The sequence below is a fragment of the Myxocyprinus asiaticus genome, chromosome 19, assembly GCF_019703515.2.
Source record: "Myxocyprinus asiaticus isolate MX2 ecotype Aquarium Trade chromosome 19, UBuf_Myxa_2, whole genome shotgun sequence".
Classification (NCBI taxonomy): Eukaryota; Metazoa; Chordata; class Actinopteri; order Cypriniformes; family Catostomidae; genus Myxocyprinus; species Myxocyprinus asiaticus.
Window position 1 is genome coordinate 42,330,949 of NC_059362.1, and position 120,038 is coordinate 42,450,986.

At 38.4% G+C, this 120,038-nt stretch overlaps 3 protein-coding genes and 2 long non-coding RNA genes across 9 annotated transcripts; 2 read left to right on the forward strand and 3 right to left on the reverse strand.

Moving 5' to 3' along the window:
• Positions 1 to 54,927: 54,927 nt before the first annotated feature.
• On the reverse strand, positions 54,928 to 57,680 carry LOC127410105 (uncharacterized). Its single transcript, XR_007892079.1, has 3 exons — positions 57,539 to 57,680; positions 55,981 to 56,035; positions 54,928 to 55,813 (listed from the first exon to the last, which is right to left on the reverse strand). It is a non-coding gene; the product is annotated as an uncharacterized LOC127410105 (long non-coding RNA).
• LOC127410103 (GDNF-inducible zinc finger protein 1-like) lies at positions 57,138 to 71,813 on the forward strand. The gene is made up of 5 exons (XM_051645165.1): positions 57,138 to 57,906; positions 59,447 to 59,541; positions 59,626 to 59,793; positions 66,196 to 66,353; positions 69,876 to 71,813. Exons 1-5 carry the CDS (start codon positions 57,383 to 57,385, stop codon positions 70,455 to 70,457), a joined length of 1,527 nt encoding a protein of 508 aa, XP_051501125.1. The 5' UTR covers positions 57,138 to 57,382; the 3' UTR covers positions 70,458 to 71,813.
• Positions 70,800 to 83,020, reverse strand: LOC127410104 (beta-soluble NSF attachment protein). Of its 2 annotated transcripts, XM_051645166.1 has the most exons (11): positions 82,867 to 83,020; positions 81,564 to 81,643; positions 79,174 to 79,290; positions 78,763 to 78,809; positions 78,285 to 78,362; positions 76,480 to 76,535; positions 76,242 to 76,326; positions 76,029 to 76,133; positions 75,874 to 75,942; positions 74,051 to 74,101; positions 70,800 to 73,934 (listed from the first exon to the last, which is right to left on the reverse strand). In XM_051645166.1, exons 1-11 carry the CDS (start codon positions 82,962 to 82,964, stop codon positions 73,833 to 73,835), a joined length of 888 nt encoding a protein of 295 aa, XP_051501126.1. In that variant the 5' UTR covers positions 82,965 to 83,020; the 3' UTR covers positions 70,800 to 73,832. The 2 variants fall into 2 exon arrangements, with proteins under 2 accessions (XP_051501126.1, XP_051501127.1); XM_051645167.1 differs by lacking the exon at positions 78,763 to 78,809 and having other exon boundaries at positions 82,867 to 83,015.
• A 1,390-nt stretch (positions 83,021 to 84,410) lies between these two features.
• On the reverse strand, positions 84,411 to 105,688 carry gpcpd1 (glycerophosphocholine phosphodiesterase 1). 4 transcript variants are annotated; one of them, XM_051644753.1, is made up of 21 exons: positions 105,415 to 105,688; positions 104,633 to 104,723; positions 103,282 to 103,372; positions 103,100 to 103,184; positions 100,371 to 100,406; positions 100,179 to 100,254; positions 97,308 to 97,349; positions 97,070 to 97,193; positions 95,933 to 96,158; positions 95,413 to 95,575; positions 94,931 to 95,060; positions 93,227 to 93,281; positions 93,047 to 93,139; positions 92,728 to 92,805; positions 92,567 to 92,606; positions 92,313 to 92,371; positions 92,145 to 92,210; positions 91,923 to 92,059; positions 91,309 to 91,444; positions 90,560 to 90,720; positions 84,411 to 85,728 (listed from the first exon to the last, which is right to left on the reverse strand). In XM_051644753.1, the coding sequence occupies exons 2-21, from the start codon at positions 104,679 to 104,681 to the stop codon at positions 85,533 to 85,535; spliced, it is 2,043 nt and encodes a 680-aa protein (XP_051500713.1). In that variant the 5' UTR covers positions 104,682 to 104,723; positions 105,415 to 105,688; the 3' UTR covers positions 84,411 to 85,532. The 4 variants fall into 4 exon arrangements, with proteins under 4 accessions (XP_051500713.1, XP_051500714.1, XP_051500712.1 ...); XM_051644754.1 differs by lacking the exon at positions 105,415 to 105,688 and adding an exon at positions 104,979 to 105,193; XM_051644752.1 differs by lacking the exon at positions 105,415 to 105,688 and adding an exon at positions 104,855 to 105,193.
• A 1,186-nt stretch (positions 105,689 to 106,874) lies between these two features.
• Positions 106,875 to 108,549, forward strand: LOC127410061 (uncharacterized). Its single transcript, XR_007892073.1, has 3 exons — positions 106,875 to 107,038; positions 108,202 to 108,312; positions 108,522 to 108,549. It is a non-coding gene; the product is annotated as an uncharacterized LOC127410061 (long non-coding RNA).
• The last annotated feature ends 11,489 nt before the right edge of the window (positions 108,550 to 120,038 follow it).

The window sequence follows — 120,038 nt, forward strand, 5'->3', positions numbered from 1 at the left end:
GTTTGGCTGGCACCGGCTGCTATTAGTCATCATCACACAGCAACACGTAGTAATGGAGTCCAACACCGAGCAGGAATGGAGCTGGATCTGGCCGGTTCTGGTGACCTCAGGATAGGAGTCCCGAGGTTGAGACAGGGAAACAAATAAAATAATATTATCATAGATGCCATTCAATTTATTGCAGAGTTATAGATCATGATCATTGTTTCTGGTTCCGGCAGACCTAACTAAAGCAACCTAATTGTGAGTTGAAGGCTAAATTAGGTTTATGCCTGGCTAAACAGATGAGTCTTTAGTCTAGACTTAATTGTGAGTGTGTCTGCATCTCGAACGGTGTTAGGGAGACTATTCCATAGTTTAGGAGCCAAATATGAAAAGGATCTACCTCCTTTTGTGGATTTTGATATTCTAGGAACAATTAACAGGCCAGAATTTTGCGATTGTTATGAACGTGATGGAATATAGTGTGGTAGAAAGTCACTTAAGTACTGAGGAGCTAGACCATTCAAAGCTTTGTAAGTAGTTAACAGAATTTTAAAATGAATACGAAATTTAACAGGTAGCCAATGTAACGATGATAAAATGGGGCTAATATGATCATATTTCTTCTTTCTAGTCTGCACTCTGGCTGCTGCATTTTGAACCAATTGAAGTTTATTTATTGATCTTGCTGGACATCCTCCCAGTAATGCATTACAATAATCTAGTCTTGAGGTCATGAATGCATGAATTAGTTATTCGGCATCAGCAACAGAGAGCATGTGTCGTAATTTTGCAATATTTCTTAGGTGGAAGAATGCTGCTCTACAAACATTTGTAATTTGATTTTCAAAGGACAGATTGGTATCAAATATAACACCTAAGTTCTTCACTGTTGATGATGATGTAACAATACATCCATCGAGAGTCAAATGATATTTTAGTGGCTTATTTTTAGAGGTTTTTGGTCCAATAGTTAGTACCTCTGTTTTGTCAGAATTGAGTAGAAGGAAATTTCTGGCCATCCAGTCATTTATTTCATTGATACACTCTGCTAATGTGGAGAATTGTGAAATCTCATCAGGTTTTGAAGAAATATAAAATTGGGTATTGTCGGCATAACAGTGGAAACTTATTTCATGATTCCTGATAATATCTCCCAGGGGAAGCATATACAAGGAGAAAAGCAAAGGACCTAAAACTGATCCCTGTGGCACTCCATACTTTACTTTTGTTTGGTTTGACAATTCCTCATTTACATAGACAAAGTGGTAGCGGTCTGCTAAATAGGACCTAAACCATGTTAATGCAACTCCACAACTGCCAACATAATTCTCAAGCCTATTCAAGAGAATGTTGTGATCTATCGTGTCGAATGCAGCACAAAGATCTAAAAGCACTAGAAGTGAAATGCAGCCACGATCAGATGATAAGAGCAAGTCATTTGTAACTCTGATAAGTGCAGTCTCTGTACTGTGATGAGGCCTAAATCCTGACTGAAATTTTTCATATATACTATTTCTCTGTAGAAATGAACATATTTGGGAGGATACTACCTTTTCTAATATTTTCAACATAAACGGGAGATTTGAAATCGGTCTATAACTAGCCAGTTCTCCAGGATCAAGTTGTGGCTTCTTAATAAGCGGTTTGATAACTGCCATTTTAAAGTTTCTTGGGACATGTCCTAAGGATAGCGAGGAGTTAATAATATTAAGAAGAGGTTCTGAGACTACTGGGAATACTTCTTTTAAGAGCTTGGTTGGTATTGGATCTAACAAACATGTTGTGGCTTTTGATGTTTCGATAAGTTTTGTTAGCTCTTCATGATCTATGACAGCGAAAGATTGAAGTTGCATGTGAGGAAAATTATGAGACGCTGTTTTCTGAGGTACTGTGACAGATGATTGCATAATTCCAATTTTATTTCTGATTATTTCAATTTTATCAGTAAAGAAATTCATGAAGTCATTACTGTTGTGCTGTGATGGAATATCTGGTTCCGTCGATGCTTTATTCCTAACCTTTTTAGCCACAGTACTGAATAAACACCTAGGATTGTTGTGGTTGTTTTCTATGAGTTTGCTAAAATATGCTGACCTGGCAGCTTTTAATGCCTGTCTGTAGCTACAGACACTATCCTTCCATGCACCGCGAAATACCTCTAATTTTGTACTCTTCCACTTGCGCTCATGAAAGCATGAGTGCAATCATTGTACCACGGTGCAGTGCTTTTTCTTTAATCGAAGGGGGACGACACTATCAAGAGTGCTAGAGATGACTGTATTTATATTTTCTGTTATTTCATCAAGTTCTTCTAGACTTTGGGGCTTACTGTGTGTATGAGATAGATTTGGAAGATTATTAGTGAAGCTATCTTTAGTGGTCGAAAGAATAGTTCTACCTGAATGATAGCGTGGTGTAGATTGAGTAACATTAGTTGATCGCAGCATACAAGAGACAAGGTAATGATCCAAGATGTCATCGCTCTGCAGCAGAATTTCTATATTATCAACATCAACTCCATATGACAGAATTAAATCTAGCGTATGATTATGGCAATGAGTTGGTCCTGTTACATTTTGTCTGACTCCAAGAGAGTTGAGAATATCGATAAATGCTAATCCCAATGTGTCATTTTCATTATCTATGTGAATGTTGAAGTCACCAAAAATTAAAGCTCTATCTACAGTGACTACAAGATTTGATAAAAAATTTGCAAATTCACATAGGAAATCAGAACAAGGCCCGGGTGATCTATATACTGTAGCAAGGGTAAAAGACGACAGATTTTATTTATATCTATATCTGACGGTGTCACATTAAGTATTATTAGTTCAAAAGACTCAAATTTATATCCTGTCCTCTGAGTAACACCAAAAACTTCACTGTAAATTGTAGCAACACCTCCTCCTCGACCCTTCAGACAAGGCTCATGTTTATAACAATAACCTGGGGGAGAAGATTTATTTAAACTAATATATTCATCCTGTTTAAACCAGGTTTCAGTCAAACAGAGCACATCCAAACAATGATCTGTAATAATTTCAATTAGTGCTTTGGTAGAAAGAGATATAATGTTTAGTAGCTCTATCTTTATATGGTGTTTATCTTTAATTTGTTTGTTTGTTTTGTTCAAGTTTGACCTTAATCAAATTTTTTCTAAATGATTTAATGAGGGTTTTGTGTTTGGTAGTTCGGGGAACAGACACAGTCTCTATATGATATCTAGGTGATACAGTCTCTATGTGTTGTAGTTTATGTGACCTGTGTGACATTTCAAGGCAGCTAGCAGACGTATGGTTTAGCCAGTTTGTCTGCCTCCTGACCTGGGCCCCAGTTAGTCAAATACTATCATTATTAAGACTATGAGCCAAATTACTAGAGAGGAGAGCGGCACCTTCCCTGGAGGGATGGAGTCCGTCTCTCTTTAGCAGGTCAAGTCTACCCCAAAAACTGTTCCAATTATCTATAAATATATATATAAATATCTATTCTCCAGACACCACTCAGACATCCAGCCATTCAGTGACACTAATCTACTATAAACCTTGTCACCATGACGAGCAGGGAGGGGGCCAGAGCATATTACAGTGTCTGCAAATTGACACACCTCTTTAACATTATCTCTAGTGATTTCCGACTGGCGAAGCCGGACATCATTAGTGCCGATGTGAATAACAATTTAAGAAAATCTATGTTTAGCATTAGCCAGCATTTGTAAATTTGATTTGATGTCAGATGCTCTGGCACCTGGAATACATTTAACAATAGTGGCTGGAGCCTCTATTTCCACGTTCCTTACAATAGAATCACCAATAACAAGGGCTCTTTCAACATGATTCTCAGTGGGTGCATCACTGAGTGGGGAGAATCGATTGGAAACCCTAACAGGAATGGGAGAGTGGTGTCACTTTGTAGCAATTGTTTGTTGTTATGGTTGTTCTTGATAAGCAGTGCTTTGGGATGGATGCAATAATCCATGTAACACAGAGGAGAAAAAAAACGGGTGCACGCTGTAAAATGCACGCAGTTTAATCACAATAAAAAAATAGAAAGCGGATTCATGTGGAAAATGCACGCAGTTGAATCGTGATAAGAGAATAATGTGGGGTAAAACCCGATGCTAGACGACTTGAGCTAGATGCCAGTAGCAACAGGTAAAATACACACAGATGAAACAGTAGAAAAGTGGAAAAACCAGAAACACGCGGTAAAATGACAAAGGATAAAAAGATGAACGTATGAGAATAAGAATAAGCAATGCTAAGCAGGCTACAAACACTCGTGCAGTGTGCAGTCAGCAACGAGTGTCAAGGTAGTAGGGTGGCCACACGTCCCGTTTTTCCCAGTCCTGTATTTAAGCACTTTTTCTAGTGTTCCGACTTATTCTGAAAAAATCATGTTTTGTCCCATATTTCCCCTCTCCTAAAAATTTCTCTGTCACCTACATGGCTTTCTCAGTCACATGAGTATTCTAATCAAAGGTAGCCCAGGATATGGCTTGTAAAACCAATAATATCACACCATGTTATCTGAAGTACATGATTGGATTAAACTATCCAATGACAATCCCCTATCAATAGACATCCAGTTATGCCTCCTACACACTACACAACTTTCAAAGACATCGGATTGTGGTACCGTTCATATTACACAACTGTCTGTCTTTTCATGGAAGTCGTAGGGTTTTCAAATTACACAAGGAATCGGCAGCAGGGGTGAACACATTACAAAATTTTTTACTATTGACGAATCCCCGACGACTCTGCCTGGACTCCAAATTACGTTTCACAACAGAGTACATGCGAGAAGTGATATGAGAATTACACAAGATCACGTGTGAGTAGGCGTTCTCTAGCTTGTCCGGGCGGGGTTTTGAAAATTTCAGACCCAAGAAGCTTGCGATACACTTTGTTTGTGTACTGATTTACAGCGAGAAGTCAAAAAAGAAGAAAGACTATGGAGGAGGGAATGGTTGGAGAGACGCAGGCAGCAAGGATTGTCTGTTCTGCAGAGAGACTTGGGGGTAAATAAGAAATGTTGCAATGAACGCAAGTAACTGCCTGCTGTTGTTGTTTTTTTTCTATTTAAATTATTGAAAAAAATTACATGATTCTTGATACTGCAGCCATGCTAGTTGATGTTCTGTTGCAGGTACATCAGGACTCCTTCCACTGAAACTTCCTGTGCCCCGTTTCTTGCTCTCTCATTGGCTGTAGGTCAATGATGCAGTTGTATTCAGTCAAAACACATTGCACATTGCGCGATTTGGAATCGCAGACAGGTCCAGGTATTTAACGTGCTAGATATCTCGCTGTCATCGGCAATGCATCGGCGCTTCTCTCAGATCACGTCTTTAATAATTCATACATTGCGTCCGTTATTCACGGGAGCGAGCTCTGATTTGCCTATGATTTGGGGCTTTTGTCAGCGATCTCCACAAAACTGTCGGCGAGTGAAAATCGGGCCTAAAATCGTGTAATGTAAACTCTGCATTAGTGAACTGATTGAAGAATCAGTTTGAAAGAGCACACAGACGAAATTGCGGCTGGAAAAATGTAAAGGAAGCGTACATGTACGTTTATTGAGGATCTTCAAAAAGAGTTTACATTTCTAAAAAAGGAGTCACAGACAGAGCCTAGTTAAGTGAAGTGTGAGATTTGTGGAGCTCGCTTTTCCATCGCCCATGGAGGCTGCACCGACATCGCACAGCATGTTCATACAAAAAAGCATGTGGATTCTGCTAAGTGTTCCACACCGAGTGTTAGTGATTTTTTTTGTGAAGCAAAGTTCCAAATCTGACAAGGTACATGCAAGTGAAGGACTTTTTGCTTATCATTCTATTGTGCAAGGCCATAGTTTTCAGTCGGCTGACTGCACTGCGAAATTGATCAAGAAATTGTATGATCCGAAATTTTCTTCTGCACGCACCAAATCTGAAGCTGTCATATGCAACGTACTCGCTTTTGTGCAGCTAGACTATCAGAAATTATTACAGCATGGCAACACACATTTCCTCTCTCTTGGGCCAGCTCTTGAAAGAATACTACACATTTTCAATGGTCTGCGTGCATACTTTCTTTCTTAAGAAAAATGCCCAAAGTTTCTAAGAGACATTTTCAGTGATCCTTGCACTAAACTTTGGACTGGCTTCACACTTAAGCAAACAGCCACTTTTAACCATGCACTGTAGATAGTAGAGCAAGACCACATATCAGCCACAGAAGTGGCTTTGCACATTCATGATCTGAGAAAAGTCTTGCAGGCCATGCTGGAGGAATCATTCATACCCTCTGACATTAAAAAGCAGTTGAATGCCCTGATTGAAGATGGTGACATGCGAGTGGATGATTTCTTTTGTGCAGTGATAAACTTCTATTCAGCATCGGTGGATTACCTCCAAAATTGGAACTGCTCATTGGAGAACACTGGAAAAACTTGAGTGGGCCCTACTGAGAGACATCCCAGAGTGGAAAGACATTCAGAGCAGCCTCGAATACTTCTACTCCAGAATCCCCACTCTCAGTTTTATTGACAAAACCACGCTCTTTGATGAGTGAGCTTGCGTGAAAAACATTGTCACTCGTCACATCACTGAGTGGAACATGAACAAGACGGCCATGTCTGAGAGAGTATGATGAACTTCAGAGTCTTAGCCAAGGTCATGGAGTTTGTTTTATGCCTGCCTGGGACATCTGCATCTGTGGAGCGTGTGTTCTCATTAATGAATGCAGCATGGACACCGGATATATCTAGACTCAGTGTAACAGTCAGGAAGGCAATGCTCTGCATTTTACGATAAACTCTTGAAAGACGAATGCATACTGAGAAAAATTGCTGCCAGCAAAAAGTACAAGGTGACAACAGTTACAGATGCGGATGCACCCTCTACTGCGCATTGATCTGCGCCTAGGTAAGGATACGTCAATTTCGTATTTCGGGTTTTGCTGGGAGGGGGCTGTCCCGTTTTCCACAAGCAGTTATCTGGTCACCCTACAAGTTAGTCTTGGCAAACTTCAGGTGCACAGCAATGTTATTGTTGGAAAGCAGTAGCTTACCATGGACACCATGCCTGTTTAATGTTTTCCGTATAGTAGACTCATGAACAGAGATTTTAACCAGTTCCAATGATTCCTTCAAGTCTTTAGCTGTCACTCTAGGGTTCTTTTTACACTTTGAGTCATCTTGGCTGGACGGCCACTTCTAGGGAGAGTAGCCACAGAACTAAATCATCTCAATTTATAGACAACTTGTCTAAGTGTGGACAGATGAATATCTAAGCTCTTCAAGATAACTTTGTAACCTTTCCAGCTTTATGCAAAGCAACAATTCTTGACCGTAGGTCTTCTGAGATCTCTATTTGCAGGGCATGCTCCACGTCAGCAGATGCTTCTTGTGAATAGAAAACTCCAAATGTTTGAGTGCTTTTTTATAAGTCAAAGTAGCTCTAATCCACACCTACAATCTCGTTTCATTAATTGGATGCCAGGTTTGCCAACTCCTGACTCTAATTAGCTTTTGTTGACGTCATTAGCCTAAGGGTTTATATTTTATACAAATTTATACATAAATGCAGGTAATTTCAAAGGGTTCAAATACTTTTTCTTGCCACTCTACATCTGTAGTTACACTGTTAACCTTAACTCCTAATTTAAACCCTAACCCTAAACCTACCTGTACCTTAACTCAATAGCAGCCAAAGTGAATCTTGTGAGAATTTTGCAGAGCAACATGTAGTTACCCAAAAAGTTACATGATTTTAATGTTAGAACATAATACTTAAAGACACCTAATATAAAGTGTGGCCCATTCTTCTGTTGCTATGCATTTAGAACAACTGCAAAACACTAGGACTCATTCATTTAGGATGCTCTAAGAATAATACATTAAGGTATCTCTCTGAGCAGGTACTGCTCACTGCTGTGTGGGAGATTGTCTTTCATTGCATCATACTGTTTGGAGGACAAGCTCTACAATGTTATCAAGATAAGGCCGGAAGCCAAGAAACAAAGCTCCCATAAATATCTAGGCTGCCTGATATGCTGATGGCACCCCTACCTGTTTGTTATAAGGACATCATTATTAAAAAAATTACTGGAACTAGGCTGCACATCAAAACATCTCTAAAAACTTTTATTAACTTCCTTTATTAACTTCCTTTATTAAAGGTACCCATTTTGGCAAACAGTGATGTTATCATCTCCCTGCTGTTGTGCAGTACATAAAATAGAGAAGTTTTAATAACAAAACTAAAAAAAGGTTGAGGACAACACATTTACAAATAATGTGTGCACTGCAGTTTTTTCATGTTAAAATATTTTCTTTTATCAGAGCATAACTATGAATAAACCTTCGAAGTCCCTTAAAAGACAAAGAGAGAATTTATTTTCTGAAATAGTTAAAACAAAGTAAATAGGGTTCAATAAGTTAATGTTGTCTTTACATTGCTAAATGATGACTGTAGCTCCAAAACAAAGGCATCAAAGAGACAAAGAAGAACTTTTACTATCAGTAGCACTTTCAGTCATTTTCATTTTCTTTAATTACATTTAGAATTCTAAATTTAATTCTTTAAATTAAGCTCAGATTTAATGTCACACTCTTGCAATCTCATTAAACAGTGCTGTGGATGAAATTCATCAGTGTGCCAGAAACCCACAGTGACACTGCTGATGTGTTTCCTGTATGGCACTGTGTGTATCATTTTACTCTTGACTACAGATTACAGTGAAACAAGTGCCAGACCACAGCATGGAATGCCTCTAGCAGGGCAGTGAACACAACTTGTTCTACTTGGAAGTGGTGGAGATGGTTGCAGACATTAAGATGAACCATATCAATGAATCAAGGGCATATGTATGTGTCTGTGTCTATGCGTGTGTGATTGCACACAAAAAATGGCAAGAGTTGGCCAAAATTGCCATTTCCAATCTAATTTGGTCAGCCTTACGTAATTATACAGGCAATTTTACAGGTTTTTATCAGTCCACCTGGAAATGAAGTCAGGTTTACAGGTTGCTACACATTCACCAAGGAAAAACAGGTCAATGGATTTGCCAAAGTTTCCCAGATTAATCCCTGAAAGCACATGTACATCCAGGGTTGGGAGGGTTATTTTTGAAATGTATTCCACTACAGATTACAGAATATATGCTGTAAAATGTAATTTGTAACGTATTATGTTAACGTATTAACGTATAATAGATTTATTCACTTGTTTTGACTATAAAAACTCTGCCAGTACAGTAAGACAAAATACACGTTAAAATACATTCTCTGAAAAACCTAAATATCTTATGCAGTGTTGTTTCTAAAACAAGATAAATCAAACTGATCTTGTTTTAAGGATTTTTAGATTTTTCTACAGGAAAACAATACAAAAATTATTAGCAAGAATATGACTTTTGCCCTAATAGCAAAGGTCTTACTAGAAAAAAAGAAATTATGATCCAACGTGAATTTTCTTGATAAAAAATATGATCGTGCCTGGTAACGTGCATGTAAAATGGCTAGAAATAGCATTTTAGCTTAGCGTAAAGCTGACAATTTACACAAAGTTTATTTCTATTTCTTCTGCTCCAAACTTACTTCAAATTTACCTCTCTGTCTGCTCGTATGAATGTAACACATCATAAGAAAGTGTTTCACCGCTGTTCAAATGCACTTTGGATCGCATCATTTATAATGTATAAATGTTTTCCATCTGAAAGTACTAAATATTAAATGAAACAAATGACAATAAAATGCAAAGTAATCTCTTCAGTAATCAAAATACTTTTTGAATGTAACTGTATTCTAATTACCAATGATTTAAATTGTAACTGTAGTAGAACACAGTTACTTATATTTTGTATTTTAAATACGTAATCCTGTTACATGTATTCCGTTACTCCCCAACCCTGTGTACATCTCTGAGATGTTTGTTTTTCACAATCTAATTAACATCTGCTAAACATCTAAACAAGATCAGATTACAAACATTCTAAATCATCTTTTTGATATCCGAGACATAACTGTTGACAAACGTCTTATGGACATATTCCAGATGATCAAACAATGTAAAAAATACGTCTTCCAGATGAAAACACACACATCAAATAGATGTCTACATGATGGCCATGTGCTAAGATGGCAAATAAACAATATCTTTGATCACAGCTTTATATTATGCTTTGTTCTCATAGTTATGTCCGATTTCAGATTTATGTGAACCTAAATATTATGTAAAAAGCAAACTGTGGTTGATCAACTTGTATATCGGTTAGACAACCCCTTCCTGTCTTAATGGGCAGTTCCTGACTAGAATAGAGTGCAACAATTGGGTTCCTGAAGTACAATCCCATTCATTTTGTCCATAGGCCAACTGACTTTTAACGATAACTTATAAACCTGTAAAGACAGACATACCGTAAGCTCCATGGTTATTAATGGATGGTACAGTATGTGCTTCTGTTGAAGAAAAAGACAAATTCATGATGGAGGCCTACACTAACCATGAGTCCTGATGAGAAAACATCCACCAATCAGAGAACTGCAGCAAACAAACCAGCAAAAGAGCTCTGCAGTGACCACCCACTCGCACAATGCTCTGCCAATAGACTCTGTAGACTACAGCTCAGAATTCAACACCATAGTGCCCTCCAAGCTTCAAGAGAAACTCTGGGCTCTGGGCTTAAACAGCTCACTGTGCAGCTGGATCCTGGACTTCCTGTCAAGCAGACGCCAGATGGTTAGAATGGGCAGCAACATCTCCTCATCACTGACCCTCAACACTGGAGCCCCGCAGGGCTGTGTTCTCAGCCCACTCCTGTATTCCCTGTACACACATGACTGTGTGGCAACACACAGCTCCAATGCCACCATTAAGTTTGCTGATGATACGACGGTGGTAGGTCAGATCACTGACAATGATGAAACAGCCTAGAGAGAGGAGGTGCACACTCTGACACACTGGTGTCAGGAGCACAACCTCTCCCTCAACGTCAGTAAGACAAAGGAGCTTGTGGTGGACTTAAGGAGAAGAGAAAGAGAACACAGCCCCATCACCATCAATGGAGCACCGGTGGAGAGAGTCAGCAGCTTCAAGTTCCTGGATGTCCACATCACTGAGGAACTCACATGGTCCATCCACATTGAAGCTGTTGTGAAGAAGGCTCATCAGCGCCTCTTCTTCCTGAGACGGCTGAGGAAGTTTGGAATGAACTGCCACATCCTCACACGGTTCTACACCAGCACTATAGAGAGCATCCTGACTGGCTACATCTCCGCCTGGTATGGCAATAGCACCGCCCACAACCGCAAAGCCCTGCAAAGGCTGGTGCGAACTGCCAGACACATCATCGGAGGTGAGCTTCCCTCCCTCCAGGACATACACTATATTGCCAAAAGTATTCGCCCATCTGCCTTTAGACACATATAACTTAAGTGACATCCCATTCTTAATCCATAGGGTTCAATATGACGTCGGCCCACCCTTTGCAGCTATAACAGCTTCAACTCTTCTGAGAAGGCTTTCCACAAGGTTTAGGAGTGTGTTTATGGGAATTTTTGACAATTCTTCCAGAAGCGCATTTGTGAGGTCAGACACTGATGTTGGACGAAAAGGCCTGGCTCACAGTCTTCGCTCTAATTCATCCCAAAAGTGCTCTATCAGGTTGATGTCAGGACTCTGTGCAGGCCAGTCAATTTCTTCCACACCAAACTCGCTCATCCATGTCTTTATGGACCTTGCTTTGTGCACTGGTGCGCAGTCATGTTGGAACAGGAAGGGACCATCCCCAAACTGTTCCCACAAAGTTCCCGCATGGAATTGTCCAAAATCTCTTGGTATGCTGAAGCATTCAGAGTTCCTTTCACTGGAACTAAGGGGCCAAGCCCAGCTCCTGAAAAACAACCCCACACCATAATCCCCCCTCCACCAAACTTCACAGTTGGCACAATGCAGTCAGACAAGTACCATTCTCCTGGCAACCGCCAAACCCAGACTTGTCCATCAGATTGCCAGATGGAGAAGCGTGATTCATCACTCCAGAGAACGTGTCTCCACTGCTCTAGAGTCCAGTGGCGGCATGCTTTACACCACTGCATCCGACGCTTTGCATTGCACTTGGTGATGTATGGCTTGGATGCAGCTGCTCGGCCATGGAAACCCATTCCATGAAGCTCTCTACGCACTGTTCTTGAGCTAATCTGAAGGCCACATGAACTTTGGAGGTCTGTAGCGATTGACTCTGCAGAAAGTTGGCAACCTCTGCACACTATTCGCCTCAGCATCCGCTGACCCCGCTCTGTCATTTTACGTGTTCTACCACTTCGTGGCTGAGTTGCTGTCATTCCCAATCGCTTCCACTTTGTTATAATACCACTGACAGTTGACTGTGGAATATTTAGTAGCGAGGAAATTTCACGACTGGACTTGTTGCACAGGTGGCATCCTATCACAGTACCACGCTGGAATTCACTGAGCTCCTGAGAGCGGCCCATTCTTTCACAAATGTTTGTAGAAGCAGTCTGCATGCCTAGGTGCTTCATTTTATACACCTGTGGCCATGGAAGTGATTGGAACACTTGAATTCAATTATTTGGATGGGTGAGCGAATACTTTTGGCAATATAGTGTATATACAGGTGCATCTCAATAAATTAGAATGTCATGGAAAAGTTCATTTATTTCAGTAATTCAACTCAAATTGTTAAACTTGTGTATTAAATAAATTCAATGCACACAGACTGAAGTAGTTTAAGTCTTTGGTTCTTTTAATTGTGATGATTTTGGCTCACATTTAACAAAAACCCACCAATTCACTATCTCAAAAAATTAGAATACATCATAAGACCAATAAAAAAAAACATTTTTAGTGAATTGCTGGCCTTCTGGAAAGTATGTTCATTTACTGTATATGTACTCAATACTTGGTAGGGGCTCCTTTTGTTTTAATTACTGCCTCAATTCGGCGTGGCATGGAGGTGATCAGTTTGTGGCACTGCTGAGGTGGTATGGAAGCCCAGGTTTCTTTGACAGTGGCCTTCAGCTCATCTGCATTTTTTGGTCTCTTGTTTCTCATTTTCCTCTTAACAATACCCCATAGATTCTCTATGGGGTTCAGGTCTGGTGAGTTTGCTGGCCAGTCAAGCACACCAACACCATGGTCATTTAACCAACTTTTGGTGCTTTTGGCAGTGTGGGCAGGTGCCAAATCCTGCTGGAAAATGAAATCAGCATCTTTAAAAAGCTGGTCAGCAGAAGGAAGCATGAAGTGCTCCAAAATGTCTTGGTAAACGGGTGCAGTGACTTTGGTTTTCAAAAAAACACAATGGACCAACACCAGCAGATGACATTGCACCCCAAATCATCACAGACTGTGGAAACTTAACACTGGACTTCAATCAACTTGGGCTATGAGCTTCTCCACCCTTCCTCCAGACTCTAGGACCTTGGTTTCCAAATGAAATACAAAAGTTGCTCTCATCTGAAGAGAGGACTTTGGACCACTGGGCAACAGTCCAGTTCTTCTTCTCCTTAGCCCAGGTAAGACACCTCTGACGTTGTCTGTGGTTCAGGAGTGGCTTAACAAGAGGAATACAACAACTGTAGCCAAATTCCTTGACACGTCTGTGTGTGGTGGCTCTTAATGCCTTGACCCCAGTTTCAGTCCATTCCTTGTGAAGTTCACCCAAATTCTTGAATCGATTTTGCTTGACAATCCTCATAAGGCTGCGGTTCTCTCGGTTGGTTGTGCATCTTTTTCTTCCACACTTTTTCCTTCCACTCAACTTTCTGTTAACATGCTTGGATACAGCACTCTGTGAACAGCCAGCTTCTTTGGCAATGAATGTTTGTGGCTTACCCTCCTTGTGAAGGGTGTCAATGATTGTCTTCTGGACATCTGTCAGATCAGCAGTCTTCCCCATGATTGTGTAGCCTAGTGAACCAAACTGAGAGACCATTTTGAAGGCTCAGGAAACCTTTGCAGGTGTTTTGAGTTGATTAGCTGATTGGCATGTCACCATATTCTAATTATTTGAGATAGTGAATTGGTGGGTTTTTGTTAAATGTGAGCCAAAATCATCACAATTAAAAGAACCAAAGACTTAAACTACTTCAGTCTGTGTGCATTGAATTTATTTAATACACGAGTTTCACAATTTGAGTTGAATTACTGAAATAAATGAACTTTTCCATGACATTCTAATTTATTGAGATGCACCTGTACCAGGCGGTGTGTGAAAAAAGCTTGGAGAATCATCAGAGACTCCAGCCACCCGAGCCATGGGCTGTTCTCACTGCTACCATCATGCAGGCGGTATCGCAGCATCAGTATCTGCACCAGCCGACTAAATGACAGCTTCTTCCCCCAAGCAATCAGACTTTTGAACTCTTGATCTCCCATGATCAACACATCAGCACTGCACTTTATTAATCTTATATCTCACACTGGACTGTCATAAATTATATTATTATTATATTCCCTCTTAACAACACACTGGCAACTTACTATCAACCGACAGCCTGAATGTCAATACAGTACAATACAACCTACTGTACATTTTATATATACTTTTTTATTGTATAATGTGTATTCTATATTGTGTGTATTGTATACTGTACATTGAATGTTATTATTTGTATATTGTGTTATGTGTAATTATGTGTATATTAGATTTTAAATTGTGTTGTGTTAATCTGATGTTTATTGTAAATTGGTATATGTCTCACCACTGTCACGACTACTATGTTGCTCAGAACTGCACCCAAGAATTTCACACACTATTGCACTTGTGTATATGGTTGTGTGACAATAAAAGTTATTTTTGATTTGATTTGAAATGATCCAATCAAGCTGGTCTCCCTACAACCTCAAACTATTTATACAGTACCTGTTTATTTGTATATATCTGAATATTTTGCAATACAGTTTAAACAAATTGATTCTATACTTGTTATTGGCAACTCAGCGGGAAGCTGAGTCACGTCCAAGACCGCTGACCGGTAATGGAGGTGGAGACATGGATTTGAGTCCCCAACACGCCACAGTCTGCCCCCTGTCGAGCAGGGATGTACAGGATACTGGTAAAAATTAATGGCCGTACATACCAAGCCCTGGTGGATTCTGGCTGTAATCAAACCTCGATCCACCACGGCTTGGTTCATGACGGGGCTTTGCGTATAAAACACAAGGTGATGGTGAGGTGTGTGCATGGGGATGTTCACAAATACACGGTAGTGACTACCGTTATTCAGTTTCAGGGAGTAAAGCATAGAGTGGAGGCCATGGTTAATTCCCACCTCACCATCCACTGATTCTGGGAACCAATTGGCTGGGGATTAAACGATTATTGAAAGCGTTGTGTGTGGATGGGTCCTGCAAACCAAAAACACGGTGTGTGATGTGTGACGCGATGGCTGGGGAGGTGGAGCTGGGGCCGTCCGCGTCTGCTCAGCATCACAATGACGCAGGAGGGGAATCCTCTGGCATTCCCGCCCTCAGGGAATTCCCGGAGGGGGATTTCCCTCTGGAGCAGTCACGTGACGAAACCCTTAGGCACACCTTTGACCAAGTGAGAGTAATCGATGGCCAGCAGCTCCAGCCCAACGTCGTCCTCACATATCTGTATTTTTAAATTATTAGGGACCGGTTGTATCGAGTGATGCAGGACACTCAAACCCATGAAAATGCAACCCAGTTGTTAGTCCTGAGGAGCTGTCGGGAAACACTTTTCCAGTCAGCACACCACAATCCTATGGCGGGTCACTTAGGGCAAGAAAGAACACCGTTTGATGGCCCGCTTTTACTGGCTGGGCATTCACAGGGATATACGCAGATGGTGTGCGGCATGCCGTGAATGTCAGCTGGTGAATCTACCGGCCACCCCATTACCATTAATCGAGGCCACCTTCGAAAGAATTGGTATGGACCTCGTTGGGCCATTAGAACGGTCAGCATGTGGATATCGGTTTGTAATAGTCCTGGTGGATTATTCAATGCGAAATCCGGAAGCAGTGCCTTTACGCAACATCTCAGCATGCAGTGTTGTGGAGGCACTCTTCAAAATTATCTCCCGGGTGGGGATTCCGAAAGAAATCCTCACCAATCAAGGCACAACGTTTATGTCACGAACACTATGCAAACTTTATGAATTGCTGGGGATTAAATCGATTCACACCAGGGTTTATCACCCGCAAACTGACGGGCTGGTGGAATGGTTTAATTGCACCTTGAAAAACATGATTCGAAAGTTCATACACGAGGACGCTAGAAATTGGGACAAATGGCTGGACCCCCTATTATTCACAGTCAGGGAGGTCCCGCAAGCCTCAATGTGGTTTTCCCCCTTCAAGCTCCTGTATGGACGCCGGCCCAGTGGGGTGCTTGACATCATATGGGAGGAGTGGGAGGAAGGACCTTCCCCGAGCAAAAATGAAATTCAGTATGTCCTTGATCTTTGAGCAAAGCTACACACACTGGGTCAGTTGTCACAACAGAGTTTGCTCCAAGCTCAAGACACACAAAGCCAGCTCTATAATAGGGGTGCCCAGCTATGGGAATTTGCACCAGGAGACAAGGTACTTGTATTACTCCCCACATCGAGCTCGAAATTACTTCATCAGAGGTGAAGTTCAAAGCCGATCCATTCACCCCGGTCCCTTGTGGAGACCACCTCTCACCATACCAGCTCATGGAGGTGGCCAGGTTGCAAAAAGAGTTTGCGGGCGTGTTCTCTCCTCTCCCCGGTCGGACTAACCTCATACAGCACCATATCGAGACCCTACCGGGAGTGGTTGTGCATAGTCGGCCACACCGCGTACCCGAGCACAAGAAAAGGTGATTCGGGACGAATTAGAGGCAATGCTCCAAATGGGGGTAATAGAAGAATCGCACAGCGATTGGTCGAGCCCGGTTGTTCTTGTACCTAAGAATGATGGGTCAGTCCGGTTCTGTGTTGATTACTGGAAAGTCAACGCGGTGTCTAAATCTGACGTGTACCCAATGCCCCAAATTGAAAAACTGCTCGATCGGTTGGGTGTGGCTCAATTTTATTCGACACTGGATTTAACTAAGGGATATTGGCAGATCCCCTTAACTCCATTATCCCGAGAAAAAAAACGGCCTTTTCCACACCATTCGGATTACACCAATTCGTCACTCTTCCGTTTGGTTTGTTCAGGGCTCCTGCCACGTTCCAGCATCTCATGGATAAGATCCTCCGGCCACACGCCACATATGCCGCTGCCTACCTGGATGACATTATCATATACAGTAATGATTGGCAGAGGCATATGCAGCATCTAAGAGCCGTGCTGAGGTTGCTGAGACAGGCGGGACTCATGGCAAACCCGAAAAAGTGTGCAATTGGTAGGGTGGAATTACAGTATCTGGGCTTCCTCTTGGGTCATGGGCAGGTACGACCCCAAATTGATAAAACCACAGCAATAGCGGCCTGCCCACGTCCCAAGTCCAAAAAGGAGGTGAGACAGTTTATGGGGTTGGCTGGCTATTACAGAAGGTTTGTGCCTAATTTTCCTGATGTCACCAGCCCCTTGACTGATCTAACTAAAAAGGGGGTACCAGATCTGGTCGAGTGGACGGAGGCGTGCCAACAGGCTTTCACGAGAGTGAAATCTGCACTCTGTGGCGGGCCGCTCCTACATGCTCCTAACTTCTCTCTCCCCTTCATTTTACAGACGGATGCATCAGAGAGGGGGGGTTGGGGGCTGTGCTCTTGCAGGAGGTGGAGGGGGTGGAGCGACTGTGCTGTACATTAGCCGTAAGCTCTCTTTGAGAGAGACTAAGTACAACACAATTGAAAAAGAGTGTCTTGCCATCAAGTGGGCGGTCCTAACCCTCCGCTATTACCTGCTGGGTTGGGCCTTCATCCTCCACTCAGATCACGCCCCGCTTCAGTGGCTCCACCGCATGAAGGATAACAACGCACGGATCACTCATTGGTAACTGGCACTTCAGCCCTTCAAATTCAAGGTGGTCCACAGGCTGGGCCACAGATGGTTGTGGCTGATTTCCTCTCCAGGAATGGGGGGGGGGGGGTGGAGTTAGCAGGCTGGACGTTGCCTGGGCCTGAGTCAGGTGGTGGGGTATGTGGAGTGGGACGTGGTCATGTGTCTGTCGCTGGGGGAGAGAGGAAGTGGTAATAGCCATCACCTGGTGACTAATGATACATAACACCTGTGTCTCGTTACAGTGACGATGGAGATGGGCTTGAAAAGGCCGCCAAGAACACCAGTAAGGGGGAGAGAGTCCCAGTCACACAGACCTGCCAGATCGTGAAGCTAAAGGCTGCAAAGCAGTTAACCTTAATTATTTATGAGTTTATGTTGTCTCTTATGACTAAAGCTAAAGTAGATACCTTGTTGTGAAGCTGAAAAGCCGAAGACTGTTTGTTAGACTGGGAAAAACCATTAAAGCTTGATTCACCTGGACTGCCACCCCGCTTCCCGCTTCCTTATTGTTGAATCTTCTACAACATAATATACACAGTCTTGTAGCTTTGCCTTTTTGTCTGATTTTTAAATACTTTTTTGCTTCAAATTAAAGTTTGTAACATTGTGATGTACCTTGGAGCTGGTTGGTTTGGTTCGTGGCTTACAACTCTTTTATTAAGGATTTTATAAAATCCCTATGGAAAAAAAAAATAATAGGAAAAATACTTCTGGATCCAACACTGCTGGAAAAGTGAGCGAGCACTGTTGCGCACTATAGGTTGCATAAGGACCACACTTTATGCTGATAGTCAGAAGTCTGCTTACACTTGACTAGTTCTTTCATAACCAGTTATATTCCAGTTTTCTGGTGCTCACTGATATTAATAACTTTATATACACACACACACATTCACAGACCACTTTATTAGGAACACCTGTACACCTACTTATTCATGCGATTATCTAATCAGCCAATTGTGTGGCAGCATTGCAATGCATAAAATCATGCAGATACAGGTCAGGAGCTTCACTTAAAGTTCACATCAACCATCAGAATGGGATAAAAATGTGATCTCAGTGATTTCGACCTTGGCATGATTTTTGGTACCAGATGGGCTGGTTTGAGTATTTCTGTAACTGCTGATCTCCTGGGATTTTCACACACAACAGTCTCTATAGTTTACTCAGAATCATGCCAAAAACAAAAAACATCCAGTGAGAGGCAGTTCTGTGGACAGAAATGCCTTGTTGGTGAGAGAGGTCAATGGAGAATGGCCAGACTGGTTCGAGCTGACAGGAAGGCTACGGTAACTCAGATAACCACTCTGTACAATTGTAATGAGCAGAATAGCATCTCAGAATGCACAACATGTCGAACCTTGAGGTGGATGGGCAACAACAGCAGAAGACCATGTTGGGCTCCACTTCTGTCAGCTAAGAACAGAAAACTGAGGCTGCAATGGGCCTACCATCTGTGTACCTCAGCAGAAATCAAGATTCATCAGACCAGGCTATGTTTTTCCAATTTTTAACGGTCCAGTTTTTTGTGAGCCTGTGCCCACTGCAGCCTCAGCTTTCTGTTTTATACATTGCACTGCTGCCTCACGATTGGCTGATTAAATAATCGTATGAATAAGTAGGTGTACATGTGTTCCTGATAAAACAGTCAGTGAGTGTATGTATTTAAAAAAAAAAGGTAGAATCCATTCCTCAAGTATTGTGTAGTTGCTTAGTTTGCACCAGTCTGACTCTGACCTCAATGAGATCATAATGAAATTGTTGCTTTTCTTGGGGTGAGTCGTTCTTGCGTCACTCGAATACTTTCATCAGCATTTTAGTTGATGAGAACTGTCATTACACTTATGTTTTCATTATGAAACTTAAATTCACTTAACATCACAGTTTGAGTCAGAATACTGTGTTGTGTGTTTAACTTTTATCTAACTTATTTAAGCTGGTGTATATTTATAATTTTCAATTATCCCAGCTGTACCCTAAAGGCAGTTCGGGTTTTTCTCTTAAATAATCTCCACATGTTCCATCTCGCTTCACATGCCTCAAATGTTTTTTTTTTACAAGATGTCAAATGCACAATGCTTGTTGCATTGCTGCAAATAACCATCCAAGACTTTTTTGCTTACATGACCGAATCTCTTTCACACTGTCTGTTTGCATCTATATGATAAACTCTCTTTGTTTCATCATTAGGCATAACAGCCGCCACACAGCCATTAGGGATTCCTGTTTGGACGTGTGATATAGGTCACCAGCAAAGCTGTGTGGAGCATCAGCCACTCAGTATGGTTTGGTACATGTCGTTTTGTCCATGACCCACTTACAGATCGAAGGAACACAGTGTTCCCCGATCGCTGCAGTTGCTATGGTAACATGGCGGGAGAGACGCAGGCCGTGGACATCATTTATACTGCCTGGCAAGGATGTGAGTGAGCAAAGAGTGACAGAGAAATAGAGATAGGCAAACACACAGTAATCAATAAATCTACATGAGAGTTAATTCTTGAAATCCCACCAGGGGAATCCAAAACTCTCATTCATGAAAATAAGAGAGGGAAAACCACAGTTGCACATTTCAATTTGTGTTTCAAAAACAACCCAACAGAGACTAACAGTGCAGAGAACTAACTGTGCAGTTGTACATATAAATCAAGGCTTTCCCACTGATTTGAATGGAGTAAATCAGTTGGGACAAGAGACAATTGGAAGGTTAGGAATGATTACCATATCCGTGTACCACTTTATTTACAGGTATTTACTTCAACATGTGCCATGGTTCTACCATGAAGCATGTTCAACTTTGGTACTTCAAATGTGTTTGTGAACTGTCTGTGTTTTGGCACTATTTGTTTACAAGCTGCTTACGCCAGTGTTGAACTTAAAAAAGCCTACTTCATCGCTGGCAAATGATAGTACCCATTTGCAAGTTTGGTTTCATTTGATTGTTTTTTAAGTAAATATTTCACTTCCTCCAACTTTATGTTTTACATTGTGAGAAACTGCTCCAAACGAGTCAGTGAGCTGTCCGAATCTCAGACAGAATCGATTCAGACTATTAACCATTTGGATGGTTCATTGAAAAGTGTCGTTTATGAATTGGGCATGGCTAGTTCTGATTCCAAATAGGCAATGGAAAATACGGGACAGACGACTTGATTTGCTGAAATATTGCCTGAGAAAAAAGTGTACCAGTGTTGTACCATGTTAAAACGTAATCTATTAATCATAATCCTCGAAACTGGTGAGTGAATTGAAGGCCTTACCTGCCATGGTTGATTTTTCATCTGCGGTTGGCAGGTGTTCATTTTAAATGGCTGTCTAGAAGGTAGTACCACCGCAGCCTAAGTTTCGTGACTAAGTCTTGCATCCCCATTTCAGCAATTTCTGATTGTGGGTTGAAATCAAATGTACAGTTTCATTCTGTATGTGTTCACGCACCAAGAAAAAACAATATAAAGGGGACTTTCCATTATACAGTATTTTGCTGTTTTATCATTTTAAATATTTAGAATCATTATTTAAGTGTTTTACTTAATGTAATCAAGCCCAGTTTTATGCTTATTAAATTAAGGCTTTGGACTTAAGATCCAATGGATATATGTGGGTTTAATACCCACTCCTGGTAAGATGCCAACCTTTAAATAATCTTAAGAATTTAAATAAGAATGCATTCTATGATCTCAAATATGCTGTTACCATCATGGCACTGGTTGGGTTTGAGATGATTGTGACACAAATATAAAGAAAAGATAGATGAATCAGTATTCAAAGACAAACTGGTTATCAGGAGTTCCTTTTATTTAAAATCATTCCGTTAGAAAAGACTAATACTCCAAACCACTTTGCATATCAACACACAGACAAATTCACTTTTATTGTATGGAGAAAAAAAAGATGCAATGGAAGTGAATGGTGAAAAGGCTGCCATTCAGTCATATCTCCAGAGAAGAACGTCATTTGGGTTTGGAACAACACGAGGGTGAGTAAATTGAAGACATAATGTTAAATTTTGTGTGAACTGTCCCTTTAATGTCTCAACTTAATTAAAAAGCATACAAAAAACAAAGCATATGTAATGGTTATTATTCATTGTGTCAGCGAATTTAAAGAGTCTTTATGGATTTCAAAGTATACTGACATTGAGTCACTGTTCATTCTTCTGAATACATGTGATCACTCCTGGGCTCAGATCAGGTGAACTGCTTACCTCGCATTCTCTCTGGAAAGGAAGTCTGGTCCCCTCCGGAGTACAGATCAGCTACATTGCACCTGTTGTTTATGCTGAGAAATCAACTTTAGGGCTGATTAGAACAGTGATTACTTTCTGATAGGGCGGACCATTGGGTTTGCTGGGACCGGTTCCACTGCAGCTCGTTAGAAAGAGGCTGGTGAAGTCTTACTAAGCAGAACGTGTAGGGGTTTGGCCTGCAAACTGCAACCAACAGCAGAAAAAGAAGAGAGAGTAGAATGTGCTATTTTTGATACTGTTTGGTGGTCTCATCATTGTTCTGAAATCTTCTCAGACTCCTCTTTTGCTGTCTTTGCTTTGCTTCTGAAAGTCTTTAATCCAGTCCAGTGGAAGAGCTTTAATTTCTTTAAAAGGGCAATATTCTACAGTTTTTATTTTCCCTGAAGTCCACTTATAATTTTGCACCAAAAACTGTTGTAATTTATTCTTGGATGACAATTTTTCAGCCTTAAGGCTCTTTCACATGACTCATATTCAACGTTATTAATGCATTCAACTCTATGGATGTGTAGGTGGAGATATACATTATATAAAGTATATATAGGCATATATACTTTAGACAAATGTCTGTGTTTGAATCCCACTTCTGGTATAAGGGCGAATATGTGAAATAAGGTTGTCTGATGTAGACCGATATATCGGTTTTACCGATAAATCGGTGCCGATAGTTGCTTTTTGGAACTATCGGTTATTGGAAAATAAAAGTCAATCATTTTTTTCTCATTTCTTCATTTCAAAATAAGAGTCCCCTGTGTGTTGAGCTTGTTCATACTTAAAAGTCCTGCTTTATGTACCAAATAATTATTTCTGTTTTTTTGTTCATTTTGGTTGAACAAAAAACTAAATCTGGGATTTTATTCATTTTGGACTCTTTGTCTTTGCCACCATAGTAAAGAAAGAATAAGAATTTTTTTTTTTTGACATTGTATAAATCGATTTTAAAAACTAATCGGCCAATTATTCGGTTATCGGCCTTTCCCACCACCTTAGTTATCAGTATCAGCAAAATCCACTATCAGTCGACCTCTAGTCTGAGGTGATAAAAATTAGGAATCCTGAAATATTAGAATCCTATAAAAATCTAGTTTAAGACACATGTGTCAGGTTTGTAGAAATGCAATCAGTGTCCATGTTGGTTTCACATATTTAAAAAGCATTTTATAACATTTTCTGAAAAAAATAAAAAAATATTTTTTGTTTTTTAAAATTAATGACTAAAATATAATGTGGTGTAACAATCAATTAATACGTATTAAAATACTTTACTTGCACCATGAGGGTAACACATGTGACACTAAAATATTGCAATAAACAAACTAAACACCATAAAATGTAACTTAAAAAAAACAATGTACATATCAAAAATAAGATTAAACATAAATATTTAAATAAAATAATAATCAAATGACTTCTGGGAATGAACAATTATTGTTTTTCACCATAATTTAATTACTTGTTTACCGAAACTGTTCTGTCTTGTCTATTTAAATATAATATAAAATATATATATTATATATAAATATATTTTGACCAGGATCTGAAATTAACAGCAGATGCCCTAACCCCACCCCCACCCTAATCCTAACGGTATGGAGACTGTAAGGCCGAGTTCCCTGCCAGGAACAAAATGAGGCACCTTTCTCCCATCACGAAATTAACAGGGGCTTAGGGCTAAAATGCCACCAAAAGTGACAGAAATACCCCCGAAATTCCAAAAGTGGGGGCATAAAAATGGCCTCACAATGAGTTCTGTGTTTTATTTGTAACATCTGATATATTTCTTTATATTCTATTCTAGGCCTAGGTATACATATTGCATGGAACATAAATAATTAGATTAATTAGAATTGTTAATAAACTGATTACATTTAAGTATTTGACATTATTGTATTTTGAGATTAGAAAACATATGACCAACATATGACATCAAGGTAAAAATGCTCCTGAAAATTAATTCCAGGGGGGCAAATATTGCCCCTTTAGGGAAAAGTTAATTTCTGACAACTGTAAGGTAAAAACATTATTACTATATATTTAATCATTTTTAGTATTTTTTTAAAAAAAATTTAAAATTAAAAACTTCCAGTTTACCAACATTTGTTTATTGTAACATTTTTACATTCTTTTTTATTAAAATGACGAATATTTTTAACTGACTATACTATGTTTGGTCAAACTTTGATGTCCAAGGTAAAACCAGTGAAGAACAACTCTTTATTTTAAAAAGAGCAAGGAAAACCCTATTTTCCATGATATAACCCTTTTAGCTAAGAATAAATGTTTTATCCACAGTTAGAGGGTGTAAGGTGGGCTGTGCAAAAACTGTATGTCATCCTCAAAATAGCCATAAATGAAAGCCAAGGCTGTAATCAAAAGCTCTTGCTAATTAATGAAACATGAAGAAAAAAGACCCCAAGCATTATGTGACCTGAAATCTCCTCCGCCTATACACACTATCCTTGGAAACACCAACTAGGAGCAGCATGACACTTTTCTTGGGTTTAGACTGGAGGGCATCCTTGGATAGCGCACACGCACACACACACTGCTGGGTGAGTCACCTCCGCACCCATCCAGTCGGGCTTCTAGGGATGAGTCATCCTCATTAATGTTTGGCTATCCGGGAACATCCACGCAGTCATAGAAACACACATGCACACTCCAAGGCGGGATTCCCCTCTCTGTATGCCTAAAAGAACCTGCCAGTCATGCAGTGTAACGGATGGCATCCAGCTACATTGACATTTTAGGTAGTTTATCTGCACGATGAGTCATCCGCTATATGGGCTGGTCAGATGCGCATCATAAAGATGCTCAACCTTTATTGCACGGCAAAGATGATACTAAAAGAACTGTGCAATATTAAAGGCATAGTTAACCCTAAAAATATGACCTTCTTTCTTCCGTGGTACACAAATGAAAATCGTTTTCTATGCTGTCTTTCATACAATTACAAAAGAACTGGGACATAAGCTTTCAAGCTTCAACAAGGACACAAAAACACCAGAAACATATCATAAAAGTGGTTTATACAACCTGTGCACTACATTACAAGTCATACGATAGCTTTGTGTTAAAAAAAAGTTGTTGTTCCAGAATATAGGGCATCGAATGGACTATTTATGAAGCTTTTATTGTTCTTTTGCATCCTTTTTGAAGCTTGAAAGCTTTGAAACCCCCATTCCTTGTTTACTATTAAGGTCTGCAACTGAGCTCGACCAGGTTTGAGCCAATTTTTCAAGTAGGCCTACAACTTTGGGTTAGGGTTAGGTTTAGAATTAAATAATTAATTATAATTACTATAAATATTTTTTAATGTAATATATTGTGGAGCGGGACGTGGTAATGTGTCTGTCACTAGGGAAAGAGGAAGCGGTAAGGGCCATCACCTGGCGATTAATGATACATAACACCTGTGTTTCGTTACAGTGATGGCGGAGATGGGCTTGAAAAGGCCACCGAGAACGCCAGTGGGGGAGAGTCCCAGTCACACAGACCTGCCAGATCGTGAAGCTAAATGCTGCAAAGCTGTTAACCTTGATTATTTGAGTTTATGTTGTCTCTTATGACTAAAGCTAAAGTAGATACCTTATTGTGAAGCTGAAGAGTAAATGCACTGCTGTGAAGCTGAAAAGCCAAAGACTGTTTGTTAGACTGGGAACCATTAAAGCTTGATTTACCTGGACTGCCACCCCGCTTCCCGCTTCCTTATTGTTGAATCTTCTACACTGGTGCCGAAACCCAGGAAATAAGGAAGAAGACTGGTCGCCATGGACACCTCACCGCTGGACAAAGTTATCCGTGCCCTGGCCAGCATCCAGGAGTCCCACAACCAAGCCCTCCTCATGCAAGAACAGCGCCTCCAGGAGCTCCTCCAAGCCCAAGCCGAGGATCGGCAGGCCTTGCGGAGCTGGTTAGCTCCAGGCGGTTCCTCCACCGTGGCCCCGGAAGTAGTGACAAAGCCACAGCTGTTGCTCCAAAAGATGGGCCCCCAGGACAAGCCGGAGGCATACCTGAGTTTCTTTGAGCAGTCGGCCACCGCCTCTGGCTGTCCGTGAACCCAATGGGCCCTCCACCTGCTGCCGTTGCTTTCCGGGGAGGCCCAGCTCACGGCGCAGCAACTACCAGCTGAGGACTGCCTGGACTACGTCAAGCTGAAGATCGCTGTCCTTAGGTAGTTTTTCACACAGCAAAGTTTCAGTTAGCCAATTTTTTTACTTTTGCTATGGTGTGCTGTAGGGTCGCCGTGCATTGTCAAAACCGCATAGGTTTATTGCTACTATACTATTATGAGTGTTGTTATGACTATACGTATACTGTTACAAATGTTGCCTATGATGCTTAAATAACATATAGTCTATTGCAAGTACAAATTTACTTGCTTGGAGAAGAAATACTAAAGAGGGGGCCTGGGTAGCTCAGCAAGTAAAGTAGCTGACTACCACACCTGGAGTCGCAAGTTCGAATCCTGCGCGTGCTGACTCCAGTCAGGCTTCCTAAGCAACCAATTGGCCCGATTGCTAGGGTGGGTAGAGTCATATTGGGTTAACCTTCTCGTGGTCGATATAATGTGGTTCTCGCTCTCGGTGGGGTGTGTGGTGAGTTGTGCGTGGATGCCGCGGAGAATAGTGTGAGCCTCCACACGCGCTAGGTCTCTGCGGTAACACGCTCAACAAGCCACGTGATAAGATGCGCGGACTGATGTCTCAGACGCGGAGGCAACTGAGATTCATCCTCCATCACCCAGATTGAGGCGAGTCACTATGCCACCACGAGGACTTGGAGCGCATTGGGAATTGGGCATGCCAAATTGGGGAGAAAAGGGGAGAAAAAATAAATAAAAAAATCATAAAGAGAGTGAACAGGTTCAGGTCAGATTTCAGGCTTAAAATTTGACCTGTAGGGCAGGTCACACAGTCTTGGGTATGGGCCAGGTTCGGGCTTCAACTTAATGCCCATTCATCCAGACCTCTAGTTCACTATAACTGCATGGAAAAAGAGTATGAAGAACAGTTTTCATACAGATTTGGAAGCAGTATATGGTGACGGAATTGTCCTTTTTGGGTGAACTCTCCCTTTAAGAATAATTAATGCAAGGTTAATGCAATTCTGCTCATTTTTATTTATAGCTCAAGATTTGTACTGCATCCTTGTCACAGTGTAATACCATCTGCAATATTAGCTGTAATGTTCACACATGACCAATGCATATATCATCAGAGCAGTCGATACAAGCCTAAGAGGCTTTTAGATGTCGAGAAACGGCCGTCTAAAAGCTGGCAGTTGTGTGTATGAAATTAAACTAGCACAAATGTGCTGTATGCCCAGTTAAACGTTGATTTACGCAGCTCTGTTGTCTAACAAAACAATCTGTTCTTTCGCATCATCAGGGATATAGACTTCACCATAACAACCATGACAACATGTGCTCATCACCACGGCAACCGTGAACGTGAACTCGTTGAGCTGCAGACAGCGCACTCGCCTAATGAGGGATACAGAGTGTTCCGTCTTCACTCGTGGAAGCAGCACATGGCACAAATCAGTCCAGAATTGTACCTGTTGTTGAATACTGTCAAACACGACACTATGTCACTTCTCAATTCAATGTACATTAGACTGATTGCACCACAGTAGTGGGTCTGTTTTGCTAGCCAGATTACCTGTTTTCTTTGTATTTTCAGTGTTTGTTATTGCATTTGTCCAGACACATAAAAATAGAAACAAAAACTGTTGAAAGTAAGACCATAAACATACTTTAAACAAGAGCACAGATGCGAGCATTTGGCCAGCATATTGCCAACGCGCGGTCCGGTTGAACATTATTTTAACATTTGTTCTTGCGTTAATGTGGCGGTAACAAACTTCAGTACTCAAGGGGGCAATGGAGTTACCTTCAAATGTCTGTACCATTAAACTGTATGTGTTATTATTCAGGTAAGTTGCAATAAAATATTGTAACCTTACTTGTTCAGCAATATTCTCTTCAAACTGTTATTTTGCCATGACAGTATTTGGCTTAAAATAGAAAACTCACCATAGAAGCAGACAGTTCAGACTAATGCTATAGCGCCCATTGCAGCAAAGCATACACATACTTGCGTTGCTTATAAATTGCTGTCAGTAAAATTTTGCAACAACGCACACAATCGAGTTTGCATAGCTAGAACCAGCAGTGTTCATGTACTTGCGTATAGCATGTTTCAGCCTTCATAATTCTGTGTCAAACCTATGCCATAGCCTGACACGCGTATCTCCAACATTTTAACTACGCGTCACATCTACGCTGACCACAATAGCTGTGATTGGTCCTTTATAAACCAGAGATCCTCTCTCAGGATGATAAAGATATCTAAGGTAGCGTCACATTTTCTCCAAGATTATTTTAAGATCTATGCATCAGATCACTTTTTATTTGGGCTTGTTTTGATCGGGAGCATCTGCTGTTTACAACTTTGACAATTCAGTCCGGACTGAGATCTAAACCTTTGTGCTAGTTATATGATACCTGGCTAAGTGATTGTGCAAGCATACGTTTATACGTGCACGGAGTGTGAGCAGCGTTCCACGCTTATTGCCTAGTGCTGAAAGCGCTTTTATTCTTGCTCTCCGCGCATTGCACCGCATAAAGACTGATTAACTGTACGTAGCTGCAGGCGTGGTTACTTTTTAAAAACAGTAGCTGAGACACCACTAAAGATACTGGGATCTTTCACTTAAACACTCTGCAGAAAACAAAAATGAAGCAAAGTGAAAATTTGTGTGATTCAGACAGTTCAGCTATGCCAGGGTTTGTGTCAGGACAAGTTAACATGCCACCTTTAGACTATAACGTTTTTCAGTGTAAATTTATCTTAATTAATCAGCATGTTAGGAGCCTTTAATAATAAACAAACAGATTTTTGTTCTAATTTTGTGAAAATTTATAACAGATGTCATGATGGCATGGGTGGCCAGGAAATAGGGTGGCCAGACATCCCGTTTTTCCCAGGAAAGTCCCGTATTTAAGCACTTTTTCTAGTGTCTGACTTAATCTGAAAAAATCTTTCCCCTCTCCTAAAATTTCTCTATCGCCTATGCGGATGCGAGTATTATAAGCAAAGGTAGCCAAGGATATGGCTTGTAAAACCAATAAAATCACAACGTGTTGTTTGAAGTACCTGATTGGATTAAACTATCCAATCACAATCCCCTATCAATAGACGTCCAGTTAGTGAACTGATTGAAGAGTCAGTTTGAAAGAGCACACAGATGAAATTGCGGCTGGAAAAATATGAAGCGTGCATTTACATTTAATGAGCATCTTAAAAGAGTTTACATTTCTAAAAAAGGAGTCACAGACAAAGTCTAGTAATGTGAGGTGTGAGATTTGTGGAGCTCGCTTTTCCATCGCCCATGGAGTTCGCACCGACATCGCACAGCATGTTCATACAAAAGAGCATGCCACACTAAGTGTTAGTGATTTATTTTCCAAATCTGACAAGGTGCATGCAAGTGAAGGACTTTATGCTTATCATTCTGTCGTGCACGGCCATAGTTTTTGGTCGGCTGACTGCACAGCAAAATTGATCAAGAAATTGTATGATCCTAAATTTTCTTCTGCCTGCACCAAATCTGAAGCTGTCATAGGAAGAAGTTCAGAGTGATTTGGACAAGTGCTCGTTTGTCACATTTACTGTGGATGCATCCAAAAGCAAAGACTCTGTGTTCTCTGTGCTTGTGCGTTACTTTAACCAACTAGACAGTATAAAAGTCAAGATAATGGAGTTCTCATCTCTGCCAGGTTAGACGTCGGATTTGCAATCTGACTACATATCCAATGTCATTAAAAACATGGCCTTGATTAAAAACTAATTGCACTCTGTGCTGACAACATCAACACAAACTTTGGTGGTGTTAAGAGAGCTGGTAAAGGCAATACCTGGAGAAAGCTTCAGTCAAAGCTAGGAAGGGGAATTTTGGGTATTGACTTATGCACACATCATCCATAACACATTGCAAACAGCAGTGGATTGTCTTCCGATAGATTTAGAGAGTTGTGCTGTAAAGGTGTACAAATACTTCCATATCTACACAGTGCGTGTGAAGGAGCTCAAAGACTTTTGTGATTTTGTGCAGCTGGACTATCAGAAATGTCTGCAGCATGGCAACACACGTTTCCTCTCTCTTGGTCCAGCTCTTGAAAGAATACTACACATTTTCAATGCGTGCTTTCTTTCTCAAGAAAAAATCCCAAATTTTCTAAGAGACATTTTCAGCGATCCTTGCACTAAACTTTGGATTGGCTTCGCACTCAAGCAAATAGCCACTTTTAACCGTGCACTGGAGATAGAAGAGCAAGACCACATCTCTGCCACAGAAGTGGCTTTGCATATTCATGACCTGAGAAAAGTCTTGCAGGCCAGGCTGGAGGAATCATTCATACCCTCTGACATTAAAAAGCAGTTGGATGCCCTGGTTGAAGCTGGTGACATGCGAGCGGATGATTTTTTTGTGCAGTGAGAAACTTTTATTCAGCATCGGTGGATTACCTCCAAAATTGGAGCCGCTCATTGGAGAACACAAAAAAAAAACTTGAGTGGGCCCTACTGAAAGACATCCCAGAGTAGCCTCGAACACTTCTACTCCAGCATCCTCGCTCTCAGTTTGATTAACGAAACCATGCTCTTCGATGAGTGGGCTTGAGCAAAAAACATTGTCACTCGTGAGTGGAACATGAACAAGATGGCCATGTCTGAGAGATGGACAGACGTTTTTCGTGAGCTGGAGAGCAAGACCATCAACTTCGGAGTCTTAGCCAAGGTCATGGAGTTTGTTTTATGCCTGCCTGGGACATCTGCATATGTGGAGCGTATGTTCTCATTAATGAAAGCAGCATGGACACCGGATATATCTAGACTCAGTGTAACAGTCATGAAGGCAATGTTTTTCGTACGTCTTAATTTTGGACTGGACTGCTCTACATTTTACGATAAACTCTTGAAAGACAAACGCACATTGAGAAAAATAGCTGCCAGCAAAAAGTACAAGGTGACAACAGTTACAGATGCGGATGCACCCTCTACATCGCATTGATCTTTGCCTAGGTAAGGATACGTCAAATAAATTTTTTGCTGGGAGGGGGCTGTCCCATTTTCCACAAGCGGAAATCTGGTCACCCTACAAGGAAAGCCTATTTATATTTAAATAAACACTTCACTGTTATGTAAATTGTTTGTCAAAAGTAAAAGATTTTTACAAAGTACTATTGCTGCCAACGTGGCAAGTTATAAAAACTATTCAAAAATATATATTATATAATTTCGTAGCCATATGACACCATGTAAGCTATGTACTATTATCTGGACCTTTGCTGGGAAGAAAATGAAGAGACCTGACCTCATGGAACTTTAACTGAGTACACCTGTCATAAATTATATTAAAAAAAGGAAAACTTCCAATTTGTCAGCAAATGAAATATGATTATTTACCATCGTGTAGGCCACCATAAAATAAAACCATTATGAAACAGCCTTGACTTATTTTAGAACATACCTTCGCACAAAATCGAGCTTACGTAGCTTAAAGCATCTGTGTTCATGTATTTGCGTAGATTTTTTTCAACCATAGTATAGACCTATAAACTAATGTAGATAGCATAGCTCAGATAATTTCGTCTAGTTTGATGAAATTTTTTTTAAATCCCTGGCTTTTGATTACGACTTTGTGCGCCACTAGCGTAACCAAATGGAATTGCAAAAATAATGACAATGACATGTTTTCAAACAGGTTTCCCAAACACGCAATTAGTCGGACAAACAGATAGTCCCGCCTCAATCTAATGGCTTTGGTTAAGCAAATGCTGCTGTGTCGGGCTGGATGCTCAAACAATAATGATTTGCAAACACCACAGAGCCACGTTGTAAAACATTTTGATGAAATCAACCTTGTTGTTTCTGCATATTAAGCTGGGATAAGAGAAAGTATTTTAACATCAAAAACAGCACCTTAAAGTAAACTTCTCCATTTGCTCTCCATTGAATGTCATTGCTGTTTAAGAGAAAGAATTATTATATTAAAGAGACCTCATTTGTCCCTTCCTTTGTGTATGGATTAGGCTCTCCGATTAAATTCTTGTGAAAGCTCAGTTTTTTTGTAGGGATGATGCAGTTGCAAAAATTTCAGCTTGGATGAGAGAAAGTGACCTGGTGCAAACAGAGATTAATATCTCAAGCAATTTGAGACGTTTTCTGTGCCTGGAACAAGATGTGCCTTGAAGTCATGCCTCATTAGAGAAACATTTATGCCTGCTGTTTCAAAACATCAAAAACTGCCTGTTGTTTTAAGACAAGCAACATAAAGGATCATGTTGGGACCAATTTACTGTACATTTCTCTTCAGGAATACACAAGCAAGGCATTGCCAATAATTTGATAGAGTAAACAATTATGAAATAATAAGAAAATAAGAAAATTATAGTGTGAAAATCCAACAATGGCATAAATTGATCTTATAATAAACACAATCACAGTCTTTTTTTATATCTGCGGATGACTGTCGGAGTGCAATCCTGCCCGTCTCCCCCGCATATATATATATATATGATGTCATCTTTGGCAGAAGGAGAGGGTTTTGATTATTTAGTTTATCACAGTAATAGGGTGCAGATATTATTCATAGTTTGATGTATTCTTCTACAGTTACTCAAATTGTCATTATTGTTGTAGCCTTTTAGAAATTATGATTAATGGAACATCTGAAACTTTGCAAACAGTATCAATGTCTTGACTTTGCCAGTCGAACACAATGTTAATGATAATGGAATGTCAAGGAAATCCTTCAAAACCGGGATAATCTGTGATATCTAAATCTTTCCAATAAAACCAAGAGAGAGAGAGAGAGAGAGAAGCTGCCCAGTGCACCTAAAATATAAATCTGTGGTTGAAATGCAAGCATGAAAATTTGGTGACAAATACGAGAGCAAGACATGGAAATGATTTAGTTGCATTGCACAAAATTATATATATATATATATATACCCATGAGCCAAAACATTATAACCACCTGCCTTATATGCTGTTGGTCCTCCACGTGCTGCCAAAACAGCACGACCCGCCAAGGCATGGACTCTACAAGACCCGTGAAGGTGTCCTGTGGTATCTGGCACAAAGACATTAGCAGCAGATCCTTCAAGTCCAGTAAGTTGCGAGGTGAAGCCACCATGGATCTGACTTGGTCCATCACATCCCACGGATGCACAATCAGCTTGAGATCTAGGGAATTTGGAGGCCAGGGCAACACCCTGAACTCTTCATCATATTCCTCAAACCATTCCTGAACAATGTGTGTGCAGTGTGGCAGGGTGCATTATCCTGCTAAAAGAGGCCACTGCCATCAGGGAATACCACTGCCATGAAGGGGTGTACCTGGTCTGCAATGATGTTTAGGTAGGTGGCACATGTCAAATTAATGTCCACATGAATGGCCGGAACCAGGGTTTCCCAGCAGAACATTGCCCAGAGCATCACACTCCCTTCACCGACTTGTCATCTTCCAACAGTGCATCCTGGTGCTATCACTTCCCCAGGTAAACGGCGCACACGTACACAGCTGTCCACGTGATGTAAAAGAAAACCAAGTGACCTTCTTCTACTGCTCCAAGATCCAGTTCCAACACTTGCGTGCCCATTGTAGCCACATTCGACAGTGGACAGGGGTCATCATGGGCACTCTGACCGGTCTGCAGCTACGGTGCCCCATATGCAGCAGGGTGTGCTGCACTGTGTGTTGTGACACATTCCTCCCATAACAATCATTAAAATTTTCTGTGTCTTATGCCACAGTAGATCTTCTGTCGGTTCAGAGCAGACGGGATAGCCTTCATTGCCCTCGTGCATCGACACCCTGTCGCCGGTTTGTGGTTTGTCCCTCCTCGGACTACTGTCGGTAGGTACTAACCACTGCTGACCAGGAGCACCCTACAAGCCTTGCAGTTTCAGAGATGCTCTGACACAGTTATCTGTCCATAACAATTTAGCCCTCGTCAAAGTCTCTCAGGTCTTTACTCCTGCCCTTTTCTCCTGCATTCAACACTTTGACTACGAGAACTGATTGTTTGATAACCATCTAATCCACCCAGACCTTGACATTGTTAGGAGATGATCAACGTATTTTGCTTCACCTGTGAGTCATAATGTTTTGGCTCATCAGTCTATATATACACTGTATATTTTTTGTAAATACAGTAATATAGTAAAAATACAGTATACTGTAAATACAAAGCAACCGTATTCCTTCGAAGCCAAATTGTAAAACTGTCACATCTTACAGTATAGTATGCTACATAAAAAATTTTAAATAAAAAATGTCCAAAGGGCACTGCCTTATAATGGAAAAGTTTAGGTGTTTAAGGTGTGACCGTGAACTTTAAATTGTGACACTTTATGAATAAGTTAAAAGGCAAACTTCAACTTTTGACCTTCTGATGTCCTCAGAGATAATCGCAAGATTCTAATGCTTCAGTAAAGATTACGTCACCACAGAAGTGCTCAATTTATGCATTTAGCACATACAACATAGTGCCACAGCAGATGGTCCCATTTGGGTGACAAAATCTGTTTAGATAACCCCTGCATTATGCATGCTAAAATGCATACATTTCTGTTACATCTGTATTTATTTATTTAGCAAATGTTTTCTAAACTTAAAAATTAAGAATTTTACACCACAATCTACAGTTTTCCTCTTATACATTTGTAAAATGAATGGTTAGTCTGAATTGATGGACATCAGTCAAAGGAAATTGTCTTTTGTTTTTATTGTATTCTATACTCTTTTTTTTTTTTTTTGTACTTTTTCTGTAATTCTTTTTCATTCCTTTTTTGACAATGTAATGTAAAAACATGCATTATGCTGTCAGACCTTAAATATTGATGAAATATTGATACTGAAAGATGAAATTAATCTTCCGGGTTCTTTCGAGCAGCAGATTTCAATGGTGGATATGCGTAGTGCTGCAGTTTTAATTATCTTTTAAGCATTTTATCATGTAAAAATGTTTGTTGATGTTAATAAAAGTTATTATAAAGGGTTATCTATGGTTTACAGTAAAGAAATTATGTAGATTATTTCTGAATTATTGGTAAAACCAGTTTAAACTTCATTTAATAGGCCTGTATGATGATGTTGGACATGAAATAGGTTGATGAATACAAATCCTCAAACGATTAACACTTCTAATGCCTGAGAAATGTAGAATATGAAACTGAAAACTACCATCAGACATACAATATGCATCTTAACTGCTTAAATTATTAACCCATGTTCAGTAAATAAAATTTGACTTCAATATCATCATATTCCGTGTTCAAATTAAAAACATCCGTTTTCGATATAACAAAACTTACTGCAGTCAAAATAAATGCAAAGACATCATTTTAGCAGTATGACATTATTTTTATTCGCATTTCCCTTCGCAAACAGTAGCCTATGCGCTACGATGGTAAAGACAGGGTCCCGTTCATCCCATTAAACCTTCCATGATTTTTGTTCATATAATTTCATTGTTAGATCATATTTGACCTATCGGTCAAAGGGATTGCACTTTGGCAATTAAAAACAGCCATTTGTATTTTGAGTACATGTGTGATTTTATTTATTTTTTTCATGAAAAGTTCAAATCCACCAACAGGAGCTGTAGGTCAATAGAGCTCAACAGTCTGGTTCCAGAAGTAAAAATCCCATTAATTTATCCCATAAACAAACTGATTTTCATTTTCAGATCAATTTGTGCAAAGCGCCCATAGAACGCAGCTTTCTGGGCTGTCAAAAGAACCCGGAAGTGATAGAATGGTGCGTTTGTCTGCAAACAGTAATATAAACCTTATTCACGGTAGTGCCATCTTTGTGACAACGAGGCTGTGAGGGATAGACTTACATCTCTTCAATGGCACGAACAGTATAAAGCTGTAAAAAGCTCCTAGATCTCATCTGATTTTCCACAGCTTATGTTGTCTGGAGTTTTTTGTCCACTGAATGTTCTTGAAAAGATGTTTTTTCAATGTTTTGTCAGCAAAACGATCCAAAACCACTTTAAACTGCGGTACAACCCATTGAAAAGAATGTACGTCTGTACAGCATACACTGCCTGGCCAAAAAAAAAAAAAAAAAAAACCCCAGCATACCCTAATATTTTGCTGGACCGCCTTTAGCAATGATTACAGCGTGCATTTGTCATGGCATTGTTTCGACAACCTTATGCAACGTCACAACATTTATTTCCATCCAGATTTGCATTAATTTTTGGCCGAGATCTTGTATTGATGACGGGAGAGTCGAACCACTCTGTTAAGTCTTCTCCAGCACATCCCAAAGACTTTCAATGGGGGTTCAGGTCAGGACTCTGTGGTGGCCAATTCATGTGTGAAAATGATTCCTCATGCTCCCTTAACCACACTTTCACAATTTGAGCACGATGAATCTTGGCAATAGTCCTGGAAATAATCCATTGATGGGATAACCTGCTCATTCAGTACATTCAAGTAGTCAGCTGACTTCGTTTTATTGCCGCATAATGTTGCTGAGCCTAGACCTGTTGAAGCAACCCCAGATCATAACACTGCCTCCAGAGGCTTGTACAGTGGGCACTATGCATGACGGGTGCATCGCTTCATGCGCTTCCCTTCCTACCCTGACGCGCCAATCACTTTGAAATAGGGTAAATCTGGACTCAGACCACATGACCTTTTTCCATTGCTCCACAATCCAATCTTTATGCTTCCTAGCAAACTGAGGTGTTTTTTCTCAATTAGCTTCACTAACAAGTGGCTTTCTTGTGTCCACAAAGCTGTTTAGTCCAAATCCTGTACCTTTTCGTCACATTGTTCTTGTGGAAATGCTCTTACTTTAACTATTAAACATAGTAGTGAGTTCTACTATCGATTTTTTGCAATGTGACTTCAAGCGTTTTGGTGATCTCCAATCTTGATCATTCAAGATTTTTTTCGACCACATTTCTTCCACGAAGCTGATGGTTCACCAGTATCCTTCCAGGTTTGGACAGTTCTTAACCCAATTCCAGTGATTTCAGCAATCTCCTTAGTTGTTTTCTTTGCTTGATGCAGGTCAATAATTTGCCCCTTCTGAAACATAGTAACATCTTTTCCACGACCACCGGATACATCTTCCGACATGGTTGTTTAAGGAATGAGAAGCTACACACTGCATCGGTTAGGGTTAAAATAATTGTTGCCAGCTGAAACATATTAATCACTGCAATAATGATCCAGTCATAGGCTCTTAAGGATATGCTTATTAAAAAAAAAAAAAAATTTTGTACAAATCATACAATATTCTCTTGATTACACTATTCAGTGTTTCAAAAGTATTAGGGCCGAAACATACTCTACACAAGTACATGAATGCAGATGCATCTTGCAACGCAAGCTCGATTTCAAATGTCGTTGCGTTCTGAAATGTGTCCAAGCGCAATTCATAACACAATAAATTACTTTTTGCATTCTCAGTGTTGCCACAAGGGGCACTATAACGAGATTAAACAGTTATCCATCTATTCTATTTTACATTATCCTGATTTGTCTTTAAATACATATTGAGACTGGAGCTTTAATGTAAATGATGAAAAAAGTGCAAAACTGTATATATATTTATAATATTGGTAATAAACATTTGTTAACTGTCGCAACATAAAACAAATTATTGGTATCAGCCAAAATTTCTAATGATGTTATTTCTATATTATTATTATTCAATAATAATTTACAATGTATTATTAAAAATATTGTTTTTATAATTAGTATTAATAATATATAAAATATATAGTAATAATTTATTGTTGTTTTTGTATCATAATATTCTAATAATAGTAATAATGTTATTTTCATCCCTAATAATGTTATTGTTATATTGGCGCATCCCTTATAATAATAATAATAATAATAATAATAATAATACATAACTTTAGTATACTTTACTAATGCACATGATTAAAATTATAATATGCATTGTATTGCAGTGTCTACATGTCATGTCAAACTACATGACACTGTATTTGAGGCATTTGGTGTAGATCCTCCATTGAAGTTATTGTGTCAAAAAATATTGCTGACCAACATCTCTATAAGCCCGTTTCTGGTTTATTTTAATGAGAGCTCGATTCAGAAATACAAAGAGGGTGAACGGATGACTACAGAGGCACCTTTCAACGGGTCTTACACGTGTGCGGAATTGGACCATGTTACGCAATGCCTTGCGGAAAGGGCTAACCTGTCCATGCCACAGCACCTTATTTTAGAAGTGTAAACCCTTCTCATGGGAACACAGTGGTTTCCCATGAGGCAGCTGTTTCACTGAGGCCTTGGACCCCTTTAGAGAGAGAGAGCTGAGAGAGAGTACGAGTAAATTGTGTAGTTGAGAGCAATCTCTGGAGAACGCTGAGCCCAGCATGTGTTTCATATGAAGGCATAGGCATATCCGGAGAGATCAGACCTCAACCACAGGATATTTTTTGAGCTTGAGGGCAGGAGGAGGAAGAGAGCGAGAGATGTTCAGAATGGGTAGCATACTGTTTACTGCATACTTTGCAGTTTATAAACTAGTAAGCTATATTGTTGTCACTTATTACCTTATAAATTACCTTATTAATTTTGTCACATGGTGCCATTACAGTACATGCATGTTTAATTCCACAAGTGATGTCAAGTTATCATCTTAAAAACAAATGTCTGATTATTTAGCATTTTTAATCCAATTAGTGTAAAAACATCAAGGGGTCATGACACTCTTTTGTTTTATATTCTCTGAGGTCCACTGATAATGTTAGTAAAGGTTTCTTTGCACAAACACAGTCATAATTTAGTAATATATGATCAATTTCCACCCGGTCTGCCACTCTGTCTGAAATGCTCAGTTTTGGCCTAAGCACCTCCTTTAAACTTCAATGTAAATGCCCACTGTTATGATTGTTTAACATTGTGCAGCCCCTCAAATACAGCCAAATTTGAAATTCAGCTGGAAGAGAATGAACAAGCTCCACAACATTATAAAACTAAATTTCAGGGTTTACACACAACACACATCAAACACATTGCATCTGAATATATTACACTGTTCACTCAAGCACAGGAGCACCATAAACTATCAAACAGTCATGACATTTGAACTGTTCATAAATGAAACTGTTTACACATGGTTTTGCGATCAGGTCCAAAATACTTCGATTATAAGTGCCTTAATGTAACTGCGATTTTTTTTACTTATTTTTTTTAAATAAAAGGAGGGCCTTGTCAAAAACTTTTTTTGTGGAAATCAACATTATGCTACAAATGCTGTTAATTGAGCTTAACCCGTTTTAAATCCGGAACATTCGTTTAAAGGAATAGCTCACCAAAAAATTAAAATACTGTCATTACACACCCTCATGTCATTCCAAACCTGTATGCTGCTAAAAAAAAAAACACACCATAAAAATAGTCTTCATGACTCATGTGCTATCTTCGATGTCCTCTGAAGTCATATAATAGCTTTGGGTCCACAGACAAATAAGAGCATGTGTGTTTGAAATGACATGAGGGTGAGTAAATAATGAAAGACTTTTCACTTGTGGCAGCAGTCCCCAGTTGATTCCAGTCTTATGGGGGGTCCCCACCCCTTGAGGTTTTGATTTGGTGGGGAATTCAAATCTACAGAATTCAATAACAAAAGACACTTCACACATGACAAAGGACTACTTCTCTAGTAAACCTTTTTCAAATTATTATTTTTTAAATTTACCTTACAGGCAGTACCAAACTACATCAGTCCTGACCGATCTCCTTAAGCCACTAATAAACTAATAATATATTGATTACGCATTATACTTCCATTTGCCATTAACAAACATATACTGTATGACTAATTATTAACAGATTAGAAGCTAGTTCATCAACATTTAAATCTTTCAAATCAAACTTTCAGGACATTCATAACTGTATTAATGTATTTTCAGTTTTAACTGTTTATTAAGTGTTGTATAATGCAATAATGCGTAATGGGTTATTCATGAAAGTTATACAATGTTAATATATTTTATATGACATAAACTACTGTTTTTTTTATTTTATTTTTTATTGTTTTTCTATGAAAATATGAGCCAGACCAGTGGTTCCCAATCTTTTTACCTTGAAGCCCCCTCTACGTATATACTATATGTCTACACATACAGCATAAGCAAAGGTTATGCAATGCACGTTCCCATAAATCACTATTATAATCATAATTTTGCATTTCTTACGCCATGTATACATGCTCTCTCTCCTCACGCTCTGTGTTTGCTCGTGTGCGTGCGCGAGAGACAGCACTATCATCGATGGCCGTGAGCAGGGCCGTTTATAGGCATAGGCGAACTAGGTTGTCATCTAGGGTGCCACCTGCTGGGGGGGGGGAGGGTTCCAAAGAGGATGCTGCCACAACAAACAAGGCACTTTTTAATGCAAAATTAACTAATGCGCCTTTTTTAAAAGTATTTGGTATATGAGGGAAGATATATTAGAGAGTTTTAATTCTGATGGTAGGCTGCAATAATAAGTTCATAACTTTGGGTGCTAGATCAGCTGTTACTCGCCCCCCCAGGCCAGTCTATTTTTGACTTCTTATGGGGGGGTCCTCCCTCCCCACAATTCGAGCACTGCCTGGCAGTAAGGGTTAGGGCAAATTTAGTAGGTTATCCAGGTATGCAATGCACACAGAAAGTTTGCATACTTATACATACTAAACTCACTTTCAACTGCTTTTATTTTCAGCAAACTTAAGATGTGTAAATATTTGTATGAACATAAAAAGAATCAACAACTAAGACATAAACTGAACAAGTTTCACAGACATGTGGCTAACAGAAATGGAATAATGTGTCCCTGAACAAAGGGGGGTTCAAAATCAAAAGTAACAGTCAGTACCTGGTGTGGCCACCAGTTGCATTAAGTACTGCAGTGCATCTCCTCCTCATGGACTGCACCAGATTTGCCAGTTCTTGTTGTGAGTAGTTACCCCACTCTTCCACCAAGGCACTTGCAAGTTCCCAGACATTTCTGGGGGGGAATGGCCCTAGCCCTCACCTTCCGATCCATCAGGTCCCAGATGTGCTCAATGGGACTGAGATCCGGGCTCTTCACTGGCCATGGCAGAACACTGATATTCCTGTCTTGCAGGAAATCACGCACAAAACGAGCAGTATGGCTGGTGGCATTGTCATGCTGGAGGGTCATGTCAGGATGAGCCTGCAGGAAGGGTACCACATGAGGGAGGAGGATGTCTTCCCTGTAACGCACAGTATTGAGATTGCCTGCAATGACAACAAGCTCAGTCTGATGATGCTGTGACAGACCGCCCCAGACCATGATGGACCCTCCACCTCCAAATCGATCCCACTCCAGAGTACAGGCCTCAGTGTAACGCTCATTCCTTCGACGATAAACGCGAGTCCGACCATTACCCCTGGTGAGACAAAACTGCGACTCGTCAGTGAAGAGCACTTTTTGCCAGTCTTGTCTGGTCCAGCGAAGGTGGGTTTGTGCCCACAGGTGGCATCGTTGCCGGTGATGTCTGGTAAGGACCTTCCTTACAACAGGCCTACAAGCCCTCAGTCCAGCCTCTCTCAGCCTATTGCAGACAGTCTGAGCACTGATGGAGGGATTGTGCATTCCTGGTGTAACTCGGGCAGTTGTTGTTGCCATCCTGTACCTGTCCCGCAGGTGTGATATTCGGATGTACCGATCCTGTGCAGGTGTTGTTTCACGTGGTCTGCCACTGCAAGGGTGATCAGCTGTCCTTCCTGTCTCCCTGTAGTGCTGTCTTAGGCGTCTCGCAGTATGGACATCGCAATTTATTGCCCTGGCCACATCTGCAGTCCTCATGCCTTCATGCAGCATGCCTAAGGCACGTTCACGCAGATGAGCAGGGACCCTGGGCATCTTTCTTTTGGTGTTTTTCAGAGTCAGTAGAAAGGTCTCTTTAGTGTTCTAAGTTTTCATAACTGTGACCTTAATTGCCTACCATCTGTAAGCTGTTAGTGTCTTAATGACCGTTCCACAGGTGCATGTTCATTAATTGTTTATGGTTCATTGAACAAGCATGAAAAACATTGTTTAAACCCTTTACAATAAAAGATATGTAAAGTTATTTGGATTTTAAAAAATTATCTTTAAAATACAGTGTCCTGAAAAAGGGACGTTTCTTTTTTTGCTGAGTTTATACACTGCAGAAAAAGTAAAAGTAGTATGCTATTACAAACATACTTAGTGTGTAGAAGCTACTGTGGGAAAGCATCTGGACGGCCTCCAGTGCCCCACTTTGCTAACCAGGCATGACATTTCTGTGGCGGAAAGCAAAATGAAAGAGTGTGTATGTTTGTGTGTGTAGGAGTTCCAGGCAAGTATAGAGCAAGAGAGAGGACATCCCATACACAATAAACGAAGAGGAGGGCAACGTGTAATCATAATGACCAAACCAAAAGAACGCTGGGTGATGCAATATAATGAACATAAACACAGCAATGCAGAGAGAGAAAAAAAAGAGAGACAGAGGTAAAGAGGGCAAGATGAAGCTTAATGGCTTTTCCATTTGTCTGTAATGTGCTGATGAGCATGTCTCTTCAAATTATAAAAACATGAGATAAAACAAGAACATGCACAAACACAAGACTATTGAAATCACCTTGCACTGGAAAACACCTATCAACAAGCAGAGCTATGCTTGGGATGGAATACTAACATACTACTAACTGCATAGTATGGTCTGCTATAAAAAAAACAGTATTAAACGGTATGCAGTAAACAGTAGTATTTTTGTAACTTCATTATGTCGCACGTTTAATGCAGCAAGTGGCATCCGTTTATTATCACATAAATGCAGAGAATGAATATTTCACATTTTTAATCAAATTTTGTGTTAAAGTGTCTAAACTTTTTGCAGTTTGACCACATAATGAGTTCATTCTAGTTCATGCATCACATTGGATATCAAAGGTCAAGTCAAGTGCATTGCATTATGAGATAAAGTATTCTGACAGTGTGCTTAGCTAGTTCAGAATAGCATACTACTATATGACTCCTAATTTTTTCTACAGTATACAGAAGGTAAAATTTAGGATGTAAATGGTAGTACCTCATCCAGGTATTCCATGCATATAGAAAATTCACATACAATGCACACTATACATATTGCACAATATTAATTCCTTCCAAAACTGTGATACCATTCCAAACGTCTTTCAACTACAAAGCATGCAAAACATTTTGCTTTGTTCCCTGCACTGACTTCACGCAATTGCATCTGGCATAACCTGAGTGAAGGTTATCTGGCAGACCAATATGCATTAATCACAGCACTTTTAAGGCATCAATAATGCAATCAGTCTTCCAGATTGGATGAAGTTCAAGGAAGTCAAATATAACACAAAAGAAAGACGTTCGAAAATTATTCAAGGGTAGCATGGGAAAACCTGTGCCCTCGGGACAATCAAACAGACAATATTAGACTTGTCTTGCTAACAAGATGACGATTTATTTTCTTTCTTTTTTTGAATAATGACATTACATCCAGAGCAGCAAGTTCATTGATATAACACCCGCTCCATTCATAAATACAGAATGAGTCATGTTAAGGCAAAGATTATTTTCATATCCATGTCAATCTCTCATTTGACTAAACATACTGTGACTTCACAGAGATTAATCAGACATGAAAGATTATATTTGGAATAGCATACTACCATACTCTCACTATTCCTGCAGTGTGTGCACAGTATGCATGTTTTCTGTATGCATAGAATACTTGTCATTTTAATATATTTTTGTGTGATATTTTGTTTGGACTGCCAAAAGTTAAGAGTTTTACATGAAATTGGATTTAAAAGAGGAAACAACAACAGTTTTATTTCCAAGAGAATAAAGCATTGAGGATAAAAACTGCTAATATACTGCATGTATCATGACTTTCACAGCATTCATATCATTCACACTCTGAATATACTGTATAAACCAGAATTCCTCCCTTTCTAATTTTGCCCATAGTACAGTGAAATAGACAACCAATCATCACACAAATGTTCTATTCTTAACCTGCGGTTGTCCTTGAGTCGCCTCTTCAGGTTGGGGAGAATGTTAAGAGCCTTAAACTATTACATGCTGAATGAAACACAAGGGCAGTTAAAAGGGAAATTTTGAGAACAGACAGTTTGAGTCATGAGCCCCATTGAAAGCAGTAAATCACTCTACTATCTCTCAAATACAGATATACTTTTGTCAATGTAACAAGTGTTCAACGTTACACATTTATATGAAATATCTAATATCAATCAGTGCTGGGACAGTAGAGTATGTAATGTGAAAGAGTGGTGTTAATAATTGATCATTTGATAAAATTGATAATAATTGTTGATAATTTACTTTCTTGTTCATTAGGCTAGAAGAGCAGATAGTGTACTGAGAGAGAGAGAAAAAAAAAATCTTACTGTGTATTTTTGTATTGTTTTCCAGTACAAAATATCTAAACCATAAAACAAGAATTTGAGAAGCAAAATGACATAAGATATTATGTCTTATATTAAGATATTAGTCTTGATTTCAGAGAAATCTAACAAACTTAAATGAGGAATATGCTTAAAACAAGAAAAAACTCTTTGCCAATGCGTTAAGAAAATAAACTTGTTTTCCCTTTGAATTAAAGGTGCACTCAGTAATTGTTTTCCTCATTTAAAAAGTTTTACTTCTAAAGAAATTAATAGAAATCTTCAAACATATTTATAAAATCATGACCACTCATGTGAGATGAAGAGATCAGTCATATGAGTAACCTTATAAAAGCTCTTATTCTACATGGAGAGGGTCTCCTCATGGAAGCAGCCATGTTAGAATCACATGACCAGCTGTATACTACTTGCTTAATCTCAGTAACTGCCCTGTTATTGGACACTTTCATTCATTGATTACATTAATCCTGTTTTACTGTACATGGTGAATTTCTACAATGGCATTGGCAACTGAAAACTACTGTGTTTGAATGAAGTAGCATCCAGGCCACTAGGTGTCAATGTAAGCCAATGTAAGCCACATTGACATACTACAAAAAATTACTGAGTGCACCTTTAAGTTGTTTTTTCTTACCCCATTAGTAGTCCCCTTTGAACGCTATTAAGTAGTTGCAATTTTTTGTGTGTGCGTTAAGCATAAATATTACTAAATTATGTTCAATTTCTTTGAAAAGAAGGCAAAATGCCTTATGTCAGTTTGTTTCTCAAGTAAATTTATCTTTATGAATTGTTTTATGAATGTTAAGATATTTTAGAAAAAAATACACAGTATGAAAAAAAATATTTCAGTGTGTAAAAATAAATACATTGAAAGCCATATATCCATTTACTGAAAATGAGGGCTATCTCAAATAATTTTCACAGAACTTATCCTACATCAAGTAAAAAAATTTTTAACTCATTCCCAATTTTTTTCTTGTTGTAAGCAAAAAAACTTACATTTATTAAATGGGGTAATTTGCCAATGGGGTAAGAGAAATAAATGTATACACACACACACACACACACACACACACACACACACACAGTATATTGTATATGCACTATGAAAACAGGCATTACACAGTTTTGCTTCTCAATTAAATTTATCTTGTTTTAAAGATGTTCAGATATCTTTGCTGTAAAAACAAGGCACAAATACTGATTAAGCAAAGGAATTTTGCCATGTTGAAAAAAAACTGTTGTCTTACAGAGGTCCGTTCTTTGTGGCTTATTTTTGTATACATTTTTACAGTGTGTAATTTATACTCTGAAAACTTTTGCCATGTAAACCGGTTAAACCCGACTCAAACAAAACGCTGTGGTGCTTGACCTCAAGTGCTATTGTGGGATAGTCTGTGATGCTAAATTCAAGTTAAGGCTCTTAAATGGAAGAATGAACCACATAAGCATCAGGCCTGGTTGAACTAATGGCATATTGGTTAGTCGTGATGTTCTTGAGATTAAAATCTGGCCTGCTTCATGTTTTGATCCCATTCCCCCTCTTATCCCCCATATTTTCCTGTTTTAGTAATTAAAAAGTGACAACCAGCCCCCTAAAAATTAAGTAAAACTAGAAATTTACATTTTATAAAGAAGTTGTGAGTGGTTTTTGACAATCACAAGTTGTGGAAACAATGCTAAGGGGTTGTAGGTCATTGACAGGGCATTGCTATGCAGCAGCTTGGGTGTTCTGGGTGGTTGGCAGGGGTGGACATGCCATCAGGAGAACCGGGACTTTTCCCGGTGGGCCGGCCGCGAAACAGGGCCGAATGGGCTGCGATAAGCTGAAATGGGCTGCCGCGTTATGCAGAACGTGCCACAAAACGGCGCTGCGATATGCTGAAGGGGGCAGCGATATGCAGAAAAGGACAGTCCGCCCCTGGTGGTTGGAGTATCATTACTGACCCAAACCCCAAGACTCAATAATATTCTGAGCCTTAGAGATGGCTCAGTTCCACCCTGCAAAATTTTCACAAATGTATGGCTGCATAAAGATTTCCTAACCTTCATTACCTGTTCAAATGCATGTATTGTAAAAGCTCCATAACAGTCATCTAAATTAAAAAGGACAGAAATATGCTCAGGAAGTTGAAACTCTTTAGAGCATTGAGTTACGCCTACCTCTCATCATCATTACATGCTCGAATGACATCTGCAGAACAATAGCCGGTCATCTTGTGCGGTGCATATTGAGTTTCAAGCAAAGTACTGTCCACGATAACATTTCTTTTGAAACAAGATGGAAGAAATATCAACCACAGAGGAACTCTGGCTTGGACGAAGGTTTGATTGGACGACTTCTATTAACGATGTGGTTGAATCTGAAACCAGGCAGAGATTTGGGTGGTTATTTTGTATTGACATTCACCATGATCCAACATGCCATTGCTTCCCGGCAAAAGAGGATAGAAATCAGAGTAAAGCCAGGTCATACAAGGACAAAATTCCCCAAGCCAGCATTTATTGGAGCAAAGCTATGACTACAGCTCATAACCAGAGCATTTAAAAACACCAACTGGTTGTTTTGTCACATTTGTGGCATCTACTAAATCCCACTTACAAATACAGAGTATATTTTCAGAGCCTTGGGTTTGTTTGGTTTCGTTCTATCTAGCAAAAAATGTGAAAATGTCTGTTGGTATATTTGCATTTCACTATTATATCACCTCTAATATTTTCATAATTTCCCTAAAGCAACAAAATAAAAACACTTTGGAAATTAATTCATGAACTACAACCATAATGGCTAAATATTTACTACTGCAGTTTTGCACTGTACACTCTTTATTTTATGAAACCATCATGATATAACTTTAGAACTTCACCCACATTATTAGTTTTTGATTAAAATTACTCTAGGTGGTTTTGTACTTTCAAACATTGCACACTGGTGGTCTCTTACATAAGTTAGTGTGAGTTGCTAAGTATGCATATTTAGGGGAGATTGGGGCTAGTTGACACACTTTTTACTCCAGAAAACATTTCTCAAGGTTGGTTTATTTTTTAAAGTCATTTTCTGTCTAAAGACATAACTAAAAATCTTTATTTAAAAAATAAATAAATAAATAAAAAAAAGCTGTTGAACACTTTTATTTACCAAACATTAACCTACAGTGGGGCATGTTGTCACAATTTATGGGTTAAGTTGTCAGAATAGTAACCTTAATTCTAATTGACACCGATTAGAGAAGAATACCTTTGTGACATGTAAAATACTCTCAAGTTGAAACAAAAAGCCATTTTCAAGAACATTCATGTGTATACAAAATGTATTTTTAGGCTACTTAATGGCTTGTCTGCAAAATTTGAATATTAAAACAATTATGATCGATAAAACTTTTTTTGGATCACTAAAATTGTAATTTATGTATTATAAAACATCACAACATATACACAAAACATGTGACAACTTGCCCATGACCTGACATTCATGACAAGTACTCTTTTCCTACACTGTTTAGATTCACTTCTGGGTTAAGAACCTACCTTCATCAGCTACCCCCTTGAATGTATCCAGTGTAGTTTTATTGTATTCACTTGTGTCATATATATGACACAGCTGTGTGAAACCAACATACAAAACCACTTCTAGAGAAAACAAGTATTTGTGCAATTGGACTTTCGACTGAAAAAATCTCATAGTTGCTGAGATATAGCCATTGTGACAACTGCCCATGTGACAACTAGCTCCAGTCTTCCCTATGTGTATATTAACAACTTAAATACTTGCTCTGAGAAGAGAGAAATATTCAATGCATTGTTGGGGAGTAGTTTACATGCACTGTAAACGTTCAATTTCAGTCGGACTAAAGCAATAATTTTTTTTTTATTATTAATGTCATGTAAACGCAGTCTGGTTTTTGCTAACAGACCTAGAGAATGCGATTGTAGCTTAGTCCAGCATGTATACACATTAACTGCGCATGCTCCGAAAAACAAAAGTTTCGCACGACATTTAACCCAGAGGTCGAATGCAACAAAGCAAAGAAGCAGCAACATCAACACAAATGTCCCAGCGTTCCAAATGGGATAAATCAGCCTCCAAAGGGCACTTAGAACAGAGAACATTCATAATATCCATGCTTTGAGATCACTTTGAACAGAATTTCCAATAAAATTTACATAAAAGGAGAGTTCTGAATAAACGTTATTTTTGGCCCCACGCCTTTTAGCCCTCCAAAGTTCTTACAGTGAATTGTAAAGTCTTTGAAGGGAATAGGACATATGGTTGATCACTTTTGAGTGGAACGCACCTTGTATCATGGCGAACGCTAGAAATGTTTATATTTGGACGGATCAGCTGCTGTAAGCTATTCACACCTGTGAAACATTGATTAGCCTCTAATTATTATTTTTTGGATTGTATTCTGCCTGTTGACTAATCCTCTTATCTGTCTGCCAATGTAACACTTATATCACTCAACACCCACTTTACAGTAGCATCAAATGTCTTTCTTTAAAAACAAGTATAAAAAAAACCTTTATAAGTGGACTATTTACACAAATGCCATTATAAAATACAATAAAAGAGGGCAACAGGTCATACAATGGCCAAGGTTAGCATGCTAGCATTAGCGCCATCAATGCAGAATGTAAACATTACAAATTACACATTATCTACTGCATGTATTTTACTTTCAATTATCATTGAGTGGTTATAACAGCTTCTTTTAGAGATCTCATGTGGTTTCCATTCTTAGAATGAGGCAGAAAGCATGATATTTAAGCAAATGACAGGTCCAGTGACAACAAGTGACATACAGACAACAAACCTTTTTAAAATACCAGCGATTTCTGTGAAAATATAGACAAACCGTATATTTTCTTAATCGTTTATTTATTAACAACATCTCTCCTCAGTCTAAACGTTGTTATTACACTTTGAACAGAGTTTATAAGGATAATGTCCTTCGAAATTTAAGGCGCTAATTGAAGCAAAGCAAAACTTGTATAGTTAGAACAATCCAGAAGCAAATTGGTCATCTTCTGCCTACGGATATCACTATAAGCACAACAGATAACATACATCTGATCTGCACCAAAATCAGCACGTAAAGGATGTAAGAAATGCACATGGCTGTAAAGATTTCCATGTTGTTGTGCGCTTCTCGCTGTTGAAAAGCTAATTAGCTGACTCTTTTAATACGCTACTATGATGCTAAAGGTCAACCGGAATCCATCTATGTCACTTCCTTAGCTTACATCCTTCGATTACGCATGGTGTCATGTATACTCCCAACTAACAAAAAAAGGTTGCCAGAACGTCCCTTGAATGGCCACTGCGAACGTTCCTTGAATGTCATTGTGTAGGGTTCTATAAACATCAAAAGGGCATTCAGGGGGACATCCGCAGAACTTCTAGCGAACATTCGGGACCTTCAGGGCACGTTCGCTACCAATTCTTTGAACAGCCTCTCGATGTCCTTTGAAAGCTATGAATCAACGTCATTCGCGCCTTGAAAACTAACATAAAATCTAATTAGTTTGCTTGCCTTATGTTGAAACTATATTGATGTCAGTTGTGTGAAATTCTACTTTCCATTTTAAAATCCCAAATACTTAAATTAATAAATCAGTATATGTCTGTAATAATTTAACAAACACACAGCACGTGTAGTTACATTTTATTATTTTTTTTAGAGCTGGGAAATCCAAATAATTTGAGTGAATTCGGGCAGTCTATATAAATGAACTGGCTAAAATAAATGATTTACTTATTTTTAGCATATGGCAACTCCAATTGATTTTATCAAGTTGAGTTTCTAGTTTTTTCAGATGGTACATGTAAATGATTCACTGATTCACCCCTGTGCAGCCTTAAAGGAATAATTCACTCAAAAATGAAAATTCTCTCATTTACTCACCCTCATGCCATCCCACAGGTGTATGACTTTCTTTCTTCTGCAGAACACAAATTAAGATTTTTATAGGAATATCTCAGCTCTGTGGGTCCTCACAATGCAAGTGAATGGGTGCCAAAATGTTGACACTCCAAAAAGCACATAAAGGCAGCATAAAGTAATCCATACGACTCTAGTAGTTAAATCCATATCTTCAGAAGTGATATGATAGGTGTGGGTGAGAAACAGATCAATATTTAAGTTTTTGCTAGAAATGATTCTACCTGCCCTGTAGGGGGTGTATGCATGAAGAATGTGAATCACCAAAAACAAAAGAAGAATGTGAAAGTTAAAGTTAAAGTGGAGATTGACTGAGCGTATGGATTTAACTACTGGAGTCATCTGGTTTACTTTATGCTGACTTATGTGATTTTTGGAGCTTAAATATTTTGGCACCCATTCACTTGCATTGTATGGACCTACAGAGCTTAGATCTTCTAAAAATCTTTATTTGTGTTCTGCTAAAGAAAGAAAGTAAAACACATTCTGTACGGTATAAGGGTGAGTAAATGATGAGAGAATTTTCATTTTTGGGTGAGCTATGCCTTTAAAGGGACTTTGCCTTTGTTTTTGGAGAGAATTATTTGATTTGCTTCTGTTCGTCACTATTTCTTTGTTTTTTAAAGTTTTAGTAGTATATAGCTGGCTGCACAAATGTATATGTTCAATCAAATGTTGTCACCCCATTGTATAGTATCACCCGAATTAAATAAAATATAACTATCAGGTGATGTTATTTAATTCTGCAATCAGAACTTCTGATTAAAGAGTTAAGTAACTTGACTGTAGTTTAACTTCTTTTATTTTGTGTTTGTTAGTTAAGTCAACATTCAAATCTGTTAGATGCATTCCTAACACCACTTCCTGTTTTAAAAGAGAATTCTGAGATTTATAGCATAAAGCTCAACTCAAAGTGTGACAAAGTACTTCAGAGTTTCTTTTCACAGTTTCTACCTTTCTTAGGCACTGAACAAGATTTCCAGACAAGCACTCTCGTAATATATTGCTGCAGATGTGGCTCCATTGTTTCGCCGTAGAGGAGAGGGAGGGTTTTTCTGTAGTTGTCTGGTTTTGAAAGCGTGCTGGGTTACAGCAGCGCAGACACCGTGGCTGAGCTCCAGAGGTAAATGGAAAACCACAGTCTCCGGTCCACACAAGTGCAGCATGAGTCACCGGAAGGAGCCGCGCACTTGCAGAACTCATTAAGGGAAATGCGAGGCATATGGATTTCCTATGTCAATAAAAAGCGCTTGGCAGGCCACGCAAAACCCCCCGGTGAATCCTGGGGAAACACACAGCTCTGATTTTTGAAGCCTATACTCACATCTGATTAACATGATGGAACACGACCTGGATAAATATTTAAAGAGTCAGAAGGAATCATTAATAACAAGGATGGAAAATGTGTATGATCCCTCGTGGTGTCTGCATGAAACGACGTTTCAGAGAGCTTTGCATGTTAGGGTAGGACCCACGTTACTGTATTTCCACGACCGTGTTTAGTTTAAAATGTCTAATTGGTCATGTCCAGATCTCTGATTAGGGGTTGATTAAGATAAAACGCAACTGTGCAAAGCTCGCAACACATGCCTTCTATGAACAGTTTTCTGATCACTGATTTGTGTGCAACAGCGACATCAAGTGGACATGAGCTAGTATGACTCAAACCCACATTCTGTGGATACAAGGATTCTGAACAGTAAGTACAAAAAAATGCATACTGTTTTAAAAAATAGTATGTGAAACGCTATACAATATGCATTGATAAGCGTTGTAAACAGTATTTTTTTTTAATCATAATTTAACGTTAAATTTAGCAAGTGGCATCTGAAAATCATCTAGAAAATAAATGTGGTTATTTTGTAAATGTCCTAAAGGAATAGTTCACCCAAAAAATGAAAATTCTCTCATCATTTACTCGCCCTTATGCCATCACAGATGTTTTTGACTTACTTTCTTCTGCTAAACACTAACTAAGATTTATAGAAGATTTCAGCTCTGTAGGTCCATAGACTCCATACAATGCAAGTGAATGGTGACCAAAACTTTGAAGCTCAAAAAGCACATAAGGGCAGCATAAAAGTAATCCATACGACTCCAGTGGTTAAATCCATATCTTCAGAAGTGATATGATAACAGAAACAGATCTATATTTAAGTCCTTTTTTACTATAAATTCTCCTCCCTGCCCAGTAGGTGTTAATATGCACGAAGAACGCAAATAGAACATTAATTTAACTACTGGAGTCTTATAGATTACCTTTATGCTGCCTTTATGTGCTTTTTTAGCATAAAAATTTTGGACCCTGTTGACTTGCATTGTATGGACCTACAGAGCTGAAATCATCTTCTAAAAATCTTAATTTTCATTCAGCTGAGGAAAGAACGTCATATACATGGCATGAGGGTAAATGATGAGAGAATTTTAATTTTGGAGTGAACTATGCCTATAACTATGACATTTGGATAAAAAAAAAATGTGTCAAGAAGGGTGTGTTACAAAAATTGTGGTTGGTTTAAGGTCATGTCAAGCACAGTGCATCGCAAACTGTACTAGTAGTATGTTAATATGCAATTCCAAACATACACTTCCTTCGTTTTTCACAACACTATCTTAAAAAGCACGTGATGCATGTGGATGGATGCCTTGTTTTAGAATACTTTTAAATCTATGTATTGTTTAACATTGAGTAGCGGGGGGTATAAATAACATCTAAAAAACAGGGCTTATTTTAAATCTGTTTAGAAAGGTGCTACTGTTTATGCAATTTTGCATGATTCTTTCAAACACAATTCTAACCACATTCATTTTCTGCCCATAAGAAATTAGAATTACTGCCAGCAGCTTATCTTTGTTTATCTGCACCCATCTGTGAGCATGAGTGGTCTTCAGGCTAGTACTTCAGAAGTTATTTGATGCCTGCAGGAATCTGTATACTCCTGCAGTTTCTACATAGTAATGTCTGAGAAACTTATGGGGAAAAGAACTGCTGACTGGACCTTTTTCTTTTCTTGAATAATGTTTTTCTTAAAAATTAATGTTAGCTGCAGCTGCAGACCTACTTGTATACATTCACAGGCAAAAATAGTAATGGGGTGACAGTTTACCCATGAACTCAGCTGCACTTTAGTATTTTAAGAGCTTAACAAAAGGTCACAGGCCATAGGAACTGAGCGGGTGGGTGGTTGGTTGTGTTGACAGCGCCGTAGGCAATCTTTGTGACACTGACATGTAACATGTTTTTAAGACTCTTTGTAGAAACTTTGTAGATACAATCTGCAAATAATAGTGGATCACCAGCTTTCTTACAGATATGCAGCAGTTAGTGAGACTGGGGAAATTCACTTCCAGCACCTGTACAATCAGCACTGGTGCCCCCCTGGGATGTGTGCTCTCTTCACCATTCTTCTCCCTGTACATAAATGACTGCACCGCCAAGGACACCTCTGTCAATCTCCTGAAGTTTGCAGACGACACTACTTCCATCTGCCTCATCCAGGATGACGATGAGTCTGCATACAGAAGGGAGGTTGAACAGCTGGCTGTCTGGTGCAATCAAAACTACCTGAAGCTGAACACGCTCAAAATGGTGGAGATGATTGTGGACTTTAGGAGGAACACCCCAACAATGACCCTGCTCACCATTCTAAACAGCACTGTGGCAGCAGTGGAGTCATTCAGGTTCCTGGGCACTACCATCTCACAGGACCTGAAGTGGGAGACCCACATTGACTCAATTTTGAAAAACACCCAGCAGAGGTTGTACTTCCTTCATCAGTTGAGGTAGTTCAACCTGCCACAGGCGCTGCTGATACAGTTTTACTCAGCAGTCATTGAGTCTGTCCTTTGCACTTCACCTCTGCACTGGTTTGTTTCAGCTACTAATCAGACATCAGAAAACTACAAAGGACAGTTTGGACTGCTGAGAGGATTATTGGTTGCCCCCTGCCCTCCCTTCAAGAATTGTACACTTCCAGAGTGAGGAAAAGGGCTGGACAAATCACTCTGGACCCCACTCACCCTGCCCACTACCTTTTTGAACTGTTGCCTTCTGGCCACTACAGAGCGCTGAGCACCAGCAATAATGATGTGCAATACACAGCTTAGTCTATTTATATTTATCCAACATACCATACCTCTTCTGCCATACATTCCCTTGCATCTGTATATTGTTGTATTTGTACATATGTATGTATATATATATATATACATACATATATAAACTCAGCAAAAATAAAAACGTCTCTTTTTCAGGACACTGTATTTTAAAGATAATTTTGTAAAAATCCAAATAACTTGACATATCTTTATTGTAAAGGGTTTAAACAATGTTTTCCATGCTTGTTCAATGAACCATAAACAATTAATGAACATGCACCTGTAGGCAATTAAGGTCAGAGTTATAAAAACTTAGGACACTAAAGAGACCTTTCTACTGACTCTGAAAAACACCAAAAGAAAGATGCCCAGGGTCCCTGCTCATCCGCGTGAACGTGCCTTAGGCATGCTGCATGGAGGCATGAGGACTGCAGATGTGGCCAGGGCAATAAATTGCAATGTCCATACTGCGAGACGCCTAAGACAGCACTACAGGGAGACAGGAAGGACAGCTGATCGTCCTCGCAGTGGCAGACCACGTGTAACACCTGCACAGGATTGGTACATCTGAATATCACACCTGCGGGACAGGTTCAGGATGGCAACAACAACTGCCCGAGTTACACCAGGAACGCACAATCCCTCCATCAGTGATCAGACTGTCCGCAATAGGCTGAGAGAGGCTGGACTGAGGGCTTGTAGGCCTGTTGTAGGGCAGGTCCTTACCAGACATCACCGGCAACAACGTCGCCTATGGGCACAAACCCACCTTTGCTGGAACAGACAAGACTGGCAAAAAGTGCTCTTCATTGACAAGTCACGGTTTTGTCTCACCAGGGGTGATGGTTGAACTCGCATTTATCGTCGAAGGAATGAGCGTTACACAGAGACCTGTACTCTGGAGCGGGATCGATTTGGAGGTGGAGGGTCCGTCATGGTCTAGGGCGATGTGTCACAGCATCATCGGACTGAGCTTGTTGTCATTGCAGGCAAGGCATCCTCCTCCCTCATGTAGTACCCTTCCTGCAGGCTCATCCTGACATGACCCTCCAGCATGAGAATGCCACCAGTCAAAAGCTCATTCTGATTCTGATAAAAAAAAAGATTGATACAGCTTTCATGTACAAATATATATAAATGTATCAAAAAGAAAAATAAATAATATTTGTATTTATAGATTTTACATTTAACACCTAGCATGTCAAGTACATCTATATCATATATCTACAGTGTATCATATAAATCACACATCCTACCAGGCATCCAGTCATTTTAAAAAACTCCATTTCCCAGGATCCTCCTGGGTCCAGTCTGTTGAAGAGACAAAAAGTTTTCATGATTAAATGCAAGACAATTCTAACCACCTAAAACACAACAGACATAAAATATACAGGACATACATTTCTCAAAAAAATAAAAGATATAATTTTCATTTTTAATAAATCTTTAATAAAACATTTCATGTTTCATCATTTACATGTTTAGTACCTATCTCACATACTAGATCCTTGTATAATGTAAAATTCTACAATGTAGGAATTTGTTTCGGTGGCAAATGAAGCAACAGTACACATAATTGTAAAAAATACAATAAAGTACAAAAAATATATATATAGAAATACACAGTGAAACATAGGACTGAAAAACAAATATTATAATAAATAAATAAAATTATGTATTATTGTAAAATAGCATTTATTTATTTTTATTATGGTTATATTTATATGTTTTAAACATGACAAGTTAGGACATATACATGCTTATAATTAAAAAAAAGACACTACATTTATGTATTGTAAAATAACATTTATTTCTTTATTATATTTATTTGTTTTAAACATGACATGTCAAGATGTATTTTGCATTCTCAATTTAAAAATACACCACATTTATGTATTGTAAAATAACATTTATTTTATCCATTATAATTATTTTTTTAATAATGACACATCAGGACGTATATTACATCCTTGTAATTTAAAAATAAACATTTATGTATTATAACATTATTTATTTAAAACATGATGTCAAGATTTATATTACATACTTGTAATTTAAAAATGCAACATGTTTATGTATGTTAAAATAACATTTAGTTTATTACGGTTATTATACAGTATATTTGTTTTAAGCATGACACATCAAGTGGTATATTACATCCGCATAATTTTTAAAATACACATTTATTTAATCATGATATGTCAATTTGGTTGTATATTACATTTTATCATTTACAAATGCACCATAAATCCTATCAGGAAGCCAGTCATCCTGAAAGAACTCCATTTCCCATGATGCCTCTCGCTGCAGTCGCTTAGGGTGCGTGTTCTAAAGGAAATACACTTATTGTGCCATAGGTTTGTACAGGGCTGCAGTTTTACTGGCCTTACGGTAAGAAAACTCCAGCTGGCTATACAAACCCTCCTTTCATTGCATCTCACAGATGGACATTAAACACATCATAGAAATACATAGGAATGAATCAAACGTTATTTTATCGCAGAAATCTGGCATCTGAAGACAAAGCTAATCATGCCTCTGTTGTAGCATTCCTTTAATTTTCAGCATGTATTTTACTCATGCCAGTTTGTATAGGACTGTTTAGCAATACAGTAAAACATTTTTATTATTAAGCATAGAAATAAGATATGAAATTATATGAAAAATATAAATAAGAAATGTTTAGAGAAAACTAATAATAACATATATGAGGAAATGGATGAGGTGGATGGGTCCGAGAAGGAAAGCAGAAGAGGAAGTGCAAAGTACAGGTGTGACCTATGCAGCCGGTCTTTCTACTATGAAAAAAGCTACCTGAAACACTTGAAAGTCAGCCACGGAGTCCAGACGGACACCACGTTCCGCTGCGACGTCTGTCAGCAGACCTTCGTCAACCGATGCAACCTGAAGATCCACCAGCGTCACGTTCACAATGATGAGAGGCTCTTCCCCTGCGACGTCTGCAACAAGACCTTCAAACGCAAGAAGGATGTGACACGGCATAAACGGCAAGTGCACGAGGGCGGCACGGACAGGCACTTCTGTCACATCTGCGGCAAATCTCTGAGTTCCAAAACGGCCCTTACTCTGCATGAGAGAACCCACTCTGGACACAAACCCTTCAAATGCAATGAATGTGGATCCAGATTCTCCCAGAGTTCAGCGCTCAAGACACATCAAAGGTAGTTGTCAACATTTGAGATTTTTTTTGCTCAAACTTACATTTAGGGATTTGAACAAACCCCTAAACCTAAGAATTCACTCAATTATTTGTGCTATAATCATGACTGGTTAATCAAATCATGTGTTTTGTTGTGGAAAGGTGTTTGCTTTTACATTTCTATGCGATCAGACTTACGATTTTTGCCTGGCTACTGATATAAAGGGTGGAAAAATCCCCATAGACTTACATTGAGGTTGAGACTCGAGAGACTTCGGGATGGGCTCTTTTGACTCGAGTTTGTTAGCAACTACCTAGCAGCCACTCAGAATACGCTAGCAACTGCCTAGCAACACCCTGACAATTGCCCACAACACTCTAGCAATGTGGCAGTGAGTTTTGCATGGGCAAGCATCACTTTTTCTTCAGAAAATGTCAAAATCTAATTGTTTTTACATTATGGCCAATAGCCAATAAGATTGCTGCTATATTTTGTAACACAAACAGAGCGCAACAGTGCCCGCCTACTTTTTCAGCCATCTTGGTTCCGGAAGTTTTTTCCCCATTCATTTCTTCCTTTTTATAAAATCCTCCATTAAAGAGTTGTAAAGCATGAACCAAGCCAAACAACTCTGAGGTGAATCGCAACATTACGGACTATGTTTTGAGGCAAAAAAGTATTTGAAAATCCGACAAAAAGACAAAGGTACAAGTCTGTGTACTTACTGTCTTTCATGAGGACACAGACTACAATCCCATGAAGCATTGCGAATGACATAATAGAAAATAAAACTATGGAAGTATATAAAACTATTGATTTTAGAAGACTTTAGAGAATTGTTGATTGTAAGAATAGAAACAATAGAGGCTAGTTTACCTTTATTGCGAAATATTTCGATATACACCAATATATAAATAGTTTGAGAGTGACTTGTTCGCGTCATGGGAGTGGGTGATCGCGTCCGGGCTTATTTCGCGGGCGTTGTTGGCCGCTGTTCTCTAATTGGTGAAGCATTCTCTGCTGTACCATGGGTAATGTAGTTGTTTAACAGGAATTCCGCTATTAAAGACGACTTTTAAACAATGAAGCTGAAATAACGCAGAAGCATATACCATCCATGAACAACCTCGGAACTCATGGTAGGTCTGTTTTTAAAGGTTTATAAGTTAGCGTTGAAAATCAATCAATCTATGGAAGAAATTAATGGGATTTTTTTTTTTCCGGAACCAGACTGTTGTGCACTATTACTGTTCACTAGGAAAATACTAAGAAAAATCATATGCTTCAGTTGAAAATATGGATAACTGTTGAGTATTTTTGAAATACTGGCATCGAAAAAGAGTGTGCTAATCAAATTAGAAAAATAGAATTTTAAATAAATAAAGGTCTGATAGTTTTTTTTACCTAATCAGACAGATACCAATATATAAAAACAAAACAAAATAAATAATTTTGACTACCAATACGGTCTCATATCGTGAATCTTTAGTCAAGACCTCTGATGCTACAGTATTCACACTTTCTTTTCTCTGATGTTTTATTTGCTTGTATTTTATATCAGGATCCACACTGGAGAGAAACCTTTTGCCTGTGACCTCTGTGAAGCCAGATTTACTCAGAACCATATGCTGTCTTACCACAGGAGATGTCACACAGGTGAATGGACTGACCTTTGCTGTTTACCTCACATATACAGACACTGTATATAATAAATAGTAACTGCCATAAATTTCTCTCCAGGTGAAAAACCTTTCATGTGTGAGAACTGTGGAAAGAGCTTTGCATCCAAAGAATACCTGAAACATCATAACAGGATCCATTCAGGATTGAGACCTTACAAGTGTGAAACCTGCGGAAGAGCATTTGCTCAGAGGAACTCACTCCACCAGCATATGAAAATACACACAGGTATCTTTCACTAGCAAAATGCAAATAAATGAATATTGGTAAATGACTTAACATTTGATAATATGGAGCAACTAAATTCTTTTATTTATATATTTTATGCTCATTAGTTGAAAATGGAATGCTCTTTTTTTTTTTTTTTTTTTTTAACAGCCAGGAATGTTCTTTGCAATAATATAACAGGGTGCTGTATGGTTTATTATGTATTCAATGCACCCTCTTGTGGACAAAGGAAAAAACGTCAATTTAAAAATCAGTTGACTTTAAAATTCAAATTTGAATTTGAAAATATTTAAGGTAAAATTCTAATTTAGTCTCTCTGTCCAATGGATAGCCCTACCATTATGCATCTGAACCTTTTGCTTACCTATTATTCCCTACTGTTGGTTTCAGTGAAGATTCTCATCACTGTAATAGTCATTTTTATACAGTAAAAAGAGTTTTACTGTGATTTTTTTTTTTTTTTTTTAAATTAAAATCAACTACTATGATAGACAAATACTTTACCATTTGAATTATTGGCCCTATATGTATATATATATATATATATACTTTTTTTGTTGTGGCAATGAGAATATCATAGTGACCATCTCTTTTTGTGATGCGGTAAAGAGAGTTAGTGGGTAAAATGTGCATAACCGTCATGAAACAATGTGCACAACTGTCATGAAAATAATGTCACAATGCAAAAAATCTTAATGGTCCTAAAGTTTCTATATGCACAATATAATAATTTTTTTTATTTTGAAGTTAAATAGGACCAGGCCATTTTCTTGACAGGTTTTGTGAGAATCACCCCTTTAACCATAGTAAATGCACTGTAACATGTAACCCCTCATGGCTTATTGCTTTAATAAAATACAGATAAAAGCTATATAATGAAAGAAAACAATGTTTAATAAATGTACATATATAAAAAAATAAAAAATAAAAATAAAATATATATATATATATTGTGCAGTCACAGGTGCACTTATACCAGTTATTTTACAGTGGCTGCAAACTAGAGTTAGACCGATATATCGGTTTCAAAAAAATCTATGCCGATAGTTTAAATATTTATCAATGTAAAGGAGCCAAGTCTCCAACATTTCAAAACAACAGTCCCGGTGTGTTTTGGGCTTGTTTATAGTTAAAAGTCCCGCATTATGCATCATATCCTAATTTTTTCCTGCTTTTTATTGGGATTTTGGTTGAATAATGAACTGCATCTTGGATATTAATTATTTTGTACTTTTGTAGCCTCTATGTCTGTGCCAATCCTAGTAACAAAAGACTAAGACATTTTTTAAAATTCTATAAATCGATTTTAAAAACAATCGACTGATTATTTGGCTATTGGCTTTTCCCATCACCTTTGTTATTGGTATCGGCTGTAGGGGATTACAGCTTGGGCACATAGACCAGTAGGCTTTGAATGAAGACTAAGAGTCGAGGTGTCAATCAAATTAGTTTAATTTTACTGAAGACAGTTGTTTGCTAAATCAAATGGCAGAAGTCAGCAGTACAAAAGCCACTGAGTTCGAAGACATGAGAATCACAAACTGAACTTCAAAAACATCGATACTTATAGTCAGATACAGCATCAAGAATTCTGATTGGTTACAAGCATAGATAACTATAGAACATTTCTGAACATGGTCATCGTGTACATCATTTATCTCATTGATTGTTGGCATGACGCTTTAGTTCCGTATATAGGCTCCAATGGTCCGAGTCAGGTCATAGGCCATGGACAGTCTTCCCATTATGGACAATAGTAGGTCTCTGAGGTCCAGTTGTCCACCTCTCGACTGCTATTCTCACTTCACTGAATTCCTAAAACAGAAATACTTTTGGAGAAACGCACATTTACATTTACATTTACATTTATTCATTTGGCAGACTCTTTTATCCAAAGCGACTTACAAAAGAGGAAAACATAAGCGAATCATCTTAAGGAGACAGTGGTATGAAAAGTGCTGTATTACGAAGTTTCACTAGCATCATAATAGTATTCAAAACAGAATAAAGTGCAACAGGAATTGTTTTATTTTTTTAATGACTGGTTAAGTGCTCATGGAAAAGATGTGTTTTTAGTCATTTTTTGAAGACCGAGAGTGAGTCAGCTTCACGGATGGAATTGGGAAGGTCGTTCCACCAACGTGGTACGATGAAGCTGAAAGTCCGGGAAAGTGTTTTGGTGCCTCTTTGTGTTGGTACAACAAGGCGACATTCCTTAGCCGACCGCAGGCTTCTAGTGGGCGCGTAGCTCTGCATAAATGATTTTAGGTATGCTGGAGCAGACCCAGTGACTGTTCTGTATGCCAGCATCAGAGACTTGAATTTGATACGTGCATCAACCATCAGCCAGTGGAGAGAGACAAGGAGTGGTGTAACATGTGCTTTCTTTGGTTCATTAAAGACCAGACGTGCTGCTGCTGCATTCTGGATCATTTGCAGGGGTCTAATTGCACATGCAGGGAGGCCAGAGCGTTACAGTAGTCCAGTCTAGTTATGACAAGTGACTTGAAAAGCAGTTGTGTGGCATGTTCAGAGAGGAAGGGTCTTATCTTCCTGATATTGTAGAGTGTAAATCTACATGATCTTGTGGTCTTTGAGATGTGGTCTGTGAAATTTAGTCTGTTGTCGACGGTTACCCCTAGATTTCTGACTGATTTAGAAGGCATTACTGTAGTTGCATCCAGCAGCACGGTGATGTTGTGTTCAACAGCAGGGTTGGCTGGAAAGACAAGGAGTTCAGTCTTGGCTGGGTTTCTCCCAGTTTCTCCTATTCAAGGTCTTATACTACAAAGCTTCTGTTGGAGACTGGTCTTATCTTATTGGAACTCAAAACAGAGATAATTGTACTTTCTCTCAGGGCATCTGAATTGGTATTCTTGTTCAGCTGGCGGAAAACATTCACAATCAATGTACTTTGTTAGGTCATGTAGACACTAAAGAATCAAATCAAATCATATTTATTGTCACACAGCCATATACACAAGTGCAATGGTGTGTGAAATTCTTGGGTGCAGTTCCGATCAACATAGCAGTCGTGACAGTGATGAGACATATATCAATTTACAATAACATCAAATTAACACAACACAATTTAAAGTCTAATATACACATAATTACACACAACACAATATACAAATAATAACATACACTGTACAGTATACAATACGCACAATATAGATGCACATTATTCCATAAAAATAAAAAATAAAAAAGTGTATATATAGTAGTGTGTATATAGAATGTACAGTAGGTTGTATTGTACTGTATTGACATTCAGGTTGATAGTAAGTTGTTAAGAGAGAATATAATATAATAATAATATAATTTATGACAGTCCGGTGTGAGATATAAGAGTAATAAAGTGCAGTGCTGATGTATTTTGATCGTGAGATATCAAGAGTTCAAAAGTCTGATTGCTTGGGGGAAGAAGCTATCATGGAGTCGGCTGGTGCGGGTCCTGATGCTGCGATACCGCCTGCCTGATGGTAGCAGTGAGAACAGCCCATGGCTCGGGTGGCTGGAGTCTCTGATGATCCTCCAAGCTTTCTTCACACACCGCCTTGTATATATTTCCTGGAGGGAGGGAAGCTCACCTCCGATGATGTGTCTGGCAGTTCGCACCACCCTTTGCAGTGCTTTGCGGTTGTGGGCGGTGCTATTGCCGTACCAGGCGGAGATGCAGCCAGTCAGGATGCTCTCTACAGTGCAGGTGTAGAACCGTGTGAGGATGTGGTGGTTCATTCCAAACTTCCTCAGCCGTCTCAGGAAGAAGAGGCGCTGATGAGCCATTCTTCACAATGACTTCAGTGTGGATGGACCATATGAGTTCCTCAGTGATGTGGACACCCAGGAACTTGAAGCTGCTGACTCTCTCCACTGGTGCTCCACTGATGGTGATGGGACTGTGTTCTCTGTCTTTTCTTCTGAAGTCCACCACAAGCTCCTTTGTCTTACTGACATTGAGGGAGAGGTTGTGCTCCTGACACCAGCATGTGCACCTCCTCTCTCTAGGCTGTTTCATCATTGTCAGTGATCAGACCTACCACCGTCGTGTCATCAGCAAACTTAATGATGGCATTGGAGCTATGTGTTGCCACACAGTCATGTGTGTACAAGGAATACAAGAGTGGGCTGAGAACACAGCCCTGTGGGGCTCCAGTGTTGAGGGTCAGTGATGAGGAGATGTTGCTGCCTATTCTAACCACCTGGCGTCTGCTTGACAGGAAGTCCAGGATCCAGCTGCACAGCGAGCTGTTTAAGCCCAGAGCCCGGAGTTTCTCATCTAGCTTGGAGGGCACTATGGTGTTGAATGCTGAGCTGTAGTCTACAAACAACATTCTCACATAAGTGTTCTTTTTTTCCAGGTGGGAGAGAGCAGTGTGTATTGTAGATGCAATGGCATCATCAGTGGAGCGGTTGTTGCGGTAAGCAAACTGCAATGGGTCAAGAGAGAGAGGCAGCACAGAGCAGATGTAACCTCTGATTAGTCTCTCAAAGTATTTGCTGATGATGGGGGTCAGAGCAACAGGACGCCAGTCATTTAAGCAAGTTATTTTTGATTGCTTTGGAACAGGCACAATGGTGGATGTTTTAAAGCATGTGGGGACTACAGACAAAGAGAGGGAAAGGTTGAAAATGTCTGTAAAAACACCAGCCAGCTGGATTGCGCATGCTCTGATGACGCGGCCCGGAATGCCGTCTGGACCCGCGGCTTTGAGGATATTCACCCGTCGGAAGGATCGGGTTACATCCGCTACAGAGACGGAGAGTGAACTAACCTCTGTACCTTCAGCCGCGAGAGCTCTCTCTGCGAGGGCGGTGTTATTTCCCTCGAAACGAGCATAAAAAGTATTTAGCTCATCCGGGAGAGAGGCAGTGGTGTTCATGGCGGAGTTTTTATTCCCTTTAAAGTCCGTGATGATGTTAATTCCCTGCCAAATGCTTCTAGAGTTGGTGGTGTTAAACAGTCCTTCAATCTTGTTCCTGTACTGGCGTTTTGCTGTTCTGAGTCCCAGAATTGAAAGCGGAGGTCCGCACATTAAGTGCTGCGCGAACATCGCTATTTATCCATGGCTTCTGGTTCAGGTAGATCCGTATTGTTCTGGTCGGAACTACGTCCTCCACGCACTTTTTGATGAAACACATTGCGCTCACCGGTCCCCTCGTGTGTTGAAACTAATGTGTTGGTGGTATTTTGTTGCGACTGATTTGAAACTGGCTTTATTAAAGTCTTCGGTCACAATGAACGCGGCCTCAGGGTGCGCGGTTTCCTGCTCACTTATACTCCCATACAGTTCCTTGATTGCCCGGTCAGTGTCGGCTTGTGGGGGAATGTACACAGCTGTGATAATGACCGCTGTGAATTCACTCGGTAGCCAGAATGGTCGACACAGAAGCATGAGAAATTCCAGATCAGGAGAGCAGAAAGACTTGATAGAATGTATGTTCCTCTGATCACACCATCATTTGTTGATCATAAAACATACACCACCACCTCTGCTTTTAACTGAGAGGTCTTTCACTCTGTCCGCTCAGTGCACGGAGAACCCCGCGGGTTCAACGGCCGAGTCTGGAATCTCCGCAGACATCCAAGTTTCCGTAAGGCAGATAATGCAGCAGTCCCTCGTCTCTCATTGGAAAGAGATCCGCGCTTTCAGCTCGCAGAGCTTGTTATCCAGAGACTGAACATTTGCCAGTAGAATACTGGGTAGCAGGGGTCGATTTGTGCGCCGTCTTACTCTGATGAGAACGGCGGCTCTGTTTCCCCTTTTCCTCCTGTGTTTCGGTGTCCGGACTGCCCAGACAAAGGGCTCCGCTTGCGTGTTTGTAAACAACGGGTCAGCATTGAGGAATTTGAAGTCCGGTTTACGGTGTGAAATTGCTGAACCAATGTCCAAAAGTGTTTGTCTGTTGTAGACAAAAAGGCAGACAACATCCAAGACAAAAAATATAAGAATTGTGAACAAAACAAACAAAATACTACCATGTTGTATCGGAGCTCGCAACGCAACAGCCATACTCGGCGCCATCTTGAGTCCAATCAAAGCAGCCTACATGACCTAGGCCTATTAGTCAGAAGACACACTGTCTCCTAAAGCATGAAGACAGAAATGGAATGGTCTCAAACTGCTTGTACGAGCATGACACCACAAAGAACATATATTAAGATACTTAGAATAATAAATCATTAGCTCAAAAGGATATATGTGATAAGTGATTAGTTCCACTAAAATAATTCACTTAAAAGATATATATATATATTGAAGAAGAGGAGGTGGTGATCCAGGTGTCCACCCCTTCACGGCAAAATACACAGTTGATTGACCACTTCTTCAAACATGGCTCATCCAATCGAATTTTCGAGTTGAAACGATCCATATTATAATATTGCTCTCTTCACAGGAGAAAGACCCTATCACTGTAAGGACTGTGATAAGCTGTTCACTCAGCTCAACGCCCTTGAGAGACATCAGAGAATCCACACGGGAGAGAAGCCGTACATGTGCAGCATGTGTGGACGAACATTTACAGACAAATCCACCATACGCCGGCACACCATGGTAAAGAACCAGCAACCTAACACAGCACACAATTAATAGGGGGTATATAGTGCATTTAAATAGTATGGTGAATAAAGTCTTGAAAGCATGTGGGATAAATATATTTTGTAAGTAAACATATGCATATTATAAAGGTTTACCAAGCAAAAAGTTTTCTCATCTATATATCAGATATGATACTGTATGCACTCCATAGTGGTAAGGATAAAAAAAAGTGCTTCTGGACTGGTTACTATTTAAAGGACATGAAGTTTCCATTCTATTACGTGTAATCCATTATTCCACATTATAGAAAGGCCAGTGAACACATTTATATATATATATATATATATATATATATATATATATATATATATATATATATATATATATTGTTTTTTCTTTTTTTTTTTATTGTTTTTCTTTGTAAACCTGCTAAACTGACATCTTTGACTGTTATTTCATCGTCTCGTGCTCGACTGCTGCATTATTAAGGGGCTTATTCAGACCAAATGCATTTGTTGCGTTAAAAAAAATTAGATGCATCGTGTCTTCGTACACTTTAAAATGTTTACTTTTTTTTTAACTTGACATGCCGCCTAAAAGGTGCGGTCACACTACACTTCATGTTCGTTCAATTGCATCCGAACGTGTAAGAGTGGAAACGCAAGCTCATGCAAAGAAATTTCACATTCCGCTGCAAACGAAAGTTTACCTTTGGTGACCTCTGACCTGCAAATCTGAATAATGAGAAACTGCTTGACCAATAGCTAATCGAAACATTGCACACTGACCACTTAGTTCAATACAAAGAATACATATTTCAAAGCTGTGTTTTTATTGTTATAGGAAAGTGAGTAGATGGTATTTATTAACATTTTGGATGTTCCGGTGGGGCTGTTCTGCTGACGGCATGGACTCTCGTGTTGTTGCTGACACATTGATAACTGTTAAATGTCGGTATGTCATGTTAGTTAATTCATCTCTTTATTTTGGTTGAGTGAGTTCGTCTGATAAGTTGGATGGAAACGGAGGATGTTGTAATGGAGACATACACATGGTTTTTCCTTTGAATATTGATCATCGCGTACCTGGCTTCACTGTGTCACCCATACAAAATGGTGCCAGAAACCCAGCACTGACATATACAAGAGATGATTTGCTGTTGATCCATTCTGTGGAATATAATATACCTGTGGACTTGCCAGCTTTCCTGAGAGCACAGCCGGTTAGAAGCAGATGTCGGCGGAGGAGAGGACAAAGAGGAGGTGTCAGACAGAGTCTTTGGCTTCGTGGCAACAGACCTCCGCTGCCTGCAATAATCCTAAGCAACGTTAGATCGCTGCAATATAAAATTGAAGAACTACACATTAAAGCCAGGGCTTGTTTTGAGTATCGGGACGCAGGCCTTATGGTTCTCACAGAGACCTGGCTTCATCCGGAGATTGCCTGCTCGCAAATTGAGGTGGAAGGCTTCTCTCTTGTTCGAGCAGATAGAACTGCTACATCGGGGAAAAGTCGAGGCAACGGCACTTATGTGTTTGTAAATCACAGCTGGTGCCGCCAATTCACAGTGAAAGCTTTGGTATGTAATCCTGATATTTAATTATTGTGCCTAAGACCTTTTTATCTTTCACGGGAGTATGGGAACATTCTTATCTGTGCGGTTTATGTCCCTCCATCGGGCAATGCAGCAAAAGCCGTGGGCCATATAAGTGACTGGTTCTGGTTATAAGTGACTGGTTCTGGTTATGAACAGTATGTAAAATGCAATACCAGAGATAAAAAAGTACTTGATAAATGCTATGGGAACATAAAAGAGGCATATACTGCTAGATCAAGGCCTCCCTTATCAAATTCTGACCACAACACTCTATTTAATTCCAACATATAAGATACTTCTGAAGTGACGTAAACCCGAGATTAAAAAAGTAAGTGTGTGGTTCAAGGACGGTGTAGAATCTCTGAAGGGATGTTTTCTCTGCACCGACTGGGAAGTTTCCATAGCAAAAACATTGATGAAGCAACTGTGGGAACAACGGATTATATTATTCATTCTGTGTGGACAATGTGGTCTCTAAAAAAGATGTGATTGTTTACCCCAGCAATAAACCCTACATAACAAAGGAGATAAAGGACTGTATTAACAGGAAGAAATTTGCTTTTAGCATTCATGATCGCTTAGCATTTAAATCTGTTCAGAAAGAATTGAATCAGTTACTTAGAGGTGCTAGGAAAAGACAAAAGGATATCCTAGAGAAGAATTTGTATAGGTCAAACTCTAAACGTGTCTGGGATTCAATGAAATCTATAACTAATATGCATTCAGTGAAGAATATTATAACTACACATGGTGATCTACAAAAGGCAAACGATTAAAATAATTTATATTTAAGATTTGATAATTGTGGTTTTACTTTAGAGAGCAGCAATAAGGAAATGAACTCTATCCTGGACATGGATAAGAGTAATAATGAGTTATGTTTAAGTATCTTTTTAAACATATCTGCTCTTAGAAATCTTCAGGTCCTGATGGAATTTCAGCTTTTATTTTAAAAAGTTGTGCAGATGATTTGACCTCGGCATGGTGCCCCATTTTACAACACTCTTTAGACACCCAAACTGTTCCTAACCATTGGAAAAAGGCTGTTATTATACCAGTCCCAAATAGAACGCAATGTGTGAAAGTAAATAACAGTCTGTCACAACAAAAAATGATCAGTACGGGTGTTCCACAAGGCTGTGTTAGTTCACCAGTCCTTTTTACACTTTTCACAAATGAGTGCTCAAGCAGGCACTCACAGAATTATATTTTTAAATACTTAGATGACACTGCTATTTTGAGTTTACTTCATGAGCAAGACAATTCCAGCACTATCTACCGGTTGGAAATAAGGCTGTTTGTTGACTGGTGTGATAATAACTATTTTATAATAAATGGAAACAGAGGAGATTGTCTTTGATCCTGTACTGTGTGTCATTTTTAATGTTCAATAAAATGCAGCAACATGGAGTCCACAGCAAATTTCCCCTTGGGAACAATATAGTATAATTTGACTTTGATATAAAATTAGTTGCTATTTGTGATTTGTTATTTATTAAAACTAGCAGCCCTTGTGCATGACAACAAATCCTGTCCGCTCCGGTGTCCGAGATAATTTTGCATGCTCAAAGTCTAGTGTGACCACCCCTTAAAGCCACATCATTTCAGTTTGAAAACTAAATGTTCAGTTTCCTAACGCAATCGTTTTCCAAAGTATGTGGATATGGAGAGCGTTTTATGAAAGTCTTCGTTTTTGGTGGAGGAAAACACCGTTCTAGTGTGGATGAGAGGCATAAGCATATGTGTTTGAAAACACAATCTCAACGTGGCCTAAAAACACGTCTCGAGCATTCCATTCAATTTGTTGCACTGCGTCAAACTTTTATTTAAACCAAGAACGTGTTCTCTCTGAACGGCCCCCTAAATTGCCCTTTTTAGTAGGGATTAGGCTTTTTAAACTTACAGTCTGTTTTATTTAATCAAACCATGTTTTTCTGCAGACCCATGACAAACAAACGCCATGGAAGAACTTCCTGGTTGTTCTGGAGGGAAATGTTGAAGACAGAGTGAAGAAGCCTAAAGGCTCTTCTCAGAAGAAGGACAAGACTGTCAGTGCTGTTCTTGAACCCCAGAGTCAGAACAGTGACACAGGGAAAACCCAAGAAGTGGTGGCCGTGTCCGGAGAGCCTGTGACCATTTCTGGAGACTGGGCAGGGCCTGGAACCATTGCGCTGGTCAGCCATCCCTTCCCGGGCGACCTCACAGTCATCCAGACCGAAGTTCCAGTGGGGACACAACTTCAGCCCATAGTCACCACGGACGGTACCAGCGTCATCTCTCTGGATGCATCTACAGTTGGTTTGCCCGTGACACTCCCATTTTCTATCCCCATCTCTGTTGCACATTCCTTCACTGTTTCTCCGTCGATATCCTGTTCTGTGCCTATCACAATTTCCGGTCATGTTTCAGAAGCCATCTTCGCTCCAGTGGCAACAGCAGCTTCGTCAGAAACCAAAACCACTATCCTGACTCCAGTTCCAGTTCCTCTACCTACATCTGATGAATGTGTAAAGGTAGAGTAGACACAGGTTTCAGACTCCCAACAGGAAGTCACAGAGGTCACACAGACTGTAAATGATTCAAACAGCATAGAAATCTCAACAGGAGAGAATGCAGAGTAGTTTGATTCTCATATCTGTGGTCTTTGTTTTTGTTCTACACTTTCCAAAAATATCATGTTTGCATTGCTTTATCAGCTGTAAATACTCGTTTGTTTTGTAAAGACAGATTTCATAACTCTATGAAGAATTATGTCAAAATGTCTGAATTCTGGCAGTCTTGATTTGGTACAGTAACTGGAGAAAGACATGTAGATCATATGTAACCCGAAGCGTATTCTTAGATCACATTTGAAAATTCTGCTCTTTGTTTTACAATATCATATAGGCAACAATTTCCTTAGCTTGTGCTTAAGTTTTGTTCAAAGGATAGGAAAGTTCCCTCATAAACCATAAATTATTTGCTTTTTGTTGTTTATAATGTATTTCACAGTAATTCAAGTCGTCATTTTTATTTGTATAGCGCTTTTCACAACACACATCATTTCAAAGCAGCTTTACAGAAAATCATGCATTAACAGAAAGTGAAAACTGTAATATCTATGAAGTCTTCGAGTCATCATTGTGTAGTTTGATTAAATATGATTGTAAATTGTGTATAAAAATAAATAATTAAATCATAATTGTATTTAGAACCCCAGTGAGCAAGCCGAAGGCGACTGGTGCAAAGAACACAAAACTCCATAAGATGTTGGTTAATGGAGAAAAATAACCTTTGGAGAAACTAGGCTCACTGTGGGGGCACCATCAATCATGCCATGGTCCAAATCACTGAGATCAAATCTTTTCCCCATTCTGATGGTTGATGTGAACATTAACCTAAGCTCCTGGCCTGTATCTGCATGATTTACTGCACTGCTGCCACACTGTTGGCTGATTAGATAATCGTATGGATGATTGTTGGTGTCAGACGGGCTGGTTTGAGTATTTCTGTAACTGCTGATCTCCTGGGATTTTCACACACAACAGTCTCTAGAGTTTACTCAGAATGATGCCAAAAACAAAAAACATCCAGTAAGCGGCAGTTCTGCGGACGGAAACGCCTTGCTGATGAGAGAGGTCAACAGAGAATGGCCAGACTGGTTCAAACTGACAAAGTCTACGGTAACTCAGATAACCACTCTGTACAACTGTGGTGAGAAGATATCATCTCAGAATGCTATTCCGAGATGCGGGTTGTCGCTGTTTTGGCGGCACGAGGGGGACCTACACAATATTAGGCAGGTGGTCTTAATGTTGTGGCTGATTGGTGTATGTAGGCTATATTGTTTTGCAATAACAGCTCACTTAAAAATCACAGATTAATAAATATAAAATGTATTTTGTGTTAACCATTATCACTTCCTTTTAGATGTAGGCCTAACTGAAAAACAATCTTTTACCTTTTCTGAAGAAAATGTGCTGCTAATCATAAATTCAAAAAAAAAAAAGTAAAAACTAAATACATTGCCACAATCACTAAGTCCAGCTGTTTAGGCATGTTATTGTAAGAATATATCAGAACGTACTAATATTTTTCTCAGCTAACTAGCCAAAATACTTCCTGACAGAGACCGCCTTTTGTCCCGCACCTGCAGCCAATCCAGCAGCAAAATGCCTTCATGGACGTCACAAAAGGACAGCATCGACATTCTTCCAAGTTCTCACATAACACAAAAGCAGTTTTAGAACCATATTTGTCATGTCAACAGTTATTTCCTTGTCTGGTCTTGTGGGCTTAGTCAAAACGCTTTTTCTTATCACGGATATATTAGGCTACACTGTTTCCAGAGTTGTGATTACATAGGTGATTAATGCAGAATATGACGTAAATGTAACAGTATATTAACTTGGTTAACATTAAAAGTTTCTTTGCCTGTGAACACCGCTGCTTCCTGTTGAATGCGCAGTAATTGCGTATGATGTGCTGTGGTTTACACACCCACCAGATGGCGCCATTGACCGCTAGATATTATAAAAACCGATAACTGACTAGCAGAACGTATAAATAAATATCGGTTAAAAAACATCGGTATATCTGAAGTACTTGTTGCCTGTTTTATCATTTGCCTGACAAGTCTGATAATTTAGGAACTTAATAGCACACAAAAGACGCACATCATTATTGACATGACCGTATCACTAACGTAATGAATTACATGTCAAATTTTAATGCTACGGCTAACTAGATTTAAACCAATATAATGGTCTCAAGATCATGAATCGTGAAGCCATTTCAATATTGATTTTTATTTGTGTACATTCTCACAGATATTCAGCAAAGACATGAGTTGCTCTGTGGGAAAGTACATCGTTTGGTAAGTTTTCATGGCTTCTTAAAAATTGCTAAAATACGGACAATCACACAACACTTAAAACACAGTGAATGACATGCGCTGTTAAAGACCAATGAAGTAGAAAGTGTATATGAGCTACGCATATATAACACTACACACATATAAAGCATGTTAATAGAAGGTTAAACATGGATTTTAACATTTCCTCAATTTCAGTGCAGATGGAAAAGTCATTTACTTCAATAGTGTAAAAATCCATAAATGAATTTTTATAATAATAATTCAGACAATAAATAAATAAAAATGTAAGAAACCAACGTCGCAAAATAAATAAAATGAGGATACTTATTTGCTTTAAGTATACGCGCAATAAAAAATTACATTTCAGATTTCTGTAAGAATTTAAATTCCATTTCAAAATGTTAGATCTGGGAAATTGAAGTTCTCCAGCACATATCAATAGTGCTGGCGGCCCCTGCATAAATGTCAACTAGCGTTATTACATAATAATGAAAATGAGACATGTTCAATTCCTGTTGTAGATGGTTGAATTTTTGAGGCCTATGTGCCAACTACTGTATCTGACTAACAAATTACAAAATTGCACAAATAAAAATACCTTAAATTTGTATGTCTAAATAATATATATAACTCTGCAGCACTGACTCAATAATTACATCTGTACATCTCATGCAGCTCTAGCACATTGCAATTCAGTGGCTATTGCAAAAGAAACCAAGGACTATCCTTGTAATTCACTCTGCTGAACCTATTCACTCAGTTTCCAGAGACGTCCTCCAAAAGTGACAGGAAAACTGAGGTTTCGAGGTTCCGAACCAAAAGAGATCTTTGAACTGGAGTGCTAAATTTCGATATGTGCTATATTATATAGTAACTGGATATCAACAGAGTACAGGCTTAAATATTGTCTGAAAATGTTGCCGCAATACATTTTGACATACTGTCTTGGGAGACCTGGACTTGACCATTGCACAAAACTGCTGTGAAATGGAAATGGGAGGAGGAGGGTGCCATGCAGTGGGTGGTCTCCCCACTGTCCAGATCATTTCAGGTCACCCTCTTCCCCTTGAACGGTCTTCTTGATCCGCAGAAGCATAGTGGTCAGCCACTGGTCCAAGCGAGAGATGGAATCAAACTCCTTTACCTAAAAGATTGACAGAAAAACTGCATTATATGAAAAGTCCATTATATAGGGAAAAATACACAAAATTACATTTTGTTAACCATTAATAAAGCAAAATTTGTGACTAAAAGACTTACTGCTTCTGTAAACGCTTCTGCGTTCTGTTCCTCATGGGCCTCTAGAAGTTTCTGGAAGAACAAAATCTCTTATAAGTACACAACAATAATTATAAAATAGATATTTCTGGCTTAAATGGGTTTTGAAACAACAATAGATTATATGCATATCTATGACCGCACATTAATTGAATTCTATGTTAATGTGCACTACTACAATCATGTTCCAGTCAATATAAATGCCCAGATTAATATCAACAATAATCCTGATGATTAGGAAGTTACATCAATCATAGAATGTTTTTTGAACGTGGTGTTAATTGGCAACTGCAAACAGCCTACTGTAAGTAACAGGCTAATGAATTATATTACTTAGTGGAATTATTTATTGTGTTTTGTTGTGTTAATAGGCTTCACGTAATGCCTAAAAACACCCTTTAAAAACGGTAAAATCATTCTATAGCACAACGTTGAGTAAAGGTCTGCACGGGCATTAAGTTAAAGGAATAGTCCAGGTTCAATGCAAGTTAAGCTCAATCGACAGCATTTGTGGCATACTGTTGATTAGCACAAAAAAAATTTCTTTTTGTTTAAAAAAGCAAAAACCGAGGTTATGCTAAGGCACTTACAATGGGGCCAATTTTTGGAGGTTTAAAGGCAGAAATGTGAAGCTTATAATTTTATTAAAGTGCTTACATTAATTCTTCTGTTAAAACTTTTTTTGTGTATTATTTTATCAGTAAAGTTATTTAAATTATAATTTTTATGGTCCTTTTAGGCTTTTAGAGTTGCATTACATCATCATGTCATTGAAGTTGTAAAATTGGGTATAACTTTACACAGAAAAGGTTAGTTAGCGGGTTATTTTATCACACTAAAATCTTGTTAACACAGTGTGTATTTTAATGTTTACGGATTGGCCCCAATCACTTCCAACAGTGCATCACTGTTACCCAGATTTTTGCTTTTTTTTTTTTTTTTTTAAAGAAAAGGAGGGACGAGACGAATTTTTTTTGTTGTGGTAATCAACATTATGCCACAAATGCTGTCGATGGAACTTAACTTGTATTAAACCAGGAATATTGGAATAAAGACCAAACCCGGCCAATACCTAAGACTGTGTGACGGTACCGTCAAATTTTAGCCTGTACCTGACCTGAACCTGCAATCGCTCATTCTCTTTATAATTTCTTCTCCAAGCAAGTAAATTTGTTGAAATAGGCTGTATTTTATTTTAGCATTGTAGACAACCTTTGTAACAGTATAAAAACAGTAAAAGTACACAGTTTTACATCGAAAAACTATTAAAAACAGAGTGCAAACGCAGGCAAAAACACATTCGGTGTGAACAGCCTGTTTGTGTGTGTCTGTAAGTGAGAGCATGTGCACGAAGTTACATCAAAAATTATATTTTTAAATCATTTAGCCCATTTTATATATCAAATTGTATTTATAATAATAATAATAATAAAATCAAAATAAAGGTTTATTTTAAAATGGATAGTGCCAGTTCTGGATGCTAATTGGTCAATACAGTCCAGTCGTGCTAAAAAAAACACGATATGATGATAAACACCTGTTCACTTATCTACTGTCAATCTCACTATGCAGCACCCATAGAGAATACCTATAAAAGTCTAAAAGTTCACATTATAGTCAAACTATAATGGACAAACTGTGCTTAATATTTGTATTATGTAGAAACCATTTATAAAATCAATAAGCAATCCACTGCGTATTGTGCATACCAATCCCCCAACATTGTATGCCCTTTAACCTCTCATACCTTACTGTTTAATTGTAAAACATGGTTGTGTAAGCAACAAGAACTGAGAATCACAAACCTTCAAGAGTTTGCACTCTCTTGAGTCTGAGAAGGCTGGAAACATCTCCTCATACTTTCCAACAGCGAGCTACAACAAAAAGAAAACAAGTTACAAATGCCATCCGATTCTGCAGCAATCTCATTATCAACCACTTCCCCCGATCACAAACTGACCTTTGCGTTGAGCTCATCCACGATAAAGTGACACAAGGAAGCTTTGAAAAAGTATTCTTTGGCGCTGTATTTCAGTAGAGGATTATCCATGGTGTTGGTTCCAACCTGTTTGCAAATACAAACACACATTTCTGAGTAACTTAGAGACTGTTGGTGTTCGAGTAATGTTGAACAAATGTTTTAATATCTGCAGAAGACCAACAGATGCCATACCTGCTCATAAATCTCTATTGCCTTATGGTACTGTTCTAACTGAGCACTGTATGAAGCCACCTTTAACAGACACTTGTTTGCAGAGCTGTAAATTAAGCAAACGTACCATTTCAAAGCTTCAAACGACAATCAAAACATCATAACTAACCTCTGAAAGCCTGTTACCAGAAGGTTAAACAATGTTAAAAGTAACTGATTTTTAAAAATCCATTATTTTGCTTCTGCTGAGCAGGCTTACCTGTTCGATTCTTCTCCTTTGTAATAGTCGGCAGCTTGTTCATAATGTGCAATCGCCTTTGGACAACCAAAAACAAAATAATCTTAACCAGTGACAGAATACTGTTTAACATTTAAACTTTAAACCTCTATGAGGGAAAGACCACAAACTAGCTAAACAGTATCTTAATTCAGCTTAATTATTTCAAATTAATGTAAATTCAATAATTAAAAATGAGATAGGTAAAGTTGTTAGGATAAACTTTGATGTTGGCTGCTATACAAAGCCTTGTCTGAAAGTTTAAAACTTGTATTTACAAGTTCTAACAAGATGTGGACAGTTTTTACAAGTCGGAATCTCATAATTACGATAATTGTGACATTAATTGAACGCACCATAATTCTATGGTATTTTTCTGAGATAAGTCTGATCAATTAGAAAAGTCATAGCATATTATTCCAGAACAGTCTGAAGGTCTGTGCCAAATTTGGTGGATGAAACTTGAAAGCTCTATGACAGTGCTTCCCAATCTTTTTTGCCATAAGTAACCCAACAGCACGATCAGTAAGGCTCAAGTCCCCTTCATCGTCATATGTGCATATACATATAATATATATATATATATATATATATATATATATATATATATATATATATATATATATATATATATAAAATTGATGATGTTTATTCATCAACAACAACAAAAACAAAACCAGGTCAAATAAGCTGTGCAATGCGCAATTAGAACAGGCTAATGCTGTTAATTATACAGGGCAGGGGATCTCCTAACTTGGTACATTGGGAAAGTTTAATTTTACAAATATAATTTTATCAGTAGTTTTTCATCATTTTGATAGATCGTAGCATGTATAAACAATAAACATGCAGGCCAAACTATATACATGTATTGCTAGGCCTGCATGATTATTGTTTACATGCACAACTGTACTATTTACAAGTAATGACACTGATATGTAGAACAAATGCTAAAAATGGTACTGTCTCTTTAAGAAAACCTGCAGCTCTGCATTTTGTTTTAGTTAAGCAAAGATTAACGAGAGAGAAACCGCACGGCTTCTTTATTATAATTAAATGTTTCTTTTTTGTAGCTTTTGATCAAGAGCTGACTGTAAAGAACAGAAAGGATATTAAAAGAGACATTATTTAATTACAAATGGATTGCGTTGATCTCGTCTTTGGACTTATATCGTAGCTCAACTTCGCATATTTAAAGATCGATCTTGGTATTTTAAGAATGGGTATCAAGAACATTCAAATTAATATCACGATTAATCAGAAAATCTATATTTTTACCCAGCCCTAATCCCTGTTAGTTTTATTTTAAGTCATTCATTTTGTTTTATAAGTTCAACATAGCCAAATCCAATTCTTTTTGTGTACTCCCCGGAACCTGCATACCCCCAGTTGCGAATCACTGCTCTTGGAGGAGTTCCAATTTATCATTTTGGTCTTGGTTTAGGAATTTTGGAAAAACCCTAAACCATGTCTGTAAAATAACAGTATGTTGGCTTTGTAAAGTCAACTTAAAAAGAATTTTATGTCATAATTAAATGTTAAATAAAGCACTGTAGACGCAATATCACTCCACAGAAAGTTATCATTTTATATTTTCCATACAAAATATAACTAATGATGATATCACAGAATAACAGAATAATTGGTAATATTTGTAAGATTGAAAACTTTATTGCTTCTCCGGGTTCTAAAAATTATTATATAAAACAGCGTGTGCCAACAAGCCTAAAACAGCTACCATTGTGGAATTTCTGCAATGCTGGAAGAGCAATCAACACACGCTGTACCTTCTCAATGTCCACAAGTTCTGACTCGTACACCTCTGCGATTGTGATATGATGCTTGGCTGCGATGGTGAATCTCCCCTGGGGACAAAACAGAGGAATATTATAAAACAATCCAATTGGTATTTAATTTAGTACCTATTACGCTTAATCAGTGAGTCTATTTGAATGTCTACATGTTTTGTGGTTCCATTCAATCTCTGGATGCAGGTTTTGTGGTATAATCAGTGGAAGTTTATGAAATTTCTCCCTAGTTGTGGGAAGTGTCTCATTATAGTGCACTCAAGGGTTTTGATGAGTTTTGTTAAACTGCCTGCTGTGAGTTTCTGCCATAATGGCCAGTGGATTCCTGGAGGGCTCAAACACTAAAAACCTGACTGTTTAAAACAGTACAGAAATGGCTGAACATTATATGCACTGTGGTTATGACTGGTACAAAAACAGCACTTGGAAAGTTGATTCCCATATATGTCCATCTTACCATGTCTGTGTAAATATCAATGGCTGCGTTTAAGCACTTGATAGCCTCTAATCGCAGCATTAAAGAGAAGGAGGGAAAAGTTACAGAGTTAAAGGGATATAACATACAGTATATACACATCACAAACCTGCAATTTTTCTTCGAGTTGTCAAAGGGTTTATTAGTAACTTCTTTAGTATAGTCTCTAGCTAACTGACCTCAGGAAAACCATCTCAATATTAGGTGTCACATGACAAATTCTGCTTTAGTTTACATAGAAAACAGGTAAACAATGTATAAAATGAAATCCATTCCATTTATTCCTGTGAGAAAAAAAAAAAAAGATCTATCATGACAGTCTTTGGATGATTCTCCATTCATTCAGGAAAAATCAGCTGTGCGACAAGTTAGGAGTATAATCTGTGGCCTCACCCTGTGGATCGGCCTTCTTGAAAGCGTTTCCGGCATCGACATAGCTGGTGGCTGAATCGTGTTTATTCTGTAGCTGCATGTGAAGTCTGGCTGCCTGACAGAAGGCATTCCCTGCAGCTAGATATAAACACAAAGCTCTTTAGTACAATATAAATATATAATAAACAGAATACTACATCCTATCATTTAAAAGCACCAGCTGTTTTACTGTACAACATGACACACTGTAATAACTTTCATTAACAAGTCACTAGCAAACATTTACAATTCCTACAGATCATGGGTATTTAAATAAAATCATATATATATATATATATATATATATATATATATATATATATATATATATATATATATATATATATACACACACACATACATACACACACACACACACACACAGATCAGCCACAACATTAAAACCACTGACAGGTGAAATGAATAACCTTTATTATCTCGTTACAGTGGCAACTGTCAAGGGGTGGGATATATTAGGCAGCAAGTGAACAGTCAGTTCTTGAATGTGTTGGAAGCAGGAAAAATGGGCAAGCGTAAGGATCTGAGCGACTTTGACAAGGGCCAAATTGTGATGGATAGAAGACTGGGTCAGGGCATCTCCAAAATGACAGGTGTTCCCGGTATGCAGTGGATAGTACCTACCAAAAGTGGTCCAAGGAAGGACAACCGGTGAATCGGCGACAGGGTCATGGGCGCCCAAGGCTCATTTATGAGCATGGGGAGTGACGGCTAGCCCGTCTTGTTCGATCCCAGAGAAGAGCTACTGTAGCACAAATTGCTGAAAAACATAATGCTGGCCATGATAGAAAGGTGTCAGAACACACAGTGCATTGCAGCTTGCTGCACCGAAAGTGCCTACTACAATGGGCATGTGAGCGTCAGAACTGGACCATGGAGCACTGAAAGAAGATGGCCTGGTGTGATGAATCACATTTTCTTTTAGATCATGTGGACGGCCAGGTGCGTGTACGTCGTTTACCTGGGGAAGAGATGGCAGCAGGATGCACTATGGGAAGAAGGCAGGCCTGCAGAGGCAGTGTGATGCTCTGGGCAATGTTCTGCTGGGAAACTTTGGGTCCTGGCATTCATGTGGATGTTACTTTGACACATACCACCTACCTAAAGATTGTTGCAGACCACGTACACCCCTTCATGGCAGTGGTATTCCCTGATGTCAGTGGCCTCTTTCAGCAGGATAATGCGTCCTGCCACACTGCAAAAATTGTTCAGGAATGGTTTGAGGAACATGACAAAGAGTTCAAGGTGTTGACTTGGCCTCCAAATTCCCCAGATCTCAATCCAATTGAGCATCTACGGGATGTGCTGGACCAACAAGTCCGATCCATGGATGCCCCACCTCACAACTTACAGGACTTAAAGGATCTGCTGCTAATATCTTGGTGCCAGATACCACAGGACACCTTCAGAGGTCTTGTGGAGTCAATGCCTTGATGGGTCAGAGCTGTTTTGGTGGCACGAGGCCAAGGGGACCTACATGATATCAGGCAGGTGGTTTTAATGTTGTTCGGTGTACACTCATATATATATATAATATATATATATATATATATATATATATATATATATATATATATATATATATATATATATATGCAACCCTATGCTCTGACCCCTGGGATATGTGGAAAAAAAAGAATTTCACTGTATATGTGCAAATGTATAATATGTGACAATATAAAAGGCTTCTTCGTCTTCTAATATACACTGTATATACACTTACTTAGCACTTTATTAGGAACACTATGATCCTAATAAAGTGCCCGATGTGGTCTTCTGCTGTTGTAGCCCATCAGCATCAATGTTCGACGTGCATTCTGAGATGCTATTCTGCTCACCACAATTGTACAGAGTGGTTATCTGAGTTACCGTAGCCTTTCTGTCAGCTCGAACCAGTCTGGCCATTCTCCATTGAACTCTCTCATCAACCAGGCAATTCCGTCCGCAGAACTGCCACTCACTTGATGCTTTTTTTTTTTTTTTTGGCACCGTTCAGAGTAAACTCTAGAGACTGTTGTGCGTGAAAATCCCTGGAGATCAGCAGTTACAGAAATACTCAAACCAGCCCGTCTGGTGCCAACAATCATGTCATGTTTAAAATCAAAAAATGTCCCCATTCTGATGGTTGATGTGAACATTAACTGAAGCTCCTGACCCATATCTGCATGATTTTATGCATTCCATTGCTGCCACAAGATAATGGCATGAATAAGTAGGTGTAAAGGTGTACCTAATAAAGTGCTCAGTGAGTGTACATATATCAAAACATAATAGCAAATGAAAATATATATACAAAAATCTAATTTTACGCTTATTTAAATATGTTTTACATTTACTTTCCAAGAAGCACCTACCACTCCAGTTTTTGGCCATTTTGAACATGTTGGCTGCTCTGGCATACATCTCACAAGCCTCTTCCACTTTGTGATTTCCCCTAAAAAAAAAATAGAAAAATTCAGTTTCAGTTCATTCTCTTTTCCTATTTAAAATCCTAAATATTTTGTATCCTTGTTTTCATAGTGCTAAATTTCCAAAATATGATTACAAGCATTTTAATAATGCTGCAGAACATAATTTTCTCATACTTTACCTGCATTTAAACAGACAAAATAGGCTAAGTGATGAAATTCTTTTAAATGGAAAAATAAAAGCTTATTATAGTTGAAAATATTGGTCGGGAAGGAAAATTAAACTGTATATTTTGTGTTATGTCATCAAAACCTCTTAAATTACTGTTGGTAATTAACAGAAAGGCCTAAATAAATTCTGGTCCTGGTTCAGTTTGACGTCCGGTGGGTTTATTTATGTGGGTCAGTTTGTGAGCATCTCATGTTATATTAATCAAACCTATTTAAATTAATTCCATTTTGCAACATACTAGGACAGAGATAGTTTTCATTTATACTGTATATAGCAGCAATTTATCCTGAAAATAATTTGTTCATTTGCTGTCAGACCTTGAGATTTATAAACAAATACCTATTAATTGCTGTCAACATACTGTAATGCACCTAAAAGTTAAATTATAGGCCTATGTGTGTATCTACTTTAAATTGTCCTCTTTTGAAGTTTAAATATTTTAACTTTATAATAGCTTTCATTAATAAGTCATTAATAAACATCATATAATGCTTTAAAACAGGTACACGTACATGATAACATAAATCAAAGTTTCATTACATTTTCTCTTGTTTATTTTATGACTATTTGTATAAATATAAACTAATGATCTGGTTGGCATTATATAATGTAATGAATGAAATTCTTAATGAAAGTTATTATCAAATATTAGGCCAACCTTAAAACTGAAGGTGGACATGGATTTTACATATGGATATCTATGATTGACAGTTGAATCATGCAGCTGCATTCACACAATTTACTAACATACTCTTATTAAATTGTGAATACATTATAATAAATGACCCAAACTGCATATATAACACGTGTGTTTTATTAAAATGAAATGATATATACTCAAAGACGATGTAAATACTGCAGTGCTCCTGCGCCACTAATGCGCCAAACCTAAATATTTTCCTGCTCAAATACTATGACATCGGATAAATGGTTATTATTTTTATTGACCCTTTATGATAATAATTAAAAGAAAAACAGTTATGTTAAAAAAATAAAAAAAATAATATTTAATCTTACCCAAACATTCCTGCTAAAAACGAGCCGGAAGACTTCACTTTCTTATCGGCTTCTGCCATAAGCTGAATTGCCTCCTTCTCCTTTCCCGAATTGTCCATTTTTCTGGCGATAAGTGACGAGAAAAGGGCAGTAAAATTTATTTTTCTTTTATCCGCTCTCTCTCGCGTGTGTCACTATGGCAGCGGGGATTACTGTCATTTGGTTTATTGAGTGTAGGCGATCAGAACGCTCGAGCGAGGCATTATGGGATTTGGAGTTCCTTGCCTGAACTGGTACAAGCAGTTGATAATACGAATCAGGAACAAATACACTACAACTCCCACTTACACACATTAAGGGTCGTTACGTAATACTCCCGTTAATATATTGCAGGAAATTACATGTCACAGTTAACAAAAAAAATATCTAAATTAATTTAATGAGGGATTTACGATCGTTTTATTCTTCGGTATGTACAATTTTTGTTTAAACTGAGCAATTTTGAGGGTTTTATAGTATTTTATTAAAGTACTATTGTATTACAGAATTATTGGATACTTCATTATTACGATTTCCCCTCTTTCTCAGGCATATTCATTGAATTTGGGGGGAAAAAAACAGCACTCAGCCAACGAAATTACATCTGCATATACAGAGTCCACAAGGTTGTTTACAGAGCTGCCCTCACTACAATTAAAAAACAAAAGAAAACAATTCTGAACACTAGATGGCACTGTATTTTATCAAACTAGTTCAACACAGGGAATTGAACCCGAGTGAACTTGCAAATAAACTTTAAAACAAATATAGAAATATGTCAACAGCATTGCATGGAAACCAATTACAGGAACATTTCACAGACTGTTTCTCAAAACGTAGTGAGCTACCTACATAGACAGCATTTTCGGGCAGTGTAGTAAGGGTTGCTGTCCAAAATATTTTCAGTACAGTCCGCTCACTGGGTTTTGAGACCCAGCCTGTAAGTGGAAGGGAAACGTTATGCTGGTTATTTTCATTTGCTTTTTATGTATGAGGTTTGGAGAACAAACAGGATGTGCAGGTGTGCAGCCAGGGCAGTGTTAAATATTAATGATTGTCTGTCACAGCTGCACATTGGCATTATACATCAAGCCCACTTCACCTGTTTTAAGATAAGAGTATTGCAACATTAAATACTTCAGTGTCAGTAATCTGGTGCCTTTGAATGCAATGAAGTCGAGACTCTGTTTGCTAATGATAACCACTTATAATAGCCCTGTATTAAAGGTTTAAATTCCTGCTAAAAGACTTATATCCTTGTAACCATCCTCATTTTCGAACTCTTCATCCCCACAGTGGGCTATGTGGCATGCACTGACTATGGAGGGAAAGTGAGCAACTTAACATCTTTCCATCTCTTTCTCCCACTATCCATTTCTGGATTTACAACTTTTAAAGTATCCTTTTAGCATAAACTTTGCAAGTGCAAAATGTAATGTAGCCTAAAACAATTTTTTAGCAAGATAACAACAATTTTAGCAATGATACAGTAATTGAGTTCCTATTGAAAGAAGAAAGAAACAGAATTAATTTGTCTGAAATACATTTATTGTGGCTCTCAGAGCGTTGTTCGAAGTTGGCATGGTGAAGTATAACCCGCAGTGAGTGTGGATTCATACAAGTTCCTCAGTCCAGTGTGGCGTTCATCAGCAAACATGCATAATTTCACTACCCTGCAGTGAGGGAGCGGTGTAAATGCATGCAAAGAGACAACCACACTGACTTTGACGCAGCACATACAGACAGATTATGGAGGCACATTCATTCAAATATATACCCAGATATAGTAAATAGTTGTGAATTGCACCGCTGAATGAAAAAAGCTGACATTTTGTTCTGCTGAAATGAACAGTGTTAAATTTATGAAATTATTTGTGGACGCAATGGTTATAGAAACATTTCTATACAGCAGAGACACATGCATAGGCATTGTGATGTTACATGCTAAGAAGAAAAACAACGACTTTCTGAAAAACAGGCCCCTCTGTTAACCATAAAATATTTTTAATAATAGCAATTAAATTCAGTCTATTGATTAGGTGTTTCTTTACAAGAAAATCAACACATTCACCAGATTTGTATTTAAGCACTGTACACTATTATTTGCACTGTATTATCAAGCCCTGCATTTGTGTTGTTCGTGATTCTAAAGGCCAAAGTATACTTCGGTTTCCACGTGACGGTACGTCTCGAGCACAGTGCGTGTGATGCAAATATCTGACTATTCGCGTATAATGCCCAACGAAAATGGAGTATATCCTAGCCTTAATACTATATTGCGCAAGTGGTCAGTACTCATTCCGCGGACAAAATAAACAAGAAATAGATAAATACTTGAAGGGAAGAAATTCAGGGGATGACAAAGATTCCAATTGCATCTAGGTGTTCTATATATGATTCTGCAGTGCTCAAACATACAGCAAATTAACTAAATAGGCAAAAATATTACCTTTGTGGAAACTAGCATTGTGTAATTGTCCTTTATGTCACTGGTTTGACATAATTATACTCTAAAACACACCTTCTGCCTTTGCAATCGGACTCGAGTGAAGTTTGGCTCAATGTAGTGAGTGTTTCTGTGCATTAGTTCTGTTGCATTGTGAACAGTTCATGGGAGCTTGAGGTAAGGTGGACTTTACGAATGGCTCTCAGGAAGAACTTAGGCCAGAGTCTGACTCCCCGCTGGCCTCTTGGGCTTTTCCAGCACAGGGAATGGAGGAGCACGGAATACTATAGGTGGAACAGGCACAGGTTTGCATAGTCTCCTCCGAAATGACCTCTTTTATAGAAACCTGCTCCTCTACTTTAAAGATGTCGGACTGCTCCATCTGGTCTTCACAGATTCTGTGGATAAGGAGTAAGAACAGACTGTTATTTTAGTGCTGAAATTAAGCAAGATATTTAGTGTCTTTTACCCAGGGGTAAGCTAAAGATTAGCTATCTGGGAAAAGGGGATCATACAAAGGTTTTGACCAAGAGCAAAAAATAGTAGTAGTTACATTATTACAACTCCACAATTGCCACATGCCTTTATTTTCTGGTATAAATACTCTGATTTATACCATAAATAAAAAATAAAAAAAATTTAAAAAAATTTAAAAAAAAAGACAACAGCTACTAGTGTGGAAATCTGAGCCAAACCAATTCACACTTCTCACAGTTGCGAGAGGCCCTGAAATGTTATTTAGCTTCATCAGAACAAGACATTCCAGTTTAAAACGTTCACATAACCACAGTCTGGAATTATAATACACTGTTAACCTTCAAAAGCATTTGCCGTTACCGAGAAACTAGAAAAACTGGAATGGTCATCAGAACTTTAGACCTACAAAAAATGTTTCATGTTTCAACCATCATGTTTCTTTCAACATTTGTCAGATGGTACGCACGTTTAAGAACCGTTTGCATACTTGTGGGTCTCCAAGAAAAATTCAAAGACTTGTTTATGTTTTTTATTAGCCATTAGAAATGACAGGTCAAAATGTGTTCTGCGAACTCCCAGCTCTTAAGAAAATATGCTGTTTGTATCTCCAAGAAATAATATAAGGTTTATTATAAACAAAGGTGGTTGTATATCATCAAAACAATTTTTGTTCCGTTCTTTTACTATATGCCAGGGATGCTCATTACATAGATCGCAATAGCAAGACAACCACTGGTTGATCTTGTTAACAGGCCAAAAGGAAAAGAGAGTAGAGAGAGAAACTAGAACTACACAAATAACGAGAAGTTAATGTAAACGGCGGGACAAAAAAAAAAAAAAAAAAAAGTGGGATTGTATTGAAATATCATCTTTCATATTTGTATAACCTCACCGTGACTGAGTGGGCCAAACTGTTAAAAACCCAACACACATTGTTGATGTGTAAATCTGGGCGGTCATATGTAAATGTTTCCTGATGATTTCAGAATGAGACATTTTTGCATCTTAGTAGACTACACTAGGAAGGAAGTTTTGGGCTCTGAGAGTTACAGTATGTTTTCAATGGTACAATGAACTCAAGGAATAAATCATTCCTCAGCTTCCGAGTCCCGACTATATACCAAATTCCCTCCCATTATCAGGACTAACCATATTATATTTAAAAGAATACATCCGCTACATATATGCTGTGGGATAAAACCAAAAGTACATGGTAAGATGTTTTCAGTGCAATCATTCATACATAGACAAATGCATTCCAAAGAAAAAGGTCTCGCTTCAGAACAACTTTTTCTGCCATGCCTTTATTATTAAACTATCATGCTGGTTTTGAAAAACCAAAAGCGGTCCGTTCAATTCACTCTTTCTTCAATGGTCATAGTCATTGAAGTCCACAGAGGGGATTCATGCACAGCACTGGAATGTGTGTAAAAGCAGTTTGGGAAGGAAAAGTAGGCCACCCACATAAGGAGGAAGTCTCTAATGCTCGGAATGATGTAAAAAGCAGCTGAACTTGAACGCAATAATTTGAATAAACAGCCACTCAAAAAGCATGGATCATAACTCAACAATTTCACTGCCTCACATCACTGCTATAAAACACTACAGCGTTCTCTTGGTGCAATCTATCAGGCAGCAGTCAAATGCCGATAAAAAACAAAACAAAACTGGGAACCATTACTGGCATCAGAAGAAGTTGAAGCATTGGATTTTGTCACCAAGCATTCATGTATTCTGAAAAAAGAGGCAAATTACCATAAAATTATATGAGAAATATTTAAATAAGGCAACAGGGCAAAGTTTAGGAAATGACAAGGAGAGTTATTTACATCATGTAAATATTTGACTACTTAAAAAGAAAAAAGGAAGTCAAGCCACACATATTATTTCATAATTAAGTGTGCAGATTGCTTGGTATTAGCACCAGAGTTTGAATACTAGGGCTTTACTTGTGCCGTTACAATCATATCATGATACTTTTTCTCTGGATAGGGTATCGATACTTTAGATCTCTGGATCATTATTTTTACAGTTCAGTTATGAAGGAGGAGCTCTAAATAGAACCCTGATACCAGCATTTCTCCTTGAGAGAATAGGAAACAAACCTGCAGATTCACTCTTTTTCAGATATTCTGGTCTCTTTCAATTACAAACCAATTGTGATATCGTGATGCATGGCAACATATTCAATCATGACATATGAGGGGAGGTGTTTGGCGATATCCCAGCACTATCCCAGTATGTTTTGGATAGAGCAGGAAAACAGAAAACTACATTTTTACATTTTCATACTGCTATACGCATTCTATTGTAATGAACAGGAATCCAGTTTCTCTGTGCTGCTCTGTAGGGTTTTACTGCAATAGAAAAGAAACAAAAATGCAGAACATATATGGACAGAACTGTCATAAACAGTTACTGCATATCAGCAAGCGCAACAAATTATGGACAAAGTCAATATTTTATCAATGTTTGATGAAGTGTGTTCTATAAAAGCTCAGTGTTGAGAATCAGTAAGTATACACCGTGATGGCTCTCGGTTATAAAATGTTCAGACTCTAAAATCAGATTGGATGAGCAACATTCAAAACAGTTGTAAAATGGCCGATCAACAGCAATTGAAATTTATTTTAACGTCTATACAGTATATCTACAATATCATAATACTGCAGAATAATTGTTTTGACTATTATTTTATTAATGAATGCATTAATTAAACATTATTTATAGTATGAAATATTATATTTATTGAACATTAGTGTTTTTTATTCCACTGCTGCCGCCACTTTATAAAAACAATAAGCCATGAGGCAGATGTGCATTACAGTTATTTTACTACGGTTAATAGGCTTTGAAGCATTCCACTTCATACTGAGCTTAACAACATAATTTAACCGTGGTAAAGTCAATGTAACGAACTGCCTCAGGTGGCTTCTTTATTGACCTCCCCTCATGCCATCTCAACAGCAGGGAAGGTTATTTGTGATTTTTAAAAGTGCACACATGGTATGTGCTGTATTACATAAACACAGAACATCATTGATCAGTTTAACCTTTAGTCGGAATGAAATGCAACTTTACATGAAAATGTGCTGATATGCCTGTATCATCCAGGAACAGTCATAAACCACTGTGTCAATTACACCGGGTGACAAGAACATTAATGATGTTGAAAGAGTCAACATGCCACTCATATAAACAATGATGACGTAACCTCTAATCATGTATTATGGTTTTAAATGATCACTACTACTTGGTGATCCTTGTCACCACTTTAAATGTGAAGATATGCTGTCCAACTAATTATAGCTGTTGGACTAGAACATGTTGAGCAGAACTTTCCCTACACATCCCATACTGTAGTTAGACTTTTGACTATCAGCATAGAGTCTGGTTCACATTGCACCTTGGCTAACTGCCTACTTAAACAGAAAGAGACTGTCTAACTTACATATAAAATGACGAATGACAGTTTCTTTTACATGATGTTTAAGGGCGGGTAAATCTGAAATTGTACAGAGTGCTGACAGTTATCTTGTTTACTTGCTACGAATCGTATCAAACAAAACTCTTGAATATCTTTTAAAAATTTGACAAAATGAAACTTGTAAACATTGGCAAATCAAGTTACTAGATATGATTAAATCAACCTGGTGCATCGTAAACATTATTTTGTTTCACGGCAGATTGATAACACTGTGTGTACTCTGACTGTGTGCACTCAGAAATTGTGTAAAGCCAGAAAATCAGACTGGAGTGTGCTAGATTGAAAAATAGGGCTGGGTACTGATACAGATTTCCTGATTCAAATCGATTCCCATTCACAAGCTCTTGATTCGATTAGATTCTGATTTGTTCGATATAGAGTCATATGGGTATATTTCAGTTATAATTTTCATTTTGCTTACAAAGAAATTATCTCCCAGCTAATGCTGTTAATTATACAGGGGAACTTCTAACTATGTACATTGTTTTTCATGATTTTGGTCACATTTTAGCTTATTAAAAATATACAAATCTATGTACTCCAATAAATATGATATTATATTGCATATATTATATTTTGTTACATGTTTATTGTTTAATGCATAATGTATACTATTTACAAGTATTTACACTGATTTGTAGAACACCTGTTAAAAATCTGTACTGTCTCTTTAAGAAAACTGGCAGTTCTGAAATGAGCGTCTGTAAATAAGCGCATATTAAAGAGAGAGGACTCAGACGGCTTATTTATTTTTACCTCATCTGTGCTATTTGTGATTGGAATTAAACGTTTATGTTTTGTTGTTTTTGATCAACAATTGACTAAAGAACAGAAAGGATTTTAAAAGAGACATTATTAAATGGCAAATGGGTTGCGTGGATCTTGTCTTTGATTGACACACTTACGGAACGTGTCAAATCAAACCTTAATGCTCAACACGCAGTGAAAGGATCTCGGTGTAGAACTTCTTCGCCACTATACTACTAGTGAAATCTGAACATTTACCAGCCAGTGGCTAATTACAGACATTTTTAATCACATAGTGCGAAATTTGTTCTCATATGCGAGTGATGTACTCGCATTATAGAGAGTTGCGTACAAAGTAAAAGATAAATCTTGGGATTTAAGAATCAATATCTAGATCGTTCAAATGAAGATCACGATGCATCAGAAAATCAGTAATTTTACGCAGTCCTATTGAGAAAGCTAAAGCCATTTTTGTGTACAATATGTATCAGATGGCCAGAGGGCAGTCTAAGACTAACCTGTCATATATGAGGCCATCAATGCCCTGTTCCCTTAACTTCATCCTGTTTTCGTGGTCATTGTTATCATTTCCCCAGCAGAAGACCACCAGCCCTTTAGACTGGGCTTCTCTGATACACTCCATGTTCCTTAAGAGCTCGTCTGCATGTGCACTGATTCCCTGTAAGCAGACACAAAACAAATTTCAGCACAAAATCAACTCAAATACAGGCTGTTTAGTCTTTGTGACAATTGTTAGTGATCTACAAGCATAGTCAACATAAAACAGTGTTCACAACCCATTATACTTCCACAATGTTAAAGTTAAACGAGATTTTCAAAGAGAAAACATGGATGTCCCGAGTTTGAAAAGTGGGTGTTATATACTAAAATGGAGCCAGCTGCTTGGAGGTGAGGGGTTGAAAAATAAGGGGGCTAGGTGACGAGATGTGAAGGAAAGTCATTTCAGAGGCAGAGCAAGTTTTTACAGTTTTTACATTTACTTTCAAAGAATCGTGCACAAAAGGACTAGGAAAGTGTATAAAGAATGTAGATGGGATCAATTTTGAAACAAACAAATCTCATGGAAGCTACAAAAAATAATTAAATACCTGATTTTCACATGATGGGTTTGTAAAGTTTTGTTGCCAAATTGGGTGACTTTCTGTAACCGTGCAATTTCACAACTCTGTTCTTAGTATCAACTTCTACAGCTGTGATACTACAACATCTGGTCTACAGCTGAAATGGCGTTAATGTTTTCTCTCACCAGAATGTTCTCACTCATAGCGAAGCTCATGGCGATCTTTGTGTTCTGACAACGGATGTCCATGAGTTCAGGGTAGATGTCTGTGATGCCCTGAGTCAGAAACAGGATGGGGTATTTGTTCTGCTTTTGCCTGACCCTGGAGAAAAAAATAAACATTGGGAGTTTATTGTGGTACCATAAGGGGCCTTTCACATATGACACATTCTTGTGTCTGTCTGCACTCTTTCTGAATTGTTTTTTCGATGTAAACATGCACTACACGGACGTCTATGACCACTGTGATACGTCTTGCTATTTTTTTTAACGCTCAACATTATGATATGTGTCAAGTTAAAAGTTTTACTTATAAAAATGCATCTCGAGACACTTGCATGCTACTTCAATCATTGCACTCTAGCTTTTTTCAACAAAAATATGCATTCAATGTGAACGACCCCTTAGTCACAAGAATAGTATTAGCACACCTCTCAGTGCGGGACGAGTTACACACCAAAGTTGGCTACACATTTAGGCTTCGGGGTTTATTCAAAGCTTTAACCCATAGTAAGAGCAATACTAATAGTGATGCCTGCCTTAGCAAACATCCAAATGTTTTATTACTGTAGACTTCTTACATTGTGCAAACATCAGGATCAAAACAGGAGAGGACTATCCTTCTCTTGCCAGCGTTCTGGAGCACACATGTGAGGATGATGTCCAGGAACTGGTTCATGTTGAAGTAGGTGGAGAGGCTTGCATCCCAGGAACCATCCTGTTTGGAGGAAACAAAATACAATGAGGGTGTTTCCTCTTTCCAGTAACATTGAGATCAAACTAGTACAGAGGCAAAAACAAACCCTGAATTGAGAGATCCACTTCAGCTCAATGTTGAAGCCCACATGATCTGGAACAGCCTGAAATATCTAAAACATGATATAAAATAAAGGAGGAGAGAAGGTTAACTGCTATTTAAAAGCAGTTTTTGAGAGTTACCTCTGAAAAGAAAAGCTAAAGGAATGTCATACCTGTGAGAGGGACGGGAAAGGCTGATGTTCATATATATACTCCTCTTCATCCTGCAAGTCTAGATGAAGCGACAACACAGACTTAATAATCCTGATCTATTCAACAGACCCCATTTATTTAGCACAAAAGTGACTGCGCTATGAGACATCAATGTGAATGTTTCCAACAAGTCTAACAAATAGTTACATAATCATACGTATTTGTGTTCTATAAATGCTTTATGTATTGTTGTGTTGTAAGATGAGGTAACTACCTTTGTGGTCATGAACATCCATGGCAGTTGTGTGGGCCAGCTAAGACAAAATAAGACAGATAACTTTCAAAAACACATTCATACATCTGTATTCCAACATGGTTACAATGTTACTGATCACAGATGTAAATAAGACTACAATAATTCAAAACGAGTCTTACTTTGAGAAGTTGAAGTTGATCAAAGGTAAGATCCTTGACGGGAACTTCAACCAATACCATTGAATTCTTGTCATTTTTCTATCAAAGGACAAAAAGGGGGAAGAGATTATATTGTTTTTGTTTTTTTTAGTAGTACCGTTTACTACAGTTCATTTAAGACATGTTAGAATTTGCTAGATTTAATCTAGCACAGGACTAGACAGGAAGCTTCTGGATGCGAGTCGTTTATCACAGTAAATTAAATCAAATGATAATAGTATCCGTTAAAGGCTCCTTTCCAACTTGGCCAAGTAAACTGTATCAAATGTGTTTTAGTTACCTTTTTGGTAGAAATGCAGCAGGTGAGATCATGGTACACGATTGGGACTAAATCCTTGGAGAGATGAACATCAAACTCTACATATGCAGCTCCCTGTGATTAAGAACAGAGATCGTTTTAGTTTTTATATCTTATAAAAAACTTAATGCATTTTGATTGAGTTGCTGTATTTAAACTCACATGGCTGGCAGCACTTAGAAATGAGGCAATGGTGTTTTCCCTGACCTTGTGATGCCTGAAATACAAGAAAACATTTCTGATTAAACCCAAGAACATAGGAACAGATAGATCTATATTATTATTTTAAACATAAGAAGGCCAGAACAGAATCTAACCTATTTTTCAGTTTGTGTGTGTGTGTGTGTGTGTGTGTGTGTGTGTGTGTGTGTGTGTGTTAGGGATGGGCGATATATCGAATATTAACTATATAATCGAGATAATTTTGCTGACGATGTAAAATTGACCAATATCATCCATATCGCGATGATTTTAATGTGCATTCATTTGGCCATTAAGTTTCATAAAGAGCGCATCAGTAGACTAATTTCATGATCCTTCAGGGCTGCACAATTAATCAAAATAACATCAAAATGGTGAGTTGGTCATATGTGATTATTATTCCATAAAAGGTTGATTTAAAGACAGATAAACATGGTCTCTGTGTTTGATTCAGAACAAACCGGTGACGCGCTTGGCTGCGCTCTCAGATCAGTTCACGTGCATTGTGAAATCAAAGTAATGCAGTTTCAAGCATTCACGCAATTCCAAACATTAGTAACAGTTACAAGCTATTATACAAATCTACAAACGCTGCACAGAATAACAGAAAAGGAGACGATTACAACATTTCAGGAAATGCGGAACACTGTAAACTCTCAAATAATCCACCGCTTTTAATCCACCGCTCTCTATTTTTTTCTTCTTCTGGAAAGTCATTCAAATGTAATGGTGGATTTTTTCTTTTGGTCTTGGAGCAAATGGGTAAGTGAAAGTAATATTTGCTGTGATCTCCCATTCACCGCTGTTGAAGTTTACCCTGCTATTGTTTACTTCCGCGTTCCAAAACCCGGAGTGTGAAAAAGGTCTTTTCGGTGTCAAAATAAAAGCCCCAGGTGGAGGTGACGTGAACAGGACAGAAATATATTACTTTTGTATAACGCAAATCTAATAATCAGAACAATAATGATAATTCAGCATTATATTATAATAATCAACATGACGTGTCCCACAGTAATAACTGAGTATTATGCAATGTTCAACTGGGGATTCAAAAGTAAGTCAGTGAAGTAGCTTTGCACAGTAAAAACATTTGAAGGTAAAAAATGTTTTATATTAAGCTACTATGTATAATTGTGAATGAAATATAAAAATAAAGTGCATATCAATGAAAATGACTGAATTTAATTTCCCCTTGTGTTTATTTAATGAAAAACTAATTATTAGACTTTTATTTAATGTCTTTAAAATATTTAATCTACTTGGCTACAGTGGCAGAAAATCGTACAGTGGCTTAAAGCCCCCAGTGAGCAAAGGTGACCGCGGCAAACTCTTTTAAGTTAGTGGAGAAAAATAAACCTTGAGAGGAACCTGACCTCTGGCTTTACGGTGTATGTACATAATAAAATATTATTTAGTGATTTGAGCAAAAAACAATCAGCACTAGGGTTTCTGTTAGCCCTGGTTGCATATACTGTATATGTACCTATATATTTGTGTGTAAATTGTAAAGTACATTCGCAAAGTACAAAAGTGCCTAACTGTCATGAAAATTATGAAAAAATTCAAAAAAATATTAATAATCTTATGGTCCTAAAAATAGGCTTCATTTCCTACTTCAACAGAAGTCCTGTACAAGTTTACCATTCAGTTGTTTTTGTGACTTACTTGGCAGCATGTGAGCTCCCTGCTCCTCTGTGTCCAACATCTAGAGCACTCCTTTTCTTCCAGTATTTAGAGAAAGACTGGCTCATGTCACACTGCATGCCCCGGATAGGGCGTATCACCAGGTAATCCACTGAAATCCCATCAAGAATAAAAGCATTTTCATATTCAATCAATATAGTAAATACTCAACACTTAAACTTCATTGAAATCAACACTTCATTAAAGAAATGCCAACTTAATCGCATTATCTAGCTACTAAGCAACAAAGCAGACAGGGCGGATCTTGTCAACATTTAGTATTGACTGTCAAGAGTAATTTTTCTATTTATTTACATAGCCAGTCTATGACATGTTTATAGAGGCAAATGCTGTGTGGATTCAGTGGAAAGAACAGATACCATCATAGGCTGCAGGAATGCATATTAGAAAACAAATGAGATATTTAGGCATGCAACACAAGTGCACTGTGGTTACTGACATACCTCTGACTTTCCCGATGGTCTGTCTGGAGTTCCGACTCATGATGGGCAGGGTGACCACACCCAAGTCCTTTCCACTCTCCACAAAAGTTGAGGACAGGAGGCATGCGGTGCCCACGTAGCCGTGATGGACATCTCCTTGAACCACGGCCTCACTTAAGTCCTCCTAAACCACAAAGATGTGATATAACTTCCCCAAAAGTATTCATAAGACAGTGATCAGCTTATGCACACATATCATGAAAAACAGGATTTTCCATGCTCTTCTGAAATAAAGTACTATGTTTGAAGTATTTAGTATCCATACTCTAACACAGTTCTTGACTGGTTTTACTACAGGGCCCCCTAAAAAAATTATATACCTCTAATTTATATTACCTATATAATACATAATAAAACGCAACAAAAGTGTTGAATATGGATCCTTTAAATCGGTTTTAATGAACACAATGGCATATAAATAAAAGGGCAAGCCATAAAAATAACAACAACATCCTTAGAGAAAGAAATATCCTTCATGCACCTCAAAAAACTCAAAAATGAGCTCCAAATTGTCGGGATCCATTGTGTGAATGCTGTACTCTGTCCACCGTGAGGGCTCCAGGGCGTAGCCACACTCCGGCTGGGAATGACGAGACTTATATCCATCTTCATTGATCATACTGATCTCCAGTGTGGTGGTCATCTTATGCCCTGATGTAGGGCTCTCCTCCTCTTCTTCCTCAATACCCTCTAACATCAGCTTCAACCTATAATAACCATTTATTAGGTAAATATACACAACCGGTCAAAAGTTTTGAAACACTTGACTGAAATGACAAAAATATAATTGTGCCACCATATTCATTTATTTCATTATAAAACTAAAATGTAATAAAAAATAAAAATAAAAAAAGATTTTGAAATTGATGACTTGGACCAAATAATAAAGAAAAGCAGCCAATAAGTGCCCAACATAGATGGGAACTCCTTCAATACTGTTTAAAAAGCATCCCAGGGTGATACCTCAAGAAGTTGGATGAGAAAATGTCAAGAGTACATGTCTGCAAATTCTAGGCAAAGGGTGACTACTTTGAAGATGCTAAAATATAACACAGTTTTGATTTATTTTGGATTTTGTTTAGTCACAACATAATTCCCATAGTTCCATTTATGTTATTCCATAGTTTTAATGACTTTACTATTTTTGTAAAATGTGAAGAAAAAAAATTATAATAAAAAAATAAGTGTTTCAAAACTTTTGACCGGTAGTGTAGACATTTTAACAGATATTGTTAACCAATAATTATTCTTATGACGGATGATATTCTCTATATTGAATCTGTATCTATACTTAAAATGTACCTATACACTAACCAAGCATAAAAACATTATAATGTCAAAAGACAAATAACTGTTTAGTTCTTGGCACAGAAAAATTTGGCCTAGAAAAAAAAAGGGTACTGTTTTAACTAGAAAGTATAAGTCCAAAAACCACGTGCATCCAATATCAGCCTAATCTGATTCCAATATTTTGTGCAATAATCGTCAACTTTTGTCCGAAATCTTTAAGAATATAGTTATTTTATTTAGATGAATCTAATGGACCTTGAATGTTCTTGGTCAGAGTTAGAAAATAAGTGTTAAAAATGTGTGTTCTGTATTTTGCAAAACCCATTACCTAAAGCGAGACTTCTTAAATTTTTTCTTAGTAATAGATACTGGAGGTTTCACGGAGTAATGGAGCCTGAGACGAATTTCCGTCTGGCTCGTCAACCAGCCAGAGTCCACACACTCCACACCATCTGCAGATGAATGACATGTTTAATTGCATTAATTGCAAGTTAAATCCAGAAGACCTGAAATGGGGTGGGGGTGCATTAAATGTATGTTTATGTAGTTTGAATAGTCAAACTTACTATGGAATCCAAAGCGTCCATCGTGTATCACAAGGTCTGATTCTGCAAGACAAGACCAAATATCAGTATGGATGGTCAACCTCTCCTGCTACACATCTACAAAAGTTAAGAGTCCCCAGTACAGAGCAATGGACACAAACAGACTCTACAGTGCCAACACGCTTAGCTCAGTTGGGATTCTTTGCGTTCAATAAAACCTAAGCAACATACTCAGTGTTCTTTGTCCAGGCAGTGTTGTCAAACTCTGGTAAGTCAGAAAAGAGAAAACTTGTAAGAGAAGCATTTGTTTTGCTCTGTACTGGATGGAGTTCTGAACATTTGTAGTCAATACATTCTGTACAAGTGAAACCAAGTGAGTGTTATAATTAATATTAATTCAGATAATACTAGAGGCATTTGACTACCAAAAATGAGTCTTTGGTTGTGAAATATGAAAAGGTTAAATATTATAAATGCATAATTCAATGGGCGTTAACAATGATTCCTTTAATAAGCTTTTGAGGCAAGACAAAGCAAAATGCTAATGCATTCACTTAGCATTCAAATAAAAGCAAACAGGTTCATGGATAAAAATTGGTCTTATGAATGGACCATTGATAAGGATCATGTCTAGCAAAAAAAAAAAAAAAAGAAGTAATACAAATGCTATGGAAATTCTTTATAGTATTGAAAATAGATAAGACTATTAAATTGTTGAGTGCTTTACAAAAGATTTGGCAAAATTTCTACATGTTGTATATAATATCCTACATATACATATATATAAATTATTGTTGCACTTTAATCTGTCTTGAATACTACTATTCTGATGCTAGTGAAACTTTGTAATACAGCACTTTTTGTACCACTGTCTCCTTAAGATGATTTGCTTACAATGTATTCCTCTTTTGTAAGTCGCTTTGGATAAAAGCGTCTGCCAAATGAATAAATGTAATGTACATGTTGTTAGTTTTAGGCTCAACTGAAGTTTTCTTTTGATACTCAACAACAGAACATCAGAGGGAGGACAGCAGAAGAAAAATAAAGAAATAAATAGCTTGCAAACTCAGGAATTCACCAGTGGAAATCACTGATATTTGTTTAAGAGTTTGTCTAAGAGGGGTAATAGCCCATTGGATGTTGTGGTTTCTAATCACTGATCCATTAGCTTCCCTGAAGCGTGTTTTATTGAACACACGTATTACATCTGCCCATGGCAAACAGCACTAAAATCAGCATTAAAGAAAGCACAAGAAGTCTTAAAATTCCCTGGTTGTACTGTGCACAATTCATCAGTTCATGCCTTTGAAAGGGAAAAAAAAAATGTTCATGATCTTTAAATCAAACTGTAAATGCCTCTAAAATGACTTTTCTTTTCTGCTCATGTAAAAAAGGCCACATGGGCTGGAAAAAAAAATATATATATATATGATCAATAATAACAACATCCAATTTTGAATGATCCAATCAAATCTCAAAGGATAATATCAAATGCCTGCTTTCATTATTACCCAGATTAATCTACTGTGATTTCATTGCTAAAATGCGTTAGAGATGCGGTTTCATTTTGTCTTAAATAAAAAAGGAAAAACTTAAATAAAGTTATATATTAATAAATGTAAACCTGGACTTAAAGGGGACACACTGTTTTAAATGCTGCAGGTAGAAGGGAGGTAGTCTAAGGGATGTGTTATACCAGGGGTCGGCAACCTATGGCACGCGTGCCAGCATTGGCACGTGGAGGGGTAATCACTGGAACGCCAGCGACGGCGAGAGAGGAACAGACCATTTTATTTATATAAATTCCACACCAGCATTCCAATCTACATCTTGATGTTATCCTTCCTCATGATCACGCAGCATGTTTTCATGAGCTGAATGGGAGACTAAACAAAAAGTTAAAATGTGACGAGACTGCAGTACACCCAACAGACTCGTGCAGCGTGTGCAAGCCATTTGCGCATCTCGAGCAGGTAGCGCTTCACTTTCTGTTAATTGCTTCGGTCAGACTGCGCGGAGGACAACCTACATTCCGTGTTTCATTTGTTTCTTTTTCATGACAGGTACAGGTACACCGTCAGGTACACCATCCTTAAACCACAGTCACACTCAAAATTACATTAAATGCTTAAAAGAGAAAACATAAACCTACATGGTGGGGTTCAAAAATCTATTCAAAATACAAATGAAACCTGGAAATAAAGTTTTAGGATTTAGCAGGTGCGATTAACTGAAAAGGGCTAAAATAGTTGATCGGCTTGTGATGCGCGAATGACTTGCAGGTGCAGCGCGAGTCTCGTCACACTTTAGTAGTGTTTAGTCTCCCATTCATCTGATGAAAACACGCTGCGTGATCATGAGGAAGGATTAGGCTACATCAAGATGTAGATTGGAATGCAGGTGCGAAAAACGTCGTATAAATAAAATAGCCTGCTTCTCTCTCGCTGTTGCTTGCGTGCTAGTGATTACATGATTATAGTGACACAACGTAAGAAATATTTAAGATTCCACACAATTTCGTGGTCAGTCATCAAATAAGCAAATTTGTGACATTAATTTTGTTAACTCATAACACAAAAGGACAGGTTTTCTTTCATTAAAGCACTTTAGATGCTCTGTGAAAATTCACATGCAGGATCATGATTATATCATAATCATCGGGTTTTGCAAAAATTTTTCCCTTGAACTGTTTAATATCATTTGTAATGAAAAATAAACAATTAAATTAGAAAAATGCAAAATAGAAACACTTTCACAAGGGGAAAATCGCATACATTTGCATATGTATTTGGGGGGGGGTTGTCGGCACAGCCATTGACCAGGTAAATAAAAAATGGCACTCCATGTGTCTATGTGTCACTCGAACGTGTGTAATATTCTGGGATCAGATACCTGAGGGCCTCAATGAGCGAGGCAGCTGATGGGTCTCCCATCTATTGACTATCACTTCACATAGCCCATCTGCACTCTGTAATTTCAAATGGGCGGGTTAAGATTATGGAATTTTTTTTTTTAAACAAAGCCCACTTTGGTTGCTTAAACCAAAGTTTGACTTCTGAAAAGAGAATGAGTTGGTATAGTCACCACTTTCTGCCAGCCAGCCAGCCAGTTGGTTGACATCTGAAAAGTGGACCGATTAGTCAGAAGACACACATTGGCATTGTATTTTTAACTTCATTCTTCATTCATAGCTCTCTTATTCATACTTAAAAAAAGGTTTGAAAACCACTATACGGTACTCACCATTAAGCATAGAATGCTATTCTGTTCCTGCTAACCATGAGAAAATGGTTCTAAATCCTTTAAACTAATCTTTAAGCTCACTGTATTAAATGCACAATTCCACGTGCAAACAGTTAAAGAAATTAGAAATAAATAAATAAAAAATAAATCTGCTTCTAAATGTAAAAAGGAATATTCCTTTCCATGTGATAACACCTGACATGTAAATTGTGTGTGTGTGTATAAAGGCCCCGATATACTTCATATGAAATCAAAGAACGAATGGGTGTGACATTGTGACGAGGAAGAGGGCGTGGCCGGGTCGTGATGGGGCGTGGCCGGGTCGTGATGGAGCACGGCCGGCGCTGAATCAGCTGATCAGCGGGAAAGCGAGATAAAGGGCAGCTGGAGACGCCGGTTCAAGAGAGAGAGAGATGCATGCGGCCGCAATGCATGTGTTTATGTTTAAGTTAAGTTTGACATTAAAACTTTATGTTTACTGTTCAGTTGGTTCCCGCCGCCTCCTTGCCCATCCTTAAACTGTTACAGTGGTCCCGAAACCTGGGAGGGAGGAGGGATGCGCTGTCGCGGAGTCCTCGCCGCTGCCATCCGCCAGGGGAGCAACCGCGGCAGTCTGCCTGGGGACAGAGGGGTCGCTGCCGGCCACCGAGAGTCGAAAGAACTGCTGCCATCTGCCGAAGAAGGGGAGGAGCGGTTCCGGGGCCCCTGGCGGATGGAGGACTCGCTGCCGTCCGCCGGGAAGGAGCGAGCTGGTGTCTGCCAGAGGGCGGAGGAGCGATTGAGGACCGGGTGACAGCGCGTCAGGGAGCCGGCGAGCAAGTTCTTCTCTCTCTCCTCTCTCTGTATGTCTCCACTCGCCCTTCTCCCCATGCCTCCCCTCGTTTCTCCCCCAGGTTCACAGGAGGACCACCGGCTGGCAGAATGGCTGGCAGGGCAGCGTCTCCCCTCCAGAGATGGGGGAGGAAGTTAGTCAGACCGGTGGCGCTCCAGCCTGAATCGGGCGGGGGAGGAATGTGACGAGGAGTAGGGCGTGGCCGGGCCGTGATGGAGCACGGATGGCTCTGAATCAGCTGATCGTATAAAGGGCAGCCAGAGATGCCGGTTCGAGAGAGACGCACGCGGCCTCATTGCATGTGTGTCTGTGTTTATGTTTGTTTTAAGTTAAGTTTGACATTAAAACTTTGTTTACTGTTCAGCCGGTTCCCGCCTCCTCCTTGCCCATCCTTAAACTATTACAGACATCATTTCAAACAAAATCTGGCCTAAAAGAAGGTGTTTTTGCATTAGTTTGGGTGGTTTGTAACGAAACCTTTAGGCAAAATTCTTAACGGTTGCTAAACACCTTCTTACTGCCATTGGTCGACGTAATCAGTAGGTGTGACCTGGAGCTCCACCTACCTTGAGGCCGACAGCTAATTTTGTTCACATTGTTCAGTCAGTCAAAATTAGTCAACATGAACACACCAACGTGTAGTAATTAGCCAGCTGGTGCAAATGTACCTACATCTGTAGGATCGTTCACTTAAGAGACATTTTCCAAAACCATGTCATGCGTTTTATTTTTGGTTTGTCTAATTAGTCTACAAAAGAAATCAAGACCACTCAAATACTCTCAAGTGCCCATTCACTCATAAGCCATCTGCAGCGAAAGCTGCGTATAGCGTGTTAGCGCATTTTAGCGTCATGAATTCAGAATGTAAACAAGACAAATTGTGCATTTTCTATTGCACACATTTTACTGTATATCATCGAGTGGTTAAAACAACTTCTTTTACTGACCTCATGTGAATTCTACTCATAGAATGAGGCATAAAGTCATTGATAACACATTTTAATGTCACATTATTTAAGGTTTTACGGAGCCTCATATTTAAATGTACTTCTCAATGCCTCTCACAGCGTTGTGGCGGGTGTCTGAATGTTCGCAAACGTTATACCATTGCTCGGCTGTTCAGAACTTCTTTTTACCCCTGAACAAAGAAGAACTTCTCCGGAAGTATATCAGGGCCTTAACACCCCCGTTTGTTGTCCGTCAGGAAACCTGCAGGTAGTGTTTCAGAAACCTCGTAAAGAAATAAACTGCACAAAACTGAGTTGAGCTCAGCTAAGAGAGATTAACAGATGTGAGGAGAATGACGCAGAAAGCAGACAAACTCACAGTCCTAAAAACAACAAACAAATTACGAAAAAACAGTGTTCGTTAGTATAATTACATGTATTCTATGAATAAAAAAGAAAGACCTTTGGAAAGTTTTTTCCTTTCTTTCTTTTTTTTTTTTTAAATAAAAACACATTTCCAAATACAGTTTGGCAAAACTAAGGCGACATAACAAAAATATTCAGTTAAAAATGTATAAAGCAGTTATAAACATGAAAATAACAAAAATGTAAGTAGATATATTTTTTATATTATGAAGCATTTTTAAAAGAGACTAAAAGAGACATCTATAGATATATTTAAAGCTGAGATTGCTCTTTAAAGGTATCTGGTAATCAATTCACCTATGGACCTTCAAAATTACTTTTATGCCAACCTTTATCTCCTTTGATTACTTGGAAAGAAATCTCACCTTAGATTCCAAAAATAATCCTTTGAAATAGCGATATTGGGTTTCAACTCCTCTAGGAACCAAAATGGTAGTTCTCCAAAGAGTGCTGCAGTGAGACAAGACAAGCAAAAAACAGCAGATAAAAATAAGTGTCAAGGGTAACTGTGATTATGCTGGAAGCCAAACATAAGACAAACATGTACCCATCCTCATCTGCTCGCTGTAAGGCCACAGCCTTCTGATGACACCAGCTGCCCAGGGTCTCACAACTGCCAACCACTGCGATCACCTCACCTGATACAGAAACAAAAAACACATACATGCATTAGCAAATTGCTCTGCCTTCAACTTGAAACTGGGGAAACTGTTTAAGAGTAAACTGCCTTAAGTACATGCAACTAACACAATTTTGCAAGACACCATGTCAACACTTTCACAATTAGCCATGAATACAGATATGGCCTGTATACAGATAAGTGTGTGTGATGCAATGTTGCATTAAAGTAGATATTGTAGATACAAAAACAATACAGATATTAACGTTCAAAAATGGTTAAGAAAATGAAAAGAAAGGCCTGGCTATGTAAAAAGAGCAACATAGTAATGGGTAGAATGGCATATGTGGCTTGTATTGTGGTTTTACTTGTTTATCTTGAGGTAGTTATTAACATTATAACAAAACTTTATGCCAAGTAAACATTTCTCTTACCATTCACTTTTATTATTCTACCAATACTGTTAACGCTTTATAATAACCTTCATTAACATTAAAGGAACATTCCGTGTTCAACACAAGTTAAGCTCAATTGACAGTATTTGTAGCATAATCATTATTCTGATTACCACAAAAATTAATTATGACTTGTCCCTCCTTTTCTTTAAAAAAAAAAGCAAAAATCTGGGTTCCAGTGAGGCACTTACAAAGGAAGTGAATGGGGGCCAATCAGCAAACGTTAAAATACTCACTGTTTCAAAACTACAGACACAAGTGTTTGATTTTAGTGCGATAAAATCGCTTACCTTTTCTGTGTAAAGTTATAGCCAAATTTACAACTTTGTTGCCATGACGACATAACTAAAACCCTAAAACGACTGTAAAAATATCGATTTAAACAAATTTATAGCTCAAATATTACAAGAGTTTTAACAGAAGAATTAATGTAAGTGATTTTATAAAACTATAAGCACCACATTTCTGCCCTTTAAACCCTCCAAAAATTGGCCCCAATCTCTTTCATTGTAAATGTCTCACTGTAACATCGATTTTTATTTTTTTTATTTTACAAAATTAATTTTTGTGGTAATCAACTTTATGCCACGAATGCTGTCGACTGAGCTTAAATTGAACTGAACCTGGAATATTCCTTTAATGGACATTCAAGCAAATAGTTAGAAATGTCATGACATCTTGATTTATATATTTCCATGCATGTATTAGTTTGAATAAAATATGAACTTCTGTTGCATTACATATTTAGTTAATGGCATATGATTGAAAGTTATTATAAATTATTGTGTTAAACGAAATATTCCAAAAAAAATAACTGCGCTTACCCAGGGCTGTGGTCTCTCTCACTGTCAAAGTCACTCTTATGCAGTCCATGGCTGACACACAGGCAGACAGAGGGGAGAATGAAGAGAAAACCTACAACACAGATGGAAAGAAACACTTCTGAAATGCAAAACCAAATCTAAGCCACGTTTACAGAGCACAAATCTGTAAATCTGCATCAGCTGATATGTTAAGAGTGATCCGAATTTCTTGTGGCCTCATACCTGCAGATCGGATTGTATTTTTAAAATATCCTTCTTTTTTAATGATCCATTCCACTATAAGTAGCCTATATTTGAAAGAGGTTAAAAGTTTGAAACATACTACATATCGGGAAACGAACCTTACCGACACCGATCGCCCTACTAGAAATAGTAAATCGAATTCGTGTCAGATTCTTGCAGTTTAACGCGATGTACCAAGAGTTTATTCCGTTGAGCTGGTGTCAACACATTTTATAAAACTCACAGCAGCTAAATCAACACGGTCAAAACCGGCCGCAGCCGGTTACTGTCGGTGAAAACAACACATCCGCACAACACCCGGTAAAAGAGAAGCCGTGGCTGTGTCTAAACCCCTATTGTGATACCTATATAGACAGCACTGTTACGTCACAACGTTTCAAAGACGGCTAAAAATGCTGTCTACTTAGGGAACATAGTAGGTTTGTAATGCGTTTCCACTGTCTGACTAAAAACGAAACAATGTTGCCTAGGTAGCGAATGTTACTTGAACAATGAATCCGACTGATGCAATAACAACCCAACACCAAACAATACATTACCTGAGTTTAAAAACAAACATCCATCTTTATTCACGGGCGGTACCGGGAAATGCTATTCGCGCGGTGACGTGCCCATGTTTAGATGCGCGCGCGCGGATCTGTGCTGTAATGTGACACTGTTAACAGTGAAATAAACCATTCTATAGAAGCCAGTGATGTATTTATCGAGATATGAGCCTTTAAAAATATTCTCGCATCTATGCAGTTTGGTGAATAAACCAAAATAAGATTTACAGGTTACAAGAACGTTTGGAAAGCGAGTGTTTACAATGGAGACCGAAATGAGGGCGGGCTGAAGTGGAATCATAGGTCCCGCCTCTTTGCGTCTTCAGAACGCATGTGATTGGTCAATAAAGTGATTGACGTGTAGTGGACGCGTCGCATTCGTTCCTCGACAGAAGCCGAACCGCTGTGCGTCAGGTGATCGAATGGGATAGTGGCTGAGTTCGGAATGGCATACTAGCCATAGTCATCATTTAAAATCAATAGTTTTCAGCTTCAGATGCCATTGTAGAAATGTAGTATTCACAGTTAGCCATGATTACCATAATCAATTAATGAAAGTGTCAAATAACAGGATGGTTACTGAGATTACACGAGTAGTATTTGGCTGGTCGTGATTCTAACATGGCAGCCCCCAGGTGTGGACCCTTTCCATGTAGAATAAAACAACTTTTATAAGGTTACTGATATGACTGGAGTCTTCATTTTAATGTGTGTTCATGCTTTCCTTCATATATTGCAATATTACAATTCATGTCTTTAGGAGTTAAACTTTTTTAATGAGGAAAAAATTACTGAGCACACCTTTAAAGATGGAAGTAGAGGAATTGTGTAGTGATTAAATAAAAGTTACATCAAAACGTGTAATCTAATTTTAGCTTTTTGTAAATATGTTAAAACTTGTGTCCAAACTTTTGACTCATTGTGTATTTATATATACATATGTTATATGCCTTTATCTAGTGCATTTTTATTTATTATTGCACACTTGACATTTTGTCTTTGCTGTCTTGTTTTAGTTGCTTTCAGAAAAAGCCACTCATTGCCATCCCATTGACTAATAAACTAGGAAACTTTTATACTAATAGTTGTCTGAACAGAGGTCAGAGGTCTTCTTTACACAAAAGTTTTTCCTTAAATTAAAATTAATCAATGTTATGGCCAGGGGATAAAGAAAATCAGTGTATCTAAATAACTATATTAATTACACCCTGTAACAGATCCAAACAAACAAGCTAAATAATATTTTAATCATATACAAAAGTATTAACAGTGTATGTATGTAAAACACAAAAGGTCAAGAAAGGTCAAACTGAACTTTTGCTGTAAAATGTGTATAATGGGATTATTGATTTTTCTAGTGGCCTTTGTTTTACTGTTGGTTCAGAACTGGTTGCATAATAGGGTGCCTCAGCAGAACAGGAAAAAGCACATTCTGAAACATCTTGCATAACAGAGATCTGGCATGTGCGTGTTTAAAAAAACATGGCAACAGCTTCTTGCATTGCAGAGATAAACCACATCTTTAATCATGTTTTTTAGTTTTGCTTTGTCCTTGATTTCTTCATTATGGTCGTTTGTTCCCTGGTAGGCTTTCTTGTTGGCTATGTGAGCCACTGAGGTAAAATACAATGGATCTTTTGAACTATGTGCTAGTGCTCCCTGAATGGTGAATGCTGGGTGTTTGACAGTGCTTAGCACATCTGAATGGATGAGACTGCAGAATTATAAATATTTAATGAGCCACTGTCTGTCTCTCTTTCTCTTTATCCTGTTTTCACCCTTCCACGTGTTTGCCCTTGTCTGTGGGTAAGATAATAGAGAGCAAATCAATAAAGCCATGTGTCTAGAATGAGCTTTTGGACAGTGAATTGGTACTGTGCGCCTAATCCCAATCCATATAAAAGAAATAATATATTGGCAGTTTGATTTATTTTTAAAATGCGTTGCTTACTTATTTGTATCTCAAAAAAGTGGACAGTTGTTTCACATTGGCTGATTTTATTGTGCGAATGTAGCCTTGCGTGATATAGACTGCTGAGTTTGGGTTTTTCAGTGTTTCAACACTTTTTCGGGAAGCTACTAGAATATTCTGAGGAAATGTGATTAAGGTTTTTCTGCCTGAAAAAGCCTTTTCAGGGAAAACAAAGGGACTTTCTTAGAACTTTATTATACTATATAGTAATACATGTTTATTTTCTGTTTGTCTGTGATATTTCCCGTCAGTGGATATTTCAACATCTTATTGTTTTCCCCACTGTATTTAAATTTGAACTATGATGTAAATGTAAAGTCATTTTTTTTGTAGGCCTATAATGAAATGTGATGGGTCACGCAGGGAATTCTGGGAACGCCTGATTAATGTTTTTTACCGTAACTCTAACAATAATTTTCCGTAAAATTTAATGTACTCGCTTGTTAAAAATAATATACATTTTACCGTGAATTATACGGTAAAATGATAGTTTTTACATCTAAAAACATATTTCTTTTTACAACATTTTACCGTAAAATTACATGTATTGTCTTGGTAAATTAATTATCATTTTTTACCGTACAATTTAGGGTAACTACACGTTAACCAACTAACGTTATTTTACTGTAGCATTTTTACAGTCTTTTACTGTTAAAATTATGGATTTTTTTACAGTATACATGACATGTTACACATTTAATTTTATACATTTTATCAACTCATTAATAATTTTTATGCAATAAATTATTTTATTTCATATTCTATTTATTTTCATTCTGTTCACTGCAGTTTATTTTATATACTTACAGTTTTGTCTTACAGGAAGCTCTTTGAATCTGCATACCATGTACAACAAAAACAACTTTATTTTGCAAAATCAACTTTAAAATCTTTTTGATTTGGCATTTGGAAATGAGTGGGTAAGTTTGGCAGGATTTTTGTTTATTGTTATTAATGTAAAAACAAATTAAATATAGTAGCAGCTATTTGCCTACAGTATAATCCTCGTACTACATATGCATAGTCGTATTCATATTTACAGCCTATGTTATTTAAAATGCATTTCTCAGTAGTTTTGAGGCTATGGAAGTGTGAAAACATGTGATCCTTCTTTTTTCATGCTTTGTAGGAGCAGCTCCACCTAGCGGCATGATTGTTTGTATACAAACTTCTCACCTCATATACTCTAGCTGAACATCCATAAAATTTGCAATATGACCAAGCCAGAGTAATCCGAGCCTCATCATTTTTCCAGTGATGATGTCATACAGTAAAGACTCATGGTTTAGTTTTTCAGCCAGTGTGAGCAGAAACTGTGATGATTAATTCAGTGCGGAGGTCTATTGAGTAGTCCCACTAAGAAGAGCTGAAAAACTGTTGAATTTTTTGCTTGTTATTACTATTTCATCTCTGACATTTCGACTACTTTTTTGAGCCATATATATTGTTGGAATGTTATTTAACGTTCTTGATGAAAGTTATTATAAAGTGTTACAGAGAAAATCTAGCTTTTTTTATGATGAGGGTCCCTGGGTTGAATGAAAGTCTGGGCGGGGGGTCCCTCGATCTTTAAAGGCTGAAGAATATATATATATTTCATTTTAATGTATATTTAATATAGAGTATATGTATTTTATATATACACATATACTGTATTTCGTCATGTTGTCAGATATGTCAGCGAAATAGCGAGTGTGTAAAATGTCATTGTGAAAACATAACAGGAACAATAACCATTTTGAGTAATTCTTATAAAGCTGATATGTTGTTTTCTTTATTAATTTCACCAGCAGACAGTACACATCCTCATTTTGTGGATCATCTATTTTAGAAGGATTTTCAGTTCTGCAAATGGAGGAGTACAAGTTAACAAATAAAAGTCTCTTGGACATTGTGACATATTATCTGACCTGTTTCAGCCTATCACTGCACAGATGAACCAGTAATGTTTCAGATAGTCTGTGTATGATAGTCTGTGTATTTAAAGTACAATCAAATTGACCAAACTCTCCCTGCCAACCACAATCACAATCAAGGATCAACAGCTTTCTGACAGATAGGCAGCAGCTAGTGAGACTGGGGAGAATCACATCTGGGACCCTCACTAGTAGCGCTGGTGCACCTCAGGGATGCATACTCTCTCCATTGCTCTTCTCCCTGTACACAAATGACTGCACTGCGAAGGACCCCTCTGTCAAGCTCCTGAAGTTTGCAGACGACACCACGGTCATTGGCCTCATCCGCGACGGTGACAGGTCTGCACAGAGGGGAGGTTGAACAGCTGGCTGTCTGGTGCAGTCACAACAACCTTGAGCTGAACACACTCAAAACAGTGGAGATGATAGTGAACTTCAGGAGAAATCCCCCTCTGGCCGGTGCAACAGAGCACTCAGCACCAGGACAACCAGGCACAAGAAGTTTTTACCCTCAGGCTATTTATCACATGAACAATTAAACTGCCTTCAGGACTCCCATAGTGCAATAATGTATAAATATGTCATGTAAATATGTAAACCTTGCACATCTATTACCACTTGCACATGTACATATGCCATTCTATGTTATATGTCCTATTTATTTATTTTTATGTCTATTTATACTCTTACCATGTTTTATATTCTGTGTCTCACTGTAATGTTCTGTGTGCAATTGCTTGTTTCTCCTATCACCAAAAAAGATTCCTTGTGTACGTGAGAACACTTGGCATTAAAGCTCATTCTGAAATTATTTTGTGGTATGCCACAATGTTCTTTTTGGGGCAGAGATGTTTCTGGCTTTGACGAGGAGGAGGGCGGGGCCAGGCCGGGCCATGAGTGCGCTCACCCAGCCCCCAATCAGGCTAATCAGCCGAGGAGAGGGATAAGGCCGAGCTGGATGCGGCAGTTCGGGAGAGAGAGAGAGAGAGCCACACGCAGCTGCCGTATGTGTTTATGTTTGTGTCTTTTTAAGTTTTCATTAAACATTATTCTGATGGTTCGTTCGGTTCCCGCCTCCTCCTTGCCCATTTTAAACCTTGTTACATTGGTTCCAAAACACGGGAAGGAGGAGGGATGTGTTGTCGTGGAGTCCTCGCCACTGCCGTCTGGCCAAAGGAGCAGCCGCGGCTGTCCGCCAGGGGATGGAGGAGTCGCTGCCGGCCACCTGGATGCGGAGGAACAGCTGCTGTCCGCGAGGGGAGGAACCGGCCGCCAGAACGTGGAGGGGCATTCCATCCGCTAGGGGTCGGAGGACTCAGTCCGGTCCACCCGGGGAGAAGCGGCTGTCATCCGCCAGAGGGTGGAGGAGTGGTCGAGAACCAGGCAACTTCGTGTCTGGGAACCGGCGAGCAATTTTTTTGCTCTCTCTCTCTTCTCTCTCTCTCTCTCTCTCTCTCTCTCTCATTGTTGCTCCGCCTCACTCTTTCCCTCTCCCCTTTTCCCTCCCCTTGTCTCCCTCCCAGGTCTCGAAAGGGGGGGAATGCCAGAAGGTCAATGCCTGAGGCAAAGGAGGAAGGAGTGTGACGAGGAGAGGGATAAGGCCGAGCCGGATAAGCCAGTTCAGGATAGACAGAGCCATACGCAGCTGCCGTGTGTGTTTATGTCTTTTTAAGTTTTCATTAAACATTATTTTGATGGTTCAACCGGTTCCCACCTCCTCCTTGCCCATTTTAAACATTGTTACATGCCAAAATATTATTGTTTCCTTTTTTATCCAGAATCTTTGCAGACACAATACTTATGCCTATGGGAGCAATTACAGTCCATGCTATTGTTTGTTGTCAAAGATTCCTATACACTCAAAATAATGCTTTTTGGCTGAACTTGATTTAATCGTGGGTAGTGGTTCCACATTTTTTTTAAATTAGTTTCTTAACTTAAAGTTAGTATGTAATCTCAACACAAACACTCTGTGTAGAAAGAACCTAGTTGAACTGGGTAAACCCAACAAAATTAGACATGTCAGTGTAGTTCATATATGTTTCTTTATGTACTAACTAGTGACAGTGAATGTTAGCTTGCTAAATACATTCTGGTTGAAAGCACTACATAGAGTACTTTAGCAACCATGATATGGTTAGCACAGCAATTGCTCAACAAAGTGATCATTCAAGTTTATGTGTAACAATTACCTGTCCTCATCGTTAGCTCAAGCTCCACTCTTCACCGTAATGGTAACCCCCAAAACTCCAACATAACAGAAACTCTTCTAAATCTCAACAAAACATTATTATATATATATTTTTTTAATAAAATATGGTGCAACACAGTATCATGTGATATTGGTCCAGAAGTTTACTACCTAATTAGTGGTGGCTTTTAGTCTTTGGTAAAGAAAGCATAACTGTTATTATTGCTCATACTTATTATAAGGGGGTTGTTCTAAACCCCTAGCCATAAGTTTTAAAACCCAAACCACCAGCTAGCAATGTCCTAGTGATCACGCAGAACACCCTAACAACCACATAGTAACAGCCTAGTGTCCACCCTGAGCACCCTAAAAATCACCAAACAATGCCCTAGTAAACACACAGAACATCCTAACAACCAATTAGTAATGCTCTAGTGACCACCTAGAACACCCTAACAACCACATAGAAACAGCCTAGTGACCACCCAGAACACCTTACAACCACCCAGCAACGCCCTGATGACCACCCAGAACACCCTAACAACCAATTAGTAATGCCCTAGTGACCACCTAGAACACCCTAGCAACCACATAGCAACAGTCTAATGACCACCCTAAACATTCTAACAACACTTAGAAATGCCCTAGTTACCACCATGAGCACCCTAAAAATCACCAATCTATGCCCTAGTAACCTCCAGAACACCCTAACAACCACATATAAATGCCCAAGTTACCACCTTGAGCACAGTAAAAATCACCAAAAATGCTCTAGTAACCACACAGAACCTCCTCACAACAACCTAGCAACGCCCTAGTGACTACCATAACCCTCCAAAAACCACCTAGAAATGCCCTAGTGACCACCCAAAAAAACCTAATAACCACTTATCAACACCCTAGTGACCACCCTGAGCACCCTAAAAAAACACCAAACAATGCCCTAGTAACCACACAGAACATCCTAACAACCAAAAAGTAATGCCCTAATGACCACCCAGAACACCCTTACAACCAATTAGTAATGCCCTAGTGACCAGCTAGAACACTATAACAACCACATAGCAACAGCTTAGTGACCACCCTAAACATCCTAACAACACCTAGAAATGCCCTAGTTAAAACCATGAACACCCTAAAAATCAATAAACAATGCCCTAGTAACCACCCAGAACACCCTTACAACCAATTAGTAATGCCCTAGTGACTACCTAGAACACCCTAACAACCACATAGCAACAGCCTAGTGACCACCCTAAACATCCTAACAACACCTAGAAATGCCCTAGTTACCACCATGAACACCCTAAAAATCAATAAACAATGCCCTAGTTACCACCCTGAGCACCCTGAGCACCCTAAAAATCACAAAACAATGCCCTAGTAACCACAAAAAACATCCTAACAACCACCTAGCAACGCCCTAGTGACCACCCTGAGCACCCTAACATCCACCCAGCAATGCCCTAGTGACCACCCAGAACATCCTAACAACCACCTTGAAATGCCCTAGTTTTCACCCTGAGCACCCTAAAAATCACCAAACAATGCTCTAGTAACCATACAGAACATCCTAACAACCACTTAGTAATGGCCAAGTTACCACCCTGAACACCATAACAACCACCTAGCATTACCCTAACAGCCACCCAAAACACTCTAACAACAAATTAGCTATGCCCTAGTGACCACCAGCCAGAACAGCCTAACAACCAACTAACGATCCAAAAACCACTTACAACCAACTATTAACCACCTTGTATAAGTATAACCACCCAAAACACCCTAAAAACCACCAAGCAACGACCTAGTTACAGAACGCCCTAACAACCACCTAGCAATGCCATAGTGACCACCTGGAGTACCCAAACAACCACCTAGCAGCTAGGCAAAAACTAGCAACAGCATCCATAGCAATGCTGTTGCAACCACCAACAACACTAAAGCATCGTGGAGTTTTGCACTGGCAAATAATTAATTAATACTTTTAAAATAAAAAAAATTACTTTAGAACTCTTAATCAAATCTTTGAACCCCTAATCAAAATTTTTATAGATCCAACAGATGGACTGGCATGCGTAAAACTGTCGTCAATCAAAGACAGAGATGTTGACAGTGTGAACACCAGCATAACAGTTTTAATTTAGATCAGACTGCCTTTTAGATCACAGGCCATTTGCACTTGAAAATGTCCAGGTCTGCATACAGTGACCTTCATTTGCACATCAGACACAAGCCTTTATGTGTGACCTTCACATTTCAATTATTTTGAGTGGAGCAAGAGAACGACGCTTTATACCACACATACAAAAAAACACCCTGACATACTCAAAACAACAGAAACAAAAGCATGTTCACTTTGTTGGTCCATGCACCTTGTGTCCTAGGAGACACACACAAAGAATAACTGTAGTACAAAGAGCCATCAAAATGAGTCAGTAAGAGATCTGATTAAATACAGTTCACATTAATTTACATAAACACATGGTGTGATTTACTCTGAATTTTCCCATTGGTATTTTTAAGACTAACTAATGTAGAATGTTCACATTATGAGAATCAGGGCATTTGATTTAAAATGACTGGTATTCATGTAATTTAACTATACAAGGACAAGCCTGATGGCTTTTTTCAATCTTAATTTTGCTCAGTTTCGATAAGTTGAAGAGACTCATTTATAAGAGTCTTTTCCTTTTCAAATCTGGGTCATTTTTGTTTCGCAGTACCTTTTGAACTTTGAAACGTTTAAAAAATAAAAATGCTTGTGTTTTATTTTAAGGAAGTATTCCTATAAAAGTGTATACCCGACATTCAGAACTATGCTGTAGTCAAGCTCAGCCACTTCAACTTTTTTTAAAGGTGCACAGTAATTTTTTCCACATAAAAATTTTAATACATGAATTATAATTTTGCAATATATGTAGGAAATCATGACCTCTCACATTAAAATGAAGACCTTATAAACCCTGTTTTATTCTACATGGAAAGGGTCTGCACATAGGGGCTGCCATGTTAGAATCACATGACCAGCCGAATACTACTTGCTTAATCTCAGTAACCATCCTGTTATTGGACACTTTCACTCACTGATCAAAGCAATCATGGCTGATTGTGAATACTAAATTTCTACATTGGCATTTGAAACAGGGTGGCTCAGTGGGTAGCACTGTTGCCTCACAGCAAGAAGGTCACTGGTTTGAGTCCCAGCTCCAAAGGGCCTTTCTGTGTGGAGTTTGCATGTTCTCCATGTGTTTGTGTGGGTTTCCTCCAGGTGCTCTGGTTTCCCCCACAGTCCAAAAACTTGCAGGTTAAGTGAACTGGAATTTCTAAATTGCCCATAGGTGAGAGTCAGAGTGTGAAGGTTTATGTCTGTGTGAGTTAGCCCTGTAATGGACTGGCCACCTGTCCAGATTGTTTCCCTGCCTTCAGCCTGAGAGAGCTGGGATAGGCTCCAGCACTACCTGCAACCCTACATAGGACAATCAGCTTTAGAAGACGGATGACTGGATGGATGGCATTTGAAACTGAAAACTATAGATTTTAAATGATGCTGAAGTTACTGAGTGCAACTTTAATTTTAATGTGATTATTCACACAATGGCAGGAAAATTAAAAGGACGCCTAACAGGATGGAAATAAGGAATCAAATTTAGCCATTGCTCAGTAAGGGTGGACAGTTAGTTTACACAGGAGTCATGTCAACTTTAAGATAATTTTTGTATTTTTTAACCATGTTTGGAAACTTTTATATTTTACTAGAATCAAATATTCTTAAAGGAATAGTTCAGCTAAAAATGAAAAAAAGAAAAGAAAACAAAATTCATAATTTACTCACTCTCATGCCATCCCAGATGTATATGATTTTCTTTCCTCTGCAGAACACAAATTAGATTTTTTATAAGAATATCTCAGCTCTGTCGGTCCCCACAATGCAAGAGAATGGGTGCCAAACTTTTGATGCTCCAAAAAGCACAGAAAGGCAGCATAATAGTATTCCACATGACTCCAGTGGTTAAATCCATATCTTCATAAGTGATAAGATAGGTGTGGGTTTGAAACAGATCATTATTCAAGACCATTTTTGCTAGAAATTCTTCTCCAAGCCCAGTAGGGGGTGTATGCATGAAGAATGTGAATCAACTAAAACACAAGAAGAAGAATGTGAAAGTTAAATTGGAGATTGACTGAACAGGGAGGAGAATTTATAGTAAAAATGGACTTAAATATTGATCTGTTTCTCACCCACACCTATCATATAACTTCTGAAGACATTGATTTAACCACTGGAGTCATCTGGATTACTTTTATGCTGATTTATGTGATTTACGGAGCCTCCAAATTATGGCACCCATTCACTTGCATTGTATGGACCAAAAGAACTGAGATATTCTTCTAAAAATCTTCTTTTGTATTCTGTTGAAGACAGAAAGTCATACACATCTGGTATGGCATAAGGGTGAGTAAATGATGAGAGAAGTTTCATTTTTGGGTGAACTATCCTTTTAAGACACAAACAAACTAATACCACAAAACATCACAGAATTCATCAAATCCCTGTGCTATTGTTTTCCCTCCAAAATGATGCCACTTCCAAGAGGATGATATAAATCCGCTGACAGTTCCAAAGGGGGGAACTATATCGGGAAATAAGTTTACACTTAAAACGTTAAACAGGTAAGAACACCACCACTTTTGCATTTATGTTACATAAAATAATAAAATGATGTGTTGTAAATAAGTGCCATCTAGAGGTAATGTGGTAGAAATATTAACATGAATATAAAAGTATTTCACATTGCACTTAAATGGACAAGTCATATATCAAATGAAAGCTCTCATTCTCTGTGACTATAAGACTGGCTTTTGTTAGTTAACGGGATATAACAAAAGAACAGGCTGTCATAAAAAGTGATATTAAGGATGTATGGAAAAACCTATAAATTGATTACCAATTAAAGCAAAATTTTTTTCCCAAGAAAAAATGTTTCGTTTGAAACATTTCAGTTAGAGAAAGAAGAAAATGACCCAGAGACTTGGCAACATGAGCAAACTAAAGTAGCGAAATTACTTAAAAATTCACGTCTGTGCCTGGTCCCCATCCACTTTCATTGGATGGAAAATAGCAGCTTGCTAACATCTCCTTTTTCATACCACAAGATAAATAAAGTCATACAGGTATGGAACAACATGAGAATGTGAAAATTATGATATGATTTTCATTTTAAGATAAGCTATACCTTTAAATATATTGGAATATCTTAGGAGTTTGTTGTTAACTTGCAAAAGTGTAACGTTTACCTATAAGCCCTAAACTGGAATCTACCGCATTGTCAGCCTGAATTCCTGACTTTCCTTGTAAAAGACAGCTGTGGGGCAGCATTGGGTAAACTTTATTGGCATTCACCATTAAAGATCTAAACTGAATGATGCAATTAAGCATTTTCCTCTCTCTTCATTTGGTTCACAGCAGAGAACGCCGCAGGTCATGCTGAAACGAAAGGCTGATGCTTAAACCTCCTCACATCATATTATCCAAATGGAAGATCACGTCCATCACCCTGAGACATGAGGGATCAGGTGTTCAGATGTCAGATCTGTGTGTTCGGCCTTTTTAAACAACCCTGTCACTGAGAGTTCTCATCTTGATCTGGAGTGTAGGGGTAATCTCTGGTGTCTAATTGATTTCTGAAAGGGCACCTGGTCACGATCAGCTGACCCAGAAGGTAATTGATGAATTTAAGATGCTCAGCAGGTCATCTTTGTTGTGGACACATTTGGAAAGATTGAATTAAGTAATGTAATTGGCTAATCTTGTGTTTTAAAGCAAGGTATCAGCTTCACTCCTTCCAAAATCTTCTCCATGCAGGACTGAATTGATCAGATTATGGAAAGACTGGAGGCTGGCATTATCACAACTGTCTGTTAGTCAAAATTATATTCTTTAAAGGTTTTTATCCAGGTCCACCCAAGAATGACACCACAATACATGTCTTCAACAAATTTGAATATATTAACTTAAAATCTGAATATACTCATTACACAAAACGGAACAATAAATGACTATAAATAACAATAAATAACTATATACAAATATTTGAATAAAAAATCTAAATGCATTGAACAGAAACAGGTTTGGCAGGGGATGCATATCATTAGGTCCTGACTAATGTTAAAAAGGTTGCTGTGCGTCAGGGAGCTTTTTGAGACAAGAGAGATGATAAAGACCCACATCAACACAAAGAACAGCTCGCAGCAGCTTCTCTCATTGGTGAATGCATAAAAGAACAGAAACGCATTCAGGGCACACCTGCAGTAGTGACCATTATATTAGCCTGTACCTATGTCTCTTTGGAGTGCACACCCTTTGAAAAGACCATCAGATACAAAACCCTCCAAAACTGCTTGCAAGACCAATCACTGGTTTTCGGTCACTTGTTAAAGTACTTTTTTTTTATCCAATCTTCATTGACTACTATAAGTAGCTATTTGCTTGACTTCCCACAAAAAGTGTATACACTGTGGTTCTATCAAAACATTCTTCTGCTTATTTGAGCATTCCTACCAGCCCAGCAACATTGGCTCAACCAATGGAGTGAGTCTGGGATGGGACAACCCATTTGAACAACCAAGTAAGTGTTCAGGAAACAGTCATTGTTTTTGTAATTCAGTTCGGTTGTGCACTAGTAGCATAGATTATACAATTCTACAATTGTAAATTTATACAATTAAAAACAATGCATTAATTATTACTTGGATCTTTTGCTAATGTTCAGGGCTGCTATGGCAACTCCCCTGACCTATTTGTCACATTTAAAGCTATTTTTTCTCAACATACAATTCTCCCTGTAAAAAGTAAGTGAAATAAACACTCATACAGTATTTTTAGCATAAGCGAGTAGGTGTTTGTACAATATGTTTTGTTCCACGCATTTTATTTAGGAGAAAACAAGTTATTTATGTACCTTGTTACTAAGAGTTTCATAAGTTGTTTAGGCTGTGACATATGACATTCCTCGGTCTATGACATACATCAGGGGACCTGTAGGATTTTATCTCGGGGGCACACAGAAATCTGAACTGTACCCTTATTGTCTAGGGGGGTCTGGGGACATTCTTCCCAGGGACAATTCTTTTTTTAAGCAAAAACAATATAAAAACATTAAATTCTGGTGAATTTGAGAAATGCATTTTTACATTTTCTTGAGTAGATTATGTAACTTATTGGCTACAATGCATTTAAGACATTCACATGACCATGGCCAGGTCTAAGATTTGCCTCGAGACCCCCCCAGAAACGTTTGATGCCCCCGCCTTGACTGACAGCATAACGATCAAGGGGCACCTTGCCCCCTGGGTTGAGGGCAAAATTATCAACGTTGCCCCTACCAAACATAAAAGTGCCCCACCAAAGATCACATCCTAGTACCGGCCCTGCACATGACAAAGAAACTAGTCTAGTCTAGTAACTATGAATTGCAAATCGATTCAGACCGTTTTGCTAACCCATTTTGCAAATTCACTGACTCCAAAAAATGATTCATTTGCAAATGGGGTATCACTAGTTATGATTCCAAACAGCCGAGAGAAATACTGGACACACGTCATGATTGCTGAAATATTCTAAGGGAAAATGTTTCCAAGGTCAGCCTTTTTAACTCAAGGTATGCATAGTGCGTAGACATACAGCTGCAGGTGCCACTAGCATACAAAATATAGGCCTACTGTATGTAATATGACTGAAGCAGATGCTGACAAAGCGCTCTGGAATTTGATGGAGCGGCTGTCACACAATTTATTCACAATACAACCACTCTCCCAGAACTTGAAATCAGCAAAAGAGCCATGCTTTAATAATGTTGTGGTTTCAAAAAAGAAGATCAAAGCTACTAAACTGTTCAAAGTGCAGACTCTCTCCGTATCCTGCTATTGGCCTCTGCCTTTTGTTTCTGTATGCAAATGAATTTGTTTAAAGCCAAACAAACCCATTTAAGCTGACTCAATTAGCAAGTTTATCCTCAGCTAGTATGTACTAGGTACACTTTGCACCCAGCATCATATTCTCACCCTTTGTTATGTCTTCATATGTAGAGTGATCCTCTTCACTCTTTTTGACTGAGCACATTTTGAGCATGGATTTTGGCTTTACACGGAAGATGGCTGTATAATTCATTGCATTCAAGCTTTTAAGTTTTATAGCTGAATAAAGGCATGATGGATATGGTTTGGGAATATGCTTCAAAGCGTGTCAGCACCGTTCTGGTGTCTGGATTTCCTATATGAAATGGACAGGAATGACAATAAACATGACAAATACTGAGATGCTGCAGATAGTATTCGATTTTTAAGATTGATTATGGAGTAAATGTGGATCGTGTTCCAGCTTTGAACAGAAAATAATAGTGCATGTTCCGAAACCATGAAAATAGTAAGACAGGTCTTTGCAATAACGGTTTAATTATTTATAAGACACATTATGCTGTTTATAATGAAAAGACATTTATCAACTCGTTCACTCATCAGCCAGTCTGACAGTGTCATA

Coding starts and splice junctions, on each gene's coding strand:
- LOC127410103 (XM_051645165.1), top strand. CDS start 57,383: ATGAAAAATATAAATAAGAAATGTTTAGAGAAAACTAATAATAACATA. Junction 59,542..59,625: donor CCACAGGAGATGTCACACAG/GTGAATGGACTG, acceptor ATTTCTCTCCAG/GTGAAAAACCTTTCATGTGT. Junction 59,794..66,195: donor GCATATGAAAATACACACAG/GTATCTTTCACT, acceptor CTCTCTTCACAG/GAGAAAGACCCTATCACTGT.
- LOC127410104 (XM_051645166.1), bottom strand. CDS start 82,964: ATGGACAATTCGGGAAAGGAGAAGGAGGCAATTCAGCTTATGGCAGAA. Junction 81,644..82,866: donor TTTTTAGCAGGAATGTTTGG/GTAAGATTAAAT, acceptor TTTTTTTTTTAG/GGGAAATCACAAAGTGGAAG. Junction 75,943..76,028: donor TGGATGAGCTCAACGCAAAG/GTCAGTTTGTGA, acceptor TTTTTGTTGTAG/CTCGCTGTTGGAAAGTATGA.
- gpcpd1 (XM_051644753.1), bottom strand. CDS start 104,681: ATGGACTGCATAAGAGTGACTTTGACAGTGAGAGAGACCACAGCCCTG. Junction 103,185..103,281: donor CAGCGAGCAGATGAGGATGG/GTACATGTTTGT, acceptor GTCTCACTGCAG/CACTCTTTGGAGAACTACCA. Junction 93,282..94,930: donor GGGAGCTCACATGCTGCCAA/GTAAGTCACAAA, acceptor CTTGTATTTCAG/GCATCACAAGGTCAGGGAAA.